At 32.9% G+C, this 108,601-nt stretch overlaps 2 protein-coding genes and 1 long non-coding RNA gene across 4 annotated transcripts; 1 reads left to right on the forward strand and 2 right to left on the reverse strand.

Moving 5' to 3' along the window:
• Window positions 1-2,157: 2,157 nt before the first annotated feature.
• LOC139517578 (uncharacterized) lies at window positions 2,158-5,488 on the reverse strand. Its single transcript, XR_011663163.1, has 3 exons — window positions 5,439-5,488; window positions 4,631-4,710; window positions 2,158-2,909 (listed from the first exon to the last, which is right to left on the reverse strand). It is a non-coding gene; the product is annotated as an uncharacterized lncRNA (long non-coding RNA).
• Window positions 5,489-8,069: 2,581 nt separating this feature from the next.
• LOC139514505 (ribosome quality control complex subunit NEMF-like) lies at window positions 8,070-71,455 on the reverse strand. 2 transcript variants are annotated; one of them, XM_071303852.1, is made up of 34 exons: window positions 71,408-71,455; window positions 70,858-70,987; window positions 69,727-69,795; window positions 67,858-67,960; window positions 67,311-67,436; window positions 66,772-66,917; window positions 66,283-66,350; window positions 66,027-66,116; window positions 65,491-65,564; window positions 64,923-64,987; window positions 64,651-64,726; window positions 59,593-59,655; window positions 30,213-30,338; window positions 29,744-29,904; window positions 28,454-28,558; window positions 28,150-28,213; window positions 27,575-27,663; window positions 26,593-26,696; window positions 23,963-24,025; window positions 22,839-23,009; window positions 21,395-21,453; window positions 20,209-20,603; window positions 19,921-19,941; window positions 19,163-19,273; window positions 17,991-18,120; window positions 17,522-17,572; window positions 16,953-17,030; window positions 15,269-15,422; window positions 14,556-14,602; window positions 12,151-12,201; window positions 11,648-11,751; window positions 11,351-11,394; window positions 10,543-10,622; window positions 8,070-8,821 (listed from the first exon to the last, which is right to left on the reverse strand). In XM_071303852.1, exons 2-34 carry the CDS (start codon window positions 70,911-70,913, stop codon window positions 8,744-8,746), a joined length of 3,222 nt encoding a protein of 1,073 aa, XP_071159953.1. In that variant the 5' UTR covers window positions 70,914-70,987; window positions 71,408-71,455; the 3' UTR covers window positions 8,070-8,743. The 2 variants fall into 2 exon arrangements, with proteins under 2 accessions (XP_071159953.1, XP_071159954.1); XM_071303853.1 differs by lacking the exon at window positions 19,921-19,941 and having other exon boundaries at window positions 71,408-71,454.
• A 46-nt stretch (window positions 71,456-71,501) lies between these two features.
• Window positions 71,502-105,986, forward strand: LOC139514504 (alpha-mannosidase 2-like). Its single transcript, XM_071303851.1, has 23 exons — window positions 71,502-71,763; window positions 72,062-72,257; window positions 72,996-73,142; window positions 74,145-74,289; window positions 77,104-77,275; window positions 77,478-77,605; window positions 77,940-78,113; window positions 78,520-78,700; window positions 79,479-79,656; window positions 80,805-80,983; window positions 81,544-81,732; window positions 84,027-84,129; window positions 85,557-85,621; window positions 90,584-90,749; window positions 92,357-92,496; window positions 93,406-93,505; window positions 93,786-93,917; window positions 94,233-94,344; window positions 96,153-96,298; window positions 96,513-96,654; window positions 97,113-97,249; window positions 103,072-103,338; window positions 105,604-105,986. The coding sequence occupies exons 2-23, from the start codon at window positions 72,123-72,125 to the stop codon at window positions 105,769-105,771; spliced, it is 3,306 nt and encodes a 1,101-aa protein (XP_071159952.1). The 5' UTR covers window positions 71,502-71,763; window positions 72,062-72,122; the 3' UTR covers window positions 105,772-105,986.
• Window positions 105,987-108,601: the final 2,615 nt, after the last annotated feature.

Raw genomic sequence — 108,601 nt, forward strand, 5'->3', positions numbered from 1 at the left:
TTTTTTCAAAATTTGCGGTCGTATAAAAATCAAATAGACAAGCATCGGTCAAACAAAAATAACACAGTTTGATTGCATTTTGAAATTTTTTTGTGACTTTTGAACAGCAGTATACTACTGTTGCCTTAATAGTTTATTTATCATAATGGCATTTGCTATGCTCATACAAAAATGTTTTGTTTATAATGCTTAACAGAATTTATGCTAAAGTAGAATGAAAGCGGTTCAAGCACACAATATTACCTTCCTTGTCTCATATTCTGTTACATAGTCACAAGCCAGACAAAAACCTTCTTGTGTAATTATTATTTTAAATCACTCTGACTAGACTTCTGTCACAGGACCATATTAAATTATGACTATATTAAATTTGTGTTATATTTCTTTTTAATATTTATACTTTTTTTATATGCCTGTTCATTCTGAATAGGAATGCTAACTAAGAGAATGCTGTTATGTCCTAAGAGTTTCCTTTAAAGACCAATAAAGACATTCTTGTTTATGCACGGAGTATGAAATAACTGCTTTGTACATCCATCAATATGATAAGCTTTATTTAGTCGATATCCTTCTACTTTAGTATAAGTTCTTTCAACTATTACAAACCTTTAACATGTAAATTATTCAAAAGTTTCAAATTCAATAGACCATTACTGTGGGAGTGGGTCTAACAATCTCTATGAATAAGAGATGTGAAAATGCAAACAATAATAGCTGTTTCACTTTTACTTAATCATAAACATTATGGCTACCACCAGAAACAGCATGTCTGGCATTAGCAATTACTACCTTGATGTTTTAAAAAAAACAGGTTTAATCCACCATTTTCTATATTTGAAAATGCCTGTACCAAGTCAGGAATATGACAGTTCTTGTCCATTCGTTGTTGATGTGTTTTGTTATTTGATTTTGCCATGTGATTATGGACTTTCCGATTAGATTTTTCTCTAAGTTCAGTATTTTTGTGATTTTACTTTTTAGAAAACATTACAACTAGCTTCTTAATTTAAGGCTAAGTATGATTTTCTTGGCCTTAAATTAAATGTTTACATAACTTTTGAATTTTCTAAATTCTAAGGCTTTTTTACCTCAGGAATAGATAATATTAGCTGTATCCAGCAAAACTGTTAGGAATTTTGGTCCTCAACTCTCTTCAACTTCATATTTTATTTGCCCCTTTTTTTCCATTTTTTATTCGAGCATCAATGATGAGTCTTGTGTAGACGAAACGCGCGTCTGGCTTAAATACAAATTATTATCCTGGTATCTATGATGAGTTTATTTACAACCACTGGGTCGCTGCCACTGCTAGTTGAGTTTAAATTCCCCAAGGGTATCACCAGCCCAGTAGTCAGTTGACATGAATTATCATTGATATGGTCATATTTATAAATTAACTGTTTACAAAACTTCTGATTTTTTAAGTTCTAAGGCTTTTCTACCTCAGAAATAGATAACCTTAGCTGTATTTGGCAAAACTTTCAGGAATGTTGGTCCTCAATGCGCATCAACTTTGTATTTTATTTGCCTCTTTTTTTTTTTTTTATTCCAAGATCACTGATGAGTCTTTTGTAGACCGAATGTGCATCTGGCTTAAATACAAAATTGAATCCTGGTATCATTTTCCCCATGGCAAATTTTTGTGCTTCAATTTGCCTTTTGAAACATTTTTTTTCAAACCATGTTATACATGACTAGAAATCATTCAGTTCATTAATATTGAACTAAACATACAGTCAGTTTTTGTTCTATTAGTCTTCAAAAATGAATGATTAAAAATCAGGTGTATTTTTATCTGAACTAAAAATGAAAAGTTTAAACAAATTCCTTAAAAGTTGTAAGAGCACACATACGAACAGAAACCTTTCCAGGATGCATATATAATGGTAAATTTGTAGCATTTCAGGAATAACTGCAGGGGCGGATCCAGCCATTTTAAAAGGGAGGGTCCAACTATATGTCCCCATTCAAATACATTGATCGTCCAAAAAAAAGGGGGGTTCCAACCCTTGGAACCCTCCCCCTGGATCCGCCAATGAACTGAAAAATCTGCTGGTTGACAATTCTAACTGTAGCACATCATTTTAAGTATTAAAACTTCTATGATACAACATATCTTCCATATCTTGTTCGTAGAGAGAAGATCCAACTTCTGAACAAATTTTAAATATTTTATTGTTTACTGTCAATAGCTGACCATAACATGATAACAATCAATATAAATAGCCAAATTGTCCTGTAATTACAACCTCTTGTATTCTAGTTATATCAATAATGGTTACTGTTCAAAAACATTTTTGAATAAACAATATGTTGCAAAATTATATCTTTTAAATAGAGGATTAAAAGTATAATTTGGGACAAAACATGCTGCAAAAAAAAATCTTTTTTTTTTTTTAAGAGTAGGCCATGTGTAGGTCTCTTCCTACAAAATTAAGTGTTCAAGCTATTTACTGTAAAAAAAATTATTAAAAATATGTCTGTATTAATTGATAAATTGAACATTTTAAAACACAATGTTTGATGATTTTCAATTTGTAAAAACTACACATCTTAAAATATAATTACAAATATTTCCCAACTGCTAAGATAACAGCAAAATAATTTGAAATCCAATGTACAATATTATTAATCTGAACAACACTGAACATAATCCTCTATGTTTCACCAATGTTTTCTTCATCTCATGTCACTGATCATAAATAACACTAATATATTTCTCATCAAAGTGAAAATAAGAATAAATCAAAATATATATATATTTCAAAAGTTTGCATGATATCTCTGCAAGTCTACTGTCAAGTCTCCTTTTGAACTTTGAAGATCCCAGGTCACTTCCTTTTAACTTTGTGTATATTTGGTGCTGACACTTTAACTTTTCCAGGAAGGTTTCTACTTACATCAGCATCCTGAAAAAAACCCCAGTAAAATTAAACAATTTGTTGAAAAACTGGAAATCTAGTCAATACATAAAGAATGCTACATATCACTTTTAAACCAAAATTCATACCAAGAACACTACAGAATAGCAACATGATATAGGACTGTACATGTTCATAACTGTATAGGACTGTACATTTTCATAACTGCATAGGACAACATGTTAATAGACATAAAAAGATGTCAGAGGCAGATTTAAGGAGGGGGAGGGGGCCTTTTCGGGAAAAAATTTGGTTGCTCATATAGGGAATCACTGAAGCGTGACTGGAGCGGGCCCCCTCTTAGGCAGTCAGTGGGCCCCCACTTATGAAAATTTCTGGATCCGCCAGTGGATGTGGTAGGAGTGCAAATAAGAAAACTCTCCATCCAAGTCACAATTTGCAAAAGTAAACCATTATAGGTCAAAGTATGGGCTTAAACAGAGAGCCTTGGCTTAATTTATCAATATCAAAATCACTCTAAGGAGGTCCATAAATCAATATTCAAAGGTCTTGTTGCAGTGTTAAATTGACAACCTTTTAGAATTAGTTTATTTAAAGGATAGAAACGTTTAAATGGAGCTATTTAAATGTACAGGCTTTATGAACAACATTACTGTAATCATTGTGCTAGTTAGTAGTGAAAAATAAAGACTAAATTCATTTTGAAGTGGGAACAAATACATTAACCGTTGCATTGTATTAAACATTTTGATATCTTTAAAAAAAAATTCTTAAAACATTCATGGATAGGAGGTATGAAAGTTGTGCACAATGCACTTTGTCAATTTTTCTCAAAGGTAATAATAAAGTCTAGAAAATTGGAAACTATCATGATTATACTATTCTTTTATTTGTCTTAATGAATATAACTTCAACTGTTTAGTATGTTTTTAGGTGATTTCCATTAGATGTGACTCCATACTTATTTATCCCTCATTGTGGTATTGTTCTAATAATTTTTGCATTTTTGTGTTTCGTTTTTGCTAACATGACTTGTCTATATGCCTTTTTGTGTTTCTTTAATACATATGATGTGGCTCTGTATGTATATATCCCATCATTATGTTATTGTGCTATTGTAAATTGTTGTATTCTTGTCTTTCATATTTGATAACATGCTTTGTTTATATGCCTTTTTGTTCTTCTTTGTTACATATTTGTTTTTATAGTAATTAAGATTATAACAATGTTGACTGCTATACCCCTATTTTTGAAATTTTTAGCTATTATGTCTGTTTGTTTTGTTCACACATCGTTGTCCATATAATGGAATTCAATGATACAAGTGAGATGTTTAACTAGCTATAAAACCAGGTTTAATCCACTATTTTGTACATAAAGAAAATGTCTGTTCAAAGTCAGGTACTTGATAATTGTTATCCATTCCATTGATGTGTTTGAGCTTTTGATTTTGCCATTTGATTTTGGACCTACCGTTATGAGTTTTCCTCAGAGTTCAGTATTTTTGTGATTTTACTTTTTAGGCCAGCTTCATAAAGGTTTTGATTTCATATATTTATATGTTCTGACAGACACAACCATTTTAAGTGGACATCAGCATCAGTTTTAGTAATCTAATGTTAGTTGCACTTAATTCAAGATTATTGTGAGGGCATCATCCGTCTCAAGATCATCAAAGGCAACTTTCCTAAGATAATTTGTCAGCTGTAGCATACTTATTCTGAGAGAAAGAGTTAAAGTATAATTACCTTTAATATTTTCGTCAAGTCTTTTTCCCTCTGTTGTATGTGTCTGTCATGTACGAACATGTTTAGTGCCAGTTTGCATGCTAAAATAATATAATGCATAAATAGACCGGTGAATCTATAACAAATCAGAGATCCTTACTTACAGCTAATAGATTGATTTATCAATTTATGTAAGATTCTGCATAGAAATTCCACAAGTTTAACTTTTATTTGCATACATATTATTTAAGAAATATTCCTTATATAGAGAAAATGTTTTTACAGAATCCATTCAAAATGGGAAAAAATACAAAAAAATACCATTTCCCATAAAATCCCCCAAAATTAAAAAAAAAAAATTGTTTCATAGTCAATGGACCAGGACTGAAAAGGGGGGGGGGGGCAGAAATGAGATGTTTTAATGAGCTGCATCTCAAATATCATTAACATACCATATCAAAGTCGTTCCCCTTAAACTGACCTTATTAGAAACTTTAACAATTGTTGACACTGCTGACCCCAGAAACAACACACGTAAGTCTCAGTGAGACAACATTGATGTAAAATAATCCAGCAACCAAACATTTACAAATAACCAATAGATATCTAGAGGTCAACTTACAGTCAAGTAGGTATTTGACCGATTCGTAATCACTGTCAAGCAACTGATCAAAAAGTAATTCTGTTCAATAGTACTTGAGAAAAGAGTTGCAGAAATATCAACAGAAAAACTGTGAGAAAAACAGAAAGAGTGGCAGTATTACATACTGAAGCTCACTCCATGGTCTTTTATGATAAGCAATGAATTTATTTATACAAATGATCGTACCTTTCCCTCTTTTAGTAGAACCTGGTTGTAACTTTACTTTGTATCTAAAAAATAGAATAAATAATGTGATGGTATTACAAACTTTCAGGTTAATAACAATCATAATTCTCACTTTAAAAGAGTGAATCTCAAATTTAAATATAACTTTATAGTTTCAAAACTTTTCATGACAGATAAATTTTGCTGTGCATTTTAATCTAATCTAATTACGTAAGACAAATACTTTAATTTAATACACAAACCTCCGTCTAACACTGTGGATTACACTTTTGGCCCCTTATTCCTAAAATGTTGGGACCAAAACTCCCAAAATCAATACCAACCTTCCTTTTATGGTCATAAACCTTGTGTTAAAATTTCATAGATTTCTATTCACTTTTACTAAAGTTAGAGTGCGAAAACTAAAAGTATTCGGACGCCGGACGACGACGACGACGACGCAGACGCCAACGTGATAGCAATATACGACGAAAATTTTTTCAAAATTTGCGGTCGTATAAAAATCAAATAGACAAGCATCGGTCAAACAAAAATAACACAGTTTGATTGCATTTTGAAATTTTTTTGTGACTTTTGAACAGCAGTATACTACTGTTGCCTTAATAGTTTATTTATCATAATGGCATTTGCTATGCTCATACAAAAATGTTTTGTTTATAATGCTTAACAGAATTTATGCTAAAGTAGAATGAAAGCGGTTCAAGCACACAATATTACCTTCCTTGTCTCATATTCTGTTACATAGTCACAAGCCAGACAAAAACCTTCTTGTGTAATTATTATTTTAAATCACTCTGACTAGACTTCTGTCACAGGACCATATTAAATTATGACTATATTAAATTTGTGTTATATTTCTTTTTAATATTTATACTTTTTTTATATGCCTGTTCATTCTGAATAGGAATGCTAACTAAGAGAATGCTGTTATGTCCTAAGAGTTTCCTTTAAAGACCAATAAAGACATTCTTGTTTATGCACGGAGTATGAAATAACTGCTTTGTACATCCATCAATATGATAAGCTTTATTTAGTCGATATCCTTCTACTTTAGTATAAGTTCTTTCAACTATTACAAACCTTTAACATGTAAATTATTCAAAAGTTTCAAATTCAATAGACCATTACTGTGGGAGTGGGTCTAACAATCTCTATGAATAAGAGATGTGAAAATGCAAACAATAATAGCTGTTTCACTTTTACTTAATCATAAACATTATGGCTACCACCAGAAACAGCATGTCTGGCATTAGCAATTACTACCTTGATGTTTTAAAAAAAACAGGTTTAATCCACCATTTTCTATATTTGAAAATGCCTGTACCAAGTCAGGAATATGACAGTTCTTGTCCATTCGTTGTTGATGTGTTTTGTTATTTGATTTTGCCATGTGATTATGGACTTTCCGATTAGATTTTTCTCTAAGTTCAGTATTTTTGTGATTTTACTTTTTAGAAAACATTACAACTAGCTTCTTAATTTAAGGCTAAGTATGATTTTCTTGGCCTTAAATTAAATGTTTACATAACTTTTGAATTTTCTAAATTCTAAGGCTTTTTTACCTCAGGAATAGATAATATTAGCTGTATCCAGCAAAACTGTTAGGAATTTTGGTCCTCAACTCTCTTCAACTTCATATTTTATTTGCCCCTTTTTTTCCATTTTTTATTCGAGCATCAATGATGAGTCTTGTGTAGACGAAACGCGCGTCTGGCTTAAATACAAATTATTATCCTGGTATCTATGATGAGTTTATTTACAACCACTGGGTCGCTGCCACTGCTAGTTGAGTTTAAATTCCCCAAGGGTATCACCAGCCCAGTAGTCAGTTGACATGAATTATCATTGATATGGTCATATTTATAAATTAACTGTTTACAAAACTTCTGATTTTTTAAGTTCTAAGGCTTTTCTACCTCAGAAATAGATAACCTTAGCTGTATTTGGCAAAACTTTCAGGAATGTTGGTCCTCAATGCGCATCAACTTTGTATTTTATTTGCCTCTTTTTTTTTTTTTTATTCCAAGATCACTGATGAGTCTTTTGTAGACCGAATGTGCATCTGGCTTAAATACAAAATTGAATCCTGGTATCATTTTCCCCATGGCAAATTTTTGTGCTTCAATTTGCCTTTTGAAACATTTTTTTTCAAACCATGTTATACATGACTAGAAATCATTCAGTTCATTAATATTGAACTAAACATACAGTCAGTTTTTGTTCTATTAGTCTTCAAAAATGAATGATTAAAAATCAGGTGTATTTTTATCTGAACTAAAAATGAAAAGTTTAAACAAATTCCTTAAAAGTTGTAAGAGCACACATACGAACAGAAACCTTTCCAGGATGCATATATAATGGTAAATTTGTAGCATTTCAGGAATAACTGCAGGGGCGGATCCAGCCATTTTAAAAGGGAGGGTCCAACTATATGTCCCCATTCAAATACATTGATCGTCCAAAAAAAAGGGGGGTTCCAACCCTTGGAACCCTCCCCCTGGATCCGCCAATGAACTGAAAAATCTGCTGGTTGACAATTCTAACTGTAGCACATCATTTTAAGTATTAAAACTTCTATGATACAACATATCTTCCATATCTTGTTCGTAGAGAGAAGATCCAACTTCTGAACAAATTTTAAATATTTTATTGTTTACTGTCAATAGCTGACCATAACATGATAACAATCAATATAAATAGCCAAATTGTCCTGTAATTACAACCTCTTGTATTCTAGTTATATCAATAATGGTTACTGTTCAAAAACATTTTTGAATAAACAATATGTTGCAAAATTATATCTTTTAAATAGAGGATTAAAAGTATAATTTGGGACAAAACATGCTGCAAAAAAAAATCTTTTTTTTTTTTTAAGAGTAGGCCATGTGTAGGTCTCTTCCTACAAAATTAAGTGTTCAAGCTATTTACTGTAAAAAAAATTATTAAAAATATGTCTGTATTAATTGATAAATTGAACATTTTAAAACACAATGTTTGATGATTTTCAATTTGTAAAAACTACACATCTTAAAATATAATTACAAATATTTCCCAACTGCTAAGATAACAGCAAAATAATTTGAAATCCAATGTACAATATTATTAATCTGAACAACACTGAACATAATCCTCTATGTTTCACCAATGTTTTCTTCATCTCATGTCACTGATCATAAATAACACTAATATATTTCTCATCAAAGTGAAAATAAGAATAAATCAAAATATATATATATTTCAAAAGTTTGCATGATATCTCTGCAAGTCTACTGTCAAGTCTCCTTTTGAACTTTGAAGATCCCAGGTCACTTCCTTTTAACTTTGTGTATATTTGGTGCTGACACTTTAACTTTTCCAGGAAGGTTTCTACTTACATCAGCATCCTGAAAAAAACCCCAGTAAAATTAAACAATTTGTTGAAAAACTGGAAATCTAGTCAATACATAAAGAATGCTACATATCACTTTTAAACCAAAATTCATACCAAGAACACTACAGAATAGCAACATGATATAGGACTGTACATGTTCATAACTGTATAGGACTGTACATTTTCATAACTGCATAGGACAACATGTTAATAGACATAAAAAGATGTCAGAGGCAGATTTAAGGAGGGGGAGGGGGCCTTTTCGGGAAAAAATTTGGTTGCTCATATAGGGAATCACTGAAGCGTGACTGGAGCGGGCCCCCTCTTAGGCAGTCAGTGGGCCCCCACTTATGAAAATTTCTGGATCCGCCAGTGGATGTGGTAGGAGTGCAAATAAGAAAACTCTCCATCCAAGTCACAATTTGCAAAAGTAAACCATTATAGGTCAAAGTATGGGCTTAAACAGAGAGCCTTGGCTTAATTTATCAATATCAAAATCACTCTAAGGAGGTCCATAAATCAATATTCAAAGGTCTTGTTGCAGTGTTAAATTGACAACCTTTTAGAATTAGTTTATTTAAAGGATAGAAACGTTTAAATGGAGCTATTTAAATGTACAGGCTTTATGAACAACATTACTGTAATCATTGTGCTAGTTAGTAGTGAAAAATAAAGACTAAATTCATTTTGAAGTGGGAACAAATACATTAACCGTTGCATTGTATTAAACATTTTGATATCTTTAAAAAAAAATTCTTAAAACATTCATGGATAGGAGGTATGAAAGTTGTGCACAATGCACTTTGTCAATTTTTCTCAAAGGTAATAATAAAGTCTAGAAAATTGGAAACTATCATGATTATACTATTCTTTTATTTGTCTTAATGAATATAACTTCAACTGTTTAGTATGTTTTTAGGTGATTTCCATTAGATGTGACTCCATACTTATTTATCCCTCATTGTGGTATTGTTCTAATAATTTTTGCATTTTTGTGTTTCGTTTTTGCTAACATGACTTGTCTATATGCCTTTTTGTGTTTCTTTAATACATATGATGTGGCTCTGTATGTATATATCCCATCATTATGTTATTGTGCTATTGTAAATTGTTGTATTCTTGTCTTTCATATTTGATAACATGCTTTGTTTATATGCCTTTTTGTTCTTCTTTGTTACATATTTGTTTTTATAGTAATTAAGATTATAACAATGTTGACTGCTATACCCCTATTTTTGAAATTTTTAGCTATTATGTCTGTTTGTTTTGTTCACACATCGTTGTCCATATAATGGAATTCAATGATACAAGTGAGATGTTTAACTAGCTATAAAACCAGGTTTAATCCACTATTTTGTACATAAAGAAAATGTCTGTTCAAAGTCAGGTACTTGATAATTGTTATCCATTCCATTGATGTGTTTGAGCTTTTGATTTTGCCATTTGATTTTGGACCTACCGTTATGAGTTTTCCTCAGAGTTCAGTATTTTTGTGATTTTACTTTTTAGGCCAGCTTCATAAAGGTTTTGATTTCATATATTTATATGTTCTGACAGACACAACCATTTTAAGTGGACATCAGCATCAGTTTTAGTAATCTAATGTTAGTTGCACTTAATTCAAGATTATTGTGAGGGCATCATCCGTCTCAAGATCATCAAAGGCAACTTTCCTAAGATAATTTGTCAGCTGTAGCATACTTATTCTGAGAGAAAGAGTTAAAGTATAATTACCTTTAATATTTTCGTCAAGTCTTTTTCCCTCTGTTGTATGTGTCTGTCATGTACGAACATGTTTAGTGCCAGTTTGCATGCTAAAATAATATAATGCATAAATAGACCGGTGAATCTATAACAAATCAGAGATCCTTACTTACAGCTAATAGATTGATTTATCAATTTATGTAAGATTCTGCATAGAAATTCCACAAGTTTAACTTTTATTTGCATACATATTATTTAAGAAATATTCCTTATATAGAGAAAATGTTTTTACAGAATCCATTCAAAATGGGAAAAAATACAAAAAAATACCATTTCCCATAAAATCCCCCAAAATTAAAAAAAAAAAATTGTTTCATAGTCAATGGACCAGGACTGAAAAGGGGGGGGGGGGCAGAAATGAGATGTTTTAATGAGCTGCATCTCAAATATCATTAACATACCATATCAAAGTCGTTCCCCTTAAACTGACCTTATTAGAAACTTTAACAATTGTTGACACTGCTGACCCCAGAAACAACACACGTAAGTCTCAGTGAGACAACATTGATGTAAAATAATCCAGCAACCAAACATTTACAAATAACCAATAGATATCTAGAGGTCAACTTACAGTCAAGTAGGTATTTGACCGATTCGTAATCACTGTCAAGCAACTGATCAAAAAGTAATTCTGTTCAATAGTACTTGAGAAAAGAGTTGCAGAAATATCAACAGAAAAACTGTGAGAAAAACAGAAAGAGTGGCAGTATTACATACTGAAGCTCACTCCATGGTCTTTTATGATAAGCAATGAATTTATTTATACAAATGATCGTACCTTTCCCTCTTTTAGTAGAACCTGGTTGTAACTTTACTTTGTATCTAAAAAATAGAATAAATAATGTGATGGTATTACAAACTTTCAGGTTAATAACAATCATAATTCTCACTTTAAAAGAGTGAATCTCAAATTTAAATATAACTTTATAGTTTCAAAACTTTTCATGACAGATAAATTTTGCTGTGCATTTTAATCTAATCTAATTACGTAAGACAAATACTTTAATTTAATACACAAACCTCCGTCTAACACTGTGGATTACATAAATGATACTAATATTTACTGTCTTCTTACTTGTAATTGAGAAGTGCATTGTATGGACCACAAACAGGTACAGCATACAACAGTTCATCCTCGGGTACAGGTAACCCAGTAAGTGAGTCGAGGATTTGAATATCCTAAAATTACAAAGTATATATATTTAATATTAAATTACAGCCTTTAACAATGAGGTAACCCCATACTGTTTAGTAAGCTATAAAGTATATATATACTCTCTCAACCTGATTGACTTATTAATTATAATTTGGAAATAGCTGGAAACAGAAAAGAAACCTTGGCAACCCTACATTTCTACAGATTTCTAAGCCCTGTACAAAATGTAATTATCAACATTCAATTCATTATTCAAACACTATCTATTCCTTTTAAGGCTTTTCAATACTTAAGATAAAGACTTCGACACAGGTAATATATGTATTATACAGTTTATAAAACAGATCATTGTGGAATTTGATACATAATGGCAAATCTAGTCATCATTGTAAGTAAGAGTACAAGAGAAAAGCATACGGTACCTCAGATTTCTGTTTTGAGTCATCCTCATTTTCCTCGTCCGATTCTCCATCCTGTAAAACAGTACAAAGTATGAAATGATAGGAAAGTTTCTGAGTCTGTCTATCATACAGTTATAAAATCTGTATACAACGAAATATTATTAAAAATGATAATAATAAAATGTTGAAAAAATTACTTAAAAAAAACCCCCAAAACTGGAAGTACATTTGGATCATTTTTGTCGAGCCTGCAACTTTTGTTGCAGAAAGCTCGACATAGGGATAGTGATCCGGCGGCGGCGGCTACGGCGGCGGCGTTAGCTCACTTCTTAAAAGCTTTATATTTTAAAAGGTGGAAGACCTGGATGCTTCATACTTTGTATATAGATGCTTCATGTTACGAAGTTTCCGTCAGTCACATGTCCAATGTCCTTGACCTCATTTTCATGGTTCAGTGACCACTTGAAAAAAAAGTTCAAATTTTTTGTAATGTTGAATTCTCTCTTATTATAAGTAATAGGATAACTATATTTGATATGTGCGTACCTTGCAAGGTCCTCGTGTCTGTCAGACAATTTTCACTTGACCTCGACCTCATTTCATGGATCAGTGAACAAGGTTAAGTTTTGGTGGTCAAGTCCATATCTCAGATACTATAAGCAATAGGGCTAGTATATTCGGTGTATGGAAGGACTGTAAGGTGTACATGTCCAACTGGCAGGTGTCATCTGACCTTGACCTCATTTTCATGGTTCAGTGGTTATAGTTAAATTTTTGTGTTTTGGTCTGTTTTTCTCATACCATATGCAATAGGTCTACTATATTTGTTGTATGGAATGATTGTTAAGTGTACATGTCTAGCGGGCAGATGTCATGTGACCTTGACCTCATTTTCATGGTTCAGTGGTCAAAGTTAAGTTTTTGAGTTTTGGTCTTTTTATCTAATGCTATATATGCCATAGGTCAACTATATTTGGTGTATGGAAATATTTTATGATCTTTATGTCAGTCGAGCAGGTTTTATTTAACCATGACCTCATTTTCACGGTTCATTGCACAGTGTTAAGTTTTTGTGTTTTGGTCTATTTTTCTTAAACTATAAGTAATGTGTCAACTATATATGTTGTATAGAAGCATTGTTAGCTGTACCTGTCTGCCTGGCATGGTTCATCTGACCTGGACCTCTTTTTCAAGGTTCATTGGTCTTTGTTTAGTAATCTTGGTTAATGTTAAGTTTATGTGACAGTTGTAATAAAGCTTAGCTTTATACTTAGGACTATCAACATAATATCAATGATTAGTATTGAAGGCGAGACATTTCAGCGTGTGCACTCTTGTGATAATAGGTATAACTTATTATCAACACAATTTCATTTTCCTTCCCTACTCAATCATCATTAATCTACCGTACTTGAAAGATCATCTGTTCATCTTCTTTCATTCAAAGATGACTGGTGCTGCTAGTGAAGCAAGAACTTTTTACCATTTTGAATAAGAGTTCATCAAATACTCTCCTATTTCGTCTGAGACCACAGTTATTTTGTAGTGCATTTCTTTTAGAAAATAAATGAAAATTAAAAAAATCCCACCTGCACTTTCTCAATGATATTTTACAGTGTGTTGTACCACTTTTGGGACAAATTATATCAAAATTATAGAAAACTTCATCAGCTCTAACTCAAAATATGAACAATTTTATGTTAAGGGGGTCTTGAAATCTTTTGACAGCTTTCGAAGTTCAAATTCTTAACCTTTTTCAGCTGGACCAAATCACTACTTCACTATAAAATTCATGACCCAAATTATTTCAGTGTCATTTCGTCCCCCTACTTGCTATGTGAGGCATAAAACATAAATAAATAAATAAGGAAGGTGTATAAAAAAAATTGGCAAGTAACATGCTGTCCACACTAGGAACTATATTCGTGGACAATGAAAATCAAAGGACGATAACTGTGGTACATTTGTTAGTTTTATTTTGCTGAATCTAAAGTTTTATACTGTACACCACTTTGTGAAAAATATTATTCTTTAATTTTTCATTTCAATTTGCTATTACTTTAATAAGTTTCTGATTGCTCCCGGATATCATCCAATTTTTCTTCATAAATGAATTAAATTCAATATTGCTATCACACATCAAAAAAAAATTTGATCTCAGTATGTTGACATGCATGCAAATAAAGTGGCTGAAGAAAATTTCCCACTTTACGTGTGGCTGTTAGTTTACCTCGTTTTACATTTGTGATTTCGGGGCCTTTTATAGCTGACTATGCGGTATGGGCTTTGCTCATTGTTGAAAACAGTATGGTGACCTAAAGTTGTTAGTTTCTGTGTCATTTGTTTTTTTGTGTAGAGTTGTCTCATTGGCAATCATACCACATCTTCTTTTTTATATTCACTGTAAATTAGTTTTTTTTACAAACCTCATTAGGGTCTTTTGTCTTTGGTATCTTTTCTTTATTGTATATTCCTGAAATATAAATATAATATTCAAATCATTGCTTAATTATCTATTACTGCTGTGATGGGAGTGAATATCCCTTTTTTCAGTGTTTCCAAAACCGAAATGACAATTAAATATTTACAGTGAAAAAAATCATTGCTAGGATCTTCAGTAAATTCAGAAGTGACTAAAAAATTACAAGCCTCTCAACATTCTTGCAAATCTGTAATCAGATTTTAATTTTAATTAAATATATCAATGGTTTCTTGGAAACACTTTCACATGCACAGTGACAAAACAGCATAGATATACATCAATGCATATCATAAATTCTTATTTATCAACACACCTCAGAAAACAAGTAAATTTAAAAGTAATTGGACCTTTCAAAAAAGTAAAGGTCTTTTATACTGCATGGAATTGAGCATCAGGATTCGATTTCACAAAAAAACTTACGACTTAGATTGATCTTAAGTCATGAAAAAATCAGTATACTTACGATAAATCTTAGTCTTAAGTTTTTTTGTGAAATCGACTCCAGTATACCAAATATCAATGATTTATCAATGAACCTAAATTGAAGATTATATGGTGGCCAAGATGTAAGCTTCAAGAAAAGTAAGACTTTTTCCCTACTTCATGACATTTATTGCAGTTGAGGCAATTCAAAAATAATAAAAATAGAATATTCACCTTTGAAATCTTCATCTTCAATATGTATGGTAGTCGTCATGCTTACTACAGGCATCTTACGGCCACCTTTCTGTTGATTTTGTTGAGGAACACTGTGTAACTTCCTGGCCTTTTTACTTTTCTTTGTTGACTGTTCTTCTCTAGGTCCAGAAGACTATGGATATTAAAAAAAAAATATGAAAATGTTTCCATATCAAGTTTATAATGAATGCATAGCCAATTAGAATTAATTTTTCATAAATTGTATAGGTGTCTGTCTTCCACGGTGGAACTAACAGAAACTGATAGTGATGTGGTAGATATCTATATAATCAAGATGTTACAGCAGTATTGTGTTCTCTAATTTCTTTGATTAGTTTATTAGAAATTTTAACTCAATCTATTCATATACTGTAAATTCAGAAATTATTGCGATGTTTTTATTATTGCGAAAAATGCGACAGGGTTATAATCGCAATAATTTGAACTCGCATTTAATAATTTTATTCATTTTTTATATGAATGAAACCGGATTTTTAACAATATCGCAAAAATTAAAATCGCATTTCAATCTAAAATGACAAAATCGCAATAATAAATGCACACAATAATTTCTGAATTTACAGTATTGTCATTTATTGAAATCAACCAAATGTTGGGTGAGTATATTATCAACTTTCAAGTTAATCAGCTTAATTCAGGCAACTTTACCTAAGATATACCGTAGTAACCCCATGGCAATTTCAATACCTAATTTTTATGGGGCACTTGATATAACAGAATTGACCATTTCAAAGAAAATGGATTTTAAAAATCATACATGGTTTCTTTTCTAAACAAGAATGTGTCCCAAGTACACGGATGTGCCTTCCGCATTATCATTTTCTATGTTCAGTAAACCGTGAAAATGGAATAAAATCTCTAATTTGGCATTATAATTAGAAAGATCATTATATAGGGAACATGTTTGAGGGGGGATAGGAGGGGTCCTGATCCTAAAATCCCGGGTTTAAAAACACGAATTTCGAAATCCAGAATTTAAATAAAGTAAATCCCGACGTCCCGAAATCCGAAGAAAAGAATTCCCAGATCCCGAAAGGGTCAATCCCGAAATCCCGAGCTTAAAAACACCCGATCCCGGAGTTTCAATAAAGGTCCTATCCCCCCTCATGTTTACTAAGTTTCAAGTTGATCAGACTTCTACTTCATCAAAAAACGACCTCGACCAAAAACTTTAACCTGAAACGGGACGAACGGACAGACAGACGAACGAACGGACGGACGAACAAACAGACAGACAGAAGGAGGCACAAACCAGAAAACATAATGCCCATAAGTGGGGCATAAAGAGGATGCAAATGGTATATCATGGCTAGCATTTACAAATTAAGAACTGGTATAAATACAACCACTGATTAAAAATGGTAAAATAAAATACCCCAAAAAGAAGCTCAATGACAAAGAATGGAAGGCTCAGATACCATCTGAACTTAAGTTGGTTCAGTATTTATTAGAAAAAAAACCAATAAATAAGAAGCAGCATGTTAAAATTTCTCTATATTTAGATGACTAGGAATGTCTTTACTAATACTAAAATCTGAATTATGGATGTGATCATGGCTTCAATTCTCAAGTTATGTTTTCAGGACAGGTAGACAAAAACAGTTTGTGTGTATAAGTGTCGATATATGATATAAAAACTTACAGCTAGAATGTCCATTCTTAGTTGTCTTTCCTCTTCATCTTGGTCAGCATACTTCTCCTTGATTTTTTTCATTTTACTCTGGGTGAAAAATTAACAAATATTGATATTATCAGATTTAAGTCCATGAAGGAGTTTCAAATTCCATATTATGTTTTATCTTACTCATTGAAAAAGTTGATGAACATGTCACGTGCAAAAGAAAAACCTTAGTATTAAAACAGCAGTTCTTTCATTTTTAAATTATATGCGTAGCTTTCCATAAAACTAAGTCTGAGTTCAAATAATTTTTTTTTTGTAATTATCATGAAAATAATTTAACTATTTTCAAATGTATTTACTTGATGAAAATTCACTTTCTTAAAGAAATGAATATTATTTAGTATATTATGACATGGAATGAAATAAAATTTATGGCATATTTCACAAACGACAACAAATATACTACGGTATTCATTAATATTTTCACATTTACAGCTAACTGCAATTAGTAAAATGTGTCTAAAATGCATGGTCATGTAACATCAAACTGAACTGAAGTAATTTTAGCAGTTTCTCTTACAAATATTTACCTTTTGTCCTCGTTTAGGTTGTGGCTGTTGTGATTGATCACTGTTAGTGTCCTTTCAAAAAGATAATGACAACAATATAAATTAGAGTAAAACAAAGAATATCTGATCTAACATAAACCAATATAAAATATGTATAACATTCCAGCAACTTATTCTTACGGGACGATAGGCAAGAAATGAGAGAAAAATTTGAATTCGTGAGATTTGCTTACGTTCTGCCATGTTTGTTATTAAAATTGAAGAGGGTGCTCTAACGAAACCTGCCAGACTGACAATCATTCCACATATAGTTGACCTACTGCTTATAGTATTTGAGTAACAGATCTGATCATGAAACTTTAACCTTGATCAATGATCTATGAAATGAGGTTGAGGTCAGGTGAAACCTGTCTGATTGACATCTAGATGTTGTAAGGAAACACATACTCATAATAAGCAAGAAATTCACATAAGAAAAAAAAAACCTCACATTGTTATTTTTGTTATTCTTCTGCTGAATAGATTTTACATCTGACTCTTGTGGCCTCTTTTCTGACTTTATACTTTCATTTTCTGTTTCTGAAATAGCACTTTGTTGCTTTCTGGCCTTTTTCAATTCTCTGGAAAAGAATATTAAAAAAAAAAATCAAAAATCAATATCTTTTTTCGAACAAGAATGTGTCCATAGTACAGCCTACAGGGATGCCCTAATCACAAAATCATTTTCTATGTTCAGTGGACTGTGAAATTAGGGTAAAAACTCTAATTTGGCATTAAAATTAGAAAGATCATATCATAAGGAACATGTGTACTAAGTTTCAAGTTGAGATAACTTCAACTTCATCACAAACTACCTTGACCACAAACTTTAATCTGAAGCGGGACAGACGGATGGACGAACAGATCAGAAAACATAATGCCCATAAAATAGGCATAAAAACATGAACTTTTTAAAATTGATAAACTCATTAGATTTTTAAGATTATCAGAATTATTTGTTTGGTTGACAATTAACTTTAGAAACATTTTTGTTTAATAAGGTGTTATTAGCAAAATGTTATGTTTTTCCCCTTGCTTTGCAATCATTCTACTTATTTTATTTTATTTCTTGATGGTAATCAACTAAGGCAACATAGAATCATTATAACATTATCTTCTTTCAATGTGACAAAGTTTGATGAAATCTATCAATTCCTCAATGTTAAGGTGTTATACAGCTGTTTCATTAATGACAGATGAGTCTGGCGATCCTTATATTTTTAGCAAATATCTTGTTCTGCTTATTTCTACTATTTGTGAAAATTGTCTATGATTGATTGATTGGTTTTTAATGCAATTTTCAGAACTTTCTTGCTATTTCATGGCTGTCAGTTTTTATTGATAGAGAAAGTTGGAGTGCCAAGCGAGAAAGACAGACCGTAGGTATGAAAACTGACGGTCCTATTCAATTAAGATTGAAGTTGAGTGCACCTGCTACATGCAGGATCCAAACTTACAACCTAATGATACAGTGGTTAGACTATGTAGATCAACTCCGCAACCAAGTCCCCTTAAATTGTCTATGATAAATATGCATAAAATAATAAATACTAGGTGTTAAGCAAGCAATAATCAATCATTCTATGCTTCTGTAGAACCATGATATCAATGGTATATTCTTACCGTCTCTGTTTGGCTGACAACCTGTTCTGTTTTATATCTACATGATCTTGGACATGGTCCTGAGGTGGTTCAATACTTTCACAAGGTGTTCGATCTCTATGTAACTCATATCTGTAAAAATGTACTTATCCATTAACAAACTGACATCAGCTAATAGGTAAATATAAATACAGCTATATTGCTTAAATTGCTAGTTATGATACTTCATTTGGAAGCCACTGACAACAAAGGGGATTACATAATTAAAAGATCTTTTCAAACTCTTCAAGTAACAACCCGAGTTGCAGAAATCACGTTCAGAAACCAACTTGGAATATCAGTTTTTATAATCAATGGATTAAGCTAATAAATTTGTTTTTCATTTGTTGAAAAGGTATGAATTTCAGTGCAAATTGAAAGAATCTGTGACAGGCAGGTTAAAGGCAATGGCTAATTAAGCTTTAAGGTTTTAAAGGTGTACATATATATACTTAAAGATATTTATATAGATCAAATGAAAAATGTGTTCACTGGAAATTTCTTTGAAATTGAAACCTGTCATAGTTAAAAAGAAATAATGCTATCTGAAATCTTAATTTTTGCAATTGAGTTTTTGTAGAAATTCTTAAGACATGAACATCAATGTTTACAAAGTGAAGTCATCTCCATTTCACCATCAAATCTTTTTTTTAAATAAAGTTGACAACTTAAAATGAATCATTATCAATTAGTGAAATAGCTTGCATAGGTGAAAAAGGATTTTGTTTTTGAAGACTTACTTATCTTTACTTGTTGGCTCACTGAAAATTGTAGGCTTAAAAGTTTTAAAAATATTCTAATACATACATATAAAAGGCATAAACAGATGATTAGTATTATAATAAATCCTTTCTTTTAACAATAACTTCTAAGAAATTGTACTTTTGTTTACAGCACATCCATTTTATGTTGTTTAATTGTATCCATAAAATGAAATTTTGTCTTTTCTGAAAAACAAGTAAGTATTTGGTATACAATGAAATTATCCTATAGTTTTTACTGAAATAAAATTCAATTAATATACTTACTTATCTCCCTTGACATGTTGTAATGTAATTTTTGTGTCTGGAAAAGTTTGTTCCCCATCACTGCTATCAGAATTGTTTGTTTCCTTCAACTGTCCTTTAATATCACTCTGAGGTGCCACTTGATCAATAGATTTGTCTGTATCACTTTTACCACATGTTTCATCATCTGATTTCATAGTTATTTCAACTTTCTCCATTTTTCCCTCTAATGAATCCTCTTCATTTTCTTTATGATCATCTAAATCCTCATCACTATCGCTATCATTGTTTATACTACCTGTATCCAAACCAAGGTCACTCTCTGTTGCTACAGAGTCTGCTATAGATTCAAGGTCATCCTCAAGTGTTCTGACTTTTCTTTCACCTTTATGGCGAGATACACTGCCTTCTTCTAGCTAAAACATTGTAATATTAAATGGGTTCATTAAACTGCTTAGTCAGGGTCAAAACCATAATTAGGCATATAATTTAAATAGTTTACATAATAATAAACAAACATTATTAGTTTTACGTTAATGTTACCACAATGGAATAGTACACTACTTTCATACGAGAATGAACTTTAAGTTATCAAATTTCTGATTTCAGTGAACCATGAAATTGGTTTGATACATCATTCATAAAGTTCACATCATAATAAACGTGTGTACTATTTTGGAAGTACACCACTAATTCATGGTCCCATTGCTTTCTATGTTAAATTCCTCTGGTTCAAGCAGGCACACCTCTTTTGTTTTAAGTTCACATAAAGTGGCAATCATTGCATGTCAAAGCAGAACTTTATGGTGTCTTGTACTGAAAAAATCAACATACTTTTAATGGCATATAAGAAAGAACTGGTTCCCAGAACTAGGGATGTACCAAAACAGGTACTTCAGATCTGACAAACAGACAAAATGTACCCTCTTTTTAAAATTTGGTGCAGTTTTTTTTAATATTCAAAATTAAAAGTCCAAAAGGTTTCTACAATGATCACCAGCTTTCATTTAATACCAAAAATACCTCTACATTACTTTGAAAGTTACGCTCATGCGTAAGAACTATTTTGTGTTAAATATGTACTACTTTCTGCTATATGCTTTCTGGCTGGGCCTGAACTAGTGGAGTTACACCTTTTAAGTTGATTTGACAACAACTTCATGTTAAACTACTATAAAACACAAACATTAACCTAAGTTGTACTTACTTTAAACAGCAAAGCAAACCCATAAACAAGATAGGACGGAGGCAGATAGTTCTTTTTACCTGTAATCATAGAACAAACATCAAAATAATATTGCAATTAAATGATAAAATGCTCCGCAGGGCGCAGCTTGATACGACCGCAGAGGTCGAACTCTGAACATTGGGGCCAGTATGGACACAACATTCAAGCTTGATACATCTCTGAATTTGGATTGTGATTAAATATTTGACATAGCATAGGTTTCTGACACAGAATGAATATGGTCTGATGAACTTAAAAACTTAAAATTTACCTATTTAATATGGTCCAATATCCAAACTCTAATAAATGGATTGATTCAGCATATCAAAGAATCCAAAGAATTCAATTTTTGATGAAATCAAACAAACTTTAGTTTTGGGACCCCAATGTGGACCAATTTGATAACAGGGCCCAAAAATCAAAAATCTAAATACATGGTTAGATTAAGCATATCAAAGAACCTCATATATTCAATTTTTGTTGAAATCAAACAAAGTTTAATTTTGAAATAAATAATTTGGTCCAACTTGAAAACTGGGCCTGTAATCAATAATCTAAATACATGTTAGATTCTGCATATCAATGAACCCCAAGAATAATATTATTGTCAAAATCAAACTAAGTTTAATTTTGGACCCTTAAGACCATATTGTAGACCAATTTGAAAACGGGAACCAAAATTAAAAATCGAAATACAAGGTTAGATTTGGCATATCAAAGAACTTCATCAATTCAATTTTTGATGAAATCAAACAACGTTTAATTTTGGACCCTTTGGATCGGATATGGACCAATTTAAAAAAAACTTAATACAGGGTTAGATTCTGCATATTAAAGAACCCCAAGAATTCAAGAATAAAACCCCATTGAAATTGGTCAAGAAATAAGCAATTTATACAAAGTATTAGAAAAGTATTGTTTTTGACTCCTAATTTATGGCCATAACCCCCAAAATCAATATCAATCTTCCTTTTTTGGTATGGAACCCTTGTGGTACAATTTCAAAAAGATCCATACACTTACACACAAGTTATTGTCTTGAAACTAGAAAAATACTTATTTTGATCCCTTTTTGGGCCACTTGTTCCTAAACTGTTGGGACCATAACCCTAAAAATAAATCCTAACCTTCCTTAAGTGGTTTCAAACCTTGTGTTCAAATTTCACAGAGATCCATTTACTTAAACTAAAGTTATTGTCCAGAAATTAAGTGTCTTCTGACAATGCTGAACACAACGACATGATACCAATATGTGAACGCAAAATTTGTTTGCAGTCGTGTAAAAACAATTCAAAGATTTTAGATTTGTGAATAGTGAAAAGGAAATGTCAAACAGTGACAAGAGTACTATCAGAGAATATTTAAAAGTCAAACATATTCTGTATGGAATAAAAATCTGATGTTACTTCATTGTACAACTTACCCCTGATCATAAAGCTTCCTGTTGTTAGGTACTCTCCTGATGGTGCTGTCTTAGATACCTGATCATGGTATACCCACCATGCACTAGTCACAACCTTAGCATCCCATGCTGCACTATTACATATGGCCATAGCACCCGCTTCATTCAATGACTTAGGAGGTATTGGTTCACCTAATAAATTATAACAGATATGATACTAAATGATACTTTCAATTTTTTTTTTATGAAACTTCATTTTAAATCATGCCATGTATCTAAAAGACATGAATACACTAAAAAGTAATATTTTATTTAAATTTATTCATATATTCTCCAAATTTCTTATCATTTATACTTAATGCTTTATTTATCTCCATCTTTATATATATTTTGGTTTCCATACTTTAGGCTGGTGTCTACTTTTTTCCAGTATTTTTTTTTTATTAGAATATTACATTTCATCTTACATTCACATAAATTTTAAAGGACATAATTGCATTCCAACTTTTACTATAGCACTATGGTGGTGTATATCCATTGATATATTTATCAAATGGTTGACAGGGCGGGTTACATGCATTATTTTGGGAAAAATAACAACATATCTATCTGATTGTCACTTACTATATATAGATAAATGGGAAATTTGTCCATAGAACACATATGTTGTCCATTAGTAAAGGGGAATAACAATAGAAGAGTACAAGTGACTCAACTGAAATTCAAACTTGATCTTTGTTTTGTGGTATTCAGTATTGAGTATAAGATTCGTAACTAAAGTTGGAGAACAGAAACCATTGTCGGGAACGAACATACAGAAGGACAAGGGTAAAACTTAATGCCACTTTCGCTATGGTGGGGCATAAAAAAAACCAACATACACACTTAATTTTTGTTAGGTTAGTGTTGTTCAGTTTTAGTTTTCTATGTAAAATTATCTGGTCTTGTTTGCCTTTCCCAACATTGACACAGTTTTGCCAAAATTATTTCCCTTTAGTATTTTCCAATTCCTTCAACAGAATAGTATATACAGTGTCAATGTCAACAAAATTATTTAATACTAAAACATAATACCAGCCCACATGTCAAATTTTTGAGAACTTTAATGATGAGAACCAGTATTTTCCATGGCCAAAACGACTTACTGGTATGGTTCTTTATGACAATACTGGAAGCTCCATGAAGATCAGCATGCACATATAAATCACCTGTAGATAGAAATTTGACATTATAATATACATACTCTGGTATGGGCTTTAATCATTGCTGAAGGCCGTACGGTGACCTATAGTTGTTAATTTCTGTTTCATTTTGGTCTTTTGTGGATAGTTGCCTCATTGGCAATCATACCACATCTTCTTTTTTATATACTCTAATAATTTAATTTTGAGTGTAACACGTCTTCTGATTGGCTGACGTAGTTTTGTTTATGAGCTCAAAGACATAATTTTGTCATGTGACTACGGCTTCATCAATGTTTCTTCATGGTTTACTCCGGTTTAAAATGGAATTAAGAATTAAATAATAAGAAATGACTGTTATATTTTTTCTGTCTATTCGAAATAACATAAAAAATGTGGTGCACACTTTAAAATAACCCACTACACAGGTATGCACATACCTGGCCTAAGATATTTCTTCACAATAGTAAAACAAGAGATTATGCACATACCTGGCCTAAGATATTTCTTCACAATAGTAAAACAAGAGATTATGCACATACCTGGCCTAAGATATTTCTTCACAATAGTAAAACAAGAGATTATGTACACATCTGGCCTAAGATATTTCTTCACAATAGTAAAACAAGAGATTATTCACATACCTGGCCTAAGATATTTCTTCACAATAGTAAAACAAGAGATTATTCACATACCTGGCCTAAGATATTTCTTCACAATAGTAAAACAAGAGATTATGTACACATCTGGCCTAAGATATTTCTTCCCAATAGTAAAACAAGAGATTATGTACACATCTGGCCTAAGATATTTCTTCACAATAGTAAAACAAGAGATTATTCACATACCTGGCCTAAGATATTTCTTCACAATAGTAAAACAAGAGATTATTCACATACCTGGCCTAAGATATTTCTTCACATTATAGTAAAACAAGAGATTATGCACATACCTGGCCTAAGATATTTCTTCACAATAGTAAAACAAGAGATTATGCACATACCTGGCCTAAGATATTTCTTCACAATAGTAAAACAAGAGATTATGCACATACCTGGCCTAAGATATTTCTTCACAATAGTAAAACAAGAGATTATTCACATACCTGGCCTAAGATATTTCTTCACAATAGTAAAACAAGAGATTATTCACATACCTGGCCTAAGATATTTCTTCACATTATAGTAAAACAAGAGATTATTCACATACCTGGCCTAAGATATTTCTTCACATTATAGTAAAACAAGAGATTATGCACATACCTGGCCTAAGATATTTCTTCACAATAGTAAAACAAGAGATTATGCATACACCTGGCCTAAGATATTTCTTCACAATAGTAAAACAAGAGATTATTCACATACCTGGCCTAAGATATTTCTTCACAATAGTAAAACAAGAGATTATTCACATACCTGGCCTAAGATATTTCTTCACATTATAGTAAAACAAGAGATTATTCACATACCTGGCCTAAGATATTTCTTCACATTATAGTAAAACAAGAGATTATGCACATACCTGGCCTAAGATATTTCTTCACAATAGTAAAACAAGAGATTATTCACATACCTGGCCTAAGATATTTCTTCACAATAGTAAAACAAGAGATTATTCACATACCTGGCCTAAGATATTTCTTCACAATAGTAAAACAAGAGATTATTCACATACCTGGCCTAAGATATTTCTTCACAATCGTAAAACAAGAGATTATTCACATACCTGGCCTAAGATATTTCTTCACAATAGTAAAACAAGAGATTATTCACATACCTGGCCTAAGATATTTCTTCACAATAGTAAAACAAGAGGTTATTCACATACCTGGCCTAAGATAGTTCTTCACAATAGTAAAACAAGAGATTATTCACATACCTGGCCTAAGATATTTCTTCACATTATAGTAAAACAGGAGATTATTCACATACCTGGCCTAAGATATTTCTTCACAATAGTAAAACAAGAGATTATGCACATACCTGGCCTAAGATATTTCTTCACAATAGTAAAACAAGAGATTATTCACATACCTGGCCTAAGATATTTCTTCACAATAGTAAAACAAGAGATTATTCACATACCTGGCCTAAGATATTTCTTCACAATAGTAAAACAAGAGATTATTCACATACCTGGCCTAAGATATTTCTTCACAATAGTAAAACAAGAGATTATGCACAAACCTGGCCTAAGATATTTCTTCACAATAGTTAAACAAGAGATTATTCACATACCTGGCCTAAGATATTTCTTCACAATAGTTAAACAAGAGATTATTCACATACCTGGCCTAAGATATTTCTTCACAATAGTAAAACAAGAGATTATTCACATACCTGGCCTAAGATATTTCTTCACAATAGTAAAACAAGAGATTATTCACATACCTGGCCTAAGATATTTCTTCACAATAGTAAAACAAGAGATTATTCACATACCTGGCCTAAGATATTTCTTCACAATAGTAAAACAAGAGATTATTCACATACCTGGCCTAAGATATTTCTTCACAATAGTAAAACAAGAGATTATTCACATACCTGGCCTAAGATATTTCTCCACAATAATAAAACAAGAGATTATTCACATACCTGGCCTAAGATATTTCTTCACTATCATTTCATTCTGTTGTTGGTCACGACCTCCAACACACAAGAAGTTTTCAGAGGTTATAAACCATAAAAACTTCTCAAACCTAAAAATTATAAAGTAACCATCTGCAAATTAGTTGTGTCAATATGCATATTATTTTGCTACAAACATCTTGGGAAAGTTTGGTTGAGGATAACTAGAGTTAGGCAAACAAAAAAAATCAGCAAATTCTTTATTTGTAAAGAGGCATAACTCTAGAATGGTAATAGTGACTTCACTGAAATTCAAACTTGATTTGTGTTTTGTGGTAATAAGCATTGTGTATAAGTTCCATAACATTTGGTTGAGGTAATTTAAGTTAGAGAATGGAAACCAATTTTGGGACGTACAGACGTAGACGAGGGTGGAAAAGGGTTATTTTCGTGCAACGTGATCGCCGTTTTTTATTTCACGTTCAACGTGTTTTCACTTTTTTATTTGACGTTCAGTCGTGCAAGACGGGTGCCTCGTTTAACGTGTTCTGCTTATTTAATTTTACGTGCATCGTGATTTTTAAAGTCTTATTTTGCGTGCTGGTATTTTTCAAATAAAATTCAAACACTTGGCAGGGATCGTCAAGAAATACTTTTTTAAAAGCCGTAAACCAATTATGTCATAAATGTGTATACTAAATCGGGAATATCAAGTAAAACAAAGAGTTAATATATACAAGAAGACAGTGACTCAGTCACCAAAGATTCAAATAAAAGTATTTATTTTTTCGTGCAACGTTCATTACAGAAATTATTTCACGTTCAACGTGAAATTATGTCTTATTTCACGTTTTTTTCGTGCAAGCACCCCCCCCCCTTTACCACCCTCGTAGACACATGAATGGACTAGGATAACGGAGGGGCATAAAAAACATACTGTAAATTTTCATTTTTTTAACCATTTTTACAAATGAAAAGATTTTAAAGGCATAAGATAAACCACAATTACCAATATGTCTTCCTTGTTTTGTTGATAGTTGCTGCCATGGCAACTTCTTTCAAGGTCTCCTTTGTTTTCCTCTCTGCTGACTTTAACGCCTGTGAAAATAAAGTTAAACATTTGAAAAATTCTGCTTTTTTAGTTGTTAGTACAAACAGTTTAGTCTGCTCAGAATTCACCATTTTGATGAATCACATCTTCTTAATATAGGAAAGATATTACAACATAGTTGATATTATTTTGATAAATTTGAGAATAAGAACTGATACATCTTATATGTATTTGCAAAACTAAACAGATTTTCTACTTTAGCACTCGTTTAACGAAATCAGAGGTAAAACTTGATAACATTGATTGAAAAATAAGACGACAGTCAAACTAAGCATACCACAATAAAAACTCATGAACAGATATATAAAGATACTGTGGGGTATACTTCAATGAGACAGCAACCAAATGACACAAATAACAAAATAATCTGTATTAATACCAACCTTTATCAAAGAATAAGTTCTGAAGAACTTTTCAAATTGTATTCAACATGGATATATACAGTTTAAATTGTTTTTTCTTCATTTACCTACCATGCCAGAGGCCTCAATTGTCTTCTGTTCTTTTTTAGCTGCTAACTTCTTCATATCAAAAAACCTGCATAAAAGTAATTTTAAGAGTAAACAACACAATGCCAATACAAATTATTAATCAATATTCTTTATGCATTACACTGCGTTAGCTGTACTATGGAAAAGATATACTTTCAAGAATTGATATAATTACCTACAGACAAAGTCCCATTAGCTGGTCTCAAATAACCATTGACATAGTCTAATCTTTTCTGTTTGGCAAAACAAATATGGTGACCAATGGTAACTAAGGGAACAAACTTACTTTCTGGAGTTAGCATAAGCACTTAGTGACAGGTCTATGTCTATGTTCATTGGACGTAAAATGTCTTCATTCAGGTCTTCATCATCACTTTCAAAGTAGGGGTCTCTATAATAAAGATTCAATGATAACATATATAAGTAAAATTATTCCACACAAATTTAATGAGAGGTACAGTTTTTACATGTGTTTTTCAATCAAGAGAAAGTGTTTATAGCATGAAATAAGTAAAATCATTCAAAGTAATCTTTTTAAGATATAAATATAAGACCTTTCAGGTAAGTTAAAATATATTTTTTTTAGAATACTGTGTACTGTTGATTTATTATTATTCGTTTAATGACATTTTTAGTGGATTTTGTTGGTTCAGATAAAAAATGAAATTAAATTTTCAAGGAATAGTCAATTAAGTGATAACTAACTGTATTGTATTTGAAGCTTTAAGGACGTCCATCTGTAGTTTTACTGTTGCAAATTTAGTTTACCTGGCGACGCGTAGCGGAGACAGGTAAACGGGTATTTGCGACAGAAAAACTACCGAAGGACGTCCGCAAAGCTTCAAATACAATACAGTTATCTCTATTCTAATGCAAAACAAGTTCATAATTAAATATCAATCATTATATCAGTGTAAAATCTTCATTAGAGAAAATTTCGCGAAAAGATGTTATCTTTTGTCCCTACACCAGGTGAAGTCATAGGTATGATTCAACAAACAAAGCATCGGGCGTTTTCTGGCTTCTGTGCCGCTTCAGAATGTAATAAAATTTGATAAAAAGAAGATTTTTAGGAGCAACATGTGAATTTTTGGCTTATTATTGTAAAAATTACATGTCAATACATTCAGCAATTCAAAATGTCGGCTCTTTAGTTACAGACAAGGAGATAGAAAATTGTACGCTAACTGTCATCCAATCAGAACCATTGATACAAAATAATTGCATTAGAATATTTTAATGGCTTGTATGCCAACTTCTGCAAAACCACGAAATAAAATATCCATGAACACGTAAGTTTTCCGTAACTCACGTAAATTGGTACCTACGAAAAAATAAATGAATTCACAGTACTCAGATACACATGAGAGGTTTTCAGTCATGTGAACAATGTGATCCTTTTATTTATTTAAAACACTCATTTATATTCTACGATAGATATCCAAGTCCAAACTTAAGTGTATTCATAATTTTCACAAAACAAACTTCTTATTCAATGTTTTAGTTAAAATTACAATACAATATATATTCATTATTTATAAGAGAGACTGAAGAATAAAAAATCAACAATACATACTTGAGTACCACTGATATATGGTTGGTATCAAGCTTTAGTGATTTTATACATTGTGCTACTGGGTCACCTTGTTGTTGGGCTTCTTTTACAAGTCTCTGAATTTCTGCCCAGTCAATCTGGTTTGCTAAAGCACTTCTTACAATAAGTATAGCTTGATCAACCTTTAAATTGATATAAGAACATGATTAGTAATAATATAGCAAGAGAGTTACCATATATGGTTATTGTCAATACTTATTTGGCCCAATGAAACTTTTCATGGAAAAACAATTTGCTTACTCTAATCAACAAGAGAGATCCAACAAAAATACATTTTATTTCATGAATATCATCTTATCTTGAGCCTCTGTGGTTTTTGATATCATGAGAAATTGAGTAATTTCACAACTTCTTATTATCTGTAATTGTCATTAATCCATTTTACATGTTTTAATATCATCAACAACTCTTTGTATTTGTCTCTACTCACCAGACCTAGATTCATCTCAATCAGTCTTCCTTTGTTTATATCAGTATCCTGGACCTTTTGTAACTGTTCTATTCGTTTTTCATGATCCTTTTTAATATTATCTAACTTTTTCAAGGCTGATTTTTCCTGAAAAAAATATTGTTTTATTTAAATTATGATGAGTCCTTTCCGTTTGTTCTTTTCACACTTGCTTGTTTGACTGATTAATGGAGCAAAAGATTAACTTTAACTATAACATTGAACTGCTTTAAAACAATTAAAATTATACTGGTTACCTGTTGAACAAAAACAATTAAAACTAGATTTGTAATTGCTAGCAATAACGGATGGCACCCTCGTCCCCCCATTGCCAGGCGAGCGGCAGCCATTTTGGAAATTCCAAAGTCAAAGAGTGCATCTACACCTGCAAGTTATCATTTGTGCAAAATTTCATTAAGTTTGGACCTTTTTGAAATTTTGGAGAATTTTGCTGTTTCCATGGTTACGGCGGCCATTTTGGAAATTCCAACTTCAAAATGCAACTCCGCACATGCCAGTGACTATTCCTGTAAAGTTTCATCCAGTTTGCAGCACTTTATTTTTTTTGGAAATTTTGAACATTTGTGCTGCAACCATGGTTACAGTAGATAATTCCAAAATTCTAAAAGCAGACATCTCATTGCCACATGTCATGTTATATATCAATACAGTTTCATTTTGTTTGGTGCACCACTCTCTGAGAAAATGCTGATTTTATGCATTTTTCCATAGGGTCAATGCAAAACTTGGCCCCAGTTTCCATGACAACGGCGGCCATTTTGAACTATCCAAATATTGTTTTGACATCTTTGCATACTGGGTCACATTTTCATAAAGTTTCATCCAGCTGGATGTTATAATGAAAGAGTTAGAATTTTTGATATTTGAGCTGTTTCCATGGTAACGGCAGCCATTTTGGAAATTCCAAAGTCAAACTGCAAATCATCTCATGCCAGTTATCATTCCTGTGGAGTTTCTTCCAGTTTGGAACACTTTGAATATTTTCGGATTTTTGCAGTTTCCATGGAAACGGCAGCCATCTTGACCATTCCAAGGTCAGGTGCACAACTTCATATGCTGGTCCACATTATGGTATAGTTCCATCAACATTGGTCCATACAATTCCGAGAAACTGTGTGGACAAAAAGTGTTGAAGAAGAATAATAAAAACTAGATTTGTAATTGCTAGCAATAACGGATGGCACCCTTTCCCCATTGCCAGGGTAACGGCAGCCATTTTGAAAATTCCTCAGTCAAAGAGTGCATCTAAACTTGCAAATTAACATTTTTAAAAGTTTCATAAATTTTGGAGCTTTTAGAAATTTTTGACATTTTTGCAGTTTCCATGGTAACGGCGGCCATTTTGAAAATTCCGAAGTCAAACTGTAAATCAGCACATGCCAGTTACCATTCCTGTGAAGTTTTTTCCACTTTGGAACATTTTGATGTTTTTCGCATTTTTGCTGTTTCCATGGTAACGTTGGCCATCTTGACCATTCCAAAGTCAGAGGGACAACTTCGCATGGTGGTCAACATTATACCATAGTTCCATCAACTTTGGTCCATTCTATTCTGAGAACTGCTCCGGACAAAAATAGTGGAAGAAAAATAATAAAAAAAAGAAAAAAAAGAAACGTAGAATAACAATATGTCACCCCAACTCCGTTGAGGGTGCCATAACTAGAATTGCCATTGCAAGCAATAGCGGATGTCACCCTTCCCCTATTGCCACTAAGCGGCAGCCATTTCAAAATGGTTTAACAGTGAATGCACATATATTTATGGCAATACATCTTTCTGTAAATTTTCAGTACATTCAGAGCATTTTAAAAAAATTCACAATTCTGCTGTTTCCATGGCAACGGCAGCCATTTTGAAAATTTTGAAGTCAAAAGTCTCATCTGTACTTGGCAGTTAACAATAATATCAAGTTTCATTAAGTTCAAAGCATTTAGAGAATTTTTGACTTTTTTGGAGTTTCCATGGCAACGGTGGCCATTTTGGAAATTCCAAAGTCAAAAGTCTCATCCAGACTTGCCAGTCAACAATCATATTAAGTTTGATCAATTTAGGAGCATTTTGAAATTTTGGAAATATTTGGTCCTGTATCCATGGTAACAGAAGAGTTCCAATGATTGTCAAAATCATTCAAAAGCTGTATATAGTGGAAAACTATATTGTGTAAAAATTTGATGATTTCAAGTTCTAGCATACCAAAATTATTTACCGAACCCTGAGGTTTTTAGAGCATTTTGACACTTATGCACTGTTTCCATGGTAACGGCGGACATTTTAGAAATTCCAACGCCAAATTCCACATCTACCAAAGTTGCTCATCGTTATGGTAAAGTTTCAAAAAATTTGGAGCATTTTCATATTTTTGAAATTTTTGGTGTAGTTTCCATGGCAACATAGTAGTTCCAATGATTGCCAAAAATCATCCAAAACCAGTATATGGGTGGCACCTTCATTGTATCAAAATATGATGATTCTGAGTTTAAGCATCTCCAAATTATTCCAAAAAAACAAAAAGTGGAATTTTTCACAATTGTTCCGTTTCCATGGAAACGGCAGCCATTTTTTATGGTCTTAGACCCTACTGCAACCCGCAATTTTGTGTTCCCTATTATGCTTAACTATCATTAAGATTGGTTCCATTGGCTGCGAGAAAAGTGGCGGACAAAATAGTTGGAAGAATAATAATAACTAGAATTGCCATTGCAAGCAATAGCGGATGTCACCCTTCCCCCCAATTGCCACTAAGCGGCAGCCATTTCAAAAACTTTTAACAGTGAATGCACATATTTGCATGGCTATGCATTTTTCTGTAAATTTTCAGTACATTTAGATCATTTTTAAAAACATGACATTTTTGCTGTTTCCATGGCAACGGCAGCCATTTTGAAATTTTCAAAGTCAAAAGTCTCATCTATACATGCCATTTTACAATAATATTAAGTTTCATTAAGTTTGGAGCATTTTGAAAATATTTGACAAATTTTCCAGTTTCCATGGCAACGGTAGCCATCTTAGAAATTCCAACTTCAAAAGTCTCATCCAGACTTGCCAGTCTACAATCATATGAAGTTTCATCAATTTTGGAGCATTTTGAAACTTTTGAAATTTTTGACATTTTGATTGGTTCCTATGGCAACAGAGACCATTCCCAAAATCTAATGGCATATACCACATTGGTACATGGGAGGGACCATACCATCAAAGTTTCGATCCATTTGACCTACCATATTAAGAAAGTTAATGCCACTTTAAGGTTTTTGGACCATTTTGACCTGTTTTGCATTGTTTCCATGGTAACGGCAGACATTTTCAAAATTCCAACGCCAAATTCCACAATTTACAATGTTGCTCATCGTTACTGTGAAGTTTCATAAAATTTGGAGCATTTCCATATTTTGGAAATTTTTGGTGTAGTATCCATGGCAACATAGCAGTTCCAATGATTGCCAAAATCATCCCAAAGCAGTATATAGTGGGCACCTACTTTGTATTAAAATCTAAAGATTTTAAGGTTAAGCATTCTCAAACAATTCACCTAACTCTAAAATTATATATTTTCACCATTTTTCAGTTTCCATGGTGATGGCAGCCATTTTTTTAGTGCCAATATTAAAAAGCAACAGGAAAGTCAGGGTTCCTTGTTATAGTGCACCATCATTCAGATTGGTTCCTTTGGCTCTGAGAAAGCGGGCGGACAAAATTAGGTGGAAGAAAAATAATAATAACTAGAATTGCCATTGCAAGCAATAGCGGATGTCACCCTTCCCCCAATGGCCACTAAGCGGCAGCCATTTCAAAATTGTTTAACAGTGAATGCACATATATGCATTGCAGTACATCATTCTGTAAATTTTCAGTACATTGAGAGCATTTTAGAAAATTTCACATTTTTGCTGTTTCCATGGCAACGGCAGCCATTTTGAAAATTCCGAAGTCAAAAGTCTCATCTATACAAGCAAGTTAACAATAATATTAAGTTTCATAAAGTTTGGAGCATTTTGAAAATATTTGACATTTCCGCAGTTTCCATGGCAACGGTGGCCATTTTGGAAATTCCAACTTGAAAAGTCTCATTCAGACTTGTCAGTGTACAATCCTATTAAGTTTCATCAATTTTAGAGCATTTTGAAATTTTTGAAATTTTTGACATTTGGGATGGTTCCTATGGCAACAGAGACCGTTCCCAAAATTGAATGGCATATACCACATTGGTACATGGGAGGGACCATACCATCAAAGTTTCAATCAATTTGACCTACCACTTTAAGAAAGTAAATGCCACTTGAAGGTTTTTAGACCATTTTGACCTGTTTTGCATTGTTTCCATGGTAACGGCAGACATTTTCGAAATTGCAACACCAAATTCCACATTTACCAATGTTGCTCATCATTACTGTGAAGTTTTATAACATTTGGAGCATTTCCATATTTTTGAAATTTTTGGTGTAGTATCCATGGCAACATAGCAGTTCCAATGATTGCCAAAATCATCCAAAACCAGTATATGCCCGGCACCTACATTGTATCAAAATATAATGATTCAAAGTTAAAGCATTTCCAAATAATTCATCAAAACCAAAAACTGGAATTTTCCATTATTTTTCGGTTTCCATGGTGATGGCAGCCATTTTTTAGTTCCAAAGTTGCACTGCAACTGGAAAGTCAGGGTTCCTTGTTATAGTGCACCATCATTCAGATTGGTTCCTTTGGCTCTGAGAAAACTGCCGGACAAAACTAGGTGGAAGAATAATAATAATAATAATAACAAGAGGCTCTCAAGAGCCTGAATCGCTCACCTGAATTTTTTTGGTTTAATCTCTCATCAATGATTATTTTGGCTTTTCAATTTATTTAAATGTTCTTTGAATCGTCCTATTTTCTTCAAAAGCAAAAAAAAATCATTTTCTCCTATGTTCTATTTTAGCCATAGGAGCTATGTTTCTTGACATACAAGGAAATGAAATATAAAATTTATACTAGATACTCTGAAACTCTGAAACTCATTTAGCCTAAGTTTGGCTGAAATTGATACAGCAGTTTCATAAGAGAAGATTTTTTAAAGTAAGTCAACATGATGAACAAATTGTGAAAAAAGTCTTTAAAGGGCAATAACTCCTAAAGAGGTCAATTGACAATTTTGGTCAAATTGACTTATTTGTAGATCTTACTTTGCTGATCATATTTGCTGTTTACAGTTTATCTTTATCTATAATAATATTCAAGATAATGACCAAAAACTGCAAAATTTCCTTAAAATTACCAATTAAGTGGCAGCAACCCAACAATTGGATGTTTGATTCATCTGAAAATTTCAGGGCTGATAGATATTGACCTAATGAACATTTTTACTCCATGTCAGATTTGCTCTTAATGCTTTCGTTTTTGAGATATAAGCCAAAAACTGCATTTGACCCCTATGTTCTATTTTAAGTAACGGCGGCCATGTTTTTTGACGGATCAAAAATCAAAGCACACACTTTGTGCAGGATAATCTAAGGAACAACCATGCTAAGTTTTAACCAAATCCATTCAGTAGTTTCAGAGGAGAAGATTTTTTAAAGTTAGCAATATGATGAACAAATTGTGAAAAATTGTCATTAAAGGACAATAACCCCTTAAGGGGTCAATTGACAATTTTGGTCATATTAACTTATTTGTAGATCTTACTTTGCTGATCTTTTTTGCTGTTTACAGTTTATCTTTATCTATAATAATATTCAAGATAATGACCAAAAACTGCAAAATTTCCTTAAAATTACCAATTAAGTGGCAGCAACCCAACAATGGTTTGTTTGATTCATCTGAAAATTTCAGGGCTGATAGATCTTGACCTAATGAACATTTTTACCCCATGTCAGATTTGCTCTAAATGCTTTCGTTTTTGAGATATAAGCCAAAAACTGCATTTGACCCCTATGTTCTATTTTAAGTAACGGCGGCCATGTTTTTTGACGGATCAAAAATCGAAGCGCACATTTTGTGCAGGATATACTAAGGAACAATCATGTTAAGTTTCATTCAAATCCATTCAGTAGTTTCAGAGGAGAAGATGTTTGAAAAATTGTTAACGACGACGACGACGTCGACGACGACGACGTCGACGACGACGACGACGGACGCCAAGTGATGAGAAAAGCTCACATGGCCTTTTAGGCCAGGTGAGCTAATAATAATAGTGAAAAAGAAACAGAGGAATAGCAATATGTCACCCGACATTGTCGATCGGGTGACATAACTAGAATTGCCATTGCAAGCAATAGCGGATGTCACCCTTCCCCCTATTGCCACTAAGCGGCAGCCATTTCAAACTTGTTTAACAGTAAATGCACAAATATGCATGGCTATTCATCTTTTTGTAAATTTTCAGTATATTCAGAGCATTTTTAAGTATTTCACATTTATACCGTTTCCATGGCAACGGCAGCCATTTTGAAAATTTCAAAGTCAAAAGTCTCATCTTAACTTGTCAGTTACCAATAATATCAAATTTCATTAAGTTAAAACCATTTTGAGAATTTTTGACATTTTTGCAGTTTCCATGGCAACCGTGGCCATTTTGGAAATTCCAACTTCAAAAGTCATATCTAGACTTGACAGTTAACAATCATATCAAGTTTCATCAATTTTGAAGCATTCTGAAATTTTTGCTCCTGTATCCATGGTAACATAGTAGTTCCAATGATTATCAAAATCATTCAAAACCTGTATATAGTGGACAACTATATTGCATAAAAATTTGATGATTTTAAGTTCAAGCATACCAAAGTTATTCACCAAACCCGGAAGTTTTTGGAGCATTTTGACCTTTTTGCATTGTTTCCATGGAAACGGCAGACATTTTGGAAATTCCAACGCCAAATTTCACCTCTACCAAAGTTGCTCATCGTTATGCTAAAGTTTCAAAAAAATTGGAGCATTTCCATATTTTTGAAATTTTTGGTGTAGTTTCCATGGCAACATAGCAGTTCCAAAATGTGCCAAAATCATCCAAAACCAGTATATAGTGGGCACCTACATTGTATTAAAATCTAAAGATTTTAAGCTTAAGCATTCTCAAATAATTCAAGGAACTCGAAAATTATATTTTTTCACCATTTTTCCGTTTCCATGGTGATGGCAGCCATTTTTAAGTTCCAAAGTTGCACAGACTCTGGGGAGTCAGGGTTCCTTGTTATAGTGCACCATCATTCAGATTGGTACTTTTGGCTCTGAGAAAGAGGGCGGACAAAATTAGGTGGAAGTATAATAATAATAATAATACAGAAAAAGAAACAGAGGAAAAGCAATATGTCACCCGACATTGTCGATCGGGTGACATAATAACTAGAATTGCCATTGCAAGCAATAGCGGATGTCACCCTTCCCCCTATTGCCACTAAGCGGCAGCCATTTCAAACTTGTTTAACAGTAAATGCACAAATATGCATGGCTATTCATCTTTTTGTAAATGTTCAGTATATTCAGAGCATTTTAAAGTATTTCACATTTATACCGTTTCCATGGCAACGGCAGCCATTTTGAAAATTTCAAAGTCAAAAGTCTCATCTTAACTTGTCAGTTACCAATAATATCAAATTTCATTAAGTTAAACCCATTTTGAGAATTTTTGACATTTTTGCAGTTTCCATGGCAACCGTGGCCATTTTGGAAATTCCAACTTCAAAAGTCATATCTAGACTTGACAGTTAACAATCATATCAAGTTTCATCAATTTTGAAGCATTCTGAAATTTTTGCTCCTGTATCCATGGTAACATAGTAGTTCCAATGATTATCAAAATCATTCAAAACCTGTATATAGTGGACAACTATATTGCATAAAAATTTGATGATTTTAAGTTCAAGCATACCAAAGTTATTCACCAAACCCGGAAGTTTTTGGAGCATTTTGACCTTTTTGCATTGTTTCCATGGAAACGGCAGACATTTTGGAAATTCCAACGCCAAATTCCACATCTACCAAAGTTGCTCATCGTTATGCTAAAGTTTCAAAAAAATTGGAGCATTTCCATATTTTTGAAATTTTTGGTGTAGTTTCCATGGCAACATAGCAGTTCCAAAATGTGCCAAAATCATCCAAAACCTGTATATAGTGGGCACCTACAGTGTATTAAAATCTAAAGATTTTAAGCTTAAGCATTCTCAAATAATTCAAGGAACTCCAAAATTTTATTTTTTCACCATTTTTCCGTTTCCATGGTGATGGCAGCCATTTTTTAGTTCCAATTTTGCACAGACTCTGGGGAGTCAGGGTTCCTTGTTATAGTGCACCATCATTCGGATTGGTACTTTTGGATCTGAGAAAGCGGGCGGACAAAATTAGGTGGAAGTATAATAATAATAATACAGAAAAAGAAACAGAGGAAAAGCAATATGTCACCCGACATTGTCGATCGGGTGACATAACTAGAATTGCCATTGCAAGCAATAGCGGATGTCACCCTTCCCCTATTGCCACTAACCGGCAGCCATATCAAAATGATTTAACAGTGAATGCACATATATTCATGGCAATACATCTTTCTGTAAATTTTTAGTACATTCAGAGCATTTTAAAAAAAATCACATTTCTGCTGTTTCCATGGCAACGGCAGCCATTTTGAAAATTTCAAAGTCAAAAGTCTCATCTGTACTTGCCAGTTAACAATAATATCAAGTTTCATTAAGTTCAAAGCATTTTGAGAAATTTTTGACATTTTTCCAGTTTCCATGGCAACGGTGGCCATTTTGGAAATTCCAAAGTCAAAAGTCTCATCCAGACTTGCCAGTCAACTATCATATTAAGTTTCATCAATTTTGGAGCATTTTGAAATTTTTGAGATATTTGATCGTGTATCCATGGTAACAGAGTAGTTCCAATGATTGTCAAAATCAATCAAAACATGTATATAGTGGATAACTATATTGTGTAAAAATTTGTTGATTTCAAGTTCAAGCATATCAAAATTATTCACCAAACCCTGAAGTTTTTAGAGCATTTTGACACTTATGCTCTGTTTCCATGGTGACGGCAGACATTTTGGAAATTCCAACGCCAAATTCCACATCTACTAATGTTGCTCATCGTTACCATGAAGTTTCAAAAAATTTGGAGCATTTTGATGTTTTTGAAATTTTTGGTGCAGTTTCCATGGCAACATAGTAGTTCCAATGATTGTCAAAATCATCCAAAACCAGTATATGGCTGGCACCTACATTGTATCAAAATATGATGATTCTGAGTTTAAGAATCTCCAAATTATTCACCAAAACCAAAAACTGGAATTTTTCACAATTATTCTGTTTCCATGGAAACGGCAGCCATTTTTTATGGTCTTAGACCCACCTGCACCCCGAAATTTTTTGTTCCACCTTATAGTGAACTATCATTAAGATTGATTCCATTTCACTCCAAAAAACATGCCGGACAAAATAGGTGGAAGTATAATAATAATAATAACTAGATTTGTAATTGCTAGCAATAACGGATGGCACCCTCGTCCCCCATTGCCAGGCGAGCAGCAGCCATTTTTGGAAATTCCAAAGTCAAAGAAGGCATCTACCCTTGCAAGTTATCATTTTTGCAAAATTTCATTAAGTTTGAAGCATTTTGAAATTTTGGACAATTTTGCTGTTTCCATGGTTACGGCGGCCATTTTGGAAATTCCAACTTCAAAATGCAACTCCGCACATGTCAGTCACTATTCCTGTAAAGTTTCGTCCAGTTTGCAACACTTAATTTTTTTTGGAAATTTTGAACATTTGTGCTGCAACCATGGTTACAGTAGATAATTCCAAAATTCTAAAAGCGTACATCTCAGTGCCACATGTCATGTTATATATCAATACAGTTTCATTGACTTTGGTGCACTACTCTCTGAGAAAATGCTGATTTTATGCATTTTTCCATAGGGTCAATGCAAAACTTGGCCCCAGTTTCCATGACAACGGCGGCCATTTTGAACTATCCATATATTGTCTTGACATCTTGGCATACTGGAGAACATTTTCATAAAGTTTCATCCAGTTGGATGTTATAACGAAAGAGTTAGATTTTTTGATATTTTAGCTGTTTCCATGGTAACGGCAGCCATTTTGAAAATTCCAAAGTCAAACTGGAAATCAGCACATGCCAGTGAACATTCCTGTGGAGTTTCTTCCAGTTTGAACCACTTTGATTTTTTTCGCATTCGTGCTGTTTCCATGGAAACGGCGGCCATCTTTTACCATTCCATAGCAAGGTGCACAACTTCAAGTGGGGTTCTTCATTATAGTTGAGTTCCATAAACATTGGTCCGTTCAATTCTGAGAACTCGCGCGGACAAAATGTGTGGAAGAAAAATAAAAATAACTAGAATTGCCATTGCAAGCAATAGCGGATGTCACCCTTCCCCCATTGCCACTAAGCGGCAGCCATTTTAAAATAATCAAACAGTGAATGCAGATCTATTTTAATTGGGATATATCTTTCTGTAAATTTTCAGTACATTTAGAGCATTGTCAGAAGTTTCACTTTTCTTCTGTTTCCATGGCAACGGCAGCCATTTTGAAAATTCCAAAGTCAAAAGTCTCATCTATACATGCCAGTTGACAATAATATTAAGTTTGATTAAGTTTGGAGCATTTTGAAAATATTTGACATTTCTGCAGTTTCCATGGCAACGGTGGCCATTTTGGAAATTCCAACTTCAAAAGTCTCATGCAGACTTGACAGTCAACAATCATATTAAGTTTCATTACTTTTTGAGCATTTTGAAATTTTTGACATTTTTGCTGGTTTCTATGGTAACACAGACCATTCCAAATTTCTAATGGCAGATACTCCATTGGTACATGGGAGGGAACATACAATAAGAGTTTCAATGGATTTGACCTACCATTTTAAGGAAGTAAATGACACTTTTTAAGGTTTTAAAGCGTTTTGACCATTTTTGCCTTGTTTCCATGGTAACACAAGACATTTTCGAAATTCCAACGCCAAATTCCACATCTACCAAAGTTGCTCATCGTTATGCTAAAGTTTCAAAAAATTTGGAGCATTTTGATATTTTTGAAATTTTTGGTGTAGTATCCATGGCAACATAGTAGTTCCAATGAATGCCAAAAATCATCAAAAAGAAGTATATAGTCGGCACCTACATTGTATCAAAATATAATGATTCTGAGTTAAAGCATCTCCAAATTATTCACCAAAACCCAAAAATTTAATTTTTCAAATTTGTTCCGTTTCCATGGTAACGGCAGCCATTTTTAATGGTCTTATGACCTACTGCAACCCGGAATTTTGTGTTCCTCATTATAGTCAACTATCATTAAGATTGGTTCCATTGTCTCCAAGAAAACTGCCGGACAAAATCATTGGAAGAATAATAATAATAATAGTAAAGAAACAGAGGAAAAGCAATATGTCACCCGACATTGTCGATCGGGTGACATAACTAGATTTGCCATTGCAAGCAATAGCGGATGTCACCCTTCCCCTCATTGCCACTAAGCGGCACCCATTTTAAAACAACTTAACAGTGAATGCAGATCTATGAATTGCGATATATCTTTCTGTAAATTTTCAATACAATAACAGCATTGTCAAAAGTTTCACATTTCTGCTGTTTCCATGGCAACGGCAGCCATTTTGAAAATTCCAAAGTCAAAAGTCTCATCTATACCTGCCAGTAAACAATAATATTAAGTTTCATTAAGTTTGGAGCATTTTGAAAATATTTGACATTTCTGCAGTTTCCATGGCAACGGTGGCCATTTTGGACATTCCAACTTCAAAAGTCTCATGCAGACTTGACAGTCAACAAATATATTAAGTTTCATAAATTTTGGAGCATTTTGAAGTTTTTGAAATTTTTGACATTTTGGCTGGTTTCTATGGTAACACAGACCATTCCAAATTTCTAATGGCAGATACTACATTGGTACATGGGAGGGAACATACCATCAGAGTTTCAATGAATTTGACCTACCATATTAAGAAAGTAAATGCCACTTTTAGGTGTTTTTTGGACCATTTTGACCTGTTTTGCCTTGTTTCCATGGTAACACAAGACATTTTCGAAATTCCAACGCCAACTTACACATCTACCAATGTTGCTCATCGTTACTGTGAAGTTTCATTAAATTTGGAGCATTTTGATATTTTGGAAATTTTTGGTGTAGTATCCATGGCAACATAGTAGTTCCAATGAATGCCAAAAATCATCCAAAACAAGTATATAGTGGGCACCTACATTGTATCAAAATATAATGATTCTAAGTTAAAGCATCTCCAAATAATTCCCTAAAACCAAAAAGTGGAATTTTTCACAATTTTTCCGTTTCCATGGTAACGGCAGCCATTTTTAATGGTCCTATGACCTACTGCAACCCGAAATTTTGTGTTCCTCATTATAGTTGACTATCACTAAGATTGGTTCCATTGCCTTCAAAAAATCTGCCGGACAAAAATCATTGGAAGAATAAGAATAATAATAACAAAGAAACGGAGGAAAAGCAATATGTCACCCGACATTGTCGATCGGGTGACATAACTAGATTTGTAATTGCTAGCAATAACGGATGGCACCCTCGTCCCCCTATTGCCAGGCGAGCGGCAGCCATTTTGAAAATTTCAAAGTCAAAGAGTGCATCTATACATGCAAGTCATCATTTTTGCAAAATTTCATTAAGTTTGAAGCATTTTGAAAATTTTGATATTTTTGCTGTTTCCATGGTTACGGCGGCCATTTTGGAAATTCCAACTTCAAAATGGAACTCCGCACATGTCAGTCACTATTCCTGTAAAGTTTCATCCAGTTTGCAGCACTTAATTTTTTTTGGAAATTTTGAACATTTGTGCTGCAACCATGGTTACAGTAGATAATTCCAAAATTCTAAAAGCGTACGTCTCATTGCCACATGTCATGTTATATATCAATACAGTTTCATTTACTTTGGTGCACTAATCTCTGAGAAAATGCTGATTTTATGCATTTTTCCATAGGGTCAATGCAAAACTGGGCCCTAGTTTCCATGACAACGGCGGCCATTTTGAACTATCCAAATATTGTCTTGACATCTTGGCATACTGGAGAACATTTTCATAAAGTTTCATCCAGCTGGATCTTATAACGAAAGAGTTAGAATTTTTGATATTTTAGCTGTTTCCATGGTAACGGCAGCCATTTTGAAAATTCCAAAGTCCAACTGGAAATCAGGAGATGCCAGTTAACATTCCTGTGGAGTTTCTTCCAGTTTGGAACACTTTGATTTTTTTCGCATTTGTGATGTTTCCATGGAAACGGCGGCCATCTTTTACCATTCCATAGCAAGGTGCACAACTTCAAATGGGGTTCCTCATTATAATTGAGTTCCATAAACATTGGTCCGTTCAATTCCGAGAACTCGCGCGGACAAAATGTGTGGAAGAAAAATAAAAATAACTAGATTTGTAATTGCTAGCAATAACGGATGGCACCCTCGTCCCCCCATTGCCAGGCGAGCGGAAGCCATTTTTAAAATTCCAAAGTCAAAGAGTGCATCTACAAATGCAAGTCATCATTTTTGTAAAATTTCATAAGTTTGGAGCATTTAAAAATTTTGGACAATTTTGCTGTTTCCATGGTTACGGCGGCCATTTTGGAAATTCCAACTTCAAAATGCAACTCTGCACATGTCAGCCACTATTTCTGTAAAGTTTGATCCAGTTTGCAGCACTTTATTTTTTTTGGAAATTTTGAACATTTGTGCTGCAACCATGGTTACAGTAGATAATTCCAAAATTCTAAAAGCAGACATCTCATTGCAATATGTCATGTTATATATCAATACAGTTTCATTTACTTTGCTGCACTATTCTCTGAGAAAATGCTGATTTTATGCATTTTTCCATAGGGTCAATGCAAAACTTGGCCCTAGTTTCCATGACAACGGCGGCCATTTTGAACTATCCAAATATTGTCTTGACATCTTGGCATACTGGAGAACATTTTCATAAAGTTTCATCCAGTTGGATCTTATAACGAAAGAGTTAGAATATTTGATATTTTAGCTGTTTCCATGGTAACGGCAGCCATTTTGAAAATTCCAAGATCGAAATGCAGCTCAGGCCATGCCTGTTACTAATTTAGTGAAGTTTCGTCCAGTTTGGAACACTTTGAATATTTTCGGATTTTTGCTGTTTCCATGGAAACGGCAGCCATTTTGACCATTCCAAAGTCAGGTGCACAACTTCACATGCTGGTCCACATTGTGGTATAGTACCATCAACATTGGTCAGCTTAATTCCAAGAAACTGCGTGGACAAAATGTGTGGAAGAAGAATAAGGAAAAAAAGAATCGATGAATAACAATACGTCACCCCAACTCCGTTGAGGGTGCCATAACTAGAATTGCCATTGCAAGCAATAGCGGATGTCACCCTTCCCCCCATTGCCACTAAGTTGCAGCCATTTGAAAATCGTTTAACAGTGAATGCACATATAATATGCATGGCAATACATCTTTCTGTAAATTTTCAGTACATTCACAGCATTTTAAAAATTTCACATTTCTGCCATTTCCATGGCAACGGCAGCCATTTTGAAAATTTCAAAGTCAAAAGCCTCATCATTACTTGTCAGTTAACAATAATATCAAGTTTTATTAAGTTCAAAACATTTTGAGAATTTTTGACTTTTTGCAGTTTCCATGGCAACGGTGGCCATTTTGGAAATTCCAAAGTCAAAAGTCTCATCCAGACTTGGCAGTCAACAATAATATTAAGTTTCATCAATTTTGGAGCATTTTGAAATTTTTGAAATATTTGATCCTGTATCCATGGTAACAGAAGAGTTCCAATGATTGTCAAAATCATTCAAAAGCTGTATATAGTGGACAACTATATGGTGTAAAAATTTGATGATTTCAAGTTCTAGCATACCAAAATTATTTACCAAACCCTGAGGTTTTTAGAGCATTTTGACACTTATGCACTGTTTCCATGGTAACGGCAGACATTTTGGAAATTCCAATGCCAAATTAAGCATCTACCAAAGTTGCTCATCGTTACTATGAAGTTTCAAAAAATTTGGAGCATTTTGAAATTTTTGAAATTTTTGGGGTAGTTTCCATGGCAACATAGTGGTTCCAATGATTGCCAATATCATCCAAAACCAATATATGGCTGGCACCTACATTGTGATAAAATATGATGATTCTGAGTTTAAGCATCTCTAAATTATTCACAAAACCAAAAACTGGAATTTTTCACAATTGTTCCGTTTCCATGGAAACGGCAGCCATTTTTTATGGTCTTAGACCCTACTGCAACCCGAAATTTTGTGTTCCTCCTTATAGTGAATTATCATTAAGATTGGTTCCATTTTACTCCAAAAAACCTGTCGGACAAAAAAAGGTGGAAGAATAATAATAACTAGAATTGCCATTGCAAGCAATAGCGGATGTCACCCTTCCCCCAATGGCCACTAAGCGGCAGCCATTTCAAAATTGTTTGACAGTGAATGCACATATATGCATTGCAGTACATCTTTCTGTAAATTTTCAGTACATTCAGAGCATTTTAGAAAATTTCACATTTTTGCTGTTTCCATGGCAACGGCAGCCATTTTGGAAATTCCGAAGTCAAAAGTCTCATCTATACATGCAAGTTAACAATAATATTAAGTTTCATAAAGTTTGAAGTATTTTTAAAATATTTGACATTTCCGCAGTTTCCATGGCAACGGTGGCCATTTTGGAAATTCCAACTTCAAAAGTCTTATTCAGACTTGTCAGTGTACAATCATATTAAGTTTCATCAATTTTGGAGCATTCTGAATTTTTTGAAATTTTTGACATTTGGGATGGTTCCTATGGCAACAGAGACCGTTCCCAAAATTGAATGGCATATACCACATTGGTACATGGGAGGGACCATACCATCAAAGTTTCAATCAATTTGACCTACCATTTTAAGAAAGTAAATGCCACTTAAAGGTTTTTGGGCCATTTTGACCTGTTTTGCATTGTTTCCATGGTAACGGCAGACATTTTCGATATTGCAACACCAAATTCCACATCTACCAATGTTGCTCATCATTACTGTGAAGTTTTATAAAATTTGGAGCATTTCCATATTTTTGAAATTTTTGGTGTAGTATCCATGTCAACATAGCAGTTCCAATGATTGCCAAAATCATCCAAAACCAGTATATGCCCGGCACCTACATTGTATCAAAATATAATGATTCTAAGTTAAAGCATTTCCAAATAATTCATCAAAACCAAAAACTAGAATTTTCCATTATTTTTCGGTTTCCATGGTGATGGCAGCCATTTTTTAGTTCCAAAGTTGCACTGCAACTGGAAAGTCAGGGTTCCTTGTTATAGTGCACCATCATTCAGATTGGTTCCTTTGGCTCTGAGAAAACTGCCGGACAAAACTAGGTGGAAGAATAATAATAATAATAATAATAATAATAGTGAAAAAGAAACAGAGGAATAGCAATATGTCACCCGACATTGTCGATCGGGTGACATAATAACAAAGAAACATAAGAAAAGCAATATGTCACCCGACATTGTCGATCGGGTGACATAATAAGAAAAAAAAGAAACGTAGAATAACAATATGTCACCCCAACATCCGTTGAGGGTGCCATAATAACTAGATTTGCCATTGCAAGCAATAGCGGATGGCACCCTTCCCCTATTGCCAGGTGAGCGGTAGCCATGGTTACGGCGGCCATTTTGGAAATTCCAAACTCAAAAATCAAGTCTACATTAGCTGAGCAACATTTGTTTTAAATTTCAATAAATTTGAAGCATTTTGAAGTTTTTCGTATTTTTGCTGTTTCCATGGTAACGGCGGCCATTTTGAATATTCCAAAGTCAAACCCCCGCTGCAATTTTTTCCCTCCACAATCATATACCATTTAATGTCTCTAGAATAAATTAAACATTGATGTTCTAGAATGTTCTGTGAAAATTCAAAGTTTTGACCTTTTTGCATTGTTTCCATGGTAACAACAGCGATTTTGGAAATTCCAACGCCAAATTCCACATCTTCCAATGTTGCTCATCGTTACTGTGAAGTTTCATTAAGTTTGGAACATTTTGAGATTTTTGAATTTTTTGGAGTAGTTTCCATGGCAACATAGTAGTTCCAATGAATGCCAAAAATCATCCAACACCTGTATATAGTGGGCACCTACATTGTATTAAAATATAATGATCCTGAGTTAAATAGTATCCAAATAGTTCACCAAAACAAAAAACTGGATTTTTTCACATTTGTTCCGTTTCCATGGTAACGGCAGCCATCTTGAAAGTGCCAACCCCAAAAAGCAAATCTTCATCTGGTGGTTAACATTATGGTATAGTACCATCTTCTTGGGTCCATTCACATTAGAGTTCCAGACTGGACAAAAATGTGTGGAAGAAAAATAATAATAACTAGATTTGCGATTGCAAGCAATAGCGGAAGGCACCCTTCCCCTATTGCCAGGTGAGCGGTAGCCATGGTAACGGCAGCCATTTTGGAAATTCCAAAGTCACAAAGTCAAGTCTACATTAGCTGAGCAACATTTGTTATAAGTTTCAATAAATTTGAAGCATTTTGAAGTTTTTTGTATTTTTGCTGTTTCCATGGTAACGGCGGCCATTTTGAATATTCAAAAGTCAAACCCCCGCTGCAATTTTTTCCCTCCACAATCATATACCATTTAATGTCTCTAGAATAAATTAAACATTGATGTTCTAGAATGTTCTGTGAAAATTCAAAGTTTTGACCTTTTTGCATTGTTTCCATGGTAACAACAGCGATTTTGGAAATTCCAACGCCAAATTCCACATCTTCCAATGTTCCTCATCGTTACCATGAAGTTTCATTAAGTTTGGAACATTTTGAGATTTTTGAATTTTTTTTGTAATTTCCATGGCAACAGAGTAGTTCCAATGAGTGCCAAAATCATCCAACACCTGTATATAGTGGGCACCTACATTGTATTAAAATATAATGCTTCTGAGTTAAATAGTATCCAAAAAGTTCACCAAAACAAAAAACTGGATTTTTTCACATTTGTTCCGTTTCCATGGTAACGGCAGCCATCTTGAAAGTGCCACCCCCAAAAAGCAAATCTTCATTTGGTGGTTAACAATATGGTATAGTTCCATCTTCTTGTGGCCATTCATATGAGAGTTCCAGACTGGACAAAAATGTGTGGAAGAAAAATAATAAAAACTAGATTTGCCATTGCAAGCAATAGCGGATGTCACCCTTCCCCTCATTGCCACTAAGCGGCACCCATTTTAAAACAACTTAACAGTGAATGCAGATCTATGAATTGCGATATATCTTTCTGTAAATTTTCAATACAATAACAGCATTGTCAAAAGTTTCACATTTCTGCTGTTTCCATGGCAACGGCAGCCATTTTGAAAATTCCAAAGTCAAAAGTCTCATCTATACCTGCCAGTAAACAATAATATTAAGTTTCATTAAGTTTGGAGCATTTTGAAAATATTTGACATTTCTGCAGTTTCCATGGCAACGGTGGCCATTTTGGACATTCCAACTTCAAAAGTCTCATGCAGACTTGACAGTCAACAAATATATTAAGTTTCATAAATTTTGGAGCATTTTGAAGTTTTTGAAATTTTTGACATTTTGGCTGGTTTCTATGGTAACACAGACCATTCCAAATTTCTAATGGCAGATACTACATTGGTACATGGGAGGGAACATACCATCAGAGTTTCAATGAATTTGACCTACCATATTAAGAAAGTAAATGCCACTTTTAGGTGTTTTTTGGACCATTTTGACCTGTTTTGCCTTGTTTCCATGGTAACACAAGACATTTTCGAAATTCCAACGCCAACTTACACATCTACCAATGTTGCTCATCGTTACTGTGAAGTTTCATTAAATTTGGAGCATTTTGATATTTTGGAAATTTTTGGTGTAGTATCCATGGCAACATAGTAGTTCCAATGAATGCCAAAAATCATCCAAAACAAGTATATAGTGGGCACCTACATTGTATCAAAATATAATGATTCTAAGTTAAAGCATCTCCAAATAATTCCCTAAAACCAAAAAGTGGAATTTTTCACAATTTTTCCGTTTCCATGGTAACGGCAGCCATTTTTAATGGTCCTATGACCTACTGCAACCCGAAATTTTGTGTTCCTCATTATAGTTGACTATCACTAAGATTGGTTCCATTGCCTTCAAAAAATCTGCCGGACAAAAATCATTGGAAGAATAAGAATAATAATAACAAAGAAACGGAGGAAAAGCAATATGTCACCCGACATTGTCGATCGGGTGACATAACTAGATTTGTAATTGCTAGCAATAACGGATGGCACCCTCGTCCCCCTATTGCCAGGCGAGCGGCAGCCATTTTGAAAATTTCAAAGTCAAAGAGTGCATCTATACATGCAAGTCATCATTTTTGCAAAATTTCATTAAGTTTGAAGCATTTTGAAAATTTTGATATTTTTGCTGTTTCCATGGTTACGGCGGCCATTTTGGAAATTCCAACTTCAAAATGGAACTCCGCACATGTCAGTCACTATTCCTGTAAAGTTTCATCCAGTTTGCAGCACTTAATTTTTTTTGGAAATTTTGAACATTTGTGCTGCAACCATGGTTACAGTAGATAATTCCAAAATTCTAAAAGCGTACGTCTCATTGCCACATGTCATGTTATATATCAATACAGTTTCATTTACTTTGGTGCACTAATCTCTGAGAAAATGCTGATTTTATGCATTTTTCCATAGGGTCAATGCAAAACTGGGCCCTAGTTTCCATGACAACGGCGGCCATTTTGAACTATCCAAATATTGTCTTGACATCTTGGCATACTGGAGAACATTTTCATAAAGTTTCATCCAGCTGGATCTTATAACGAAAGAGTTAGAATTTTTGATATTTTAGCTGTTTCCATGGTAACGGCAGCCATTTTGAAAATTCCAAAGTCCAACTGGAAATCAGGAGATGCCAGTTAACATTCCTGTGGAGTTTCTTCCAGTTTGGAACACTTTGATTTTTTTCGCATTTGTGATGTTTCCATGGAAACGGCGGCCATCTTTTACCATTCCATAGCAAGGTGCACAACTTCAAATGGGGTTCCTCATTATAATTGAGTTCCATAAACATTGGTCCGTTCAATTCCGAGAACTCGCGCGGACAAAATGTGTGGAAGAAAAATAAAAATAACTAGAATTGCCATTGCAAGCAATAGCGGATGTCACCCTTCCCCCCATTGCCACTAAGTTGCAGCCATTTGAAAATCGTTTAACAGTGAATGCACATATAATATGCATGGCAATACATCTTTCTGTAAATTTTCAGTACATTCACAGCATTTTAAAAATTTCACATTTCTGCCATTTCCATGGCAACGGCAGCCATTTTGAAAATTTCAAAGTCAAAAGCCTCATCATTACTTGTCAGTTAACAATAATATCAAGTTTTATTAAGTTCAAAACATTTTGAGAATTTTTGACTTTTTGCAGTTTCCATGGCAACGGTGGCCATTTTGGAAATTCCAAAGTCAAAAGTCTCATCCAGACTTGGCAGTCAACAATAATATTAAGTTTCATCAATTTTGGAGCATTTTGAAATTTTTGAAATATTTGATCCTGTATCCATGGTAACAGAAGAGTTCCAATGATTGTCAAAATCATTCAAAAGCTGTATATAGTGGACAACTATATGGTGTAAAAATTTGATGATTTCAAGTTCTAGCATACCAAAATTATTTACCAAACCCTGAGGTTTTTAGAGCATTTTGACACTTATGCACTGTTTCCATGGTAACGGCAGACATTTTGGAAATTCCAATGCCAAATTAAGCATCTACCAAAGTTGCTCATCGTTACTATGAAGTTTCAAAAAATTTGGAGCATTTTGAAATTTTTGAAATTTTTGGGGTAGTTTCCATGGCAACATAGTGGTTCCAATGATTGCCAATATCATCCAAAACCAATATATGGCTGGCACCTACATTGTGATAAAATATGATGATTCTGAGTTTAAGCATCTCTAAATTATTCACAAAACCAAAAACTGGAATTTTTCACAATTGTTCCGTTTCCATGGAAACGGCAGCCATTTTTTATGGTCTTAGACCCTACTGCAACCCGAAATTTTGTGTTCCTCCTTATAGTGAATTATCATTAAGATTGGTTCCATTTTACTCCAAAAAACCTGTCGGACAAAAAAAGGTGGAAGAATAATAATAATAACAAAGAAACATAAGAAAAGCAATATGTCACCCGACATTGTCGATCGGGTGACATAATAAAAAGAAAAAAAAGAAACGAACAATAACAATATGTCACCCCAACTCCGTTGAGGGTGCCATAAAAAGAATCGTACAATAACAATATGTCACCCGACCTCCGTCAGGGTGACATAACTAGAATTGCCATTGCAAGCAATAGCGGATGTCACCCTTCCCCCAATTGCCACTAAGCGGCAGCCATTTCAAAATTGTTTAACAGTGAATGCACATATATGCATGGCAGCCATTTTGAAAATTTTGAAGTCAAAAGTCTCATCTTTACTTGCCAGTTAACAAAAATATCAAGTTTCATTAAGTTCAAAGCATTTAGAGAATTTTTGACTTTTTTGCAGTTTCCATGGCAACGGTGGCCATTTTGGAAATTCCAAAGTCAAAAGTATCATCCAGACTTGCCAGTCAACAATCATATTTAGTTTGATCAATTTAGGAGCATTTTGAAATTTTTGAAATATTTGGTCCTGTATCCATGGTAACAGAAGAGTTCCAATGATTGTCAAAATCATTCAAAAGCTGTATATAGTGGAGAACTATATTGTGTAAAAATTTGATGATTTCAAGTTCTAGCATACCAAAATTATTTACCAAACCCTGAGGTTTTTAGAGCATTTTGACACTTATGCACTGTTTCCATGGAAACGGCAGACATTTTGGAAATTCCAACGCCAAATTACGCATCTACCAAAGTGTATCATCGTTGCTATGAAGTTTGAAAAAATTTGGAGCATTTTGAAATTTTTGAAATTTTTGGGGTAGTTTCCATGGCAACATAGTGGTTCCAATGATTGCCAATATCATCCAAAACCAATATATGGCTGGCACCTACATTGTGATAAAATATGATGATTCTGAGTTTAAGCATCTCTAAATTATTCACAAAACCAAAAACTGGAATTTTTCACAATTGTTCCGTTTCCATGGAAACGGCAGCCATTTTTTATGGTCTTAGACCCTACTGCAACCCGAAATTTTGTGTTCCTCCTTATAGTGAATTATCATTAAGATTAATTCCATTTTACTCCAAAAAAGCTGTCGGACAAAAAAAGGTGGAAGAATAATAATAACTAGAATTGCCATTGCAAGCAATAGCGGATGTCACCCTTCCCCTCATTGCCACTAAGCGGCAGCCATTTCAAAACAACTTAACAGTGAATGCAGATCTATGAATTGCGATATATCTTTTTGTTAATTTTCAGTACAATAAGAGCATTGTCAAAAGTTTCACATTTCTGCTGTTTCCATGGCAACGGCAGCCATTTTGAAAATTCCAAAGTCAAAAGTCTCATCTATACATGCCAGTTGACAATAATATTAAGTTTCATTAAGTTTGGAGCATCTTGAAAATATTTGACATTTCTGCAGTTTCCATGGTAACGGTGGCCATTTTGGAAATTCCAACTCCAAAAATTTCATGCAGACTTGACAGTCAACAATCATATTTAGTTTCATTACTTTTTGAGCAGTTTGAAATTTTTGAAATTTTTGACATTTTGGCTGGTTTCTATGGTAACACAGACCATTCCAAATTTTTAATGGCAGATACTCCATTGGTACATGGGAGGGAACATACCATCAGAGTTTCAATGGATTTGACCTACCATTTTAAGGAAGTAAATGCCACTTTTTAAGGTTTTTAAAGCGTTTTGACCTTTTTGCCTTGTTTCCATGGTAACACAAGACATTTTCGAAATTCTAACGCCAAATTCCACATCTACTAAAGTTGCTCATCGTTATGCTAAAGTTTCAAAAAATTTGGAGCATTTTGATATTTTGGAAATTTTTGGTGTAGTTTCCATGACAACATAGTAGTTCCAATGAGTGCCAAAATCATCCAAAACCAGTATATGGCCGGCACCTACATTGTATCAAAATATAATGATTCTGAGTTTAAGCATCTCCAAATTTTTCACCAAAACCCAAAAATTGAATTTTTCACATTTGTTCCGTTTCCATGGTGACGGCAGCCATTTTTAATGGTCTTATGACCTACTGCAACCCGGAATTTTGTGTTCCTCATTATAGTCAACTATCATTAAGATTGGTTCCATTGTCTCCAAGAAAACTGCCGGACAAAATCATTGGAAGAATAAGAATAATAATAGTAAAGAAACAGAGGAAAAGCAATATGTCACCCGACATTGTCGATCGGGTGACATAATAACAAAGAAACATAAGAAAAGCAATATGTCACCCGACATTGTCGATCGGGTGACATAACTAGATTTGTAATTGCTAGCAATAACGGATGGCACCCTCGTCCCCCTATTGCCAGGCGAGCGGCAGCCATTTTGAAAATTTCAAAGTCAAAGAGTGCATCTATACATGCAAGTCATCATTTTTGCAAAATTTCATTAAGTTTGAAGCATTTTGAAAATTTTGATATTTTTGCTGTTTCCATGGTTACGGCGGCCATTTTGGAAATTCCAACTTCAAAATGGAACTCCGCACATGTCAGTCACTATTCCTGTAAAGTTTCATCCAGTTTGCAGCACTTAATTTTTTTTGGAAATTTTGAACATTTGTGCTGCAACCATGGTTACAGTAGATAATTCCAAAATTCTAAAAGCGTACGTCTCATTGCCACATGTCATGTTATATATCAATACAGTTTCATTTACTTTGGTGCACTAATCTCTGAGAAAATGCTGATTTTATGCATTTTTCCATAGGGTCAATGCAAAACTGGGCCCTAGTTTCCATGACAACGGCGGCCATTTTGAACTATCCAAATATTGTCTTGACATCTTGGCATACTGGAGAACATTTTCATAAAGTTTCATCCAGCTGGATCTTATAACGAAAGAGTTAGAATTTTTGATATTTTAGCTGTTTCCATGGTAACGGCAGCCATTTTGAAAATTCCAAAGTCCAACTGGAAATCAGGAGATGCCAGTTAACATTCCTGTGGAGTTTCTTCCAGTTTGGAACACTTTGATTTTTTTCGCATTTGTGATGTTTCCATGGAAACGGCGGCCATCTTTTACCATTCCATAGCAAGGTGCACAACTTCAAATGGGGTTCCTCATTATAATTGAGTTCCATAAACATTGGTCCGTTCAATTCCGAGAACTCGCGCGGACAAAATGTGTGGAAGAAAAATAAAAATAACTAGATTTGTAATTGCTAGCAATAACGGATGGCACCCTCGTCCCCCCAGTGCTAGACGAGCGGCAGCCATTTTGAAAATTTCAAAGTCAAAGAGTGCATCTACACATGCAAGTCATCATTTTTGTAAAATTTCATTAAGTTTGGAGCATTTTGAAATTTTGGACAATTTTGCTGTTTCCATGGTTACGGCGGCCATTTTGGAAATTCCAACTTCAAAATGCAACTCCGCACATGTCAGTCACTATTCCTGTAAAGTTTCATGCAGTTTGCAGCATTTTGATTTTTTTTGGAAATTTTTAACATTTGTCCTGCAACCATGGTTACAGTAGATAATTCCAAAATTCTAAAAGCAGACATCTTATTGCCACATGTCATGTTATATATCAATGCAGTTTTATTTACTTTGTTCCAATACTCTCTGAGAAAATGCAGTTTTTATGCATTTTTCCATAGGGTCAATGCAAAACTTGGCCCCAGTTTCCATGACAACGGCGGCCATTTTGGATTATCAAAATATTGTTTTGATATCTAAGCGTACCGGGTAACATTTTTATAAAGTTTCATCCAGCTGAGTGTTATAACGAAAGAGTTAGAATTTTTGATATTTTAGCTGTTGCCATGGTAACGGCAGCCATTTTGAAAATTCCAAAGTTAAATTGGAAATCAGCACATGTCAGTTACCATTCCTGTGGAGTTTCTTCCAGTTTGGAACACTTTGATTTTTTTCGCATTTTTGCTGTTTCCATGGAAACGGCGGCCATCTTTTACCATTCCATACCAAGGTGCACAACTTTACATGGGGGTCCTCATTATAGTAAAGTTCCATCAACATTGGTCCATAGGATTCCGAGAAACACGACGGACAAAATGTGTGGAAGAAGAATAAGAAAAATAAGAAAAACTAGAATTGCCATTGCAAGCAATAGCGGATGTCACCCTTCCCCTCATTGCCACTAAGTTGCAGCCATTTGAGAATCGTTTAACAGTGAATGCACATATAATATGCATGGCAATACATCTTTCTGTAAATTTTCAGTACATTCACAGCATTTTAAAAATTTCACATTTCTGCCGTTTCCATGGCAACGGCAGCCATTTTGAAAATTTCAAAGTCAAAAGCCTCATCATTACTTGTCAGTTAACAATAATATCAAGTTTTATTAAGTTCAAAGCATTTTGAGAATTTTTGACTTTTTTGCAGTTTCCATGGCAACGGTGGCCATTTTGGAAATTCCAAAGTCAAAAGTCTCATCCAGACTTGGCAGTCAACAATAATATTAAGTTTCATCAATTTTAGAGCATTTTGAAATTTTTGAAATCTTTGATCCTGTATCCATGGTAACAGAAGAGTTCCAATGATTGTCAAAATCATTCAAAAGCTGTATATAGTGGACAACTATATGGTGTAAAAATTTGATGATTTCAAGTTCTAGCATACCAAAATTATTTACCAAACCCTGAGGTTTTTAGAGCATTTTGACACTTATGCACTGTTTCCATGGTAACGGCAGACATTTTTGAAATTCCAATGCCAAATTACGCATCTACCAAAGTTGCTCATTGTTACTATGAAGTTTCAAAAAATTTGGAGCATTTTGAAATTTTTGAAATTTTTGGGGTAGTTTCCATGGCAACATAGTGGTTCCAATGATTGCCAATATCATCCAAAACCAATATATGGCTGGCACCTACATTGTGATAAAATATGATGATTCTGAGTTTAAGCATCTCTAAATTATTCACAAAACCAAAAACTGGAATTTTTCACAATTGTTCCGTTTCCATGGAAACGGCAGCCATTTTTTATGGTCTTAGACCCTACTGCAACCCGAAATTTTGTGTTCCTCCTTATAGTGAATTATCATTAAGATTGGTTCCATTTTACTCCAAAAAACCTGTCGGACAAAAAAAGGTGGAAGAATAATAATAACTAGAATTGCCATTGCAAGCAATAGCGGATGTCACCCTTCCCCCAATGGCCACTAAGCGGCAGCCATTTCAAAATTGTTTAACAGTGAATGCACATATATATATATGCATTGCAGTACATCTTTCTGTAAATTTTCAGTACATCGAGAGCATTTTAGAAAATTTCACATTTTTGCTGTTTCCATGGCAACGGCAGCCATTTTGAAAATTCCAAAGTCAAAAGTCTCATCTATACATGCCAGTTAACAATAATATTAAGTTTCATTAAGTTTGGAGCATTTTGAAATTTTTGAAATTTTTGACATTTGGGATGGTTCCTATGGTAACAGAGACCGTTCCCAAAATTAAATGGCATATACCACATTGGTACATGGGAGGGACCATACCATCAAAGTTTCAATCAATTTGACCTACCATTTTAAGAAAATAAATGCCACTTAAAGGTTTTTGGACCATTTTGACCTGTTTTGCATTGTTTCCATGGTAACGGCAGACATTTTCGAAATTGCAACACCAAATTCCACCTCTACCAATGTTGCTCATCATTACTGTGAAGTTTTATAAAATTTGGAGCATTTCCATATTTTTGAAATTTTTGGTGTAGTATCCATGGCAACATAGCAGTTCCAATGATTGCCAAAATCATCCAAAACCAGTATATGCCCGGCACCTACATTGTATCAAAATATAATGATTCTAAGTTAAAGCATTTCCAAATAATTCATCAAAACCAAAAACTGGAATTTTCCATTATTTTTCGGTTTCCATGGTGATGGCAGCCATTTTTTAGTTCCAAAGTTGCACTGCAACTGGAAAGTCAGGGTTCCTTGTTATAGTGTACCATCATTTAGATTGGTTCCTTTGGCTCTGAGAAAACTGCCGGACAAAATTAGGTGGAAGAATAATAATAACTAGAATTGCCATTGCAAGCAATAGCGGATGTCACCCTTCCCCCCATTGCCTCTAAGCGGCAGCCATTTGAAAACAATTTAACAGTAAATGCAGATCAAGGCATTGCGATATATCTTTCTGTAAATTTTCAGTACATTTTGAGCATTGTCAAAAGTTTCACATTTCTTCTGTTTCCATGACAACGGCAGCCATTTTGAAAATTCCCAAGTCAAAAGTCTCATCTGTACATGCCAGTTAACAATAATATTAAGTTTCATTATGTTTGGAGCATTTTGAAAATATTTGAAATTTCTGCAGTTTCCATGGCAACGGTGGCCATTTTGGAAATTCCAACTTCAAAAGTCTCATGTAGACTTGACAGTCAACAAATATAGTAAGTTTCATCAATTTTGGAGCATTTTGAAATTTTTGAAATTTTTGACATTTTGGCTGGTTTCTATGGTAACAGATACCATTCCAAATGTCTAATGGCAGATACCACATTGGTACATGGGAGGGAACATACCATCAAAGTTTCAATGGATTTGACCTACCATTTTAAGAAAGTAAATGCCACTTTAAGGTTTTTGAAGCATTTTCACCATTTTTGACTTGTTTCCATGGTAACAGCAGACATTTTGGAAATTCCAACGCCAAATTGCACATCTAGCAATGTTGCTCATCGTTACTGTGGAGTTTTATTAAATTTGGAGCATTTTGATATTTTGGAAATTTTTGGTGTAGTTTCCATGGCAATATGATAGTTCCAATGATTGCCAAAATCATCCAAAACCAGTATATGCCCGGCACCTACATTGTATCAAAATATAATGATTCTAAGTTAAAGCAACTCCAAATAATTCATTAAAACCAAAAACTGGAATTTTTCACAATTGTTCCGTTTCCATGGTAACAGTAGCCATTTTTATGGTCTTAAGACCTACTGCAACCCGGAATTTTGTGTTCCTCATTATAGTTAACTATCATTAAGATTGGTTCCATTGGCTCCGAGAAAACTGCCGGACAAAATAGGTGGAAGAATAATAATAATAATACAGAAAAAGAAACAGAGGAAAAGCAATATGTCACCCGACATTGTCGATCGGGTGACATAATAATAATAATAATAATAGTGAAAAAGAAACAGAGGAATAGCAATATGTCACCCGACATTGTCGATCGGGTGACATAATAACAAAGAAACATAAGAAAAGCAATATGTCACCCGACATTGTCGATCGGGTGACATAATAAGAAAAAAAAGAAACGTAGAATAACAATATGTCACCCCAACATCCGTTGAGGGTGCCATAATAATAATAACTAGATTTGTAATTGCTAGCAATAACGGATGGCACCCTTTCCCCATTGCCAGGGTAACGGCAGCCATTTTGAAAATTCCTCAGTCAAAGAGTGCATCTAAACTTGCAAATTAACATTTTTAAAAGTTTCATAAATTTTGGAGCTTTTAGAAATTTTTGACATTTTTGCAGTTTCCATGGTAACGGCGGCCATTTTGAAAATTCCGAAGTCAAACTGTAAATCAGCACATGCCAGTTACCATTCCTGTGAAGTTTTTTCCACTTTGGAACATTTTGATGTTTTTCGCATTTTTGCTGTTTCCATGGTAACGTTGGCCATCTTGACCATTCCAAAGTCAGAGGGACAACTTCGCATGGTGGTCAACATTATACCATAGTTCCATCAACTTTGGTCCATTCTATTCTGAGAACTGCTCCGGACAAAAATAGTGGAAGAAAAATAATAAAAAAAAGAAACGTAGAATAACAATATGTCACCCCAACTCCGTTGAGGGTGCCATAATAATAATAATAGGGAAAAAGAAACAGAGGAAAAGCAATATGTCACCCGACTTTGTCGATCGGGTGACATAATAACAAAGAAACATAAGAAAAGCAATATGTCACCCGACATTGTCGATCGGGTGACATAACAAAGAAACAGAGGAAAAGCAATATGTCACCCGACATTGTCGATCGGGTGACATAATAAGGAAAAAAAGAAACGTACAATAACAATACGTCACCCCAACTCCGTTGAGGGTGCCATAATTATGCTGGTTACCTGTTGAACAAAAACAATTAAAATTATGCTGGTTACCTGATGAACAAAAACAATTAAAATTATACTGGTTACCTGTTGAACAGTCTTCATATCCATCTTTTGACCTTCAAGTTTACTGAAAAACTCATCTACTGCCTGAAAGAAAGATGAAATAAAAACACACAAGTACAATAAATTTTGGTCGACATATTTGTTATTCCTCTAATTGGCTTTGAAAGGGAGAGGGTTTGGTAATTATAAAATTAGTTTAACCCAGAATTATCACAAATCTGCCACCTCATTATGGTTTTCTCAATATATAACATCTAGACTAAAATATTCATCTACTAGCATTGTTGACCTTTCAGTGAGAGGAATATAGGCGAGTGATATGAGAGCCAAATTTACATTTTTAATGCACCTACCTAACACACGGCTAAATTATATATCACTAGAAAGCTAAGAATGTGTACTTTCTAAATATCCCGGTCGTCAAAAGAAATTATGGTGCATTTTTTTTTAAATCGAGGTCAAAGGTCATGGGTGCAATTTCAATTCACGGATACTTCTAGTTGTAAAATCGAGTCAAAACAAAAGCAAAAACGAAACAATTTTATAGGAATGCTGTATTACTGTTGGGAAAATATATTTCTATCATAATATTAATTAATTTTAGTTGATTTTAACGGTAACGCATGTTACATAACGTTTTCTCTCGGAGTCTTTGAAAATCAACCTTTAAGTCACACAAATGTATCTGTAGTCGCCCTTGCATTATCTAAATCATATAATACCTCCATATCATTTGATTGCACGTATTTACAAACATATTTATCTGCAAATTTGATATAAATAATCTGAAACAAAATATTTGAAGCAAGTGGAAAATATACCATATGACGTATTTTTAAATGTTTAGAAAAGTTCCACGATGAGCTGTTTATTAAAATTGAGGAAGCGTATGGTCTCCTGTTAGATTGAAAGCCTACCTACCGCTTCAAGATCAGACAACCATAGGGCAGATTTTCTTTTATTATTGTAGTGCAATATGTTGATATATAAAAAAAGAAGATGTGGTATGATTGCCAATGAGACAACTATCCACAAAAGACCAAAATGACACAGACATTAACAACTCATACATCACTTAATCAGATATAAGAGTACTAACAAACATAACTAAAATGAGTAAAGTGCTACTGGTATATTTATATCAACAAATTGACAATTTTAATATAAAACATCACAAGGAAAATATGATCACTCATTGTACGTCAAAATGTGTTTGATTTTACTTCAGTCGGCCGCCGTGTATCTTGAGATATATAATTAATCAAACAACACTTGACAAAGTAGTTTGTACTCTTTTTAAATTACGCTAGTGATGACGTTCGGCTACTTTGGCACTAAGTATTACTTTTTTTTTAATCTTGTTTCACCGCTTCAAACCGATGACAAGACTATCCTAATATTGAACCTTATATTTGGCTTTTTAATGTTAAAATCCCGTGATTGAAACATCGGACCAATGGGATGTTGGACCGTTTAGGTGTCGGAATATTGCGATATCGGAATATTATAGCTTCATTTTAACTTGTAATCTCATCATTCTTATCGGTCAACATATCCATACAAAGACAACTTCCTTGGCATGGGCATATATCAGTACAGCAGAGGTTTTGCTCACAACGGACACAAGATCTACTATATACAGATTGAATTAAAAATTTGGAATGGACATGAGGGATTTGTCAAAGTGACACCGACCCGCTAAAAAGCAGGCAACGGCCAAAAACCACCAATGGATCGTCAATGCAGCAAGAAACTCCAAAACCCGGAGGCGTTCTTCAGCTGGCCCCTAAACAAAAATGTACTACTTGAAATGATAATGGACGTCATACGAAGCTTCGAAATATACTCAAGAAGTTAAAATAAAAAATCATACAAAACTAAGAAAGGCACGATGCTCCTGACTAGGGACAGGCGCAAAATTGCGGCGGGGTTAAACATGTTTTTGGACATCTCAACCCTCCCCCTATACCTATACCAGTGCATGAACAGATCAAATCTTGTAGAAAGTTGGATGACATCATACCGGACCGATGTTGCCTTTTAGCCAACCAAAGTCATACGGAGATCTTTTATTGTTTCTGTAGTTAGGTCGACATTGTCTTGGATAAAATGTTAACCCCCAGAAAAAAAATAATGCCATGTAGAATGTATGCCCCATTTTCATTGTTTCGAATCTCCTGATCAGTCAAACTTGTTAATAGTTAACAAAGGTGTGTCCATAAATACGGTGCATTTGTAGTGATAAACCTAAATGAAAAAGAGTTAAAAAAAATATTTATAGATAATATACATACTACTAAAGCCATACATCTAAGAACTTTGTCAATAGGAATATCGTACGCTTTATTAACTGCCGCAGATGTGCCATCATCCAAAAGACAACACAGAACTGTTTTTAAAGCAGGTGGCATAATTTCAATTGAAAAAACTAGTGAAATGTTTTTAGATAATGGATATTCATCTGATTGGATTACAACTTTACCCTATATCTGCTTCCGTAAAGTAGCTGCACTAAGTGCTTGCAACCAGTTTCGCAGTCACTGCTCACATCTTTAAATTTTACAGACCGAATATCTCAGTCATTTTAAACGGGTAATTTTCCGTCATTACGGCATAAGACAAAATTATAGAGCTACTGTATACAATATTGGATGCACCTTCGCCTTGTTGAAGCTATAGATACATGTAACTATAAGTTGACCATGTTTTTTTAGTTTTTGTTGAAGCTGATAATATGTTGTGTAGTTTTCTCGGCGGCGATCCTCGGGCAGAAATTAAGCCCGGTTAACGGATCAAGTAATTAAAGTTGTTAACCAGAATACTTTCTTGTGTATAGGCACGTCATCTTTAATCGTCGAAATGTTAGTAAAAGCTGTTTTATGTTCAGAACTAAATAGCTCTTTAATTTCTGATTTCAAATTTTGTAGCAAATATTTAGCGATGCAAGCTCGATGGTATAAAGAATTAATAGTAAAATTATCATGAGTTATTTTGCAAATCAGATCATTGTAGGAGATATATGTAGTAACACTCAATACAGCTTGAGTTTGCTCCTCAGAGGATACCTTATGAAGTTGTGTAACTTGCTTATAGGCTTTATACATTTGCAAAATATACAAACAGACAAATCAGAATGAGTTGATATATGAGAAGATCTATTGGTCGGTAGAATTGGTACATGTAGTACAAAGTCTTTGTACAGACAAAACAGAAGATGATAGGTTGTGCTTACTTTTGAAATATTTATAGCAACTCTTATGATATTTTGTATTTTCAATTGGGATGTTTTCATGTTTTTCATATTCATCGACCAGTCTTCTGTAAACTTCATCTTTTCGTTTTCCCACTGCGGCAATACAACTGTATCTTCATTTAAGTGTTTAACTACATAGTTTCTATGTAGTAAATATATGACAGACTATGCATCTGTGTCAATAAATGTATCTATATAGTGTTTTTTGCTTTTTAGCAAAGGAAGGGTTTCATTGTGAACTGGACTATGAAAATTTGACACGACTCGGAAGATTTTCTACAATTTTCCGATACGATTCCTTATTTAGAAAGGGGTGAATTCTACAGAACTCAAAAACTATGTTTTACTTTGATTTGATCTTTATTTCGGACGAATTTATATCTATTTAAGCTACACTGAAGTTTAAGTTAGAAATAGAACCGTTTAAATATGATTTATCGTACTCTAAAAGCACTATTAAGTACACGGAAATCGACTAATATATTCAGTAAAAATCGATAACGAAATAGATAAGGGATTCCGGAAATTATAGTGATTTTACCTAACATCATAAAATTACAGAAATTTGTAATTTTAAGAAATGTTGAGATAAAGTCTTGATCTTGAATGAAAAAAACGATAACTGATGAGTAATTTGGTGTGATCTAAAACGGATAGAGTTCAAAAACATTTAATAACAATTTAATTGTAGATCCGAAAAGGTCGGGATTATGAAAATTTTCGTACAAAATGTCAAATATTTAGAAGGAATGCAAAAGCATGCGGACTTACAGTTGTAAATATTGTTTTTCATTATTTTAAGAATCTAATTCACTTAATTATTCTGTCTAAAAGAAGAGATACGACTAATTTCCTTTGCTTGAAAAACATGTCGTAATTTTATAATTTTCAACTAATTTCTGAAATAAACGTCAATTTTACAAAAACTGCACCGTACGATTTTGTGACGACCGGGCAAAAATCAAAGTTTAATCATTATTCTTTCATTTAAAAAAAAAATTAGCCGTGTGTTAGGTGGGTGCATTAAAGTCCTTAACTAGACGTCTTTTTCAAATATTACACTCGCCTAATAAACATTATTTACTATTTTTACAAGAAAAAACTCTATAGAATTAAGGGAAAGTGGTAGGACTTGCCATCTATCACCAGAGTCCAAATGGGGTAGTATACAGTTGTTATTTAGATTGGTTGTTATTGTAACATTTTTTTTGGTTGATATTGTAAAATATTTTTTTTTAAAGAATTCATTAAGTATAGCTACAAGAGTAAATAAATATGAAATATACATGTTAATCAAAAATTGGTATAAGGAAACATGATCAGTGCTCTTACATAAAACTGTGTGTCTTTTGATTGATTCATGTTTCCCTAATGTCAGGCACTATTTATTTTCTGCATATATGCAATCAATTAATAAGATTAAACACCTTGAATGGACATACCTTCAGTTAAAGATAAACAAACTAGCCTTAAGAATTTATACAGTTCTTTTTAGACTGATAACATAAATTTATGTGTTGCATGAGACTTTATTTACATTTTTCATTTTTAGCATAACCCTATATGGGTTTGGTTCTCTAAAGTAAATGATGGCCCTTATTTGTGTGAACTTATCATAAACTTTACACATTGTTGAAGTAACTGTTGGCTACAGCATATGTAAGTCTCACTACTGTGACTTCTTATTTACATAGAAATTACTAACGTCATACTGATAGATACAATAATCAATCAAGTAATACTAATACAGAAGACAAATGATTTTACATTGATACAGAAAGAACATACAGTGTCGACTAATGCAAAGATGTACTAATATGAGATACCTGATTAAAAGAATCATACTCCTGGAAAGGCTTCTCAGCATGCTGTTTGAATAACCTCGGGTGAAATTCATCATACCTACCAAAAGTATAATGGATTAGTATAAAAAAAATTTGACTAAGACCTAATTTGTCAGTTTTTTTTCTTTTGAAAAACAAAGTCTAAACACTTATATTTACCTGAAGCATAGAACTATTTCAAACCAATACAATAAATTAGAATCATATCTTATTTACAGCCAATTAGATTTATAACATAATGCTTTATTTCTTACGTCAGTAGATCTTCTTTATTCTCTGATCCAGCTGGTCTTTTCTCTTTTTTCTGAATGATGTAGCCCTGTTCAATTTAAAATAAGTTAAATACTTGTATAAAAATGTAAGGATTCAGTATATATCAATTATTATGTATATATTTTTTAATTTTGCTTATATTTTTTGTAAATTGCCATCATTTTTTTAAAATTTTTCTAAACATTCTTTACCTTACATCTCTGTCTAACCATTAGAACTTTGCATTTGCAAAAAATACTGTTCGTAATATTACTAACGAGACTACTGGAAAGCTAAATAAGTGTCGTGAAAATAGGGAAATTCACATTCAACCAAAAGTTCAGAAGTAATATTTCTATAAGATTAATGAAAATGAGGAAATTATAATAAATGATTTTGTAACCTCTTATAATTTTTTACCCAAACATTTTAGTAAGTCCCTTTAATTTACCTAAAACGAACTTTTAATCTGATAAATTGATTATGAAAAAGACAAATATTTTATCCACACATGATTCGTTTAAGGACACAAATGGTACAGGTTTATGAATTTTAAGTGTAAGGTTTTACCTTGCTTTCATTTTCTTGTAGTAGTTTAAAATTTTCTTCTGCTTCCTCTATGGCAATAAGTAACTTTGTAAAATCTACAATAATCACATGATTATTCTCATGAACATAGTCTTTTAAACTCAATACATATAAATTTACAAAATTAACACTAAAGTGGACACCTTGAAATATCTTGCCTGCTTTGTCAATTCTGACTGCATATGTCTAATGTATGTGAGATAAATTTCATACAAGAAATTGAGGATCATAAACCTACCATAAAATGAGGTTAAGGTCAGCTGGTTACAATACTTGTTTATATAACTTTAATTGATGAATATTTAATATTTACAAAGATATAGCAATTGTAAGGGAAAATGTTTATTTCATCAGTGATTAAAATTTACTTCAGCAATACACAAAAGTACAATAGAAATGAATGCAGCAGTCTAAGGGCTAATTCTTACCCAGTCAGAGTGCAAATTGTTTTTCAATATTCTGTAGAACCCATTGGCACATAAATCAATAGATTAGACTATAATGAAATGTAAACAAACCTTTATCAATTTCAAAGCCTTTATCTATTTTACAATTATCAGGAAATCCTGCTGTCGACAAACTGTGATCTATTAAAGCAGGACCATAATCTGTCAAAAAAGTAAATTATAGTATATCAGTTCTTAATATTTGTAACTACAGAATTGATAACACAAGAAAGTACTCACTAAATGTTTATACATTTGAGTCAAACTCATGATTTCATCAATGGACTTTTAATTGATTTTAAAATGAATTAGATGTGACCATACTCACCTAAATGAGAAATAAGGATTTTTCTCAACTGATCTCCTGGCTTTGCAGCAACTAAAATTCCTCTTAAGCTAAAAATTAAAAAAAAACAAAAATGATTATTACATGAATATTATTATAGCATTTCTAAATTTGAACAAAAAGGTCTGGACTGTTACAGGCTTTGATATTGTTTACTTTAAAAAAATAGTTGTATATAATCAATTAGGTATTAAACTTAATTGTCTCAGAATGACCCTTCATCTGTCTCAAAATAACCTTTCAATGTCATGTAACAACTGCGTTTTAATCACTATGTCAAACAACTGCATAAAGCAATATATTTTGCAGAAACTTTCATGGTTTTAAGAAATGGCAGACAAATTTACATACAGTGTAAATATGTTTATTCTTCACTAGAAAAAAAACATTGATACTTGAAAACTAAGTTAGCTGAAACAATGAAAAAGAAACTGTAGCTGACTTTGACAGCTTATAACTTCTGAAACTTACGATTCTTCAGTAGGTACTTCATGTTGCTTTGCTGCATCTATTGGATAGGTTTCCTTGACAGCAAATCTAACATCCTGGCATTTATCAGTTCTAGGTCTGAGAATGTTTAATATAGTGTATTCAAAGTCTGTTAACACTATATTTCCCTAAGAAAAGAAATAAAATGAACCCCAGACTATTTTAAAATGAATGTACATCATTATTATAAGTTCAAAAAGAAGTGACAAAATCTTCTCTTTTCTACTACATGTAATATGACACCAAAGTATAATCATCTTGACTTTTTTTTTTTTTTTAACTTTTTCTCTGCTGACCTCACTTTACTACAAGACTTAATGTGCCACAGAATCAACATACAAAATTGAAGTTGTTTAATATCATACTTGAAGTAACCTTGACCTTTAAATATCTAAAATATCAAAAGGATGCCTGCTCATAGCATGGCCAAACATTATATCCATTTAGATCTGACATCTTTCCCAAGAATTTCACTATATGCTATGTATTTCTGGCATAACATGACAATTCATACTACATACTCTGTCATACAATTCTAAAATGATGTGATATGCAGCTTCTCCTGATCCAAACTGTAGATCTATAATTCTATCAACACCTAGCTGTTCAATGGACTCCAGTCTTCTCCCTTTAATGTGCTTTCTCATCTAGAAAATGAAATACTGCCTTTACATTTCAAACATTCAGTCTTATAAAAATACATAATCTTAAGTTTAGCAAATAATCCATGTAATAAAGGTAAAAAATTATGTAAAATGTTTGCTTTAATATAAAAAAAACCAATTGTTTGTCATCTTACAGTTAAGAAAAGTTTACTGAAAATTCAGAAATTATTGTGCATCTAATTTGCGATTTTTAAAGACTTGACAAAATTGTGAGATCTATTTTTGTATTTTTCAGGAAAATTTGCACACAGATATAAGTCAGATAACAGAATGTGAGTTTTTATTATTGCGATACTCACCCAGTTGCATTAATCAAAACACAACAATAATTTCTGAATTTAAAGTACTGCGAATGTATTTTCATCATATTATGCAGACATGCACAACCTCAAAGTATTTTTACCTTCATAGAAAATCCTGAAGGTGCCATATTTTTTGGCCAATCAAAACCAGTAGTGTGGATTTTATTTCCAGATTCCATCAAAATCATGGCTTTCTCATCTGGTCTGAAAATTAAGAAAATTTCATTAATTTAGGTACTTATATAGTACCTTTCTGCTTTTGAAATTTTTCATTAAAATGGTAATATTTTTTTTCTTTTCGTAATATGTGCATTTTGGCATGTCATTGTCCCTTGGTGCCTCTTGCAGTTGTGTCACTCTAAATAGTACTGACTCTACTGCACCAGGCACAAGATGACAAACCAGTTATATGCAACTTCTAACATATATACCATATCTTACCATATCATTAAAGTCCCGATACACATTTTAATATGCACCCACCATGCCATATAGCACCATCCCTTGGTGCCTCCTGCAGTTCAGCTAGATATATTTAGACTACTCACAGAAATCTTTTTTGTTACTTTCTAGAGGTGTGCCTGAGACGAAGGATTTATATATACTCCTATATATATACGAATATATGAAAACTGTTGTTTCTTATTTGTGTTTGTAACTATGTATACTTGTTGTTTATTATATTTGTAAAAATAATATTATAATGATAATATATTATGCTCCTTGTGAGCCCATTTGATGGAAATAAAGCATCTCCTTCTTCTTCTATAGTGCCGAAATACTTTGTCATATTTTTATAAGAATAAAAGTAACTGTTATAAATGATCATTGGAATAATAGTTCACAATTACTTTTATAATTGATAACTGCATTATTAGTTCACAATTACTTTTAGAATTGATCATTGGAAAATTTGTTGATTAATTGATTGATTGATTGCTGTTAAACACCACTTTCAGTACCATAATGCTATTTTTTTTGGCAGTCAGTTTTTATTGGTGGAGGAAATCAGAGTGCTCGGAAAAAAACACCAATCTTCATTAGGAAAACTGACAATCCTAGTTAATAACATAAAAGATTTGAGAACAACTGAAATGCATATACAGGTATTCCAATTCACAACCTTAGTGTTAACAGCCCAAGGGCTCATTTTTTTTATAATGAAAGGTCCAGAACCATTTGAAATTTCAAGTGAAAGGTCCTCCATAATAAATCAATGGTAGTGTATAAAGCATCTAAAAAAGAATGGTAGGTACCTTGACTTTTGTTAATTTAAAAATAAAAAGGCCTCTTCTAGAAAAGACAGGACCTACATGTAGACCTTGGACCCATACTAGTTTGAAACCTTGCAGCCTAGTGATACAGTAGTTCAACTATTTAGACCACTAGGCCCCTTACTATGAAGTATGATCATTGGAAAGTTAGTCCACAGATATATGAAACTGTTTTTACATAGGCATTCACGATCAATGACATTAAACTTATAAAATTCTGAAATGTATACTACTGTTGTACCTAAACCGGTTTCAGAATGATAATGGTACCATTTATTCAAAATACTTGCATATGAAGAAATGGCATTTTTTGTCGTTTCTTTTAAAGATTAATTTATTAAAACTTATATTATTTAATTTGACCACAGAACACTGTTTTACATTTGATGTAGTGTTAGTCTTGAATGTTTTTTTTTTACTTTCGGTTCATTTACATGTTCCAGATTTAGTGACAACCATTTTTGATGAACTACTACACATTTGTAAATAAGCAAGCTGAAGCACACCTATGGGTGCTGGATTTTCTGGCTTTGGCCTTGGGCTTTTCTTTGGTCAGAATGTTGCCTTTTTGACACATTCCTGTTTCCATTCTCAATTTAATTGGTTTACAATTGTTTCCATTTAAAAGTTGTTCACTTAAACGAAATTTTATCGATCATAACATTTTCTCATTAGTGTTGTTTTTATTATACTAACCTCTGTAACTTAAGTAGGTATGTCTTGCTATCTATATCATACACATTGTTAACACGCATCCCACAATATCTACAATAAAAACAGTTACTCTGTCAACTATATCATACACATTGTTAACTCGCATCCAACAATATCTACAATAAAAACAGTTACCCTGTCATCTATATCATACACATTGTTAACTCGCATCCCACAATATCTACAATAAAAGCAGTCACCCTGTCATCTAAATCATACACATAATTTTGTTAACTTGCATCCCAAAAATTATACTATATACATTTTGTACATGTCTCTAACAGATAAATGACATCTGCTATTTTAGTATTTTTAATTTTGATGTATGCCTTTTTGTGCTTCTTCGTTACATTTGTTGTTTTTATAGTGATTAAGATGATAACAATGTTGACTGCTGTACCCCTATTTTTGACATTTTTACCTATTGTGTCTGTTTGTTTTGTTCAGGCATCGGTGACAATGTAAGGGAATTTGGTGTGACTGTCATACAAGTGAGAGGTTTGGCTAGCTATAAAACCAGGTTCAATCCACCATTTTCTACATAAGAAAATGCCTGTACCAAGTCAGGAATATGACAGTTGTTATCCATTCGTTTAATATGTTTGAACTTTTGATTTTGCCATTTGATTAGGGACTATCCTTTTTGAATAGGGCTCTTCACGGTTAGTTCGGCCATATTGGATAGGGGGCAGATTTTTTGGAAGGAGGTGGAAATGGTATGAAAGTGTGGGAAATCCTATGTGTGTTTCCAAGCAACAGCTCTGTTTTAATGATGTTTTCCCGTATTTTTCACACCATTTTTACCTCTATTATGAAAATCTGCCCCCTATCCAATATGGCCGAACTAACCGTGAAGAGCCCTATTTTCCTAGGGAGTTCAGACTTCAGTATTTTTGTGATTTTACTTTCTGCTATATATATTGTCTTTAGTAAAAATGAAGACATTTGAATACATTTTAGTGTATTCAATATACATGAATACAATACTATTTATAAATTTTGGGAATTGTGATTCATACATACTTTCAATACGCAATAAATTCTGATAATGAAAAGTGATTATCAAAATAAGTAAAATTTATTTACCAAATTATGACAAATCTGATATCTTACTTTCTTATTTCCTTAATGACAACGGCAATATCTATTGTACTAAATCGAGTCTTCATTTTTTCTAACTGTTGGAAACTCAAATATCAAACAAAAGTTAATTCAATCAGTAAATCTGGGAAAGTTTCTTTCAATACATTACACTAAACTGGTCCGCCGTTCCATCTATAGCTTTGCACCGAAGGAACGGGTTGGTGCCATTGTCACATTGGCATTAATTGGACGAGTTTTACAAATTCAACGATTCGCTAATAAAATTGACCAATTATAGTGATAGGAAATTGACCTCAAATGTTAATACCGTGTGATGCCGCAAATAAATAAGTATCTGTTAATTAACCCCATGGTGGTAGCGCAGATAAATGACCAACGAGCGTGTTAACATGTTCTTGACAAACTGAGCCGGTATCTTTTATTCCCTTAAGAACTCAGTAGGGTTATAAATACTAGTCTCGTCGGATTATCAAATCCCGTGGTCAGAATTCTGACCACGGGATTTAGGCCATACCTGTTGTCAGTGTAGCGATAAGTGAACACAACAGGGGTCCAGTTTATACATTACACATCCGTTTCGTAATGACGTGATCTATCCAAATGAAAGAAAAAACCCGAGAACTGAAATCTTCTGGATAGGAGATACGTTTTTCACGTATTTCGCGCCAAATTTTCTAAGTGGAAACTGGGATTACTGGGATTACTCTAACTTGACATTTAAATGCCCAATACTGCCAATTATTACTGTACCATTTATATAACGAATTTAGAGAACAAATACACAATGCAAAATTCCTTTGTACTAGTAAAAACAAGTTACACTTTGTATGTTTATTTTATATGTCAATACAGAGGAATTCATTTTTTGGAGAGATATTTAGGAATATACAGCTCAAAATCATCAGAAAAAGATAGGTAGATATTTGATTTTAATTAGTTAACTGAAAACAATATTTAGAAAAGATAATATCTCAACCAAAACGAATTTTTATGCCCCACCCAGTGGCGGATCCAAAGGGGGGGTTGGAACCCCCCTTTTTTTGGCCGATCATTGCATTTGAAAGGGAGCATATAATATAAAATGAGAAAACAAAATAAACTGGTGGTCATTGTTTCAATGTGAAAATACAGTTTTTCATTTTATAAATATATTGCCAATTTAGTAATTTTAACAAAAAACATTGTTACAATTGTATATGTCTTTAATTATTAGGTACGCATAGATGGCATAGATGGATAAAATAGAGGATTTGTGTGCCTAATAGGACGAGACAATGAAAAAAAGCAGAGCTATTTATATGTTACTATGCTTTACCATTATCAATGCTATAGTATGTATGGTTTTGTACCATATGTTAGATGTTAGACCAAGAAAACAGATAACACAGGCTGTCAAATGGATGTATAAGGTACTGCATGTTTCTTTTAACAAATTATTATTGTATTATCATGAAATAAGCATTGACTATTTAATCAGACATATTGTAGTAGCTTGGATATTTAAATGCTTAAAAGAACAAACTTTTACACATGAACAAAGAGGATCAAAGAATATGTGCAGCAGCTTAACTTGCATGAATTAAAGTTCTTAATCTTCTAATATAAAAAGTATGACAATTGACTATTATTGTCTACTGTATTTTCTTAATAGATTTCAAACAGAAATATCTGATAAACATTGTAGATAAAAAAAATCTTGTACAAAGCTATATGCTACAATGGTCTGACATTGGTAATTTAACAGTCGAGGATACATTGTACAATGTATGTTACAATATATAAGAAGATGTGGTATAAATGCCAATGAGGCAACTCTCTATCCAAGTTACAATTTGTAAAGGTAAACCATTATACAGGGTAGGTCAAAGTACAGTCTTCAACACAGAGCCGTGGCTCACACTAAACAGCAAGCTATAAAGGGCCTTTAAATGACTAGTGTAGATTCAAGCAAATGGAAAACCAACAGTTTAATCTATATAAAAAAAAAGAAACACTTATGAACCACATAAACAAACAATGGTGGTCACCAGTAAATTTTGAATTCATTAGATTAGTCAGGCCATCACATCATGTTGATGCAATATAATGGTTCCTGCCTGGCTTACATTTCTCCTGTTTATATTAAATGTTTTTTGTTATGATTTAAGGAATATATCAGTAATGACCATCAATGTTTTACTGAACCTAACAGTGGTATTATTGAAGTTCCAGTCAAAAATATGAATGAAAAGTACTACAGGAACCATTTGATGTGTTCAGTTAATGAACAATCTGAGTGGGAAGCAGACATCATTGTAAGTAAGCTTTTACTAGATTTCGTAGTATCTTGTATAAGATATTTTCAATTCATAAAACCTAGTTTCATTATATATGGCTTGTGGAATTGTATAAGTATGTGTAAATTAAAAATGTTGAATACTTAATACTAAATGCATATATTATTCTTTGTCTTAACCATTCATTCACGAAATATGGTTATTCATGACTGGCTATGCCATGGCAAAGAAAGGAAACGTCAAAAGATAAATAATAATTTACAAAACACAACAAAGAAAACTTGAGACAGCGCAACAAATCCCACCAAAAACTGGAGAGTAATCAAAGGTGCTTCTGAAGGGTAAAGCAGATCCTGCTCCACATGTGGCACCTGTCTATTAGCTCATATAAGTACTTACCTGGTGATATGTCTAATTTGGTAGATCACATTTTCAGAAAAGAGGTGGTTACGACAATTTGAACATCTGTAGTCATCTGTGAAACAGATATTCTTTGAGGGTCTATTAACTTGTGATGGTATTCATAAAAATTTTGAAGGGATAATACTGAATACAACAAATATGGTCAGAAATACAAGTTTCTTTTTTTGCCACTTGAGAATTTCATGAATTTCAAGCTTTGCTTCCATGGTCATAGAGTAGAAGGTCAACTTTATTTGGTCTATAGAATTGAAGTAAAATGTACATGTCCTGTTATCAAGAATCTTCTGACCTTTATCTCATTTTCATGGTTTATTTATCAGTATTCAGTTTTCTTGATACATATAATGCAACCTTAATTTTTGGTAGGTCCACATAGTTTTGGTAAAAATTAACTTAACAGGCAATACATATTTTAAGTGTTATAGGTTGTTGACATGCTGGTCCTTTTCAATAAAAAAAAAACAATAAATAAAAAAATTAATGTTTCTACCAGGATCTTTCAAAGGGATTAAAACTTTGGAAAAAAAATTGAAGCAATATTTTAGGCTAATAAATTGTACTGCTAGAAGCCTGTTTGTATATTGATTTTTATTACAGATTGAAAAGGAAATTGATAAGTGGAGAATATCCTACCCAAAATATGTTTACCCAGTCAGTGGATATCTACAACTTATAACTGTGGATAAATGGAATATCAAAAAGTTAAAGGTCATCATTATGCCTCATTCTCATATGGATCCAGGTAATGCTGAATCTTAATTTTCTGCATACAATCTCTATTCTAATGCAACAACGTTTGTAACATGCATTTTGATTGAATAACTTCACTAATTTTCATGGCATCAATTGAAAATTGATACATGTTTTAAAGTTCTTTTCTGTCAGTTTCATTAGAATGGAGATTATGATATTGTATCTTAAGCTCCAACGCCATTAATTGATGATTTAATGTCTAAAAATTGTTTACCGTCTCCGTTAACATGTCGCCAGTAAACTTAGTTTACGACCATCAAATCACCAATTGATGCCTTCTGAGCTTAAAATACAATACAGTTATCTCCTAAAAACTGGGGAAACTGTAAAGTTCAATTGAACCAAACTTTAGAAGCCTATTGTTAAAAGCATAGAAGAAAAGAAAAGTGTTTAACCATTGATTCCATATGGGTCAGGATCCCTAATAGACCTTGAGATGAGGAACTCAGATGACGTAATTAAAAAAAATATTAGTCCGCCATACAATTGTGGATGCTGTGATTTTAAAAATGGACATAAATGAACAATAAGAACTGTTTTATAGAGCTGGTGTGATGAGAAAAGAAAGATGTAGATTTGACCTGAAATAAATTATTAGAAAGGACAATTTTTTTATTGAATTTTATCATCAGAATTTTGGGATTATTTCATGAGGAGAGTGACATTTTTCACCATCTTCCGGGGTCCATCAATTTGCGAAAAAAGTAATCTCACTTGCCACCCCGAAAATTTAACCAGACATGTATAAATGTATCAGCTTCGATATGAGCCATCATACATGTTCAAGTAAACGATATGGACTGAGCAACGGAGGAAAACGTTACCATTACCGCCTATGGAGAATTAATTGTAAATGTATACCCATATGGCTTTGCATCAAGTCTTCAGAATCAAATATGCTGTTTACCGTAGATACTCTCCTATTAGTCGATCCGATTTCAGCTCCAAATTCTGAGGATTTAGTCCTGACCCTCGTATAAGTCGGACAAAATTTGGACATTTTTTTTGCAGCTGACAGTTACTGAACGCTGGTAAAACGAATGCAAATCCAGGAATTATATTCATTTTCTGCATGAATGTTTGTTTGGTTTGAATTTAGTTGATGTTGATTATGATAATTTATATAGCTGTTAATAATAAAGATGTATTTATTCCTGTTGTTTTGACCATTCAACCATTTTAACTGTTTATAGTGGTCAGTCTGTCTGTCCGTCCGTCCGTAACACTTTAACTTTGTGTCCGCTCCATATCTAGAGAACCATTATGATTTCATACTTTATACTTTACATGTTTATTAACCACCACCAGAGGGCATGTCATGATGTATGTACAACTTCCTAGGTCAAAGGTCAAGGTAAAAAAACCTTTGGTTTCAGTTGACAACCCTGTGTCCTGTGGTGAAGATCGTGTCCGCTCTATATCTTGAGAACCGTTATGATTTCAAAGTTTATACTTGAGATCCATTTTAACCAACACCAGAGGGTGTGTCATGATGTATGTACAACTTCCTAGGTCAAAGGTCAAGGTCAAAAACTTTGGTTTCAGTTGACAACCCCGTGTCCTGTTGTGAAGATCGTGTCCGTTCCATATCTAGATAACCGTTATGATTTTATACTGAATACTTAACATGTTTATTAACCAAAACCAGAGGGTGTGTCATGATGTATGTACAACTTCCTAGGTCAAAGGTCAAGGTCAAAAACTTTGGTTTCAGTTGACAACCCCGTGTCCTGTGGTGAAGATAGTGTCCGCTCCATAACTAGATAACCGTTATGATTTCAAAGTTTATACTTGACATCCATTTTAACCACCACCAGAGGGCGTGTCATGATGTATGTACAACTTCCTAGGTCAAAGGTCAAGGTAAAAAAAACTGGTTTCAGTTGACAACCCTGTGTCCTGTGGTGAAGATCGTGTCCGCTCTATATCTTGAGAACCGTTATGATTTCAAATACTTGACATCCATTTTAACCAACACCAGAGGGTGTGTCATGATGTATGTACAACTTCCTAGTTCAAAGGTCTGTCTGTCTGTTGGTCTGTCCATCGCTAACAAATTTGATCCACACTATATTTTGAGAGGACAGCTGTTATTATTTCATACTTTATACCTGACAAACATTTTCAACTTGACATATATATTAACCAACACCAGAGAATGTGTCATAATGTATGCATCCTAGGTCAAAGGTCAGTCTGTCAGTCTGTCCATCCGTTTGTTGTTCTTAACAAATTGTGTCCGCACTACCTCTCGAGAACCGTTAATATTTCATACTTTGTCGGTTTGTACATGACACCAGAGTGTGTGTCAAAGGTCCGTCCATTGGTCTGTCCATCTGTTTGTTGTTCTTCTTTTTTGGTGGGTCATAATATATTGAAGGCATGATTCTAAAAATATGTGACAAATATCAATTGGGCAGCACCTTTAAACATATTGTTCAAACATCAATCCATATATCCAGAAGTCACCTTGGAGAAGTCAACAATGAGTTCACATCATGCAGTCATATCACTATTATACTATGAAAGTAAGTTGAGAATATTTATCAGTTTTAACTTAAAATCTTAGAATAAAATCACACATGAGACTATGTAATAACTTCAAATAATGCTTCATATCAGATTATCCATACAACTTATTTACCCCACGTTATTGACAGCGGGGCCCACAGAGATGGCTCCCATCTCAATGGTATCTAGTTGTAGCATGAAACTTTGCTCATATTACGTCATTAATTGAAGCTAGGTGAATGGTTATAGAATAAAGACTAGTTAGACATTTAAATTTAGATATATTTTTCAGGTTGGAAATCAACTCTACAAAGTTACTTCACAACTTATGGAAAAAACATCCTAAACAATATCATATCAATGTTGTCTAAGAACAAGAGTACCAAGTTTATATGGTCAGAAATGGTCTTCTTATCAGAATGGTGGAATCAGGCAAGTCAGAACAAAAAAGATGATCTTAAACGGTAAATTGAAGTTTCCATATGCCCCTATTTAAGAAAAGTATTGTTAGGTAGAGACATGTTCTATTTACATGTATATTTATAACTAGAAAAGTGGTTTTAAAAGGGAAAAGAATGGGTAGTTATGAAATAAAAAATGATATCTGTTTTAAGTTCCAATTGAAACTATCTATAATCGAATTTTGAAGTGATCTTTTCTATTTAGATTGCTTGATAATAAACAGTTAGAGATAACAACAGGGGGATGGGTGATGGCAGATGAAGGAACAGCCCATTACACCGCCATGCTCGATCAACTGATAGAAGGTCATCAATGGCTTCAACAAAATTTAGGTAAAAATTTAAAAGTTTTAGATTTTTTAGTTTAATTTGAATGATTACAACTGGTAATTACAGGTTCTCAGTGTAAGTTCTCTAGTTGAAGTGTATGGATATCTATGAAATTTTATCAAAATGTTCAATACCACAAAAAAAAGGTTGGGATTGTTTTTGGGGGTTATGGTCTCAACCTTTTAGGAATTAGGGGCCCAAAAGGCATTTTTCAAGTTTCTGTTTAAAGCTTCATTGGATTTTCTTCTTATATTTATATCCAAATTATAATGGATGCATTGTGTAATTACTAAGAAACTTTGACATAAAATAAAAGTAACAAATATATTTATTATAGGTATACAACCAACTGCTGGATGGTCAGTAGATCCATTTGGTCATTCTCCAACCATGTCATATCTTTTGAAACATTCTGGCATTAACGGCATGGTTATTCAGAGAATTCATTACAGTATCAAAAAACATCTAGCAGAGCAGAGAAGTTTGGAATTCTTCTGGAGACAGGGATGGGGTAATTTTAATGTTTCATGGATATAGATCCTCTTGGAAAGACAATAGTCAACACAGAAAGCAAAACATGCATACTGATAACTACAGGTCCTACAAGGGTCAAATATTTAAGAAAGAACTTAAAAACTATGTTTTTCTTTATATAAGAAATGAAAAATACTTGGAGTATGGAGCAAAATTGATATTTTGCAAAAAGTAAATCAATGAAACAAAAAATGTATTAATATTAATAGTTGAATAATGTAATGTGTAAACCTAAATGTGACCAGTTTTAACAGCCTCCTATTGTTTGATAAACAAGGTTCTTTTTGCCCAATAGTTTAAATTAAATTTAAGCATGAAACCAAAATAAACCCATGATCGTAATGTACAGACGGATAATTTGCATATATATTTTATTTTTTTAGCTTCAACTGACTCAACAGACATTTTTTGCCACATGATTCCATTTCTGTCTTATGCCATTCAGCATTCCTGTGGACCAGATCCTTATGTGTGTTGTCAGTATGACTTCTTTAAGAAACAATGCTATCATGGAAGCCAGAAAGTTGATATCCAATCTGTTGATGATAACAACATAGACTCCTTGTAGGATTATTTATTCACCTTATAACATATTTACTGTTACAGTATCAGTTGTCAATTACCATGAAAAGCAAGACATTAATAGGCAAAGAAATTCCATATGTGGAATACATTCAATATTTTTTTGATGTGCTGGTTAATATAAATAAGAAGATGTGATATGAGTGCCAATGACATAACTCTCTATCCAAAGTATGTCCGTCATCACAGAGCCTTGGCTCACACCAAAATAATACTATAAAGGGCCCCAAAATAACAAATGTAAAACATTCCAACAGGAAAACCAAAAGTCTAATCTATATAAAAAGTGAAAAACAAGAAACACCTATGAACCACACCAACAAACAACAACCACTTAACAACGCTCCAGACAGGACAGGTGCACACATTTATATTAGAAATAACTGTTCCTGCCATGTATCCTTGTGTTATTCTTATATTTATTTTTTTCTTGCAAAGTATTCAAAGTTGAGTACAATATTTGCATATATTGAAGCTCCAGCATTTGAACTGTAAAATTCATGAAACAACATGTGCAGAAGGAGATGTGGGATTAATATCAATAAGACTACAAACATTAACATCAGAACAAAATCCATAATATTAATAAATGCTAATAACTTTCCTTGTAGAATAAGAGGTTTTTTTAATATTTTCTTTTGAGTGGAGTCATTTAAATTGCGAAAAAGTAAAAATATATCAGAAAGTTAAAAAAAAAAAAAACCAACACATTTAGAAATTTTATTGCAATTTCATCTATTCCTTATATGTTTTATTTTAGGAGTAGACAATTATGGGAACAATTTCAGAAGAAAGCAGAGCTTTACAGAACTAATGTCATTCTGGTACCCCATGGTGATGATGTACGGTATGCTACATCACTGGAATGGCATAATCAGTTACACAACCTAGAAAAGTTGATGACTTATATAAACTCAAGGCCAGATTTTCAAACGGAGGTGAGACATTCTGAAAGTCTTATACACCAAGAGAAATGAAACAATTTGATAAACTGGAGGCTGTCAATGAAAACAGGTGTGACACTTTACTGAAACTTCAAGTCTTATCCTCAATAAAAGCTGAGGCATATGAAGTTCAATGATGCCAACAAACAGATATAAGATAGTCCTCAAAATTCAGGCCTAATCTGCAAATAGAGATTATGCACTTGTATAATTAATTTAAGGCTGTTGGCAAACAAGAAGTGATACATTCTAAAAAAAAAAAAAAGGTGCCATTTTCGTAGATCTTATCCTCTAGGTTTTTGACAGATCCCTGCCTTTGATTTTTTATGCTTCTTGAAAATATTTAGGTAAATTATATTCCTGTTGCTGAGCAAGTGGTTTCTTTCAGTTAAATATATTTGCCTTTAACACTTTTAACCATAGCATTCAGGTGTTGTATTACTACTGTGAAAGCTGTTATTGTTCACTAGTTAATACTCTTGAAGAAAGGAAAACAAAAAAATCAAAGGTCTCTAAGTATAACATATGTGCCAAGAACAAAATCCATAGCTTTTGGCTATTTAATATTATGAAGGATACTCAAATTCATATTTCATTGACTGATTTTCAGAGTTATTTCCCTTGAAAGATTGAAAAAACAAGGTCTTCAGATGTTAACTATTGGTTATAATCTTTAAAAACTGACATAGTTTTAAGACATATTTACAATTTTTATTGTCTTCCTGTATTTAGCGGGACACCATGCATTTTGGAAGAAAGTGAGTCAAAAAATGTTTGTTTGGGACCCTTCATATTTTTATGAATTTACTTTTAGTGTTAATTACAATCATACAATTTTAAAGTTTAAAACCTTTACCATTTGGGACTGAATTTTATCTATTGAACAAAACTGTCATGCTATGAACTACCTATGTCTTAGTAAATTTAAGATGAATTTATTGGGAGTCTAAAGCAAGACAGCATTTGTTTTAGAAATGAGAAAAGTTGGTTCTGAATGATTGATGTCTTAAGAATGTGCATTGTGCACAACACTATCTGATCTGCTAATGCCAACTAAAGATTTCTTTAGACATGTATTTTTTTTCAGATGAAGTTTGTAACATTATCAAATTTTTAAAATAAAGGACATATTTGTTTTACAGGTGAGGTTTGGAACGTTATCAGATTATTTTAATGAAGTAGCAATATCTAAGACCAGATTTCCCACCTTATCTGGGGATTTCTTTACATATGCAGATCGTGGGGAGGATTACTGGAGTGGATACTATACAACACGTCCACATTATAAACACATTATTAGACGGGTACAAGATTTACTGAGGTATTTATTCTTAAGACAGTTTCTGTCTTTATGTCATCACAGAGACACAATACTGGTCACTGACCTGGTCAAGAGTTCATAATATAAACTGGTAGAACTAGATAAATCTTCTTTTTGTTTGATTAATATGGAGGAAAAATTTGAGTACCGGAATAAACCCACTGGTCTTATCTCTTGTGCCGCTAAAGTAGCGAAAGGTGAGACATTAGAGTTGCTTTTCAGGTTGTGGAAACAGCATTTGCAATAGTTAAGTTTTCAGCTTAAGTCAGTTTGAAAGGAACTACTTGTAATAGGTTAAGGATATGTTCTATAAAGTTGCATTACAATCGGTAAATATCATTTTGACAATTATTTCGGAGCCCTGTCCCCTAGGTCCTTGTCAAGCAACTTTCAATTAAAAAGCAATTTCAATGTGAAGTTTTCTGCTTCAGTTAGTTTGCAACTTTATTAAACACTGATACTTTGTATTTTTTATAGCCATATAATATGGTCAATGTTTTTTACAAATAGGGTATACTTTATTCAATAACATGTGACGTCTTGTTTATTTAAATTTTTAGGTCATTAGAAATTCTGTTTACTTACTGTTTTGCTGATGCTATAAGGAAAACAAATCAAACTGTAATAGACTCGTTTACGGATAAAATTGGTGACCTTAGTTATATTAGACAACAGGTGGCATTGTTTCAACATCATGATGCCATCACAGGAACTTCTACTTCTAAAGTTATGAAGGATTATGGGAAAAGGTATATTAAAATAAAAATTATAGGAGGTGGGTGGTAAAATATATCACATTGAAACTTATAAAAAAATACATGTAAAATGAGAAGTTTAAGACAATCATGTATGCAATGTACAAATTTCTAAAACAATTTGGCCAGATAGTTCTACCTAGTAACAAATTGTTAAAACACAGATAACTTAAGAATTTAATGCCAAGGTCCTGAAATGAATCAAAAACAAAAGTTTGCAAAACTTGTTTTGTGAGTATTTAGCCTTGGTTTGTCTATCAGTGAAAATAGAACTGAAATTCTGTAAAATATACTTTTTAGCTCACCTACCCCAAAAGCTTGCAGCATCCATCAACTTTTAAAAAATCTTCTCTGAAACTACTGGGCTAATTGTTACAAAACTTTGCCACACTCATTAACAATATTCAGTTTTTGTGTTTGATGACCCTGCCTGCCAACCAAAATAAGTGACATGGTTAAAAAATAGAACAAGGGGATGCAAGTTTTGTCTATTATTTTGAAAACTACTATATTTTATTTGAAATAAAAGAATATTAAAATCTATTTACTTTTTATTTACATCAAAGCTGTCACTCAACTCTTTATGAGAATTATTGACATTCATGATGATTTTTTTTCCCCAATTGTTTCATTTTTGGTGAAAACTTTGGTAAATTAAAAGAAGAAATTTACCGTTTACAGAAGTTAATGACCATGTTTATCCTTTTTGCTTTTTGGGCAATGAAAAAAATAATCAGTGTTATAACTTTTTTTAGTTTATGACTCTATTAAATGTTTTATAAACTTTAACTGCAGACTGTATGTAATGTTAACTGGAAAAAAAAAGTCCATTTATAAGTAAATTACGGAAAAAGTGATTTTTTTTTACAAAATTTACTTCTGAATAATATCTTATTATCAGAAACAAGCTTTAGTCTAAGTTTGGTAGAAATTCAGGATAGTTTAAGAACATTATAAAAATTTTAATACTTAAACCACAGAGTGAATGTTTTGTTTCTGGCAAAAAAACTAAGTCCATTTATAAGTAAAATACGGAAAAGTGGAAATTTATTTTTACAAAATTTTCTTCTTGATACTATCTTATGATCATAAACAAGCTTCTGTCCAAGTTTGGTACAAATCAAGGATAGTTTATGAAAGTTATTAAAATTTTAAAAACTTTAACCACAGAGTGAATGTAATGTTTCCTCGCAGAAAAACTAAGTCCATTTATAAGTAAAATACGGAAAAGTGGAAATTTATTTTCAAAAAAATTTTCTTCTTGATACTATCTTATGATCATAAACAAGCTTCTGTCCAAGTTCGGTACAAATCAAGGATAGTTTATGAAAGTTATTAAAATTTTAAAAACTTTAACCACAGAGTGAATGTAATGTTTCCTCGCAGAAAAACTAAGTCCATTTATAAGTAAAATCCGGAAAAATGGAAATTTATTTTCAAAAAAATTTACTTCCGGATACTTTCTTATGATCATAAACAAGCTTCTGTCCAAGTTCGGTACAAATCAAGGATAGTTTATGAAAGTTATTAAAATTTTAAAAACTTTAACCACAGAGTGAATGTAATGTTTCCTCACAGAAAAACTAAGTCCATTTATAAGTAAAATACGGAAAAAATGGAATTTTATTTTTACAAAATTTACATCCGGATACTTTCTTATGATCATAAACAAGTTTCTGTCCAAGTTTGGTAGAAATTCAGTATAGTTTAAGAAAGTTTATATTAAAATTTCAAAAACTTTAACCACAGATTGAATATTTGTGGACGCCGCCGCCGCCGACGGAATGTAGGATCGCTTAGTCTCGCTTTTTCGACTAAAGTCGAAGGCTCGACAAAAATGATACAGATTCTTCATAATATTTTATTTTCATTCAAATAGAATGGCAATAAGGGTACTACATATATAAGCATATAACAATTTGATGGAAATTTGAAGAATAAACACAATTTTTACATCATACGGTTACATTTGCGACACAATTTATGTCAATAAAAAACCTCCTGATCTGAGTCCTAATCTCCTGACCAAAATTTCCAAATCTCCTGATCGGAGTTTTATAGTCCATCACATGTATGTATAAGTTATAGGCTTTATTTGGTGTTTCGTATGATTGCAAGGTGTACCCTGTCTGTCAGACCTGGTTTCTCTAACGTTAACCTCATTTACATTACTCATGTTACAGACTCAAATCAAATCACAATCAGTAAACCAGGCAAGACATTTCATTGTGTGCACTCTATTATCATTAATGAAACTGACTAAGACTTGGTCTTACATTTTTTGACAGATTACATTCAGGATACCAGAAAGGGATCTTGCTGCTTGAGAAGATATTGTCATACTTAGCAAAGGATGAAAATGAACCAGATGTTGATGAAAAAATTAGTATGGTATGGTTGTTTCTTCTCTCTCCCTGAATATTTTTGTCTCATCGTGACAAAGTCCCAAAGGCAACAGTATGGTGTGCTGTTTCCAGCTGTGTGGTGTCAACAAATGTTTTAGTTTCTGATTGTGTCTCTTTTATGTTAAACACTATATGTTTTTAAATGATATATAGTATGCAGTTTTATAAGTATTGGTACATCTCATTTTCATGGAGAATAATTTGAAACTTTTACATAGTTAGTGATTATGTCAGTTGATTGATAATCACTAGTGGTAAGACATGATATTTGGTATGCAGTTACATTAGCATTGGCACATCTCATTTCACGTAAGATTGTTCAGCATACCCTCTCAGTCTATTGACTTTGAAACTTACAAAAACTGGCAACACATATCTCTGTTTCAATAGTTTAATCAAGATTTTTTGTATTATAACTCCGTTTGAACTAAATTGTAATTTCAGCTTTCTTCAGTCATCCCCTATTGATTACCATTCATAAATTCTGATTTGATTTTTTTTATTGATTCATCTGATCTGGATGCCACTCTAATTTCCAACAGTCAACACTGTGGATTGTAATAATTACATGGACTTTTAGGATGAAATGTTAACTGCTTTAAGAAACTATAATATGGGTGAGGATATTATGATTTCTTAATGAATTTTAATAGTGATGTTGATTCAAAATTCATTATGGTCACAAGGTTAGGCATAGATCAACATTTTTAAAAATGTTTTGGAAATGCTTGTAATTTTTTTCTTTAAATTTATCAAAATATGAAAATGAGGATTATTATCATTTCATCATTTAAGTTTTATTTAGTATTTTGCACTTACCTTTTTAGCTCACCTGACCTCAAAGGTCAAATGAGCTATTCCCATCACTTGTCCTCAGTCGTTGTCAACATTCGTCGTAGTGGTCTGTTAACTTTTACAAAAATCTTCTTCTCTGAAACTGATGGCCCAAATCAAATTTTACCAAACTTGGCCACAATCATCACTAGGGTATCTTGTTTAAAAAATGTGTCTGATGACCCTGCCTGCCAACCAACATGGCCTACATGGCTAAAAATAGAACATGGGGTAAAATACTGTTTTTGGCTTTTATCTCTGAGCAAATCTGACGTGGAGTAAAAATGTTTATCAGGTTAATATCTATCCGCCAGTAATTTTCAGACAAATCAAACAACCCATTGTTGTTTGCTGCCCCTGAATTGGTAGTTTTAAGGAAATTTTGCAGTTTTTGGTTATTATCTTGAATATTATTATAAATAAAGATAAACTGTCAACAGCAATATATATATCTAATACTATTAATTATGATTTTAACCTAATTTTACATGATTTTCAAGCATTAGTACATACAAGTGAGAGCCTGTATTTTAAACAGGTCAGTGAAAAATTGTTTTCATTGTTATAGTTTTATTGTAGACTTTTAACTGGACACAGCCACATAAATTTATTGACCAGAAAGTAATTAATCTAAGTAGACCAAAGTGAGTATTCTTAATTCTTTTTGTAAGAAATATACTTTATTGCATGCGATGCATTACGTTTGCGCGCATTCCCATTACATTTGTGTGCAAAAATCATTACGTTTACGCGCAGCTTTTGGTTACATTTGCGTGCATTTTTGACAGGTAAACTCAGGTAAAATAGAGGTAATAATACTTATTCATTCATTAGTTTGTATAATTATTTACAAGAAGCAGCACCCCTTCCGATAGTCTAAGTCCCTTAAGGCACCTGTTTTGAAAGAATTCAATCAGTAATATTTTAAGGAAAAAAAGAGATAAAGTCGCACATTTTTTTTCGATTTTCAGACACAATTTCGACAAGTCAAAGGTGTATGCAAAATTCTAAGAAAATCTACGACATAGCCCATTTATTGTCACTTGACCTAAAGCAACGGGTTTATACTTGGTTTTAGAATTCAAACTATTTTCAAATGTAATCAAAAGCTGCACGCAATGTTTAAAAATGTTGGGATTGGTTTAAACCTCATAAACAATGGAAATTCAACAAATGAACCAATGACCTTTTTTCATATTCATTTTGGTATACCAACAATGATAGCCCATAGTCCTTAATATTCTTAAAAGATAAATTGCCTGTAAAAATGATATTCTTTCAACTGTTATCAAGGATGGTTTAGATGAAACTTGTTTTTATAAGAATACAAAGTTAAAAAGTAATGCAGGTGGCATATTCACTTATAGAATACACCATACACTTACTTGAGACAAGACAGTTCTTTAGCTTAAAATGGTAGAAGGCAGTTAGAATAATTTTTTATCTAAAATTGAAACAAAATCCCGACTTATTTAAACAATATTTATGTACACTTATTTCTAAATCTAACTAATCTTTGTTAATGCCAGACATGACATGGTTTGACCAAGTGAGTAATTGTATGTGCATATTTACCCATATTATTAATTTGTTTGAGTTTCAATCTTAAATTTTGCTTTGCATGTTTGTGTTTGAATTCTGGGATTTGACAATGATCAAACCATTCCCAAATTTTTGACTGTATTGATATCTAGATATTGAAGAATAACATGTCTTGTTCTTATATGTAAGAGTTGGTGGAGGGTTTGAAGAAAGCATGCCAAGAATGTTCAACTTTATGGTGATGGGTTTGTTAATTATTTACATTATCAAATATCTACCTCCTGCAATAGTCTCTTTTTCTTTTTTAGCTCACCTGGCCCAAAGGGCCAAGTGAGCTTTTCTCATCACTTGTCGTCGTCCGTCGTCATCGTCGTCCGTCGTCATCGTCGTCCGTCGTCGTTAACTTTTACAAAACTCTTCTCCTCTAAAACCACTTGGCCAAATTTAACCAAACTTGGCCACAATCATCATTGGGGTATCTAGTTTAAAAAATGTGTCCGGTGACCCGGCCAACCAACCAAGATGGCCGCCATGGCTAAAAATAGAACATAGGCGTAAAATGCAGTTTTTTGCTTATAACTCAAAAAACCAAACCATTAAGAGCAAATCTGACATGGGGTAAAATTGTTTATCAGGTCAAGATCTATCTGCCTTGAAATTTTCAGATGAATTGGACAACCCGTTGTTAGGTTGCTGCCCCTGAATTGGTAATTTTAATGAAATTTTGCTGTTTTTGGTTATCTTGAATATTATTATAGATAGAGATAAACTGTAAACAGCAATAATGTTCAGCAAAGTAAGATTTACAAATAAGTATTTTGGTCATGTTGACCCCTTTAGGAGTTATTGCCCTTTATAGTCAATTTTTAACCATTTTTTCTCATCACTTGGCGTCCGTCGTCGTCCGTCGTCCTGCGTCCGTCGTCGTTAACTTTTACAAAAATCTTCTCCTCTGAAACTGTTGGGCCAAATTAATCCAAACTTTGCCATAATCATCATTGGGGTATCTAGTTTAGAAATTGTGTGGCGTGACCCCGCCAACCAACCAAGATGGCCGCCACGGCTAAAAATAGAACATAGGGGTAAAATGCAGTTTTTGGCTTATAACTCAAAAACCAAAGCATTTAGAGCAAATCTGACATGGGGTAAAAATGTTCATCAGGTCAAAATCTATCTGCCCTGAAATTTTCAGATGAATCAGACAACCAGTTGTTGGGTTGCTGCCCCTAAATTGGTAATTTTAAGGAAATTTTGCTGTTTTTGGTTATTATCTTGAATATTATTATAGATAGAGATAAACTGTAAACAGCAATAATGTTCAGCAAAGTAAGATTTACAAATAAGTTAACATGACGGAAATGGTCAAATGACCCCTTTAAGAGTTATTGCCCTTTATAGTCAATTTTTAACCATTTTTTGTAGATCTTAGTTGTCTTTTACAAAAATCTTCTTCTCTGAAACTGCTGGGCCAAATTAATCCAAACTTGGCCATAATCATCATTTGGGTATCTAGTTTAGAAATTGTGTGGCGTGACCCCGCCAAGCAACCAAGATGGCCGCCATGGCTAAAAATAGAACATAGGGGTAAAATGCAGTTTTTGGCTTATAACTCAAAAACCAAAGCATTTAGAGCAAATCTGATATGGGGTAAAAATGTTCATCAGGTCAAGATCTATCTGCCCAGAATTTTTCAGGTGAATCGGACAACCTGTTGTTGGGTTGATGCCCCTAAATTGGTAATTTTAAGGAAATTTTCCCGTTTTTGGTTATTATCTTGAATATTATTATAGATAGAGATAAACTGTAAACAGCAATAATGTTCAGCAAAGTAAGATTTACAAATAAGTTAACATGACCGAAATGGTCAGTTGACCCCTTTAGGAGTTATTTCCCTTTATAGTCAATTTTTAACAATTTTTTGTAAATCTTAGTTATCTTTTACAAAAATCTTCTCCTCTGATAATACGTGGCCAAATTAAACCAAACTTGGCCACAATCATCATTTGGGTATTTAGTTTTAAAAATGTGTGGCGTGACCCGGTCAACTTACCATGATGGCCGCCATGGCTAAAAGTAGAACATAGGGGTAAAATTCAGTTTTTGGCTTATAACTCAAAAACCAAAGCATTTAGAGCAAATCTGACATGGGGTTAATGTTCATCAGGTCCAGATCTATCTGCCCTGAATTTTTCAGGTGAATCGGACAACCTGTTGTTGGGTTTTACAAAAATCTTCTCTGAAACTACTAAGCCAAGTTAATTATAGATAGAGATAATTGTAAGCAGTTAAAATGTTCAGTAAAGTAAGATGAACAAACACATCACCATCACCAAAACACAATTTTGTCATGAATCCATCTACGTCCTTTGTTTAATATTCACAAAAACCAAGGTGAGCGACACAGGCTCTTTAGAGCCTCTAGTTCGTAAATCTTAGTAATCTTTTAGAAAAATCTTCTCCTCTGAAACTACTGGGCCTGAATAAAACCAAACTTGGCCATAATCATCATTTGGGTATGTAGTTTAAAAAATGTGTCCGGTAACTCGGCCAACCAACCAAGATGGCCGCCATGGCTAAAAATAGAACATAGGGGTAAAATGCAGTGTTTGGCTTATAACTCAAAAACCAAAGCATTTAGAACAAATCTGACAGGAAGTAAAATTGTTTATCAGGTAAAGATCTATCTGCCCTGGAATTTTCAGATGAATCGGATAACCAATTGTTAGGTTGCTGCCCCTGAATTGGTAATTTGAAGGAAATTTTGCTGTTTTTGGTTATTACCTTGAATACTATAATAGATAGAGATAAACTGTAAACAGCAATAATGAACAGCAAAGTAAGACCTAAAAATAAGTCAACACGACCAAAATGGTCAATTGACCCCCTAAGGAGTTATTGCCCTTCGTAGTCAATTTTTAACAATTTTCATAAAATTTGTAGATTTTCACCAACATTTTCCACTGAAACTACGTGGCCAAGTTCATTATAGATAGAGATAATTGTAAGCAGCAAGAATGTTAAGTAAGATCTAAAAACACATTACCATCACCAAAACACAATTTTGTCATGAATCCATCTGTGTCCTTTGTTGACCAAGGTGAGCGACACAGGCTCTTTAGAGCCTCTAGTTTTTATTTTCTTATCTTTTTTTCGAATTTTCACATTATATTTAATTATTTGTTCAGCATAAAACTTTTTATTTCGTTAAAAATAGATTTAAATGCTTATATATCCCTGTGTGTATATATATCACTTTGCCTGGGCAGCATCCCATTTTTCCGGGTTGAGAACCAGTCTACAATTGTCAAAGGGGAACAACTTGTTATAAAAATGTGTATTAACAAAATCAAATCTGAAATTGACTATACTATAATGCATGAGGGTATACTTTGCAAGACATCACATTTTATTATATAAAAAAAATATTTGTGAACAAATTAAAAATGATCATTCAGCAAAGATATGTTTTCCAAATGTTATGTCTTATTTTATCGTGCCTTCTGTTGATTATTAATGTCTCTAGAGTGGCTCTGTAATTCTGCTAATTCTACCTACCTGTATCTTAAATGCTGGAAACAAGAATGTTAGCTTTCCATGTCCATATTTTATTTGACTTTGTGGAATATAATTGTATTGTTGCATATCATACAGCGACTTCATATTATTTCCATGTGTGATATAATGTTTAATATTCAACTATACCTATACATGTTATATTATATGTATGTAATTATAAATAATACACTACATTTTCCTTCATATTTTAAACATGGATTATATGTTGTGATTTAATCAGATGATGTTGAATGGAGAAAATGCATTGATTTGTTTGACAAATGGTTACTTAAAGGGACATTTTTTTTCATTGAATAATACATAAAGTGTGATAACTGTTATATGAAAATCTTTCAAATCTAAAAGTATAAAATTTGAAGGTCAACATATTAATATATAAAAGATTTCGTCATATTGCTACACAGATAAAATTATAACCCTGATTACATGTACTGTAATTAGTCATATTTACTGCACAATATAAAAAATGTAATGCAATATATTTGTAGGTATCTATTTTTATATAATTCTTTGAACTTTGAAAGACAGAGTGCTGTAAAACTACATATCAACACCTTAAATGTCAAGGTCAAATCATTGACAACAGCAGATGACATACCACATCAAATATCACCTGTTGTAGAAAATAATATAGTTAAAACGGGAATATTTGAGGTAATATATAACAAGTATAGTTCTTGACCAATGTCTCTGTTATTACACTTATGGCTATGTCAAGAGGCAAGACATAAAACTTACTTTTAAAGTTTAATTGACTTAATTTACGGAAAAGTTCAATGAACCTAGAGGAATCAACTAGTCCCTCTGTATGGATGTCTGTCTGTCTACAAGTATGTCTGGTTCATTACTTTTTGTCTCGCCTTGACAGAGTCAAAAGGCGACACATAGGTATGCTGTTTCCGGCCTCAGCGGCAGCAACGGCATCAACAATGTATTAGTTTGTGATTAGGTCTAGTTTATGGTGAACCACAAGTGGTAGGTCAATCATATTTGGTATGCAGTTGTATAAGCATTGGCACATCTCATTTCCATGCAGATTATTTGGCTCTGCCCCCTCAGTCAAGGTCTTTTGACTTCGAAACTTTTGCTTATTTTACATGTATTAGTGTGTGATTAGGTCAGTTTATGGGGAACCACAAGTGATAGGTCAATGATATTTGGTATGCAGCTGTATAAGCATTGGCATGTCTTATTTCCATGGAGATAATTTGGCTCTGCCCCCTTAGTCATGGTTTATTGACTTTGAAAATTTTTGTAAGTTATGTATTAGTTTAATGTGATCAGGTCAGTTCAAGGTGAACCATTAGTGGTAGGCCAATGTTAATTGGTATTCAGTTGTATAAGCTTTTGGCACGTCATCTCATTTCCATGGAGAATATTTGGCATTGCCCCTCAGTCACAGTCTAATGACTTTGAAACTTATCTTAGATTACATGTATTAGTTTGTGATTAGATCAGTTTAAGATGAATTGCTAATGTTAAATCAATGATATTTGGTATGCAAATGTAAAATACATTTGCAAGTATTGTTTCCATGGAGATTATATAGCCCCACCCCCTCTTCATGCTTCATTGACTTTGAAACTTTTACATAGTTTACAAGTTAATTTTTGTATTTAGGTTTGGGAACGACTTATAATAAGTCAATGGTATTTGGTATGCAGTTGTATTAGCCTGGCACATCTCATTTACATGGAAATTGTTTAGCCATGTAACTCAGTCATGGTTCATTGACTTTGAATATTTGCATAACTTGTATAAGATGTTAAAAGTATTGCTATTTTGATTTCAACATTTGCATAATCAAAATTACAAAAAGGGGAGACATATCTCTGTGATAACAGTTTATTAATGCCTTTAATGATATTAATGATACTTGTTAAAAAATGTTGTAAATTCAGAGTGTAAGTGTGTTGTGAATAAAGTTGGGGTGTCTTGTCTACAAGGTCAGATATTGAGACGAAGAAAAGGGGCAAGGCCTGTGTGCCATCAATTTGTTAACTTTGCTCACGGTACTTCTAGTTGATATTGTATGTAGTTGCATCAGCATTAATGTATCCGAATTTCATGCAGTGTATAAAGGTGTCTGCATGATCAGGCATTCTTCAGTAACATAAATAGTACAAATAGGTTTGTCCAAATGTCGGAGGTAACTTATGCTTGAAACGGTGGAATTATCTGGTAGCAAAAAGACAGGACTGGACACTCTAAATTCAAAATAAGATTGGAAATTTTTGTTAATGTTAATGTATTATTTTCAGATATCATTTATAGTGGAATTACCAGGATTGAGCATATCTAAGTACCTGATATCTGCCTTAGGTGGTCAGACCACTGGTCAACCCAAAGAACAATACCTGTCACATATTGACATAGTAACTGACCAAAGCAACAATCTCAGGTTAGGTTTAATCGATATTGACCTTTGCTATATCATGTCAGCCAGTTAAAATTGCTTCATACTTAGAGAGAAAACTACAACCTTCAGTTGGAATACAGTCAATCCTATTCAAATAAGATCACAGTCGATCAACCCTAGCCATGAGCAGGATTCAAACTCACAACCTTAGAATTGATAGGCTACTGATGACTGCAAATGAGATATTAGATGATGGTTCTGATAAAAACACAATGAACATTTAAATAAAAAGAAACATAAATTGTGATATTGTGTAGGATAAGTTTCAATTGAGTTCCTGTGTTCTTTCCTATAGCTTAAGTTTGCCTCATCCAAATATTATGAAACTTATACACAATGCTTCTTACCATAAAACTCAAATCAAGTCAAAATTGGGGTAGCATCACTGTTACCAATCTTGATTTATGTTTCTTTATAATGTTGTATCCAAGCAGGGGCATCATCTGTGTCCCATGGACACATTCCCCATTTATTTCTGTAGATGTGCAGTATTGGTTGAAGTTTAAAATATTTTTATATGAAGAACATTATTGATACAATTACTAACTAATTTGTGATCCCTGAAAAAATCTTATTATCTTGGCCTGCAAGTGCATCACATGATCATTTTTCTGAGTGACATGTTTTAGTTTTATGCACACTTTAATGATAGTGTGTAATGTGAAGATATTTTACTTGAAAATTTGTTTCGATTTCAATATTTTATCCATCTTTGTTGTCTTAAGATAATATCTGCTGATTGTGGTGAATGTGCTTATACACACAATAAATTGTGACTGAAATATAGTTCCCTGGAGGTGATAGTGAAACTAGAGATGTAAAAGTATAACATTAATTGTTCGGTCACAATGTCATTAACAACACCATAGTCAGAACAAAAACTTGTTTTAGATTTGGAAAGTTTCCTACAGATAACTACACCTTGCCCATGTTCACAATTGGTAATGAACATCTGACAGCAACCTTCTACTCATGTAATGGCAAATTACAGGTAAATATCTCTGACAGCAACCTTTTAATTTTATAATGGCAAATTATAGGTAAAACTCTTGACAGAAACTTTCTACTCATATAAAGATAAATTTCAGGTTAATATCTGACCTCAACCTTCTAATCATGCAATAGCAAATTTCAGGTAAACTTCTGAAACATTCTCTCAGTTGTCATATTTAAGATAGTTTCCTCAGTTATAAAGTCACTTCATCCTTTAAGTAATCTTTTAACAGTCACACAGCAATCAATCAATCAATCAATACATCTTTTGGTTTCAGTATATTAGTAGAAATAATTCTACAAGATACAAGTCAGAAGTGAAGTTGATGACCTATGGAACAGGATCCTGGTCTAATCCATTTAAAGACAAGAGTGGTGCATACTTATTTTTACCTGATGGTAATGCAAAGGTTAGTATGATATCTTTTGACCCATATGTGAAAACTTTGCTAAATTGATAAATTGAAGAAAAAAAACGTCCTTTTGAATTTTAGGTCAACAGGTAAAATGCTAAGGTTTTATAGCCTATAAGTACACTGATATACTCTGACATTTTTCTTTGGATGAAATAAGTGAATGACTGTTAAATGTCCAACAGCTATGGATCATAAATGTGATATAAATATGAACCCCTCACCTGGCTTTAACTTTTCCTTTTTCATATTTTATCGTTACTATTTAATATTTTATAAAAATTAAAAATACACAATGATTTTGTAATGCAGAATTTTGCTGAGTCAATAAAGTACCTGTACATTATAAAAGGACAGATATATTCCAGCGTGGTTGTGGTTTACTCATCAATAACACAAATCTATACTGTATATAACATGGCAGGTAAGGAAATTATTGTCTAATAATATCCTATTCATTAAAAAGTCTGCCAAAGACCAAGGGACTTGATTTTGTGACTTATACAAGGTTCAAGTTGCAGAAGCTGACAATTTACATTATGTTTTCCTGTTTTAATATTGTACTTACTGTGTAAAGCAAAATTATATCCGGATGAAATTTAATCTGGAGGAAAAAATGTCACAGTAGTTGTTGTTATTTTTTTATCCGGAGGAAAATATTTCCCTGGGATATTTTTTCCTTTGCCGTAAGATTCTATCTGGGTAGTTAACTTATTGAATAGTTATTAGAAAAAACTTATCCTTTAAAAATACTATGAAATAATAATAGTTCATTTACAATAAAGCGAAATTGTTAAAAAAAAAATGTATTATAATGGGAAATAATTTCACAAATTATCCTTGAAAAAATTCCTGAAATATAATATTCAAGTCAATATCATCTTTTTAAAAAGAAAATTATCATGAAACATAGGGAAGAAAACCAGAAGTAATTTCAAAAATCGTAATTGTGAAAATGATATCATGATTAAATAAGGTTAGTAAAATACATGTAAAAGTGAGTTGTTTTCAAATCTCAGTACAAATATGAATTTAAAGGTAAGGTAGAAATATAGTTGCATTACTACTGTTAACAGTACATTTTTAATAGAAGAATTTGATTATGATGATATTTTTAACTATATAAATAGTTTTGTCTGGGGACAGAGATGTAGTTGTTGATTATATGGAAATCAGATAAATCATAGCATAACAATATATTGGAACAAAAGCATGTTTAACAGCTGGATAGTTTTTACCTGTGAAATGTTATCTGTCTTATTAAATCAAGTTGTAAGTCATCTTTTTATATAAATTAATATATAAAAAATAAGATTCAAGGAAAAATTTCACTATAAAATAGATTCAGAAATATATTATATTAATATCTTTAAAATATAAATTGCTCATAATTACCTCCCTTTGATAAATTATGCAAATTTGGTCTACCTTGTGAAACATTTTATAATTATAGTCAGGTATATATTGATTGTGAGTAACTTACATAGTAGTTAATGGGACTCTATTTCACACGGTTCTGTGAAATATAGTACGGCAAATATATACCGGTACATACTATCTGCATAACACAGATAGATTTTCACTCCTCTGGAAAAAATCAACCTGTGAAATACCATGCCTGGAAAAAAATTACCGGTAAATTATTCTCAGGATAAAATATCACAGAGGAAGAAATAAACCGTTACAAAATGTGTGCATATTAACATTTCTTCTGAGTTTCTATCTGATGAATTAAGAATAAGAAGATATGTGGTATTATTGCCCATGAAACAGTTATCCACCCAGCTTAATATGTAGCTATTTAAAGCAACTATATATAGGTCACCATTTTCTCTTCAACTATGAGCAAAACCCATACCATTTAGTCAGCCATTAAATTCCCATCATGATATTTTAATCAGTTATCTAGATCAAATGATTTTGTAACTTGTGTCTGTTGATTTCTTCCATATTTATCTGTGATCAATCACCAAGCTGTTGACAAACAATAAGTGTTCCATTCTGATATTATCACACAAAATTTGTATTAGCACACATGATAACAAAACCATTTTAGCATGAATTCTTTTAAGTTGATGGACCATATCCCAAATTTTAAATTATTAGTTACCTCACCTCTGAAGTGAATGAAATATTATGGGATAGAAATTGTAAAGATCTAGATCTAGTCCAGTAATCAGTGTAGACTTAGTTACTTTCAAAATAAATAGAACACTTACATGTTTTACGTAGGATCAGATGGTATGGGAGTCCATATAGAGAACTTAGTCAATATAAGTAATGGTACAATATGGAATAATAAAGAACTTATAATGAGGATAGAGACTGATGTTAAGGATTCAGATAATCAGTTATGTGTGGATCTCAATGGCTTTCAGGTTAGTACAATAATGTGGGATGGCAGGTTGGATTTGGCCTACAGTTGTTTATAGTAAACACATCTTTAAACAAATTTTTTTGACCAAATTATAATAAGATGGTTATTTTCAGTAAATGTTTGTCCTGCATCCAATGTAAACATTATAACTAAGTAGATGACACTGAATTGAATATGTAGAATGCTTAGAATGGGTAGTGTTATTTCTATTTCAGATGCACAGAAAGAAAACTAGAAAGAAAATACCACTGCAGGGAAACTTCTTTCCTATGACTTCTATGATGTCTATTGAGAACAATGTTGATAGGGTTACAATAGTATCATCTGAAACTCATGGTGTAGCTAGTCTTTCTCCAGGTATATATCTTTCCTGTGATATTAAAGTGAAAGAAAAAGGTATTTGGGAACAAATGAACATAAGACAAAAATATTTCATCATGCAAATACCAAATGAAGAGAACAGATTCCTCGTTTAAAGTCTTCAATAATCAAATGTCAATATCAAGTACTAAGACAATTCTTCATCTCTTTTAATTTATTGGATATTTAAATATGTTTTTTTTCATTAACTTTAACAACATAGATATGCAACCTGCAGTAAAAATGAAATGATACTACAAAAAACTTAAACACTGGAGACTTTTATTTCACTGACACACTGAACAAATGAACAAAATTTGACATTTATTTAACCTATGTGCTCATTGTTTAACATCCATATAAAAAACAAGTACATTTATCTTGAATTCTCTAGGTTTTTAGCTTGAAAGTTCTTACAACAAATTTTATTACCAATCTCAATTTCTATCTTGTAGGTTGGTTTGAGGTTGTTCTAGACAGGCGACTGATTCAAGATGATTGGCGAGGACTGTCTCAGGGAGTTACAGATAATGTTTTAACCAAAAGTCACTTTGTTCTTTTGTTTGAAACAAGAAATATTTCTACTAGTCAGGTAGGTAAAATATTAATTAAGTAACCTCTCTTTAATCTCTGAATACTTTTAACTGAAATCCTGTTAAGCTTAAGCAAGATTATTCCAATATTAAGCAGGTTGAGGGATAAGCTATTCTGTATGTTATTCTGTATTTATTTTATTTCAGAATTGCATGATTTTTATGCAGTTAAGCTGCATTATGCGAGCACCCTAGATTTGTGTTCTACCCAATAAATCCTGAAATACTTGCCATTGTTATTATCTAGCTTGTTACTATGTTATATATAACTAATTGAACACTTTTTTAATACTTTTTATTCTGAATTACAAAAAAAATGACCAGAAAAACCTTAAATGATCGTCGATTTATCCAAAAGTTTTAAAGTTACACATAGGAAGTAGTGCTTATTAAAAATCCTTGTGTAGTTCATTGTGACTTGTGCTTTTAGCTAAGATGTCAAAGAACAATTGTATGAAATATTTAATCGCCGAAAATCTCTTAAGACAAGCAGTTTAGATTTCCCAAATGACAAAAGTCGTAGGAATATTGTTTGTCATCAATACGTAGTACAACTACGTCAGTAGTCTATTATATAATTCAACTGTTTATGCTGTTGGCGGGAATTTCAAATTACAAAAAGAAATTTTCGTAGCTTTTCAATTTGGAGGCAGGTGTGCAAATTAGCGGTGGTCCGAGACCTTCCACTTTCGCAAGCGGAATTTCGACTAGGATAGTTTGTTTCTAGCTATGCCCAACGTAGTCGCCTTAGATTTGAAAGAAAATAAGAAATTACTTTGCAAACCTTTTCACCATGTTCATCAAAGTCTCCAATTAAACGAGCTAAAAACTTATTTTTATCATTATTATTCATGACGGCGATGTTCATTTTGTTCAACTGCTAGCTTTATACAGAAAATCACCGACAAATATTGTATAAATTCGATTAAAATCGTATCTGATTGACAAAAACACATAAACACATAACAATGGCGGCCGTGAAGACAAAATTTTACAATATCGGAACTGATTCCTGAAGCGGATAAGGGTAATTCCGGGTTTGACGATCATTTACAAAATAAATCCAAGCAGGTGAAAAAATACATCTATGCATGGTAAATGAATATAAACACTAGTATTGTAAACCAAAAGATATATGTAAAAGAAAGAAAAAGCAAAAAAATATTTTATTCAGAAACTAAAAATTACTTTTTGATAAATTTTAATTTAAAAATCCAATACAACGTGACAGCTGGGAACAGTATATCTAACAATATACATGTTCATGGTCACAGTCTAAATTTTCTTTATAAATGATAAATGATGATAATGCATGTGAGATGCTTTTAAAGTGTAAGCATATTACTGCGATTTCGAGGGGTTATTTGTTTTTTTCTCAATTTTGAAGGGTCAATTAAAGTAGCTGAAAGTTTCATTCTTTATTTTCACAAATAATGCAACTATATTATATATACCTTAATGTAAGTAAATCATATGATATATAGGTGGCATTCTTTGGGCCACTCTACCCCTCCTGCTTAATAACTTGGAAACGGTCGAGCTCCCCACCCTAAACCATATGAGGGGCAGATCCAGGATTTTAGGTTAGGAGGGGCGCAAACTTAAATTTTCACCGAGCAGAGCGAGGCTAAAAAAAAATTGAGGTAAAATTATCGGAATTTTCTTTATTAAGCTGAGAACAACCCATGCTTTGCAAATTTAAGTTGGGTGCAAGCTGCCCCTGCATATATTCAAGTATAGGACAATATAATAAATAAAAAATGAAATATAGGGGGAGTCCCTGGAGTTACCCAACCCCCTCCTGTTTGAGAACTTGGAAACGGTTGAGATCCACACCCCTTAACCATATATATTCATGTTTGTGACAATATGAAAAATCAAATGAAATATAGGAAGAGTCGTTAGGGGTCACCCCACCCCTCCTGTTTTAGAATTTAAAAATGGTCGAGATCCCCATCCCTAAACCATATATATTCATGTATGGGACAATATAACAAATCAGATGAAAGATAGGGGGAGTCCCTGAGGTCACTGTTCACCCTCCTGTTTGAGAACTTGGAAATGGTCAAGATCCTTACCCCTAAACCATATATACTCATGTATAGGACAATATAACAAATCAAATGAAATATAAGGGAAGTCCCTGTGGTCATCCCAACCCTCCTGTTTGAGAACTTGGAAATGGTCGAGATCCCCACACCAAAACAATATATATTCATGTATGGATCAATATAACTAATTAAATGAAATATAGGGGGAGTCCCTTGGGTCACCTTACCCTTCCTGTTTGAGAACTTGGAAACCAATGAGATCCCCACCCCTAAACCATATATATTCATGTATGGGACAATATAACAAATAAAATTAAATGTAGGGGAAGTCCCTAGGGTCACCCTACCCCCAGTGGCGGATCCAGAAACTTTCATAAGTGGGGCCCACTGACTGACCTAAGAGGGCCCCGCTCCAGTCACGCTTCAGTGATTCCCTATAAGCAACCAAATTTTTTCCCAAAAAGGGGGGCCTGGCCCCCTGCCCCCTATTTAAAATCCTCTGCCTACCCCTACCTGTTTGAGAACTTGAAAACCGTTGAGATCCCCACCCCTAAATTATATATATTCATATGTATGGAACAAAATAACAAATCATTTACATTTACTATGGGCAAGTCAGTCAGACCTCATCTTTGATCCCTGTTGTAGTAAACATTTGTCTGATTTGTGTCTCATAACTTTTGTACTATAGAACACAAACTCAGTTTTCTTTCCAGGGAAACCAGTCCATTCATACTATTACATGTTCATACTACGTCAAATTGAACTTCTAGCAGTCAAATAAAATCAAGGTTAACTACCAAGTAGAACAACTGCAATCATTGGGAACTTGTACCACTGCAGACTCACCATAACAAATATACATTGATATATGCATTGCTTTTGAAACCTTGATAACATATAAATTATTTGCCTTAATAAATAAATCATTGGATAAACATGAATGTACTATATATGAATGTTTAATGTTGAGGCAACATTGCCACAGTTTTCATAATTACGGTTGCCTTGGTTTTTGGTTAACTGCCTTCAGCGCTTACAGCGCTTTGATTTTAGTAAAATTAGTAACTGGTTAACTTGTATCTCATTGGGATATGTGACTTGTAGGTGGATGCTAATTCCAGAAGATGTATTATCTGTTTTTGTCTAAAGTCAAACACATCGTTGGGGTTTTTGGGATACTATTGCTTTCAAGCAATCTGTAGACTTTTACCATTGACTCAGGGCCATGCCCTCACGTCAACCGTTTTATTTTAAACATTAAGGAACATCTCAGATTTGTAAGATTGTCTTGCTTTAAAAGGTAAAAACAAACAATAGGATTGGATTTAAACAACTGTCTTATAATGTTCTTCTCATAATCTTCATGTTTCGATATTTCCCTTGATTTATATGCATGTTTTTAACAACACGGAAAATCAGAATTAAACAGTATTTATATTTAGAGTTTTTATCAATTTAGAAACACGTCAGAGGGAATTCCCCAGTTTTGATAAAATTCGAGAATTCTCTGAATTCTGATAAATCTATTTCTGTAATATTAGAACTGAAGTGGAGTTTTTCTTATATTTCACCGTTATGAAACTGACATTTGATATTGTACTTCCATAAAGAAATGGAGAATCATCTAGGTCGTTTAATTAAAATTGAATATGCGTCCTTGGTACAAATCACAAGTCTAGGGTTTGTTTAGGTAATTATGCACATGCGTATAATTTTCTTGACTTCAAGGGGTATCAGATTGAATGATTGCTCTGGATTCCCAACTTCATTGATTAATTTGAAACTCGTGAGATCCTTTCTATGTCTGTCTGCTATTAAGGGTTATTGTTGTTGCATAATTTTAAATCATATGCATTATTTAAATTAAAATAAATGTAGTCTACAAGGTAAAGGTGTAATTAGAACAACCCTTCAGCCGAATTGGAGTCTTCCATATTATCGCTTCGAGTTGTCTCCCTTATACTTCCGTCAATTCTGAATCAAAATATGACAATACATCGAGAAAGATTAACTTGTTCAGTCGATAGACGTCGTATTATATTAAAAGCAATCGCAATTTATACAGAGGAATGTGTACGGATAGGAGTCATGTCCACTGACCCAAAGGAAATTAAATATTAAAAGAGTTAGAATGGATTACTCCTAGAATTCATCTAGGAAAATCGGCAAAAAGGTACGAAGTGAAATACCTTCTCCTACTCTCAGTGACTGCTGTGGAAAGTAAACTTGGAATTGATAGTACAAAAATAAAACACAATAATTACATTTAATTCATACACTTGTATCGATGATTGGCTATTTTTTAAGTTAAATAACTATTCAGATTACGTAAATTACATTTAATAACATTAACGGTACCAATTTTACTGCACCAGATGCGCATTTCGACAATACATGTCTCTTCAGTGATGCTCGTGGCCAAAATATTTGAAAACCAAAGCTTATATAAAAGATGACATGTGCAGTTAAATTATTTTTGAAAATAATACTAATACATGTATCAAGGAAAACAATGGCAATTGTATCCCTCAGAGCAGTCATGCTCTTTGATTCACTAGTATTTTCTCTTTTATAGCGGCCTTCCTGTCATATTATGGATATTCAAACTTGCATTTTATAAAGGGGCATAAGCTACAATGTTTTGACAGTAGAATTTGAATAGTTGAACCTTCTTTTTTTATGGCCCCTCAACGAAGTTGTCTATGCCCTTTAGTTTTACCCTTGTCTGTCATTCCATAATTCTGTCATTTTTCATTCCGTTATTCCGCAACAAACCATTATACAGAGTTTTTTTCTTAAAGCCTTCAGATATTGGGCTGATTTTAGGTATGTGAGTTAACCATGATGAGTTACAGATCAAGTTTAAGTTTTGTTCCGCTCCGCTAATTTTTGCCGAAATTACAGGCTTTGGACTTAGATAAATTGATGAAAATGATAATTATATGGACCTTTTTTCTAAATTCTTTCAGATATTGGGCTGATTTTTGGTATGTGAGCTAACTATGATGAGTTACAGGTCAAGTTTAAGTTTGGTTCCGCTCCGCTAATTTTTGCCAAAATTAAGGGTTTACAACTTTGAAAATTGTTGAAAATCACAGTTATACAGACTTTTTTCTAACCGCCTTTAGATTTTGAGCTGATTTTTGATATGTGAGACTACCATCATGTTTGTGTCCACATGTGTTATTGAAATTGCAGATTTTTCAACTTTTTGAGACGGGGTCATTCGTGTCGCTTTGACACATCTAGTTTGGTTTCAAACATTAATGAATGAAATATTAAATAATTATTATCAGCTAGTTTGATTCCAGTCTGTCAAAATAAAACCTAAAAACTTTGCTGAAACATTATTGATTTGCAAGTCAATAATTTGTCTCCTTAAAATCGATACACATTCTACAATTGATGTGAACAAAGATAAAGATGCTGTCACAAATAATTTTGAGAGTTTGAAGCAATTTGGAAGCTAATGACCCTTGATGTACAGATTTCAAGTTGATGGCCATAATTATCAGTAGAAGGAAAGAAATGTAAATCAGTGTTCAAAAGATGCTTTTGAATGACAAATTCTTTTAAACTTTATTGTGTTGACGACAACTAAAGAAGTGAAGACAAGACCAAGTGATTTCAGATTCAGCCAGTGCTAGCATCAGTCAACATAAGGGTTCAGTCTCAGATCAAAGTATTTACAATAACATGTTTGTGCTTATTGTTCAGTATAGAACTCTTTATAAATAAACTATTTTTAAATAATTGTATAATTTCAGAAACAAGGTATCATGTGTTATCCTTCACCAACTGCAGAAGTTGTATCCAAACTTCTTGAACACCATGTGATCTCCATGACACAGTTCCCAATTACTAACGCTGGATGGTCAGTTATGAAACTCTCATCTGTCCCACAAAGGGAGATACATTTGGTGAATTTAAGATTCTTGTCAATTGATAATGGGTGTATGGAGGTTTTGCTCATCATCCATTCTACTCAACTAGATTGCTCTTTCCCTATAGCTGAAAAAGATTGGAAGTCACAGGTATACAGGGTTATCATTGTTTCATGCCTTATCAAAGGGATACTTATTCAGCATCATTGTCAAAATATTGCCTTATATATATCAGAAGGTTGAATAGATTGATAGTCTATATAAAATAAGCCAATTGTTACTGTAATTGATCTTTAATCCTCTAGTTTATTTTTATTTGGTTTTTTAGCTCACCTGGCCCTTCGGGCCAAGTGATCTTTTCTCATCACTTGGCTTCCTCAGTCTCCGTCGTCGTTAACTTTTACAAAAATCTTCTCCTCTGAAACTACTGGACCAAATTAAACCAAACTTGTCCACAATCATCATTAGGGTATATTGTTTTAAATTGTGTCCATAGACCCTGCTCACAAACCAAGATGGCCTACATGGCTAAAAATAGTACATAGGGTAAAATGCAGTTTTTGGCTCATATCTCTGAAACATAAACATTTAGAGCAAATCTACTGTGAATAAAATTCTTCATTAGGTCAAGATCTATCTACTCTGAAATTTTCAGACCAATTGGGCGACTTGTTGTTGGGTTGCTGCCCCTGAATTGGAAATTTTAAGAAAATTTGGCAGCTTTTGGTTATTATCTTGAATATTATTATAGATAGAGATAAACTGTAAACAGCAATAATGTAAAGGAAAGTAAGAGCTACAAATAAGGCAACATGGCCAAAGTGGTCAATTGACCCCTTAAGGAGTTATTGCCCTTTATAGTCAATTTTCTGAAATTTTGTAAATTTTTTGTAAATTTTTTCAAACACTTCTGGGCCAAGTTCATTACAGGTAGAGATAACTGTAAGCAGCACGATTGTTCAGTAAAGTAAGATCTACAAATGCATCACCAACACCAAAACACAATTTTGTCATGAATCCTTTTGTGTCCTTTGCTTAATATGCACATAGACCAAGGTGAGCGACACAGGCTCTTTAGAGCCTCTAGTTTAAGGTCACAGTTTCAATGAAATGTACCTCTTTTCTTTCTATTCATGTTTTTATGAAATTTAAAAAAAACATTACTTATACACTGAACTGGGGTTAAGCTTAGTGTTTGGTCATTTAGCAATTAAATTCTTACATATCCCATTCAAACACAATGTAACATCCCATTTCATTGGACAAACAATACAACCATCATGTATGCAGTTATTTAATGGATAATGCATACATGGATTATATGCATACAATTTTTTAAAAGAGGGCATAAGATTTTAGATGTAAACCGAGGAAAACAGTTAAGAAATTTGCTGTCATTTAATTTTCTTATTCATAACATGATGATAAATAAAATTTACACATGCAAATATATAAGCTAGAATTGCAGCAGGATAATCATTTACACAACCATTGCTATACTAAATAACATTTTCATAACTTTGATTTCCCAAACCGTGTCATTAGGGCATTAAGTTTTACCTGTGTCTGTACTATGTCAGTCCTCTGTACATCCCAAAATTAGTTTCTGTTCTACAATGTATTACATTAGTATTTTCCTCAACCAAATGTTATGAATCTTATACACAATGCTTATAACCACCAAACACAGATCAAGCTCTAATTTGGGTGGTGTCACTTTCACTGTTCTCCAATTATGCCCCTTTAGGAATAGAAAAATATGACAAATTTGAATTTTCTGTAATTTAACTTTATTTTGCTTTCATCAATTGTTATGAAACTTATACACATTGCTTATTACCACCAAACTCCGATCAAGTTTGAATTTTAGTGAAGTCCCTTTCATCGTTGTTGAGTCATGTCCCTTTATAAATGGTAAAATAGCTAAATTTGTGGTTTCCACCCTTTCAATTTAATTTCCACAATCTAATGTTATGAATCTCATACAAAATGCTTATTACCAACAAAAACAACTCAAGTTCAAATTTGGGGGTCACTTTAGCTGTTCTGAAGCTATGTCTATTTGTAAATTAAAATTGCAGAATTTGCCATATATTTTCAAGTGGGACATCTGTTCCAATGGACATATTCTTCATTTATTTTTTATTGTCACTGCAAACATATATTATACAAAAATGTGCTGTTAATCTGGACAGGGCTTGAAAGATTATTTAGTGGTCAATGGTTTAAATAGGCCAATGACAACTAACTATCCTTTCATCATAAACTTGTGTTGACTGATTCCTTCACAGGCCTCTTCCCTAAGATCGATTGTAGTTAGGTGTATCATCTGAACTGTATTGCTTGTTTAAAGAAACAAGGAAAAAACATAAAACCTCTTATTTATTATTTTTATCTTTTTTTTTTCATTTTCAGCATTCAAACCATAGCATGAAAATCTCAAAACTGTTTGAAAACAATGTGATAACATCAATAAAACAGACTATACTAACTGGTGTCAAGGTCGTTAGAATTGTTCTACCGGAGGAAGATATCGCAGTAAATGTTATGGAAATAAAGACCTACAAAGTGACAGTCTGCTAATGTTATGTCATGATTATCATACTTTACATCAAAGGATGATATTTCAGTAAATGTTATGTCATGGTCATCATGCTCTTAAGCAAAGAAAGATACTTCAGTAAATACTATGGATCTTTAAAGACAGTCAGCTAATGTTATGCTATTGACATCATACTCTTTACCCAAAGGAAGATATTTCAGTAAATGTTAAAGAAATAAAGACCTACAAAGTGACAGTCTATTCATGTTATGTCAAGGACATCATAACTCTTCTGCCTGAGGAAAACATCTCTGTCAGACCAAAGACTATGAAACTTAGTACCCAGAAAGTTACAACCTATTGGTGTGTTTTAATTGTATAAATATCAATGACATCTTTATAAACTATTAAATCTTTTTTTTTAAATATAGATTTGTTTCAAATTTAAATCAAAGGTTTATATCAGCAATGTCTGAGACCCAAGTTGAAAATTTAAGGCTAATCAATGATTTTTCAGGAGTTATGTTCCTTAAAGAAAATTGCATTGTCAGTTCCCTCTTGTGTACAATTTTTGCTAAATTTGAATGAAAGAGGTGGGTTCATAAAGAGCTATATTTGGCCAAATATTAAGTCCTTTGTTAAGTGGTTTGGTCAAGCTTTTCTTATAAAGCATTTAAATTTACACCCTAAATAGGCCAAAAGTAGAGAATCTTGGTGAAATTTTTCAAAATCCTGTAGAATTCAACCATATTTAGGTTTAGGAAACATTGAGGATATGATTTCACAAATTAAATGTTTAAATCATATATATGAAAATATTTTATCAAATAATATTTTAAAAAGATCTGTTGTGGAAAAATTAGTTTTGTGCTATTTGTGACATCATGGACAGAACTTAAATTTTAAACAACATAAAGACCTTTTGTTCTTTGATTTGTCAATAAATCCTTATTGGAAATTTTATCATGTTATAGGGGCCATATTAGGATCTTGTTGAACCTACTCCTAAATATCAAAGGTTTATATCGCAAAATCTAAATTAAAAACTAAACTTATATTGTCCATCAAAAAATAAATAAATTTAATTCTTTGTGTACTTGGATATGCTAAATCTGACTGTATATTGAACCATAATAGGTAAAAGTCTAATTTCAAATTTTCAGTTCTTTCACCACATTCACTCTGTGTCAGAAACCTTTGCTTTGTCAAATATTTAATCACATTCCAAATGCAGATCTGTATTAAGCTTGAATGTAGTGTCCTCACATGCCACAACTTTTCTGATTGGACCTCTGCATTTGTTTTTGTCAACCAACTTCTTGTAGGATTTATTGCCCGATTATGATTTTTGTGCCCCGTTTATGGGCATTATGTGTTTATGCCCCACCTACGATAGTAGAGGGGCATTATTTTTTCTGGTCTGTGCATCCAATAGTCGTCTGTCTGCGTCCTTCCATTCGTCTGTTCGTCCATCTGTCCCACTTCAGGTTAAAGTTTTTGGTCAAGGTAGTTTTTGATGAAGCGGAATGCCAATCAACTTGAAACTTAGTACATTTGTTGCTTATGATATGACCTTTCTAATTTTAAAGCCAAATTAGAATTTTGATCCCAATTTCACGGTCCACTGAACATAGAAAATGAAAGTGGGAGTTTCAGGTTAAAGTTTTTGATGAAGCTAAAGTCCAATCAACTTGAAACTTAGTACACATGTTCCCTATGATATGATCTTTCTAATTTTAATGCCAAATTAAATTGTTTACCCAATTTCACAGTCCATTGAACATGGAAAATTATAATGCGAGTGGGCATCCGTGTACTTTGGACACATTCTTGTTTCGGTCTGTGTCCCCATTCGTATGTTTGTCTGTCCAGGTTCAAGTTAAAGTTTTTGGTCAATGTAGTTTGATGAAGTTAAAGTCCAATCAACTTGAAACTTAGTACAAATGTTCTCTGTGATATGATCTTTCTAACTTTAATGCCAAATTAGAGTTTTGACCCCAATTTCACGGTACACTGAAAATAGAAAATGATAGTGTGATTGGGGCATCTGTTTTCCAATTTTTATAATTTTTTTGCAGAAGCAGAGAAGTTGCTTCAGTGGCTAAGTAGTCTAAGTAGTTCAACTACTGTATCACTAACCTGCCAACATTGGGAGTTTTAAGCCTGCAAATGGCATCATGAATCAACAAGGGGTTGTCAGTTGTCCTGCCTAAGGTCATAGTTTTCTCTGGGCACTGAGGCTTTCTCCTACAATTTAACCTGACTGCAACGAAAATGCCTATAGTGCTAAAATTGGTGTTGAATAACAACCAATCAATCAGAAGCCAACATACAGAGCAGTAATGTATAGCAAACATGTGCAGAAAATGTGATCAGCAAATAACTCAACATGGTTGAAATCTTTGATTGAACCCTGAGATGATGTATTGCCCTTGAAATATGATTGTTTTTTAACATATTTGCAGGTTTTGCACAAACTTCTATAGATTAAGAGAAACAGTATAAAAGCAAAAAAAATGTTCAACACAATAATATCAACAAGTCCGTCAACATCTCTTTATTTTCCTTGATTGATGATTTTTATCAATTTAATCATTTTTGTTAAAAAAAACTTTAGGAGTTAGAGAGAAACCTTACACAGCAATTAAGATCAGGAAAATTGGATCAACCAGTAAGTCAACATGATTTATAGCAATTAAACACGTACGGATAATTAATTGCAATAAAGGAAAAAATGACAAATTTTTATTTTAGCAATTCATGCTCTTGTAAGTCTCTATATCAGTGTCTTGGTAATTTTCTATTGTCCCTGGTTTATAGAATCAATATAAGATGTTCATGTCTGTCTGACATTTTCTTAATTTTCATTGC

The sequence above is a fragment of the Mytilus edulis genome, chromosome 3 (genome assembly GCF_963676685.1).
Source record: "Mytilus edulis chromosome 3, xbMytEdul2.2, whole genome shotgun sequence".
Taxonomy (NCBI): domain Eukaryota; kingdom Metazoa; phylum Mollusca; class Bivalvia; order Mytilida; family Mytilidae; genus Mytilus; species Mytilus edulis.

Bases quoted from the DNA above. Each gene is read 5' to 3' on its own strand.
- LOC139514505 (XM_071303852.1), bottom strand. From the start codon at position 70,913: ATGAAGACTCGATTTAGTACAATAGATATTGCCGTTGTCATTAAGGAA. The intron at 64,727-64,922 runs GTAAGAAATAAA...TACTTTTGGTAG, and splicing joins AATAAAGAAGATCTACTGAC to GTATGATGAATTTCACCCGA. The intron at 17,031-17,521 runs GTAAATATTTGT...TTTTTCACCCAG, and splicing joins AACCTAAACGAGGACAAAAG to AGTAAAATGAAAAAAATCAA.
- LOC139514504 (XM_071303851.1), top strand. From the start codon at position 72,123: ATGAAAAAAAGCAGAGCTATTTATATGTTACTATGCTTTACCATTATC. The intron at 85,622-90,583 runs GTGAGTATTCTT...ATATATTTGTAG, and splicing joins ATTAATCTAAGTAGACCAAA to GTATCTATTTTTATATAATT. The intron at 92,497-93,405 runs GTTAGGTTTAAT...AACTTGTTTTAG, and splicing joins GACCAAAGCAACAATCTCAG to ATTTGGAAAGTTTCCTACAG.